Genomic DNA, 121,754 nt, shown 5'->3' with positions numbered 1-121,754 from the left:
CTCTGCTCGGCGGCACACAAAGGAGGGGCACGGGGTGGCAGTTACGCCCTTGACCTCATTGCCGACCCCTCCCGGTGTTCCCGGTGCTGCATGAATTTGTGTCCTTGCCGGTCATCGTTGCACAGAGGACCCACCAGGTATCTGGCCCTGAGCGAGGTACTTGACGTGCGGTATCTCCTTTAACCGCCACGTGACCCTGCCGCCGTCGTCCCCAATGTGTGCAAGGGGTCCCTGAGGTGTGGACAGAAGTGTCATTTGCCCGCATGCCTGGATTCCACACTTACACCTGAAGTACTACATATGCTTTGAGAATGTTCCCAGCCTATCCCCAGCCCCACCTATAGACCCCAGATCTGAAAGGAGCCAGAGGCGGTGGTGGCGTCACCATCCCCGAGCTCAGAGCCCAGGGTTCTGCACGGTGACAGGACGTCATCGGTGATAGGACAGAGGGACCACCACGTGCACATACACAGCCTGAGCGTGCACACGCACGCCAGAGTCTCCCACGTGCGTGTGCATGCACACGCATACACACGTGCACGCACACGCGCACCCACACACCCAGGCGCGCGCGCACACACACACACACACGCAGGCGCATCCGCAAGCACACCCGCGCACACACACGCGCGCGCCCACACACACACGCGTGCACGCACACAGGCGCAGGCACACGCACACACACGCGCACGTACAGGCGCGCGCGCGCACACACAAACCGCCCTGACTCCGGCCTCCCTCGCAGGAACCGTGTAACGGGCGCCACCTGCTGGACAGTTGAGGGGACAGGAGTCCTGCAGCCGCGGGGGCCCCCACAGCCTGGCTGAGACCCCAGGTCCCCCCTCTCCCCCCCCACCCCGGAGAACCTGCTCAGCCGAGGCCCCGCCATCCCAGCCAGAGTCCCGGGTGTGGGCAGGGCTGGGGGACATTTCTTCTGATGGGAAAAAGGAGTCCCAGAGAGAGGTTTCTATAGCAGCGCCTTTTAAATGTCTAAATCCCTGCCTTGTTTCTAGGCCTGTGGTGCACGCGGAGGGCAGTAGGAAATGGATTGTTATCAAAACGATAGTAGGGAAATAATAGCTAACATTCGCTGGAGTATATCGCGAGCTAAATGCTTTACATACGCCGTGTGATGTGGCCCTGTGGACCCCATGAGGTGACCATCAGACCCGTTTACAGGCGGGCAGACGAGGCTCAGAGAGGCCCAATCAGCTGCCTGAGGTCACACAGCCAGGAAATGGTGGCGCCTGGACTTTGAGACAGGCAGACTGGCCCGTGGCCCCCAGCAGGTGAGCGGGGCCAGGACCCCTTTCTCTGGGTCGACCTGCCTCACGTGGTTCACGCCACCCTGCCCCTGCTGACAGGGAGGGGCAGGGCAGAGTCTGACTCTCTAGTGTGTGGAGTGGGGTTCACTCCTGCTGCCCCGGAAGAGAGGGGACCCTGGGGACACAAATGCAGGGGGAAGGGAGAGTGGACGAGCACATCACCTCCGCTTCCTCTCCGTCTGGCTGGCGCCCCTCCTGCAGCCCCAACGGGCCCTGATGCTCCCATCCCAGAGCAGCAGGATGTGCGGGCTTGGCTCCGGGCAGCGTCACCCCAAAGTCGGGTCACCCTCGGCTGGGGCCGAGACGCCCGGAGGGTCACCGGCCTGCAGAAAGCTGTGCCCCGCCCTGTCCTTCCCTACCTGACGCTGTCCCCACTCGAGAGCCTGTAATAATCTGGGTCTCTAGAGGTCCCAGGGGCCCGCAGTGGTCTGGGATCGCAGGACCTCGTGGGGCAGGTCCCCATGGCCACAGCCCCACGAGCACCCCACTTGATTCAGGGGGGGCCTGGGCTGGGTGACTTGAGCCACATGCGCCTCTCAGGCTAGTGGCAGTGCTGAGTGGGCCCCATCCTTGCACAGACCCTTTCTGGCCCCCAGCTGGTCCCCTCTCTCCTCACCTCCACCTCAAAGGCCAGAGCGCGGGGTGCCTGTGCCCACACCCCACACGCCATCAAAGGAAATCACGGTCCCAGTGCCTGTTTCAGCCCCTGGCAAAACGTCCCGCTTTCCTCCTCGTCTGCCTCTGACAGCAAAGCAGCAGAGAGCAGGGAGGGAGGACCCTGCAGGGCCTCGGCCCGTGCACCCTCTGCAGTCAGAGTCAGGCCTTGTCTGGGATGAGTGCATATCACGTCATGTAGCCGAGCCCCTGCGGGCCGCCGGCTCCTCTGCTGCTGGGGACGGGGCTGGGCGGGGCCTGTGAAGGCCACACCACGGGCCATGCAGCCAGAACCCCCAGCGAGTGGCTCCTACCCAAGGAGGTCCCCCCCCCCCTGCTGCCCTGGGCTCAGGTCAGCGTTCAGGGAAAGGAGATCCCCCCCCCCGACTATGACTGTTTCCTCACTTGCAAAGCAGGGATGATGTCAGTGTCAGGGCCTCAGGGGACACCACAGAGCCAGCCGAGAAATGGTGGGACACAGCTCTGTGCTTCCCTCGGCAACGCTGGCAAACAGGGTGGGGGTCCCGAGACCGTGGAGTGGCGGTCACATGAGCGCAGGCCCTAGCTATCTGGGAGCAGGGCTCCCGGCAGAGGGAAGGGCCAGGCAGGTGTGTGGGCATGAGGGTCCCTGGGGGGGGGGGGTCCCTGCTGCCATCTGTGTCTTCGAGGCTGGCTCTGGCGGCTGGGTGGCCAACAGGATGGGGGAGGAGCAGGTGCACGAGCAGGCGGGGCTAGCGGTTGGGGTGGGGGGGGGAGGATGGGGTTGGCAGGAGTGAGTCCCAGGATTTAGGCCAGAGCAGGGCTGGGGAATAGTGGGCCATTTGTGGAGAAGCGGGTGGGGCCACCCCTGAGAGGTGCCAAGGAGGGTCCTTCCCACCTCTTCCAGCTCCTGGGGACTCCGGTGTCCCTTGGCTGTGGCCACATGGCTCCATCCCTGTGTCTGTCTTCACATGGAGGGGCCCGCTTAGGTGGCCCAGCACACCCTCCCCTCCAGAGGAGCCTGCCAGGCTCCCGCCTCAGGCCCACACTCGCCCCTCCTGTCTGCACAGCCCCACGTGGCCTTGCAGCCCTCTGCCCCCAGCCTCAGACCTCCCTAAGCTCGTCTCCACAGCCCCCTGTGTGACATAAGCCCCCTGAGCCCTGCTGTGGAGGGACCCACAAGCCCCTGTGCCAGCGAAGGATTTTCCTTCTGCAGTGGGGCTCCTGGAAATCCTGAGAACTTCCCAGGGCACAGCATCTCTCGCCAGCCGTGGGCTCAGGAGAGCTGTGTTCTGGAGGCCTGATTGCCCTAAATTGGACCCACTGGGATATCAGCCCTGTGCGATGGCACCTGTGTCCCCATCCAGAGTCACGTCCCAGCTCCTGGCAGGGAGCCTGGAGCATCAGAGGTGCTTGGCTGGAATTCGCGAAGGGAACGAGGGAGGGAGGGAATGAACGAATGAGTCAGTCGGTCAGTGAGCTGAAGGAGTGCATGCAGGAGGCAGGGAGTGAGCGGGAGGGTGGGTGAGGGCTCCCGGGGCGGGGACAGCCTGGAGTGTGAACTGCCCACAAAAAGGTCACAGGGGACCAACCACAGGCTCAATTTCAGCCCCCGCAGTTTCAGTTCAAACGGTATTTTGTTTTATGTGAATTTGTAGTCCAAGTTTGCAAATGGGCAGACTTCACCCTAACGCCTGGATTTCTGGCTTTTCCGGAAACGGCCGAGAGCCCGGGGTTTCCCGGGGGCCACAGGCAGGCGGCCGGTGCCCACGCAGCCACGAACCTGCGTCGCCCGTGGGCTCCAGCGTTATGGCCTCCACGCTTCTCCTGAACCTCCTTATCCAGGCGGAGCGTCTGGCCCTGGGGACTCAGCACAACTACTCAGAAGCTCAGTCCTGGCGGGGGGCGGGGGGAAGGGTAGTCAAACAGGGCTTGTGTGAGAGGGTGCGGCTGGGCTGAACCCAGCCAGCAGGGGGCCGGGAGGCTTTGGACAAGAGGCCACCCCCCCCCAGGTGGCCTTCATGAAGACAGGGCGGGGGGCAACACACACCGCCTGGGGACCCCCTTCCCGCCCTGAGAACAGGGCCGTGGCCGTGGCCGTGGCCGTGACAGGAGAGAAGGCTTCGCGGCTCGCATGACCCGTGGCCCCTGGGCAGAGCCCACCCCGCCCCCTCCCTGCCTGTGTGTTCGGAGCGGAGGTGGGGAGTGCTGGGGGGGAAGAGGCCTCGCCACGGCTGGAGCGGGCCGTGGGTGGCTGGGGGAGGCAAGCTGCCTCCGGGGGTCACGGAAACCCACCCGGAGGCTGAGAGGCCGCGTGTCCCCGGGAGGATGGTGTTGCCCCCACACGCGAGCGCCCACTCTGCGTCAGGTGCCAGGAGGGAGGGTGGGCCGGCATAGCGGACAGCTGGCAGGGGACGGCCCGACGGAAGACGGCAGGGGCAGGGGCAAAGGCCCTGTGGCGGGTCAAAGGACCTGCGACAAGGCCCATGGAGGGAGGGCGCTCCCGGGACCTGGGGCTCACGACAGCCAGGCTGTTGCAGCCAGAGGCTCACCCGACACCCAACTCAGCCCCCGCGGAGCGGGGGTCACCTGCCCACGGGAAAGGCGCCCTCGGGAATGCTGCTCAGGTCGGAGCGGTCGGCCAGTCAGGGCCCCAGGAGAGCGTGGCCGGGCCCTCTGACTGTAGCTGCCTGGAGACTGGCCGAGGCCACGTGGCCAGAGGACAGCAAGGGGGCTGGCCCGGGACCCCAGGCAGCCTGGCAGGGGACACTAGCCGGAAGGTCAGGAAGGTCGCTGCCCCAAGCTGCTGACGAGGAAGGAAGTGCCCACCCCCGTGTGGCTTCCAGCCCTGGGGCCTTGAAACAGTCACTTTCCCTCTCAGGGCCTCTGTTTCTCATCTGAGCCACAGGGAGGATGACAGCACCACCTCTAGGCCTGAGAGGGCCGACAAGGCAGTTAGCCCCTCGGCGCATCCCCCACCCCGGGGCACAGACAGGGCAGGCCCACCCACCCCAGCCCTTGGCCTTCAAGGCCCACCCACCACCAGAGAGCCCCGCCCCCTCCACAGACCTCAGCAGGACATGCCCCGGGCCAGGCCCCAGAGGCAGGGAGCAGGGAAGGGGTGGGAGTCCAGCAGGTATGGAACCAAATGACCCCCTCTCCCCCCCTTTCCCCCTCCACCCCGGGCCACGTCCCCAGGGCCCTCCTGCAGTGACAATTCCAGCCGGTCAGGCCCCTCTGCGTAATACAGCCCCAGCCTACCACGCGGGAGCCCTGTGACCCCGAGCCCGTCCCCTATACTCCTAGCCTCGGTTTCCTCATCTGTAAACCGGGATTGGGTGCTTGCTTCCTGCACGTGTGGCCCCTGAGCCCAGCATGCGACAGGCGCCTCCCTGGGGGGATGGCCTGGCCCGTCAGCCCGCCAGCCACCCTTAGTGCCCGCCTCCTCCCGCAGGCCCGTCCTGACTCCGCAGAGCCCTGAGCGCCGAGGACCCCGCCCCCGCCCAGCTGCCCACCAGTGTTGCACTAATCTGTCCATCCTTGGGAAGTGAAGTTATAATCACTTTTAATTGAAAAAGGAGGCTGATAGGATCCCGAACCTGACGGAGGAGTAATTAACACAGCCATGGGGTCTCCAAGGAAGCTCATTCATCTTGTCACTCAGGAGACAGCTCATTAAACCCTGCCGTCCCCACGTCCCCACCAAGGGGGGCAAGGGGACTCACGTGGAGGCCTCGCTCAGCACAAGATAAACTCAGTTTCCAAAAGTCAGAAGGTTTCCTGGCCTTCCCTGGGGGTCTCGGGGCACAGAGTGGGAGCCCTATAGCTGTCTGCCAACTCACTTCTCAGCTTCCTTACCTGGGAAATGGGTCTAAAGCTGCTTCCCCAGGCCGCCCGGAGGCAGGGAAGACTGGCCCCGGGCACATCATCCCAAGGTCTGGAGTAGCAGGAGCCCAACCATCGTTCCAGGGTCCGTGGCTGGCTCTGCCCTCCCTGTTGCCGGGACCTGACCTCTGCGCCAACACGTGCCACGGTCAGGGTCACAGGGTGACAGCTTGCAAGTTTCCTGAAGCATGCCCTGGGCCGCAGCGTCAGGGGGTCTAGGTGAGCCCCAGATTCTGCCTCCAGGCACTGGCCCCCCGCCCAGCCTTGGCGGCAAAGATCTGGAGACCTCCCTCCCTGAGGGCGTGGAGGGCGGCTGAAAGAGCCCCTGCGGACAGGGCCACCGCTGTCCTGACAGAGTGTACTCAGGGCTTCATGCTGGGCGGCGAAAGTAATGACAAATAACTGATTTTGATCGCGAACGGTCACGTGTTAATGGGACATCTGGGGGGAGGGATGATGAGAGTCCTTCCCCAGAAATCAGAGCCATGGGAAGCCTTGAAGCCTCAGAGGCTTTCCCAGCGGGACCCTGAGCCCAGGGGACCGAGGCCGGCCGATGCCGTTGATGGGGGGTCTTGAGAAGGACAGAGGGCCAGGTCTCTGAGAGGGGCTGTCCGCTCCAGCAGGGCCCAAGGAGACCTCAGGTCTGCAGGCATATTGGGGGCAGGGTCCACCCTGGGGACTGGGGGCACCAGGACGAGGCCGGCCACCTACACCTCCCAGGTCCCTCCCCACGTCACTCTCGCCGTTCACTATCCCCCGCCTGGCCGGCGGGGATGACGCTTATCAAGCTGGGTGGCCCCAGTCCTTCTCCAGACCAGCTGCTCCGGACCGGCACTCAGAGCAGTGTCCCTTCCCTTCTCTGGAGGGCCAGGGGTGGAGACCCCAGCTCCCAGCTCCCTGCTCCTGCCCACGGCTGCCTCAAGCATCGCTGGAGTGCTGCCCTTGCCCGGAGCTCGAAGCCCTTGGCTCCCGGAGCCCAGGCTCTGCTGCTGTGTGGCCTTGAGCAAGCCAGCACCCTCTCTGAGCTGCAGCTCCCGTTTGCGAAGTGAGCACACTAAACTAGGTGCCCCCAAACATCCTTGTTCTAGAATTCCGAGACCAAGTTGCTCACCAGGCCAATCTGAAGACGCCGCTTTAGTTTTAAAAGACGCCGCTGGAGTTCTGACGCTGGCCATTAGCATGTCCAAAAACCCACCGCCCTCCACGTCCTGCCCAGCCCGCCCCGGCCGAGGTGCCTCTCCGCTTTGGGACAGTGGGCACTTGCTTCATTCACCCCCAACTTGGCTGGGAGTTTCCTGGGGCCGCTGAGTCCCACTGTGACCCCTGCATGTCAGACCCTGACAGGGAGGGCCCCAAAAGGTCCCTAGTCCCTCTAGCCAGGGAACTGCCCGAGGAATAGGTCAGGGGGCAGCCAGCGTGTGCTGGGGCTGAGCTTGGCACAGCGTTCACGTTTAGAGTGTAGGACACGCTCCCGACACTGAGTGTTGGCCTTGCCACCAGGCATTCCTGCACTCAGGTGCCAAGGCAGAGATGGAGAGGCCCCGGATGCCGCCCCCCGCCCCCAGCGCGGCCCCTCCTGCCTGCCAGCTCCTCCCAGAGAAACAGGGTCCAGGGTCTAAGAGCCTGCGGCCCCTCCACAGCCTTGGTGAGGGCATACGGGTACGTGTGTGTGCATGGGTTCGTGTGTGCATGTTTGCATAAACCTGTAAGTGTGTACATGCTCGTAAGTGTGCACGCGTGTGGGCGTTTGTGCGTGTTTGCATAAGCCTGTATGTGTGTACATGCTTGTGAGTGTGCACAGGTGTGGGCGTGTGTGCATGTTTATGGGTGTGCACGCATGTGGGCGCGTGTGTGCAGAGAGGGGTATCTGGCCCATCTCACAGAGGGACGAGCCGAGGACTGCAGAGCTTGCCCGAGGCTCCCAGGGAGGCTAGCAGCAGGGCTGGGCACAGCCAGGTCCTCTCCAGCCTGTGCTGGACCCTGGGCAGGAAGGAGTGGAGAGTGGGGCCTGAGCCAGCGTGGCCGGGCAGGGCAGCTGGGCCCTCCCGCGTGCTGCCTGCAGCGGAGGTGGGGGCAGTGCCGCAGTAACCCCAGAGGGCCAGAGAGTGACCTCGGACAGTGGCCGTGCTAGCTCGGTGGTCGGGGAGGACTTCCTGGAGGAGTCGGCATTGGAGCTAGACCCCGGGGAGGAGAGAAGGGAAGGGAATGGCCACACGGGCACCGAGGCAGGGGCTCCCCGACGTGCAGCGATGCTGGCAAAGGGCAAGTAGGTGCCAGGGAGGGTGGGGGGTGAGGGCAGGGGGCAGCGGGGCAGGAAGATCCAGGCGGTGCAGTGTCCCCTGAACCCAGAGCTGGGAGCACGAGGGCACAGGATCCTCTGCAGCCCCTGGCCACACTGAGTTTCCCGCCTGGGTCCCCAGCATGTTGGGGTCCTCCAAAGGACTTCGCAGCTCCCTTGCTTTCAATTCTCCGACCTCAGCCTGTGTGGGATGGTGTGGCCACTCCCGTCCTGCAGGGGAGGGCTCCGAGGTCCCTAGAGAGCCAGGCTTGTGCCGCCCCGGCTGCTGGTGCCCAGGGTTCCGGAGGGCACTAATCAGTGCACACACTGGGAACAGCCCCCGGCAGGGGTGGTGACCGGGCCAGGACTCCCGCCTTTGATTTCTGCTGGCTTTCCTAACGCCAGGCGGTTAGCTGGGCCGGCAAGCGTGTTCCAGACCGCACGGACCATCGGGATGTGCCAGACCAGGCCGCTCAGGCTCAGGGAGCGTCCCCTGGGGCAGGGCTGGACACGACAGCCGGCTACGTCTCCTCCCGTCTGGCCGGCACAACCCTGTGACGCGTCGGTCGGACCCTGCCAGCCCCTGCTTGGGACCCCCAGCGCCCACGTCGCCGGGGATCAGGTCTGCTGTCTGGCCGGAGGCGGGTGTGTGCTGTCTCCTCCAGGCGGCTGGGGGTGGGTGGGGGAGGGCAGCTCGGTCTGGCCTGCGGCCGCTGACCCCTGCAGTCTGGGAAGTGGAGAGCTGCCTCCAGGAGTGTTTCCACACCCCAGCGAGGGTCTGTGCGGAACAAAGGGACGGGGGAGACGGGCCTGTCCTTAAGCAGGAGTCCCCGCCAGCCCCCTCCCTGTCATTTTCGAAGACATCATCTTCTCCCCACGAGCTCCTCTTATCTCCTTCCTGTTAAAGGATCTCAAATATGCACCCGATAAGGGCAGACAAACAGCTTCCTGGCCCCTCGCAACGCCTGCCTCCACTTTCCCCAAAGTAATTAAGATAAATGCAGCTGATAATTGGCGCAGTATTCTTAAACGTACCCTCGGGCCATATCGCAGATATAATTCCACCTGCACGGGTTTATCTGAGCGCTCGGGTAACAGATAGTTTTTTAAGCGAAGCGGCGGCGTTTGAAGGAAAAGGAAAAGAGAGCATTTGTAGAAGGAATGTCACAAGGAGCCACACTGCGGCGCCCAGAGCCCCGGTGGTGACCGGAAGCCCCTGTATGGCTTGTGGCGGCTCTACCGAGCTGCCCCCAGGCCTCGGGGCGCGCCTGGCTGCTCGGCGGGCGGGGAAGGGGGCTGGGATGGGCGTGGGGGCGCACCAAGGGCGTGCGGGGGCGGGGGGGGCGCCGTGGCCGTGGAGGGCGCTGGGGCGGTAGTGTCTGGCCAGAAGGGGCCTCTGCGCGGGGGCTGGTGGGCGCAGGCGGGGCTGTGCTCCTCTCCCTTTGCCCAGCCGCGCTCCTAGGGGAGGACCTGGGGCCGCAAGCCCCGCCCAGCAGAGCTGGCACCTGCTCCTCTGGCCCCGCCCAGCAACCCCTGGCCCCGCCCAGCACGCCCCAGGGGGACAGGCCAGAGGAGGGGGCCAGGCCACAGGCCAGGAGGGCTGCGCACCCGGGGAGGCAGGGCCGGGCAGCCAGGCGCAGAGCAGGGAACCCGCAGTCAGAGGGGCCTCCCAGCCTGGAGCCCCGATCCCCAGGCCTGGCCACGCTTGGCCATGGGTGTCGCCGCCCCCACGAGACCCGGCTCCCCGCCGCTTGCCCTTGTCACTATTGCCGCACGTGTCACCCCCGCGCCTGCCCCCCTCACCCGCTCCCCTCTTGTGCCTCAGTTTCCCCTCTGTAAGGGGAGGAGACCGCCTGGTAGGGCGGCCGGGGAGACCACGTGAGGGAAGGAGCGGGGCCAGCGTCTCATGCGCCCGGGGCTCCGTGGGGAGGACAGGAGCCGGAAGGAAAGCTAGCAGCCCCTGAAACCGTGGCTGCCCCCTCGCGGGGCGCAGCGCGTGCTGCCTGAGCTGCCACCCGCGTTGGTTCTGGAACCTTCAGGGTGGGGGCCGGGCTTGGGGCCCACCCTAGAGCACGGCCCCACCCTCCCCCTCATCACTCCCAAACCCCCCCACCCCCATGCCACCGCGCTGCCCCTGACAGCCAGGACGAGGGGACAAAAGGACAGATGCATCTCTCCCGTGTCTCTTCAGGTGTCTCCCGTCTTTCTCCGAGAAGCTGAATCCACTGACGTCTGGGCCACAGGGCGAGGGGCGGGGCCTCGCTGCCGGCTCAGGACCCCGGGTGTCGTGTCACCAGTCATGGAAGATGGAGGGGGGTGGGCGTGTACAGCTGGGGAAACAGGCCAGGAGGCCCAGGGTCACGCGTGGAGGTCGGGGGCACAGTCCCTCCCGCATGCATCCCGCGAGCAGAGGGGCCAGCGTGGGAGCACACGTCCGGCCCTGACAGCTGAGGGGGTCATCAGTAACTGCCATATCTCACGGGGGAGATACACGCCACCAGGAGGGCTTCTGGGAAGAGGTGGACAGGAGGACCCGGGAAGAGCAAACACCCAGCGGGTGCTTGCCGTGTGCTGGTCTGCTCGAAAGGTCTGGGCGCCCTGCTCCCTTCACTCCTCCACAACGACCCCTGGAGGTCAGGACTCTGACGGTCCCTAAATTACAGGCTCGGGCGGACCCCATCCTGCTCTGTCTCCCTGAAAGTGGGTGGGAATCAGGAAGAAGGGAGAGAAGTAGGGGGCCTCCCAGGCGGGGGTTCTCAGGATCAGAGAGGCCACGGCCAAACAGGGCGGGCTGAAAGGGGAGGGGAAGGAGGAGGAGCAGGGGTCGAGGGGTCATGGGGGGCACCGGGAGGGTAGGGGTCCAGGCCTGTGGTGGGACCACCTCTCGCCAGGAGCTGCTGTCCCACACCCCGGCCAGAGCCAGCCAGCACGACCACAGTCTTGAGTTACCCGGGGCGAGAACGGCCAGGTAGTGTTTCTGAGGGGAAGGGAGTTACCCACACTCCTGGGGGTTCCCTGGGGTGGCCTGGGATCCGAGGATTGCATCTCCCGACTTCAAAGGGGCCCCAGGCCCTCTGAAACCCACACCGATGCGCACTGGGGGCTTTGCCAGGAGCCTGGGCGGGGCTGGGAACCCGAGACCCTGGGCACACGCCGCCCCGCCCCCGCCCCCACCCCACAGTCTAAGCCCCGGAGACGGGTCCTCCAGCCCCTGGAGGTGCAGTGGGCATAGAGTGTCCTGGGGTCCTGCAGACAGCCACCGTCCCGGGGCCAAGCAAACAGGGTGATGGGGTGGCTGAGCTCTGCCCACAGGCTCTGCATCCCCAGGGGTGCGAAGGGGTGGCTGGGCCACGGGGCAGAGCCACTGTGTCCAGCTCGGGAGCATGATCTCAAGCAGGCCTACTTCTCAACCCCATGCCTCACTGCGTGACAGACAGGTCCCACCACCTTCTGAGCCTCAGTTTCCCGATCTGTAGTTACCTGTTGACTTTCCCGCTGAACTCCGCGAGGCGGAGCCGTGAATCAGCTCGTGGTGATTCACGTAGGCGTAGCGGGAAGGCATAGCGGGAACTCCGGGTGGAGTCAGCGGGCCTCAGCCTGCCCGCCCCTGGGGAAGGGTGCACCCCTGCGTGGGCGCAGGGCTCCGATCAAAGCCTGGGATCTTGGGAGGAATTCAAGACTCGCAGGCGGGGAGATGAGTTGTCCGCTACTGTGTGACAAATGGCAGCTGAAAGGAAAAAAGTCTGTCACCTGTCACAGCGTCCGGGGACCTGTCACAGCCTCTGGGGGTCAGGCATGTGGGCGCATCTCAGCCGGGCGGCCTGGCTCGGGGCCTCCCCGGCTGGTGGCCCCGAAGGTCAGCAGGGGCTGCCGGCTCATCTGGAGGCCCGACCGGGGCTGGAGGAACCACCTCCAGGGTGGCTGTTCCCGCGGCCACAGACGGGAGGCCTCGGTGCCTCGCTCGTGGGCCTGCCCACAGGACTCCTGAGTTCCTGCAACATGGCGGCCAGTGGCCCCCAAGTGGGTGACTGACAGAGCAGGCAGAAGCCACAGTGCCTCGTATGACCTATTTCTAAAGCCAACACCCTCCCTACCCCCATATCCTGCCCATTAGGGAGCCACCAAGTCCAGCCCGTGTAGACGGGGAGCGAATTGGGCTCCACCGCTTGGAGGGAGGGAACTCAAAGCATCTGTGGCCAAATTCTGTAACCACCATGGGGACTGGCTTGACAGTCCCTCTCCAAATCACAAATGCACTTGCCCTTTGCCCCCCCCCCATCTCTTCTTAGTACCCTGCGGGCCTCACCTGCAAGTGTCCGTGTCACCCTGCTATTTGTAGAGGCCGTCCGTCCATCCTGCGGAATGTTCCCTAGCCGAGTGTGGTGGAGAGATGAGCCGGCAGACAGACAGGAATCTCTTTGTGGAGTCCTGGGGATGGTCTCCAAGAGACGCTGCGAAATGCCAGAAGGAAGGCAGGGAACAGTGAGGGTGGCCGACTATCTTGTGTTGAAGGACGGAGGGAGATGTGGACGCTTACCCATAGTTGCTGGTATTTACATCAAGAAACTCTGGAAAGAAACACCGGAATCTGCCCCGAGTGTTGCCCCAGCAGGACCAGGGCGGAGGGTCCGTGGGCCCAGGGTAGGGCGCGAGGCTCCTCACGTCGCCTGGGGTTTGGGAGCCACACGAACACGTCAGCTATGCACACGTCTCCTAACGGAAAGAAATGTAAAATAATCATCCCACCTGTAGGGAAAGCAGTCGACTCCCCGCCCCCCGCCCCCCAGCGCTGCAGGGACCCCCGGGCCGGGCCGACCGGCCCCCTCAAGCTCACCCCATCTCCCTGCGGGCCCCGGGGCAGCTTCCAGACGCCCTGCGGCACCGGGGGGCCCCTACCTGGAGCGGCTCCCTGCAGCCGGCTCCTCCGGGGGCTCTCGGCCCCAGCCAAGCGGCACACGGATTCTGACCCTCTGTCCCTTCTCTCGCAGCCAAGAAATCCTCATTCCTCAGGAAATTGACCTGTGCGGCGACCCAGCTGAGGGCCCCACTCCCCAGGTATGTAGCTGAGGACAGCTGGAGGCTGTCCCAGAGGCGGCCGGAGATGCCCTGTCTCCGGCCCCGGCCCACCCCCCACACCCGGCGTCTCCCTCCAGCCCCCCGCGCTGCGGTCACTGGGGCGGCCAGCTGCCTCCCCGGGACACTTGCTCCTGGAGCCTGCTGTCAGGGGCTGGCCCACGGCCTCGAACCGCAGCCCCGGGCCCGGGAGGGGTGCGGACAGCAGGGTGTCACTGACATCCTCCACGGCACCCAGCACGCCAGGGCCCTCCTTCTGTGATCTCCTCACGGCGTCTCCCTCGAGCCAGTGATGGGGCAGTCACGGTTTTGAGCAGGAAAATGCACCGGTGCCGGTATTATTCCCAGGTCACAGGTCAAGAGCCCAAGGCTGGACGACATGTCACCATGGGGCAGGGGGTCTAGGCCAGGGCCACTGGCCCCAACCCCCCACCGCCCGCTCACCCCACCCACTGGGCACAGCTTGGAGCCCAGATCTGTGGGGCCCTCGTGGCGTCTGACGCCGCTCCGGCCTGACCTGCCTACCTGCCAGAAAGTTCTGGAAGCCATGGAGAGGTCGGGGGCCCTTGCCCATCTACGCCCCGCCGGGGTCTGGGTGGGCCTGGGCCCTGCCTCCTTAGGCTGCCTGCGAAGTTCAGGAGGGGGGGGGGGGTCCCACAGGCCAGAGCCCTCTTCACTCTTAGTGGGGGCAGACGCCAGCCCCCAATGGGTTCAGTGCCGCCCGACTCACACTGAATCGCCACACTGGAAATGGCAGACAGGCTCTGGTTATCGGGCGTCCCTGTAGGCGACGGCAAGGGGGCACCTGAAGGGGTGCGCTGGCCCGGGGCGGGGTGCACGGGGAGGCAGGGCCGCCCTCGCTCGAGCTCCTGGCCGCAGGCCTCCATCTCCTCACTCGCAGGCCCCTCTTCACGGCCTGCAGGGGCCACGCTGTCCTCTGGGACCTGACCCAGCTCCCCCAGTCTGTTCCCAGGACACAGAAGCCCTTCCGAGGGTCCCCAGGCTGCGCTGCACCTGCCTGTGCCCACGGTCCCTCTCCCGGGTGCCCTCTCCATCCTGGTGCCCCGAGGCTGGCCATCTAGGCCACCGGAGCCAATGTCACCCCCTCTGGAAGGCTTCCTTTGAGGCCACAAGATGGCCAAGGAGCCGGCCACAGCTCGTGACCTCGGCCCTCACAGAGACAGGACAGAGTCACTGCTGCTCACGTCTAGCGACCACGTCGAGCCATGCGGCCAAGCCTGCTGGCAGAGGGACGGGCTGGGACAGTCGGGGACAGTCCCTCCACGGGGATGGTGGAATCTTGAGTAACAATTCCACCTACCTCCCCAGAGGCCCCGACAGGGAGCCCTCAGAGCAGACCTGAGGGGGATGCTGACGTCCAGACTCACAAGTGTGCCCGGAGGCTGTGGCGCCCCCGAGGGCAGGTGGGGCTGTGGGGGCCAGCGGCTTCCACTCCCCCTTAAAAACCCACACAGGATCCCCAGGTAACACTGCCCCCAGGTACTGCTGCAGCCTGGAGGGGCCAACCGAGCCCAGTTCTCATCTGGCTTCAGGCGGTGCCCCGGGGGGGGGAGCAGCGCAGAAGCCCATGCACGGGGCGGGGGTCGGGCAGAGGAGGTGGGGGACACTGAGGCCCGGGGAGTGCAGGTGCCGGGGAGAGCCCCCCGTGTGCCAGCTCACGTAGACCCTGGAGCCTGTAGTAACCATCCCTGCAAGGTCAAGGGTGTGGAGGCCGACCTTTCCCCAGCCGGGAGTGCCTCTGTATGCGAGGCCTGGGCCAGGCTGAGTGTCCAGCTCCCTGCCCCCGGGGCCCAGGATCCGCAGAGTCAGACCGGCAGGCCACACCGACAGCACACATTCCTCCAGGGGCCCGTTCTGCAGCGTGTGAGCAGCGACCCACGTCGTCTCTGCAGCAGCACCAGCCGGCAGGTGCAGGGAGGCCGAGGGGCTTGCCCCGGTCACGCAGCCGGCCAGCGGGCTGCCCAGCGGGGGATGGGGTGTGGGCGCGGCCCTCTACGTGTCGCGCGGGAGCCACGCCCACCCGGGAGACCAGGCAGGCACAACACCCCCTCCTTGGTGGGGTAGTCCCGGGGAGGAGCACCAGCGGAGCCTGGACGCGGGCCCCTCCCTCGGGACACAGACCAGCGAGTCCCCAGAGCACGAGGCTTGAGGCTGTCCTGGGCCAGCAGGGCCTCACCTCCTGTCTCCTGACGCTCTGCTTCTGCTGCGAGGGCCCTCCCCGGGCAGGCGAGGGTGACCCCCCGCTCCTCCCTGGGCTCTCCCCTGGCCCCAGCTGGGTTCATCTCAGGCCTCTGGGTGCTCATCACCCCCGCTGCGGCCAGGGTCTTCTCGGACCCTCTCCCCCACAAAGGGGACCCTCTCTCATTCTGGCGGGGACACGCTCCCTCACCTGTGAAGGGGCCGTTGGAGTGGAGCCCCCCCCCCCACCGAGGGCAGGGGTTTCTGTGCAGCTGCCAGGCCCCCCCCCCCACCGGCTGCCACAGCCTCCGTGGAGCCCCCGAGCCCCCCCCCCCTCACCCTGCGCTGTCTTTGCAGGGCCCGTTCAGGACCATGAGAGCAGTCTTCTCCAGGGCCCCCCTCGGACCACCACGTCCTCCCAGTGCCCAGACGGAGGGGCCATGCCGGGGGAGCAGCCCCACAGAGCACCGCCCGCAGCCATGACCCGAGACCTGCAGCCCTGCCCGGTGGCCGGTGGCACGGAGGGCCCCTCCCGGCCCCCCGGTGAGGACGGTGTCCCAGCCAGCAGGACCGCCAAGGCCACAGGCTGCGGGGCCCAGGCTGGGGAGCCTCCAGAGACCCAGAAGTGGCAGGCCAGGGAGGTGGAGCCCAAGGCCCCACTCCCGAGAGCCCCGTCCCTGGGCAGCCTCCCGGGGGAGGGCGACGGCCCCCGGGCCCCTCCAGGGAGGAGCCGCGCACAGGCCAGCAGGGCGGACGGCAGCCCCCAGCAGCTCTACACGCGGACCATCTCCGGCTCACGGGCCAGACCCACCCTGGACCAGACTCCCGAGGGCCCGCTGTGCAAGGACCCCGGGGCCCCAGAGGCGGAGGCCCCAGCTGCTACAAAAGAGCTGAGTTCCCAAAGGTGCTTCCAGGAGACCCCCTCCAGCTTTACCTCCACCAACTATACCTCACCGAACGCCACCTCCGGGCCCCCGCCCCTCAGGGCCCCCCCGGGCAGCGGCACCAGCCCCCCCAGGCCAGCCTCCTACTCGGAGCTCCCGGCCGGCGGGGCGGACGCCTGGCCTCCCACTGTCGACAACAGCTTCCCAGGTGCTAGATTCGGGGTCCCTTCTGCCAAGCCAGAGCCTTTTCCTGAAGGGGACGGCCCCGGGGTGGCCTCCTTCCAGTACCCCTTCCCGGCTCTGCGTGGGGCCGGCCCAAAACCCTTCCCCGAGGGCACGTCCCGGCCCGAGTTCGCGGAGAGCGCGCTAGCGTTCGTCTTCCGTCAGCCCCGGGGGGCATGGCCGGAGGAGGCACTGGGCACGGGCAAGGCCTACCCCCTGCCCACCCAGCCCGCTCCCCAACCCCCTCCCTGCTACCCGGGCCAGCCCGGCCTCGACGCCCCCGGTGACCTCGGCTGTGCTCCCTCACAACCTGGTGCTGCTCACCCGGCCCCCGGCCCCTTCTCGGAGAGCACAGCCACCTTTCCGGACAGTTTGCACAAGAGCCTGACCAAAGCGCTCCCTGAGAGACCGCCTTCGGCCCACGAGGGGCTGGGGAGCCCCAGGGGGCCCCCGAACTCTTTGCCACAGAGGCACTTTCCCGGGCAGGCCTACGGGAGCCCCGGAGCCGGCGGAGTGAGCTCCAGCCCGGGGTCTCTGGACGCAGAGCTGGCCGCCCCCGGGCCACTGCCCACCAGACTGCCCCAGCTGTGGGACCCTGCTGCAGCCCCTTACCCCGCACCTCCCCTGGGCCCCCCAGCCTCGGCCAGGAATGCATTCTTTGAAGGCCAGCCCAGCCTAGGCCAGCGCCTCGGCCTCCCCCAGAGTCCCCCTCTGCCCTGGCCCCAGGTGCTCCCAACCGCCGGGCCCAGCCCCCACCGAGTGGAGGTGCTGAGCCGGCTGCCTTTCCCCCCAGGGGCCCCGGAGTGGCAGGGGGGCGGCCAGGGAGCCCTGGGCGCCGCTGCGGGCAAGACGCCCGGGCCGGGGGAGAACTTGGCAGTCCTGAGAAACAGCCCGAGCCGGCACGGTGGCGGCTCCCCCGGACTGTTCGCCTACAATGGGCTGAAGGAGCCCGGAGCCCAGCCCCTGTTCTTCGGGGTGGCCCAGGCCCAGGCCTCAGCCCGCACGACGCCCGGCCTGCCCCCTCCCCGGGCGGTGGGCGCCTCTCCCTGCCAGTCCCCGCTGCCCTCGCCTGCCACCAACACGGCCAGCAGCAGTTCCTGTTCGTCGCTGTCCCCGCTGCCCAGCAGCCCGGCCAACCCCAGCCCGGAGGAGAGCCAGCTCCCGGGCCCGCTCGGGCCCCCCACCTTCTTCCACCCGCCCCCTCGTGCCCAGGAGACCAGCAGCCCCCACACCGTCGCCATTCACTACCAGCCGGAGCCCCTCCGAGCCTTCCCCTTCCCCACAGAGGGGCTGGGGGCCGAGGGCTCCTTCAAATGCCTGGAGGAGGCTCCGTTCCCCGGCGCGGGCCCCGAGGGGGGCAGCGGGGGGCTGGAGGGCTTCCCCCGGGAGCCACCCCCCTACCCCGCCCACCACTTCCCCCTCAGCAGCGCCAGCCTGGACCAGCTGGACGTACTGCTCACCTGCAGGCAGTGTGACCAGAACTACGGCAGCCTGGCCGCCTTCCTGGGGCACCGGCAGTTCTGCAGCGTGCTCCTGGCCAGGGCCAAGGACGGCCACCAGCAGCCCCCGGGGCCCCCCGGGCCCCCCGCCACCCCCAGAGCCCCAGCCAGCGGGAGCCCCGGCCTGCTCGGCCACACCAAGACGGCCCCCTTCCTGGCCGGCGGGGACGTCCGGGCCGACAGCAAAGATGACCCCCTGAGGACCAGCTTCCTGCCCGGCCTGGCCGCCGCCCCCTTCCCGCTCCCTGCGGTGGGCCTGGACCCGGAGGACGATGCCAAGCTGGACAGCCTCATCACCGAGGCACTCAACGGCCTGGGATACCAGTCGGACAACCCCGAGATCGACAGCAGCTTCATCGACGTCTTTGCTGACGAGGAGCCTTCTGGCCCCAGAGGTCCCGGGGCTGGGCACCCCCCCAGGACCAGGGCGGGGACGACGCCAGAGAGTAAAGCCCAGACCCCGCTCCCGGCTGGGGCCACCCCACCAGAGCCCCCGGGCCCCCGGCCAGGCAACGGGAGCCACGCGGCCCGCAGCAGGCCCCAAACCCGCTCCCTGGGCCCAGCGCCTGCGGACACAGAAGGAGCTGGCCCGGCCGGCCAGCACAGGAGAGGGAAGCGGTTTAAGTTGTTCCAGAAAGAGCTGGACACATCAGGCACCACCAAGAGCCGCAAGGGCCCCGGAGCCACCCGCCCGAGGCCGAGGAGGAGAGGCCACGGGGCTGAACCGTCCCTGCCCCGCCTCCGGGACCTCAGGACCCAGGCCGCGGAGAGCCAGGGCCATCCTGCCAGACAGGCCCTGCCCGTGGAGACCAGGAGCTCCCAGCGCCTGCGGCGCTCCCCGGGGAAGGACTGCAGGAGGAGGCGGCTGCGGGGCGGTACCTGGAGCAAGGAGCTCATCCACAAGATCGTCCTGCAGAAGAACAAGCACCCCAGGGGGCAGGGGCAGGGCGGGCGCTGCCCCCCGGGGTCCTCGGGGCCGGCACCCAGCAGCGCCCACGTCGGGCCCCAAGAGCTCGCGTGCGCCTCGGAGTCCGAGGAGGAGGACGGCTCGCGGCCGCCGGGCTCCCGCTTCAGAGGCCGGCCCCGCCACGGCTGTCGGCGGTGGCGCCGAGGCGCCAGGCACAGGGAGGCGGCTGTGACCCCGGGCCCCAAGGAGGATCCAGGGCGGCAGAAACCCAGGAAGGTGGCGAGGCAGGAAGCCGCAAAGGACAGGGGCTGCCGGAGCCCAGGCCCCGGGCACCTACCGCAGGCTCCCGCCGGCACCAAGGCCCCAGAGGAGACCCGTCCAGCGCCGGACATCCCCCAAGACGCCAAGAGCCCTGAAACCGCCGAGAGGCTGCCCCCGGACGCCACGAAAGGTCCCGGGGAGGTTGCAAGCTCGTCTCCAGCCCCCTGTGCGGGAGGAAGCCCCCGCCCCCCAGCCCCAGAGCGGCCGGAACCCGGCAGAGAGGACGCCCGGGCGTGCCGTGGGAGCTCGCCAGCAGCAGGTGCGGGCGGCCTGCCGGGCACTGCCCGGTGCACGGAGCCGCCCGTCTCCCGGGACAGAGAGGACGCCCCTGCCTACCCCCCGGGACCACTGCTGGTGCCTGTCGCTAACACCACCGACCCCGCCTACCTTGAACCTGGAGTCCTGTTTTTGAAGACCCCCGATCTTGGCTGCGACTCCGCTCCTTTTAACGGAGACTCCGTGGGGGTTCCATTTGCCAAAAAGGGACCCCAGCCCTACGGCAGCCCCCCCGGCAAATTGTTCCTTGGACCCAAAGACCTGCCTGGCTGTTTCCAAGAAGACCTGTACTCCAAGCCCTTAGCTTCAGGCGCTCTGCCTGCCAGCGACATGCACCTCCCTCAGGAGGCTGTGGACACCGGTTCCCTCGAGCCAGAACCACCCAGGAATCCAACCTACACGATCCGAGTGGGCCCGGGCAGGGCCGATTCGCCGCCGTTGACCTTGGAGTCCACACCCCTCTTCTCGGGGCTGCCTGTGGACAGATCGGAGCCGCCAATCTACAGCAGCCTGTCCGGAAGCGGACTCACACGCCCCTCCCTGGTGTGTGCCACCCCTCCACCGAGGAAACCCCAGTTAGAGCCGCCATACTCCCCGTTTCTGCCCGACAAGGGCTGGTCCCTGCTGGAGGAGACCCCCGTGCTGGCCAGCCATATGGGTCACCTTCCTGACCTCTTGGGGGAGAAGGCATTCAGCAGGAAGTGCCCCGGTGAAGGGACAGAGGCTGCCAGCCCCCCACCTCTGCCCGGCAAGATCAGTGAATGTGGTGTCACTTTTATGGGCAACCTGTCCGAAGATGAACTTGAAATCAAAAGACTGGTCGCCGAGCTGGAAAGTCAGCTACAGGGTAAAGGCGCACACGAGACCCCCGAGCTGCTGTGTGTGGCTGGGCACTCGGGCAGGACGCACGCGGGCACGGGGGCCCCTCTGCCCTCCCACCGGGCCGCCTCGCCCTCCAGGGACACCTTCTCCAAGCCCGAGGCCGAGCTCACCGGTCTTGGGGAATCGAGTGCGGGCCCAGAAGGGGTGGGAGCAGCAGTGGCCGCCACGGGAAGGATGCTAAGGATCGAGTGTGAGGAGTGGCCCTCATCCCGCACGGGAGAAGCCGCCCTTTCCCCTGCTGCGCGTGCGGACGTGGCATCCGGGGCACCCGTGAGCCTCAGTGGGGCCGACCACAGCTTCCAAGCAGAGCAGAGAGCCAGAGTCTCCGACACAGGCCCCCCAACGGCAGGAGGGGACTGTGGGCTCCACCCGGAAGTCTCTCTGTCCGGCTCTAGAGGGCCATTCAAACCTCCACTGGACGGGAGGAGCTTGGCAAAGCGCAGCCCGGACTGTGAGCCTTTTCTTCCTAAAAGTAACAGGGCCACCGGGATGCACCAGAGCGAAACCCTGCTGTGCCTTCCCTGCACACAGGTGCAAGGGCCCTGCCTAGAGCCCCCCAAGCTGGAAGCATTTTGGGGCGCCACCCCATCCTGTGGTGACAGTCACAGAGACGCTCCCAAGGGGTCCTCTGGAAGCAGAGCAGGCTGGCCAGAAGGAGCAGGCCCCCCCCTCCCTGGCGTGGGGGACCCAGGCCTTGAGGCTAACGAGGAGTTTGTGCCCGTGGGGGCCTCCCCAAGTCCTGCCTGTGTGCCCGACACCAGCCCTGGCAGGAGGCCCCGGGACCCAGCCACCAGCCCCCTGCGTCAACTCCAGCTCCTGGTGGCCAGAGCAGCTGGGAAGGAGGAGGATGCCCTGGGCTCACAGGGGCCCCCGTCCACTGACACCCAGAGCCCTCAGTGCAGTGACCCCTCAGATCTGGAAGGGGACAGTGTGCGGGGGGGGAACATGGCCTGCAGCCCCGCCCAGGACGTCCCAGGGGAGGTACCGATGGCAGCCGTCCCTGCGGTGGCCGGAGGTCAGTTGGGGCCCGAGGCCGATGGACATCCGGACTCACTCGGCCGGGCTGAGAAGCCCGAGGGCCACGGCGGAACAAGCAGACTGCAGCCAGATAACCGGGGGAGCCTGGTGGGGCCGGACAACCTCTCCACAGTCAACGCCAATCCTGTAGCTGCCCTGGCCAGGCCGGCCAGGGGCTCAGACCAGCTAGGGGGACAGCTCCAGGGAAATGGGGCGGTCTTGGGCCTTGGAAAAGAGGCATGGGCCACCCCAAGCCCCGCCTCCTCTGATGCAGAGTCTTTGGTAGCAGCCCACGCCCAAACTGGGCCGGGGGCCGGGACCCCAGAGGCGGCAGCCAGCCCGGCACCCCCTGTAGGGGACCAGTCGCCCTTGCCCACTCCCGCAGCCACCCCCGTGCCCTCTGGCCCAGAGCACCTGCCCCAGAAAGACCCGTCTTCAGGTAAGCAGAGGGGGCTGCTCCTGGCACGTCCATCCTGCAGGGGTCCCCCCAGCCTGCGGCCCCCACCAGTCTGTTCTCCTGCCGGGGCACCTCCACGAGGGACAGCCTGCAGCCCAGCCACCACAGATGCTGGGGCCAGGCGAGCACCAGCAGTGCCCCCGTCTTTGAGGACAAGCCCCTGTGGCTTCAAGGAAAGCCTGGCTCACCAGCCCCTCCTGGGGGACCAGAGCCCCCCAGAAGACCCTCCCTTGGGCCAGCCTGGCTTCATCGGTATCTTCACTCCCACCCAGGGGGAGGACCACCCTGAAGGCAGCACGTCAGGACCTCTAGAGGATTCCAGAAAAGAGAAGCCAAGGAGATCTCCTGCCTCGGCCACCCCTCCTCCCCCAGTGAGGGCCATGTCCCCGAGAGTGACCATGAAAGTCACTGCCCTTCCCGACATTCCCGCCCCAGATGACTGGCCAGACTGCCCCTGCAGGCGGGCCACACCCCACACCAGCCCCAATGGCATGCCCACGGGACCCCCCTCCTTGGAACCCCCAGACGACAGCGAAGGCCAGGGTGTCACCTCTCTGCCCGCTGACCATTCCACATGGGGTGCTACTGGGCCAGATTCCTGTGCCTGCCAGGAAGGCGAGGCGGGGGCCAGCTGCTCTGCTGTGACGGCATCTGGAGCTGGCAGTGGGGGGCCCCCAGCGACCCGCCCCTCCACAGAGCTCCACCAGGACAGAATCCCATCTCCCGGCTGCACAGCCAGTGACTCCAGACCCAGCTCCCCCCAGAGCCTCAAAAACGTTCACCGTACACCCCGGAGGGACCCCCTCAGCCCCCAGGGCACCAGACCGAAGCCTCGTGGCTTTAAAAAGAAGCCTGTGTCCACAGAAAATGGCCACTGGAAGGACCGAGCCCCCGGCAAGCGGCCCGTGACCTGCGAAGTGTGTGCAGCCGCCTTCCGCTCCGGGCCAGGCCTGAGCCGCCACAGAGCCAGGAAGCACGGGCCGCGCAGGGCTGCTGCCTCCCAGCCGGCCCCCCCGGCCCCACCTGCTCCCCAGCCCCAGGCGTGCCAGCCCCCTGGGAAGAAAAGCCGCAGGGCACCTGGGAAGGAGAAACTGAGGCAGGCACTGAGCGGCCCCAGCCGCGTTCTCGGGCCGCCTCCTGACCAGGGTGCCGAGGCTCGTGCAGAGGCATCGGGTCCCCAGATGTCCCAGGGACCTGGCGGGGAGGGGTTCGGCGTTCTGGGAGCACCAGGCTGCACCCCTAGCCGGGAACCACACCCCCCAGGCCTGGAAGAGCCAGGAGTGCACATGAGGCCTACAGAGCCCAGGAAACAGGACCAGCTGGTAAAGGACGAACCCTGTCCCAAGCAGACAGAGAAAGGGGGAGGCCAAAGGCGGGGCAGAGTGCCCACGGACGTCCCCAGCAGGCCAGAGAAGACATCACAGGAAAAGGCGAGGAAGCCCAGAGCAAGAAGGTTCCGGGAGGGGAGTGGTCCTCCAGTCTCTCCCGGTGTCATAACAGACAAATTCTGCTGGGACCCATCCGCTGCCATTGCCAGTTCCCCGGGGCTTCCGGGCAGCCAAGAACCTGACACCGACGCCCCCTGGCCCCGGGTGATGGAGAGCGTGGAGGGCACAGAGGAGGAGACGCCAGCGCGGAAGTCACCCCAGGATTGCATGGCCCGCCCAGGGGGGATGGAGGGGGGGCCTCCTGGGAACGGGTCGGGGGGACAGAGGACGGCCTTGGCAAGGGGGTGCTGGGGACCCAGGGAGACCAGGACGTCAGATCTCTACAAAGAGTCATCGTGGGCAGCCAGGTCTGAGCCCACAGGGGACAGCAGAGCAGCTGAGGGCGGGGCGAGGCAAGGTGTTGGGGAGGGGCGTGAGCCCCCCTCGGGTCCCCCAGGCCGTCCTGAGACCCGTACCCCTGCCGATGGCACCAGCAGCAGCTGCCCCCAGGGCCCCTTGCTCAACCCGAAAGCGCAGGCCAGGCTCCAGGAGCATGAGGGCGCTGCCCCTGCAGCCCCCAGCCCCGGCCTCGGGGACCCTCTGAGCGTGTTTGATGACGAGGCCTCCTTTTCTCGGCTCTTCCCTCTGGGCGGCCGCCTGACTCGGAAGAAGAACCCCCACGTCTACGGGAAGCGCTGTAGACAGCCAAAGACCCCGCCGGCGCTGGAGCCCCGCGGCGAGGCGGGGGGTGGCGTCCCGCTGGCCTCCGCCCACCCGCCCACAGACCTCAGCGACTCGGGCTCGCTCTGCCTGTCACACGAGGACCCGTGGGGTGACGAGGCCACGGGTCTGCCGGAGTCCTTCCTCCTGGAGGGCTTCCTGAGCAGCAAGGTGCCTGGCATTGACCCCTGGGCCCCCAGCCCCAGCCTGTGGGCCCTGGAGCCTGACCCCGAGGCCGACCGGGCGGAGGGCGTGCCCCACGGCCGCGCTGAGGACCACCCATCGGAGAACATTCCCGAGCTGCACATGGTCCCAGCGGCTTGGCGAGACCTGGAGCTGCGGGGCCCCACCGAAGAGATGGCCTCTTCTCTAGGCGACGCGAGCCCGGAGCCCCCGGACCTGGAGCGAGAACACTATGACGGCGAGCTTCCCGGGAACGCGGTGGATCTTGACATGCTCAGCGCCAAACTGGAGGTGCAGGATCTGTGCTTCCTGGGGCCCCGTGAAGACCCCGCGGGCGACCCCGGCACCAGCTTCTCGGGCTCCCGGGGGCCGCAGAGCAAAAGGGCAGAGGGTGCGGCTGCGGCAGGAGGGGCGCCAGGCAGGGAGCGGCACGCCAAGGCCAGGAGGGCGTCCTACAAGTGCAAGGTGTGTTTCCAGCGCTTCCGCGGCCTGGGCGGGCTGGACCTGCACAAGCTGGCCCACAGCCCCTCGCCGCCGCCCACCTGCTACATGTGCGTGGAGCGCAGGTTCCGCTCGCGGGACCTGCTGCGCCAGCACCTGCAGGAGAAGCACGTGCAGGGCAAGGCGGGGCGCTGGGCCTGCGGCATGTGCCTGAGGGAGGTCGCCGACGTCTGGATGTACAACGAGCACCTGCGGGAGCACGCCCTGCGGTTCGCCCGCAAGGGGCAGGCGCGGAGGTCTCTGGGGGACTGGGAGGGGGACGGCACCGTCACCCGCTTCCTGGGCAGCATCGTGGGACAGGCGTCCGGGCCCGGCGGGGGCAAGCGCTCCGTTGGCAAGGCACGGGGCGACCCCGCGGGGGCGTCGGGGCAGCCGACCGGGGCGGGGAAAGAATTCCGGAGGGAGAAGGCGAAACCCAAGGCTCCCGCCAGCCATTCCGACCGAGATGGCACCGCGGCCCCAGCCGGGGCTTTGGCGGACCGCGGCCCTCTGAGCGGCTCCGCCGAGACGTCCCCCGGCCTGTCCCCTGCCCCCTGCCCCCACAGCGAGCCCCTCCTCCGCGCCGTGTCCGTGCACGTGCACGAGGGCTGCAAAGACCCCTCCCGAGACTGCCACCACTGCGGGAAGCGCTTCCCCAAGCCCTTCAAGCTGCAGCGCCACCTGGCGGTGCACAGCCCTCAGCGCGTCTACCTGTGCCCCCAGTGCCCGCGGGTCTACGCCGAGCCCCGCGAGCTGCGCGCGCACCTGGCCGGGGCGCACGGGGCGAGGGAGGAGCCGGAGCTGCAGCACACCCCGCTCTACGCCTGCGAGCTCTGCGCCGACGTCACGCACATCAGCAAGCGGTCCTTCGTCTGCAGCTCCTGCAACTACACCTTCGCCAAGAAGGAGCAGTTCGACCGGCACATGGACAAACACCTACGGAAGGGGCAGCAGCCCTTTACGTTCCGCGGCGTGCGGAGACCCGGCGCCCCCACGCAGAAGGCCCCGGCGCGCGAGGGCGCCCTGCCCAGCAAACGGCGCAAGGTGGCCCCGCCCAGCAGCCACTCCGGGGCCCGGCGCCGACCAGGCCTCTGTCCTGGGGCAGCCGTCCCACCCGGAGCGAGGGGTCGCTCCCAGCCCTGCCGCAGCCCTGCCCAGAGGCGGCTCCTGGCACCACCAGGGGGCAGCCCAGGACCCCAGAGAGGCCTGTAGACCCTGTGGGCCACCCGGTCACAGGGGGCGATCTGCCCTCTGACCTCCGGGAGCTCCTGCCCCCCGGCCCTGTCCCCCTTTCCCGGCCGCCTCCGCAGATGGCAAAGATGGCCACAAGCCGGACGGAGCCGCGGAGAGCTCCGAGGATGAGGCTTCTCCAGGCGGCCCCGGGCCTCTTCTCCAGCAGGCTCTCCCTCTGGGGGGATCTTTGCCCCGGCCAGGGGCCAGAGGCCAAGATGGAGAGGAAAAGAGGGCTGCCGGCCCATTCTCAGGGAGAGGCCGGGCCCCCGGTGCCTCCGGCACATGTGCCCCTGAAGACGGCCTGGAAGCCCCCTCCCTGCTCCCAAAGGAGAAGCAGGTGCCCGCAAGCCCCATGCTGCCTGAGGCAGGTCCAGGGAGCCCCTCCCACAAAGGCAGTGCCATCAAGGCTTTGGGCTGCCGGAGTTTGTCAAAGGACAGATCGGTTTTGCCCACCCCCAGCAAAGCTCCCAGGTTCCCCGGGCAACCGAAGAAGGCTGCGGCCAGTCCGACAGCCCGAGAGCTAGCCCACGGCACTGAGGACAGGCCGAAGCCCACCGCCGCCAAAGCCAAGCCGAGCCCCAGCTCCCAGGGAGTGGGGAGCCCACGGCACAGCACCAAGACAGCAGGGGGCAGCCGGCCCCAGCCGGCCAGCGGGCAGCTCCAGAGTGAGACAGCCACCACCCCAGCCAAGCCCAACTGCCCAGGCCAGGGCCCCGCCCCAGACAAGCATCCCCCTCGAGCCCCAGCCAAGGGCTCTCCCAAGGGGCCAAAGGAGGCCGGTGACCAGGGGCCCCGGGGGAGCCTGGGCCCCAAGGAAGATGGGGCGGTCAGTGAGAAGAAGAGGAAGGGCCGGGCCCCAGGGCCAGCCAGGAGTGAAAGTGTGAGGAGCCTGGGGAGAGCCCACTTGGTCCCTGACAAGCCCCCCCGGGCCCCCCGGAAGCAGGCGACACCCAGCCGTGTGCTCCCCACCAAGGCCAGGCCCGGTAGCCAGAAGGGCACGATGCCACCCCAGCCCTCAGAGCAACAGCGGCAGGCGGGGCCCGGCCACACCCACGGGGACTGCAGGCACCCCAAGGAGGGGCAGGGCAAGGCCTGTGCCCAGGGGAGACCCCTGCACAGGCCCCCCAAGAGGGACAGAGCTGTCCACGGTGCTGAACCTGCCAACCCCCGTGCCTGCCGGACCGCCGAGTCCCAGAATGACCTCCTCAGCCAGCTCTTTGGGCAGAGACTAACCAGCTTCAAGATCCCTCTAAAGAAAGACCCTTCAGAGTAATTTATAGACACGAGTGAGTACCTGGCAGCAGGGCTTGGAACAACCCAGCAAGCGGGGGCTCCCGTGTATGCTGACAAGCCTCAGTGCTCGAAGGGTGTTGGGTGGGTGGCCACGTGTTAATCCACCTGACTTATGCAGATGCTCAGAGTTTGCTATTAGGGCTGAGACTGTGATGCTCTGAGCAGGGCCTGGCGGGGGGGAACAGCAGTCCCTTTCTAGGTAGAAGGTGAGCGTGAGGGCCGGGCCAGCTGCAGCCCCTTTGAGACCACACCGCTCTTTTCTCGGCACCAAGAACTTGAAGAGAAAGCAGTGCCCTGTCCTGTGTGTCCCACTGTCAAGGCACAGCACGCCACAGACGCTTCGTCGGAAGGTTTTCACGGGGTCCTCCCGCATGCCATCCAGCAGGGAAGTGAGCTGAGGCAGCCTCGGGTCAGGTGGCTCCCCTCAGTCTCGTTGCTGCTGTTGCTGGAAGTGCTTAGAAGCCACATTCCAGGGCAGGGCTCTCCCCCCTGGGAGAGCTGTTCGTGAGCCAGCAGGCTGCCGGAGCACGCCAGGTTTCTCTGACCACAGAGTGGTGCTGGCCACTGTCTCCACGGCACCTTGACCCCTGGGGACTGGGTTCCCATCTGGAAGGTGGAGAAAGCTGCTCACCAGCCAGTTCCCGCCGGCTCTCCCTCCCCAAACGCCCTGCCTCTGCGGCTGCCCTTTCTAGAGCCTTCCTCCCACAAGGAGCTCTCCGCTGCAAGTATCAGCAATTTTACTCGGAATTTCTGGTGCTATTTCATGTCGTAATGTGAATTCAGGCTTCCTTGGTGTGTTTCACCTGAGGGAGTGGGCGGGGACACCGGCTGGCGGGGGCGGGGGGGGCACGGGGCACTGCACCAAGGCCCACCAGCACCGGCGACCCCAACAAGCCTTTCACTGGCTCCCCAGGCCGCCGGCAGGCCCAGCCCCACGGTCACGGTCGGAGAGCAGCCGGGTGGGACGCTCAGGGCCGGGGTGTAGTGTCGCTGCCCGGTCAGGGAGGCGTCTCATGCACTGACAGGACCCAGGGGTCGGCGCGCATGTCCTGTTATGGAATCGTGTCTTCAAAGGGGGCAGGAGGGCAGGAGAGGCCTCCTTCTGTTCTTGGGCATCTCTGAGGTTCGTGGTTTGTGTTCTGTTTTTCCTTTTTTTACCTGGGGTGCAATGTGTGTCGAAGTTTTTATTTTGATATTTTGAAAGAGACCAAATCGGGCCCACATTGCCTTTCTAGAAGGTGCTGTGTGCCACTCAGAATGCCTTTAGTGCTGATGAATAACACGGCAACTCTGAGGTTGTACTGTGCAGACCTGTGCACTCATGCTGTTAAATATATCCTCACTGTTTTCACGGAAAGCCTCTGGCTGTGCTGTCTGTCCTCCTGCCAGCCCCTGCCTCGGTGGCTTTAGCTGCCACTTCTGTCCTGTCACCAGGATTGTGTGGCCCTGCAGAGCCGCCCCCCCCCCCCCCCCCACACACACACACACACAGCTCAGCGATCCCACCAGCTCCTCCGGCTTGTTAACATGGCATTTAGCAGCGTTTCCGAAGCTTCACTGCTGGGGGCCTCGAGGATCAGAGCGGGAGAGATAAAGTGTCGGGAAGTAATTAGCACAGCTCAGTTTAGGTGACCCGGGAAGGTAGCAAAGGTAGTACAAAGGGTCAAAGCCGGAGACAACAGCCGACCGCAGACTCAGACCCCGGGGCCCACCATGTCCCGAGGACAACCGTCAAAGACCCCCAGTGTCCAGGACAAGTGCCCGGAGAGCAGGCCAGGCCGTTCCAGAGTCAAGCACCCTTCCTCGTCCTGCCCCGATGGCCGTCTGGGCTGGGGCGCGAGAGGCACTCAGAGCAGCACCCAACAGTGTGTGCAGGGAGAGGAGGGGAGCCTCAGGGGGGAGGCCCACACCTGAGGCCGTAAGTGGGGTCTCCGCGCTTCTGCCCAAGCCCACGGGGGCCCCCCACCCACCCACGTTCACCTTCCTCGGCCAGGAGCACTCTTCCCAGGGGCTCCCCCTCAGGACAGCCCCTCCCGTCCGTGCACCCCCAGCCCTGGGCGGGCTTGTCTCCAGGGTCTCAGGGAAGGGGCCCCTCACATTTACACGCCTACTGTGTGCTGGGAAATGAGCCACATGCAGCCCCTGCTTTGGGGGCCTCTAGACAGATTCTGTCATGAGTCAGGGGCTTTGGTCTCCTTGGGGATCTCTGTAGCAGGGCCTCAGGTGGGGGGCACAAGGGGGCACGGGGTTGGGGTGGAGTGAGTCTGAGTTATGTTTGAGAACGGCCATCTGGTGATTGGGGGATCCAGACCCCTGGGGCCCCTGTTCAACTCCTCACACCTGGGACAGCCGGGAACCAGAGCGGCCGGCTCGCTGGGAACCCGGAGGGAAAATCGTAGGCCCCAGCACAGGCCCCAACCCTGATTCCAAGTCAGATGCGCACGCCGCCGGCTGGCCAGCAGGTGGCAGCATCAGCCCAGCTGGGCTGCTGGCGGGGGGGGGGGGGGGGGGGGATGAGCCACCAGCCCTCCTCCTGCAAAAAAAAAAGCGCCCTGACGTCGCTGAGGGGCTCAGAGACACACATTTACTGCACAGCTCCCACCTCACCCCGACCAGCTGCGTCCAGTGTGGGGGGCCTGGCCTTCAAGACGCCTCTGGGCAGGCTCCCCGAAGCGCCGTGGGAGCCCTGGGAGTGGGCCGCACAAACACAAGAGAGGGTTGGGGCGGGAGCAGCCCTTGCACAGGCCCCGCTCAGGGGCCACAGCTCCCTGAGGCCCCGGGGAAGTGGCCGCTTCGGCCCTGGGCTCCGAGGGGCCTGGCTCGTCCCTTCTGGGAAACCAGCGTGCCTGCTCACCCCGTGACCTCAGGGTCCCTCCAGGAACCGCCCCAAGGCGGGCGGGGTGGGCGGCTGGGAGAGCCCGTGTCAGCAGCAAGATCACATAAGTGGCTGCATTGTTCAGTTGCATTCTGCCCTGGGCCCAAAGCCTGACCCCACCGACCCCTCAGCCCCACCAGCCCAGGGACAGGGCAGGACTGCTGGTTCCTGGGGCCGGGTGAGGGGTGCAGGTGCGGGTCGCGGCGGGAAGCACGCGAACAGCCGGAGGGAGGGAAGCAGGAGGTGGGAGCAGGCACGCCGGCCCCGACCCCCGTAAAGGGCCAGGCTTCCCACATCCGCTCAGGGGAACCCCCGGACAATATTATTTAACGTGGGCTTTCCTAAGCTCCCGGGGCCGCAGATGCTTGAGAGAGTCCCATCCCCCGGGAAAGTGTAGACGGCCACGCGCACACAGTAGAAAGATTCCGGATTAAGAGGGACCCACGGAGACAGTCTCAGAGGAGCAAACAGCCACCAGGGAAGAGTTGAGTCCTCACACCCTGGGGTGCTCCCCAGCGCTGGGGCTCCTGAGGCACCCCCATACGGGATGGGACTTGGGGGCCCCTGGGCCCTGCCTTGTCACCTGCGATTGTGCTCGTGTGGGCTGTGGAGGTCCAGCCCCGAGGCCGCATCCCTCCAGCCCCCCATCTCCCCGCCCAGTGCAGTGTGTGGCAGTAGGCCCCAGGCCTGTTGCTGTGAGATGGTAATCCCTCTGGGCTCTCTCTCCCTCCTGGCCACTCTGGGCCTGGGCACCCAAGGCCACGACCCCTTTCCCACAGGGCAGTGCCTCCCTCACTGACCACACAGTGTGGCCTGTGGGCAGCAGCTCAAGGCCACTGGCCTCCTCCCTGGAGCCCCCAGGCAGGAAGGGGGGCAGGACGGGCCTTCCCGAGGCCCAGGGTTTGGCCAGGCTTGAACAAGCTGCACCCCGTTTCGGGGCCCCGGGGAAGAGGGCAGTGAGCTCTGCCACGTGGGGTGAGCACCAGGGGGCAGCAGGGCTCTGGCTGGAGCAGGAAACCTCAGGTTTGCCGCCATCCCCTCCAGACCTCGGCTCTCCCGGCCATCAGATGGGCACAATAATCAGCAAAAGCTTCTCCGGCCCCTCCGAGGGCTCAGGATTGTGGCCTGCTGGACGCAGCCGGGGCTCCCGGGCTCTGCCTGGACCCTCTCTCCACAGCCATCCTCCGGCTGCCCCCTCCCCTCCCTCAGCCCTTTACCCTCATAGCACTTCCTCTTTGTCCACCATCCGTGGACCGTGGTAGCCGACCCTGCGTGGCCACGGTCGCCCTCCTGCCAGACTCCAATCACGCATGTGTTGTTCACACTTACAACTGCAGTGCCTCCAGTAGGGGCTCCCTACGTGTTTGGGGTGGGAAGGAGGGAGGAAGGGTGCAGGGCAGAAGGGAGGGGAGGAAGAAGTGGAGAAGGAGAAAGGAAGGAAGGAGGCAGATGAGAACACGAGCATTTCCTAGCTGGTGATATGACCACGTGACCCCAACTCTCGGAGACTGGAAATATCCAGATAATGTCTCCTGTCGGCGCCCAGCACTGCCCGGCCGGGTCAGGGGGCCACACTTGGGCAGCCGCGTGCAAGGGCGGCCCTCAGTAGCACGCGAGGACCCTCCGCGGACCAGAGCCTTCGTGCCCCGGGACATCAGAGATGCTGGTTTCACAGAGGACCACCAAGGCCGGGAGGAGAACCTCGTCTGGCGTGGACCCCGGCCAGCTCTCTCTCCCCCAGACATCCCAGGGGGTGAGCAGTGCAGATCAGATGGGGTCCCGTTTCCAAGGCCAGAGCCACGACGCGGGCAACAGAGGCAGCGGCCTGCCCCAGGGTGGCCCAGGCAGCGCCGTCCGGCCCTCCCCCGCCCCTCCCCCGGGCGGCCTCCCGATTCCTAACTTAATTTATTTTGACATCCTCGCAGCCGTTTGACCTCCTTACAGAGTCACGTGGTGCTTAAAACTCATTATCCCCCCATTGCAACAGGAAGTTAATTAAACCCTTCACAGAGCTGGTGTTGATGAATGTCAGCGTGGGCCCCGCCGGCTGCCGGCAGCTCCAGGACCTCTGGCGGACCCGCGGCGGGGGGAGCGAGGCCCGGCCCAGGCAGGGGCCACAGATGGAGCCTGGGTCCCCCTTCCTCCAACGCAGCCACCGGCGGCCACTCTGGAACAGCGTGTGTGGGTTCCCTCGGGAGGAAGCTGGCTCGGCCGCTTACCTGTCGCGCGGCCTCGGGCAAGTGGCTTCACTTCTCTGAGCCTCAGTTTACTCTTCTGGCAAATGGGAATTCTAACGGTCCCTCCTTCAGAAAGCTGTCACGAGCAGGCTGTGCGCTGACCCGTGTGTCACTCCTGTCCCTGCTGGTGTCAGACGACGGGGCTCCAGGTGCCACAGAAGAGAGGCCGGGCCCTGCCAGCTGGAACAGAGAGGAGGGCGTCACCTTGTCGGGGAGAGGTTAGGGGCTTCCCTGAGGGAGGGTGCCCCCGGCAGCAGGAACAGCTTGTGCGAGGGCCCCGTGGCCACAGGACACCTGGACCCCCACCAAGGAGGTTCAGAAAGAAGGTAGAACGGGGCAAGGGCAGATCCTGAGATTATCACAGATGGCTTCTGGGAAGGTCCCGCTGGCTTCAGTCTGCAGGGGGGCAGCGGTGACCGTGGGGACCAGCGGGGTAGCGATGGCAGCGGTGACGGGTGGTAGGGGCCGAAGCAGGGTGGGTGATGGCACTGTATCGGGGTGCATCTCAGAGCTGTAAGGAGGTGAAATCCCAGACACTGGGAGGCAGTAACACAGAAGAAGGGGGCCCCCTCTGGCCTGGCCTCCTGACGCACCCCCAGTCTGCTCCAGCCCCGAGCTTGCCCCAACCTCTACACCTGTTCTTTCCTTAGCTGAGGGAAGCCCTTTTCCCATCACCTTTCCTGAGCATCCTCTTCCTCCTTCAAGGGCCACCTTAGTTTCTAGAACATTCTGTGGCTCCCTTGGTCATAGCCGAAAACCAGTGCAGGGCCTGGTACGTGGAAGCTCCTTCCCCACCCCCAGCAGCTGCCCAGCCTGGGGCGGCCCTCCTCGTGGGGAGGCGGCACGGAACATGGCCACAGACAGCACAGCCCACAGTGCGATCAAGGCCAGGGAGCCCCGAGGGGTCACACCCCCACCCCCACCTACGTAGGAGGAAACCAAGGACCCGACTGATTAAGGACCGGGTCAGGGTCACACCCTCCAAAATGGCAGAGGCGGGACTTGGACCAGTTCTCTCCCGCTCCCAGGCCAGGCTTGAGAACTTGGGCTCTGGAGTACGGCTGCCTGGGGTTACAATCACCTGAGCTGCAGGACCGCTCGGAGCCCTCAGTGTCTTCCTCACCCCACGACACAGCCCACCGGGTGCTTGAAAGCAGGTCTTATGTATTCCAGGCCCAGCCCTGCCAGTTTCTGCCAGGGCGACTCTGACGTCCTAACCTCCAGAGCACAGCGCCAGTGTGTCGTGAGAGAATACAAACCAGCCAAGGAGTAGGCTCACAAAGGTGGGACGGACGGTGGTGATGACATCGCCCTTAGAGCAGGCACCCAGGTCAAAGCCATGCCCAGGAGGCCTCCAGAGAGTCTTGGGACCCCAGCAGGCAGCTGTCAGAAAGCTCAGATCCAGTGAGCGGGGACAACCAGGCAGCCAGCTCCACATCGGGCATCGACAGCCCTGTCTTCTCCACCAGTGGCGACGTGCGCCCTGACCATCCGTGCGGACTTGCAGGGGCAGGTGGAGACGGGTGCACGAGGGGCAGTCCGTGGGGAATGGAGGCGGCCGGGTGGGCTTAGCCTGGACACCCTCAGCAACCCCACACTGCTCCTCCTCTCTCACCTGCTCAGGGACCCCTGCAAAGCCACGCGTAGATGTCACCTTCTCCAGACAGCCACCCTGGATTCCCCAGGCTTCTACTGTGAACTCACACAGGCCTTCCTCTGACAGCATTTCTGGTTCCTCTTTCCTCAGCGTGTGGCCATTATCAACAGACTTCCCCTGAGGGTGGGGACCTGCGCAGGCGAGGTCCTATGGCATCGCCCACTGGTCCCCGCAGGCTGCAGACTGTCTCCCCGTCTCCCTACGGTGGGGTAATGACCTCCCCCTCCCCCCACAGGACAGCAGGAGGAGCAAGGTATAGAAGGAAGGTGTTGGGGAAACAGCTCTGGCCTGGACAGGACTGTCATGGCCTCATGGGCGTGTGCGCTTGGTTTAATGCTCTAATTTGGCTGCCCTGAATTCCTAACTTTTACACAAGAAGCTCTACGTGTTCACGCATACCCCAAAATGGTAGTCGTCCTAGTCAGCAGGCTCTGTTTCTGACCCACCTCTGCCTCTAAGTCGCTGGGAAATTCGGACGTGCCCTTCCTCTCGGGGGCCTCGGGTTTTTAAACTGTATATGAGAAACAAGTAGCCGATGCGATGCCTGTCTTCCCTGCACCCCAAATCCCACTGACCGGTCCCGCCCTCTCTCTTCCGCTGACCTTCACAATCCTCCACCACACACACCTCTGGCCATCGCAGCAGCGCCAGCCCGGGGTGTGGGGCCCCAAGGCCAGCCCTGGTGCCAGCTCGCAGCCCCGCTTCTAGGAAGCCCCCCCCCCCCCCCCCCCCCCGGTCCCCACCCTGTAGAGAGGCCCCCCTTTGGGGATGATGGCAAGGCCCACGGAAAGCTCGCACTGGCGGGAGCCCTGAGCGAACGAGCCAACCGTGGGCCCCACTCCCCCCTCACAGAGAGGGTCCAAGCACCAGGCCGCTGCAGGAAGGCTGCACCCACTGGCCCAGGGCAGGGAGCGGGAAGAGCTGGTGAGCCGTGTCTCTTGGCCTTCTGGCCTCAGTGTGCCCATCTGTCCAGTGTGGACATGTGGTCCCGGGGGAACTCAGCCTCCTGACTGAGAGGCTGCCCAGCAGCCACCTCTCCTGCCCAGAGGCCCCTGGAGAGCAGTGGTGGTGCCAGAGAGAGTGCCCAGGCCCCAGGTGCAGCCCTTCTCTTCCATGGGCCAGGGGCACAGATAACAGAAGTGTCTCACGGGCAGAGCACACGGCACAAGGCCAGCCTCTGCAGGTGACCGTTGTGATAATCATCTGGACAGGCACCCAGGTGTCTTCTTTGCAAAGGTCTTCTGGTCAGCCTCTGGGCCCTGCTCTCCCCCCTATTTCTTCTGAATGAAGGGCCCAGGGAGCAGTACCAAATGCAGGCCAAGAATATTAAAAGAACACAATTCAGCTTGGGACACAGCTCTTAATGCTCTGGACTTGAGCTGCACCTGAAAAGGGGGTGGGGTGGGGGGGGCGCTCTGGGATCCCATGAACATATCCCCAAAGACATGAGTCGGTCCCCATTTCCAGGGCTACAACACACAGTACTGACTTTGTCCCAGGCCGGAGGGGACGCAGGTGCCGGCCCGGCCCAGCCCACGGAGGGGCCCTCCTCCCCGCCCCTCAGCAGGGGCGCCCTGGGGAGGAACGGGCTGCTGCAGGGGGAGCAGGGACAGGCGGCCGGCTTCCACACCCTCCCGGATTTACAATCAGACCGGAGCCCAGGGGAGGAGGCCCGAGGTCCCCACACTTCATTTGGACGGCGGACCCCAGGGATGCTTCTTCCACCGCACTCAGACGGAAGCCCCCACCCGCCACAGCGGACTCCACACCCCAAATCTGGCTCAAGACACAGTGGGGCGTCGAGGCCTAGGGCTTCCTGACCGGGCCCTTGCTGCCCTCACCCCTCAGCAGGGGCGGGGCGAGTCGTCGAGCCCAGGGGTCCTGGCGGGGGCCGGGGGCTGGGGGCGGAGCCACGGGAAACCTGGGGCGGAGCGAGGGGCGAGCAGAGCCGGGTCGGCCGGGCTTGGGGGGAGGAGCTAGGCCCTAGTGGCGTGTCCAGAGAGGCCCGAAGCTCGGCCTGACGCGGAGCCGCGGGCGGCGGACCGAAAGGTCGCTGAATCAGAGCCAGGCCTGGGGACAAAGCTGCGGGACTGAAGGGAGCTAAGGAAGCCAGAGGTCCACCCGGGGCGGGGCCAGGTGGGGCGGGGCCGGCGCGGCGGGGGGGGGCCGGCTGGACTGCAGGAACCAGGATCCGCCCGGGGAGGGGCCGGCGCGGCGGGGCGGAGGCGGGCCGTGGCGGCGGAGGCGGGCCGTTGCGGCGGGGGCGGGCCGGGCTGCAGGGAATTTGATCCGCCCGGGGAAGGGGGCGCGGGCGGGGGTCGGAGCCGGCGCAGCGGGGGCGGGGCCGGAGGCGAGCGCGCCGGGGACGCGCAGGCCCCGCCCCCGCCGCGCCGGCCCGCCCGCCCGCCCGCCGGGAGCGCCCCGGCCGAGGCCGCCCGGTTCGCCGCGCGCTGCCCGCAGGTTCCATTGAGAAAGCCGAGCGGCGGCGGCGGCGGCGGCGGCGGCGGCGGCGTCAGCGCGGGAGCCGAGGAGCTGGCAGCAGTCCGCCGCCCGCCGCCCCCGGCGGTCGGCGCGCCCGCAGCGCAGGGCCTTGCCTCCGGCCTCCGCAGCGCTCCGGGCCGGGCGCGGCGGGCTGGGGCGCGGGCCGGGACGGCCGCGGAGCCCGGGGGCCGGGGCATGAGCCGCCCCGCGCCCCGCCGCGCCCCCCGCCCCCGCCGCCCGCCAGGGCTAGAGGCGGCCGCCGGGATGCGCGGCGCCGGAGACATGTCCAGGAGGAAACAGCAACCCCGGCAGATCAAGCGTGAGTCAAACTTTGCCCGCCGGTCCCCGACCCCCGCCGGCCCCCGCCGGCCCGCCCCCACACGCCCGGCCCGGCTCTGCCCGCGACCTTCACCCCGCGCCGCGCCCCCCGCTGTCCGCCCCGCGCGCGGTAATCTAATCGCCGGCGGGCCGGGCCCCGCGTCTCGTTTCAGGGACGGGGTCGGGCCGGGAGGAGCGTCCGCCCGGAGGGCCGCGAGCGGGGCGGCTGGGGGCGCGGCCAGCTCGCGTCCTGCCCCTCCCCCGCATCCCTGAGATGGTGCGGCGATAAGGCGGCCCCGATCTGGGCTCAGATAAAGTTTAAAATATTCCATTCTGCAAGTCCCATCCTGATAAGATCGCTCTGTCGGGACGGGCTGAAATTGTGATCTTATCTCGCCGCGCGGTTGACTCTCCCAGGCTTTGTATCTAGAGGGAGAAACAGGGAGACCTGGGAGGGAGAGGGGGCACCCGGGCCGCGTGGAAATGCATGGCTAAGTGGCGGAGACCGGCCCGCTCCCACCACCTCTTCTGCTGGCCCTAGAGCCTCGTGGCTGGGAATGGGGGGCCGGTGCAGCCCCCGCAGCCCGTGCGCTCGGTTCCAGCCGCGCAGACCCCCGCGCCCTGTCGCTGGGGTCTCGAACTCGACCCTTCCCTGCCCAGGGACAGCCTCCTGGAGGTCCGACCTTACTCTCTGTCCCGGCCAATGCCGCACGTGCAGCAAGCAGGCAACCCCCCCCCCCACACACGCACCCCGCTCATCCGAGGGGACTATCCTACTACCCCAAGTCAGGAAAGGGGGGCTTCCAGAGACTAGGCCCCAGGTCACCGTCGCCTCTGCTTGCGTCCCATGTTTCTCGCCCATCCTGCCCGCGGTCCGCTCCCCAGGGGCACGGCGCGGTCTAAGTCCTTACTGCCAAAGCCCCGTGATAAAAGCAGCGCCGCGCGCTCTGGGCCACTCGCAAGGAGCGAGAGCGTGAGCACACAGGAAGCGCCGCTCCCCCCTCACGCCAATAACTTCGCGCCTTCGCTGCCAGGGCCTGGGCACGAGATTTCCTCCGGGGGTCGCGTCTCCCAGGCCAGATGGGAAGCAAAGAGGGGGGCCCAGCCCTCTGCCCAGCCTCAGGCGCCCAGGCACTGCCACTTCTGTCCACATGGCCACTGCCACCCAGATCCCGTGTGCGCGCGCCTGGGGAAGTGTCCACCCCTCAGGTCCTAGAAAGGGGCCACGCAAGCATAAATCTGGGTTCCCGTAACCCACTCCCCCAGTGTGCAAGCGGGACCTGTTTTCTGAAAGTCGCCTTCTATCAAGTCAACTTAAGTATTAAAACCACCCACGGGTCCCCGATCTGCGCTGATTCTCTGGTTTCTTTTTCCCCTCCTCCCCTGTGCGCCTCTGTTGGGTCTGTTCTCGTGTGTGCGTGTGTGTATGTGTTTCAGCGTGATGAGAAATACAGATAGCGCGGGCAGGAGATCTCAGGCTGGGAACCGATCGACAGCGCCGATAAGGCCTCGAGCAGGGCGAGCGCCGGGGCCCAGCTGGGTCGGCCAAGGGTGCGCCTTGGGGACTGGGACCGCATCGGGCGCGCAGGCGAGACCCCCCCCCCCCCCGCCTCCCCGTCCGCTGCTCACCCTCCGCGCGGCCAGGATCCGGGCAGGAGTGGCGCAGCAGGCGGGCAGACCCCCCGCAGCCCCCACCACGGGCGCCTCCTCCCTCTGGCAGATCTTGGCGAGTTAAGATGCGAGCGCTGATTGTCACCAAGCGGCGGCGCCCGCCCGCCCGCCCTCTGCCCGCGGCTGTGCGTGCGGCCCTCGCAGCTGTGCGCCCGCCGCGCTGGCCTCACCTGAGACCAGGCCGCGGGTGTGGAGGGGGAGGGGACCGGGCGCTGCGCGCCACCGCCCCCCGCGCCCTCACCAAGCCGGGGCGCAGCTGCCCGCGCCTCTGTGCGCCTTTTGTTCCGCGAGGAGATAGATGTGCCGCGCTGATAAGGCGCGCAACCGATGGCGGCGGTGATAGGCGCTTCCAGTTATTAACTTCAAACGTGGGAGCGGGGGGAGGGCGAGGCAGGAGCGCGGCCTTGGCCGGCCAGATGGCCGAGACGATAGGCTGGGGCCGAGCTGGCTGGAAGCGAGGGGCAGAGCCCAGCTCGGGACCCCCGGCCCGCCGAGCTGTCCTCCCGCCCGGGTCGATGTGAGCTCCGATAAGCGCAGGGCCGGTCGGCCGGATGGCGATCGCCAAGGGCGATAAGAGGCCTTATCTATGGCCACCAGGCCCGGCTGGGTTCGAGGCAACCACGGTGGGGGGGGGGGGGTCTCGGCTGGGAGAGCAGCCCGGCCCAGAGCCGGGGCAGGGGGAGAGGGCGTCTGCTGCGGGTCGTCTGGGCGAGTTTTCTTCCCAAACATACTTAATTGCCAAGAAGTCGATCCTCCCCTGCGGGTGGTACAGTCCGTCAAAATGAAAGGAAAATGACTCTCGCTGGCCCGGAGCTCCGGGGCCGGTGGGGGGGGGGGGCACCCCGCCCGATTCCTATCAGATGGTGTGAGATAGCCAGAGGTGGGTTTATCACCTCCAGGAGGGAGCGTGTTTTCCTCTCCACCGTGTTAGGGTGCTGTGCGTTCCTGGCAAGTTTTAGATGTAGCCTGCTTGGAGTTTTATTGAAAAACACCGAGGTGGTTTCCATGGCCCAGGCTGTTCGCGGTGGGGGCAGGCCAGTGCGCTGGCGGTCTTTCTGAGCAGGCCCCCCTTGATTCAGCAGGTTTATTGAGCCCTCGCTGTATGTGTGCACTGGGTCCCAGCCCTGTCTTAGGTGTGGTGGTGGGTGGGGGATGGGGGTAAAGTGACAGGTACAGTCAGAGACTTCCCAGAAGGGGGTACCTTCATCGAGGTCAGGAATAGGCCAGCCACAGAGGTGCCTCCAAGGGACAGTGGGCTGGCCTCAGTTTCCAGCTCTGAAAAAGGGGATGATTCCTGGCTGTTGGGGGGGGGGGGCGAAGGGCTCGGAGGCACAGGACCCCAGGGAAGGGATGCCTGTGTGAGGAGGTGAGAATGAGATAGAAGGGTGGGGCCAGGCCTCAGTTTCCCCTCTCTTGAAAATACAGACAGGAACAAGCCCCCAGGTCCGACGGGTGATGTCACTGCAGTGGGAGGGCCCTCAGGGAACCATGGTCCTAGATACCAAGTGGAAACCCAGGCCAGCCAGGTGAGGGGCCTCCAGCGGAAGCTGGGGACTTGCCCCGTCTGCCCCGGCCCCAGCGGCCACTCTTTCTCCTGTGAGGGTGTTTTCACACATGCTTGGAGTTTGATTAAAGGAATATTGGGGCCACAGGATGACTAATTCACTCCGTGCTTCAGACTCACCCTCCGCTCTCTCCACAGCTCGACACCCACCTGTGGGGCCGACAGTGCCTTCTGCTGAGGGCCGGTTCCGGGGGGGCCTGGCTCGGGCCCAGTAGGGGGAGGGGGTGGTCTCCCCTGGAGTTTCCGTCGGCATGAGAGGATGACGCACACACAACATTGCACACCGTCCTCCCAGCTACGGGAGGCCCCTGGGAGTCTGCCTGGCTCGCAGGGGCCACCCTGCAAGGCCGCACCTCACTGGGACGGCGGCGAAGTGAAGAAAGTGGGCGGGGGCGGGGCACCTGCTGGTCCTGGTGCACGGCCACCGTGGGCGGTTCACTTCCACGGCCTCCATTTCCCCTCTCTGAAAGACAGGTGTGACAGCGCCTGCCCTCCAGTTGTCACAGGGACGTAAGTCCTGTCCTCCACTGGCCTTGGCCCCCTCCTCAGAGCCCTGGGGGCACGGGGACCCATCTGTGGTGAGCCGAGGGGATGAAGGGCTGAGACGGCCGGGAGGGCTTTGCTCACGGGCCCCCAGCCCCGAACCCAGACTTGAAAGGGCCTGGTGGTCCCTGGGGGCCAGCCATCACCCCAGAGGTTGGGTTCCCCCTGGCTCCAGATGGCTCAGTTTTCCTGCTGTCCTGGGCCTCAGGGAAAACGAGCAGTTCATTCCTGCATTGGATGGTGATAATCATATTAGCAATGGCTAATACTTCGCTTACTCTGTGCCGGCCACACATTACCTTAAAAGAAGTCCTGTTCTTATCACCTTTACATCGGAGGACACTGAGCACAGATTGCTTAAGTTTCTCGCCCAAAACGATGGCGGAGCCGAGTTGGAGGGCAGGCAGCCTGGCCCCAGGCTCCAAACCAGCCTGCCTGTGAGCACCACACTGCTTTCCTCTTGCTGCTGTCCCCAGGCCTGTCCGGGTTCAGTCTCCACACCTGTGAAATGGGCCCTTGGGAGGGGAGGCACGCCGGGGTCCCTCGCCAGCCTAGCCCTTGCCACATCTCCCGGGGCTTCCTTCCTGAGACCCTACTGCGCGGGGGTGGCCCCTGGGGAGACTTCAGCCAGCCCTGCCCGGGGGCCTGAGCTCTGGCCGAGTCCTGCCTGCCCAGCCAGCCCCTCCCTGGAGGTCACTGGGAGCCCAGCGTGGCACCAGCCCCGCCAGGGATTTAAATGGGTCAGTTGGGGAAGAAAGGAGGAGGGAATGTGATGCCATTAATTGTACCCCTTATCTCCTGTTTCTATGCCGACCAGACGTTCCTGGGGCTTGACGGACTCGTGAATAATACTCCCAGCCGGCCTATCTGCCATCGACGGGCCTCCTCCTGGAGGCAGCTGGTGCCCACTGATTGGTATCGCCAGGCCCAGAGACCCGGGCCTGGGCTCCTGCCCCCCCCCCCCCCCAGCCACCGTATCCCTGGAGCTGCCCCAGGGCCTCCGCTCCCATTTCACAGAGGGGGAAACTGAGGCCACAACCAGCTGTGCTCACTGAGCCTTGTCTATCACTCCCCACTCAACAGGAGTCGGGGGTGGGGCGCAGTGCGTGCAGAGGGAGTTGGCCTCCACGTGTACCTCCTGGCCGCCTGTGGGCCTCGTGTCCTCAGGGAGGCACCCGGCCCATAGGTAAGGGCTTAGCTACTGTCAGGTTGCACTTCGTGTTCCTATGAGTCCCAGTCTCTGCGTGGGGACTGGGGGTGGCAGCTCCCAAGGCAGCCCCTCACTAGGGCCTGTGTGTCAGCTGAGGGGCTGGCTTCTTTCAGTCGCTTCTGGCCCCAGTGCCTTTGCACGGGCAGCTCAGATCTCTGCTGCCCAGGAGGAGGGACTGGGTCTGTCCTGTCCCCACATAGTGGGCTTTCCAGGACTCTGTCAGATAAATGACCGAATGGAGACACGGCATGAAATGGAGTGGGACTGTAAGCAAGGCCTGCCCGAGTGAGCCTCGGTTTACCCATCTGTAAAACGGGGATGACGACATTGCCGGCCCCCGAGCACAGCCATGAGAATCCGGGGAAACTCGTGTCGTCTGCGATGGTGCCACCGTCGCGTCACCTCCGCACAGCTTCCCCCTGAGTGGCCTAGGCGAGTGTCTCTCTCGTTCCCAGTCCTGCGATTCTCATCTGTAGAATGGGCGTGACGCCGTCCCAGCTCTCGTGCCGTGCCCGGCTCAAGCAGGGCTGGGCTACCGAGGGTGCTTGATGACAGCGGCACTCGGGGGGCACCTAGGCTGTTTGTTGCTGGATGACCTGTTGCCGTCACCGGCCCCTGGCTGCTCAGGGGCCACTAGGCAGGCTGTGGAGAGGCCCTTCCCTCCGGGACCTCAGGGCTTCCGTCCCCACCCTGTCCCCACACCAGGAGCAGAGGCTTTATGCTCTAGGCCTGGGCTGGCCTCAGGGCGCCGGGCAGAAGGCCAGCCCTCATCACCCGAGTGGGAGGCCACTGCTTGGCCTTGAGTCCTGGCCTCACCGTGACCCTGTGGGCAAATGACCTCTCTCAGCCTCAGTTTCCACTTTTGAAGCAAGAGCTCACGAACAGTACCTCCTTCCTCGGGCCTTTACGTGAGGTCTGTGAGGTCTCAAAAGCAAACTGTAAAGTGCAGTCCCAAGGTCATGTCCTCAGTGGATGTGGCAGGCCTGGGAGCTGCTGGTGGCATTACTGAGCTTTTGCGAGAAGCCTGGGGGACTGGACACTTCACACGGAGCCCTGTGTCCGGCCCCCCTGCGCCTTCGGGTGTGAGTTTTTGAAGGGACTTGTGGGCAGGGGAGGTGGGGGGGGGGGCGAGGGGCCCAGTCACACCCTGGGCTGGGCGGGGCCCGGGCCCTCCTCAGTCCTCCTCTTGCCCAAGCGTCTTACCTGCTCTTGGGCTCATTGTCATTATCGATTCACCGATCTTACAGATGAGAAGACTGAGGCCCTGGGAGACTGTGACACCCTCGAGGCCACACGACAGGAGCTGGGTCTTTGGACCCCAGGGGTGGGCAGAGGCTTCTCTGGACAGTGCCTGCTCCGCTCCCCCAGGCCACCTGTCCCAGGACCCTTCCAGCCTGGCTCCCCCCCTCCTCCTCCACCTTCCAAGGCCCCCTGTTTGGGAGAAGGCAGTGTCCCCGCTGGGTCAGGAATGTGACCTTGGGCCAGAGCTGGGTTCGGCCGATAAGCAAGCCCCTCCCCTCCACCCCCTCCTTTCTGCCTCCCCTGGACCGGAGGGTGTGGACGCTCAGAGCCTGGGTTTCTCTGGGTTTCACATGTGATTCTCCTCGATGCCTGCTAAGGTTGGGGTTCTCGACCCATCTGACACACAAAGAAATGCAGGACCAGAAAGGGCGGGTGGCTACAGCAGGGCCGTGCACGGCGCACGAGCAGGAAGGATACAGACGGGGTCGAGAGGGCGGTCTGCTGCAGGCCTGCCATGGCTCCCAGGTCGGGGGCGGGGGGGGGGGCTGTGTCCTAGACCCCCGAAGTGGCAGGCACACCGCTTCCTGGAAGGAGGGGACGGCCACCGTGGGGGCTGCCGCAGCCAGAATCCCGGGCTGGAGGGCTAAACTCTGCAGGTGCACAGAAGTTACCCGTCTTCCCGAGGCTCAGTCCTCACCTCTGCAGGATGGAGATGTCATGGGGATACCAGGCTGGGCTCTGAGGGCGCCCAGGCCTCCTGCAAGCTGTTGAGCCTCGGTTTCCCCCATAAAATGGAACAGTGATGCCTACGGTGCGGGCGGTGGGGGCAGGTGGTGTAGCGGGTGCGGCCTGGGCCAGAGCTGGGGTGTCACTGGGGTTGCGTGACAGAATGCAAGTGAAGAGGACAGAGGGTCATCTCTCCTCCGGTCGCCCTAGGCCTGCTTCCTGCCCGTTCCTCTTGGTGTCTGACTCAAGCCCTGAGGCTTTCCTCGTCTGCCCTGGGTGTTTGCACCTGTCACATTCTCCTGCCTCAATTTCCCTTTTCTCCATCAAGCCTCCATGCTGCGAGTAAGACCCAGGAAAGGGGGCCCGGGGCCAGGTGGTCGTGCCTCTGTCCTGCGGTGAGCCCTCCACTGGGGACAGGGCCTGGCAGGCAGTGGCAGATTCTTAGCCCCCAGGGAGGGCTCAGTGGGGGAGTCTGGCATCGGGTGCTTGGACGCTTGAGACCAAAGACGAGGCCTCTGCTCAGAGCTCAGAGCTTTGGGCAGCCACAGGACCTCGAGTGGCCTCCCGCCATGCCATCCAAACCCAGCTTGTCTGCACCCTCCCACCACCCCCCCCCCGCCGGCTCATCCTGCCGTCCTGAGCGCTGAGGAAGCCCCTGCCGAGGGCCCAAAACTTAAAGACACTGGCTCCTGCCTTTCCTCCGGTAACTTCTGAGGGACGCTCAGTGACTAGCCCAGTGCACAGAAGGACACTGAGGCCTAGGGGGTTTACGGGTCAGACCCAGGGCTGCAGCTCGAGCTCCCCACCCTGGGGGAGGAGGAAGAGGATGGTTACAGTGGGGGTTTCCACAAGTTGAGCTCTCTTGGCTTCCCTGCCGGCCTGGCGGCACCCGTGCTCAGGTCCAGGAAACCGAGGCCTTCCTGTGGTTCCGGGCAGTGTCCAGCTGTGGTCACCAGGCCGTTTCTCACCGGCTGTGTGACCTTGGACGAGTCCCTTCCCCTCTCTGGGCCAAGGCGGTTGCCGCCCTGCCCTCCAGCTGTGGGAGAGGGACCAGAGCCCCAACGGACCCAGTCGGTAGGGCAGTTCCTGGGACCCAGGGGGTCAGATGGGGGCCCCATGCGGTGGGCGGTCCTCAGGGAGACTTGCTCCACCCCTCAGACGCTTCTCGTGAAGTGGGATCACTAATCCTCGCGGGGTTGGGAACGAGTGGTGTTTGGGTCCCTTCCTTTGAATGAACAGGGGGTGTTCCACGCAGGGGCCAGGGGTGCCCCACCCCCTGGGGTCTGTCCTGCAGGAGGCCCGAGGGCAGCGGGGAGACCCTTTACCATTTGAGGGGTGGATTGAGTATATGCCAGGCCACCGAGGGGCTGTGGAGCCAAGCCTCAGGTCAGGACCTGCAGGGACAGAGCCCAGCAGGATGTCCCCACCTGCTGATTTTGCTGCTGGGGTTAGGGCCTGGAAAAGGCCCCAGGGAGGTCGGGGGACCCTGCAGGCCACAAGGTGGGAAGGCATGGGGCTCACCTCCTACCCCCACCTGCCGTGCCTCCACACCCCCAGCCCTCTTTCACTTCAGGGGCCTGGCACAGCTCAGGTGGGCCTGGGACCACTGTGACCCTGAGATGGCTTCCTGCCTCGGTTTCCCCTCCTGTGCAGTATGCTCACGCCTGGCTCTTTCAAAACCAGACATTTTCTCCAGAGCACAGAGGGAACCCCTACGCTCACTGTGGCGGCCCTGACGGTCAGGGGCAGGGGCGCCCAGGCCCCCGGGGGCCCCAGCCAGGCCAGCTGTCCCCCTCTGCCTCTTGGCTGTGCCGGCCGAAGCCCCGTCCGCCCGGAACTGTCTCCCGTCCGGGCCTCTGGCGGGCGCGGGTTTCAGCTCCTGTGATAACTCGGAAAGTTGAACTGGCCCATTACTGCGCTGAGATGGTTTGGCGAGATACGGCCTTGATAATGGGGAGATACGGCGTCTCCGTGGCCAATAGCCCAGCCTCCCCACCCATTAACATTCCCCACCAGCGATCCGTCCCTGCCGCCTATCTCCTCCGTTTCCACTCCTCCCGCAGATAAGAATGGAAATTCTGACTTCATAGCTCACTGATTAAGGTCTGGATTTCTTGATAATACACAGATAATTATGTTTTTGAAAAAAGAAGGTAGGGAGGAGGGTGGGGATGGTGGTGGGGGCCCTGGAGGGGAGACCTTGGCCGCCTCTCCCAGCCTCTCCCGGCCCGGGGGCCCGCATGCACCTCCCAGGCCTCCCCAGGCCTTGGACCGACAGTGTCCAGGGGCCCGGCCGGGGAGGGGAAGGCTCTGGCCTCCACTCACAAAAGCAGCAGGAGTCGTCCTGGGGGACGGAAGGGCACCCCCGGCCTGGGGCGTGAGAGCCTTTTTAGGGGAGATTTGAGGCACTCCTCCAGAGCAGGGGTCGGACCTGCTGCCTGGGCTCAACTCTGGACACGCTGGCCTTAGTCTCAGCATCTGACAAAGGGCCTGCACTCCTCGAGAGGACGCAGCACCCAAGGGCAAGAATTTGCCCTGTTTGGGCGTCTGCTGACTCCCAGCACCCAGACCAGTACCATGGTCATACAGCTGGTGCCCAATAAATGTTGAGGGACCAAGTCGAGCTTTCTCTTGCGCTGGGGGATGTGGGGGGCTCCCGGCTCTCTCCCCCTACCATCCTCAGCCACCCTGCCTTCCCTCAGCCCTCCAGACCCGCCTGCCACTTGTGACGGTCCGGCGCCCAGATGGGACTATGGTGCCATCTCCGCGTCTGTCTGGATAAAGCCGCCTCCTTCAGCTGATCCGAGATCCTTCGATGAGGGTAGCGCGATTAGCAGCGATTAGGGCCCGCGTGTGGCTAATCCCTCCCGCTGAGGGACAGGTGCGGCAGCCGCGTGGGGGCCAGGCACCCATGGAGCTGTGCGCACCCCCCACTGTGTGAGTGGGGACACCAAGGCCCTGGGGGCATGCCTGGGGCTCCCAGCAGGTGCAGGGCTGCTGGCCACTCCACCCCATCTCTGTATTGTTTTTTAAGCAACTCCCAAGAAATGAAATTCTCTGTGATCCCAGAGACAGCAGGTGTGAGTGGGCAGTCAGCAACATTCTGAGTGGTTTCTAGGACCCCACAGTTATAACCAATCCTCATGGTGGTCCTTGTTAGGTAGCAGCTCCTTTACTGAGTGCTTTCTGTATGCCAGGCCTGGGCTTGACCTCTGCTACCCTGTAGCATCCCAGCAGCCCTGGAAAGTTTACCTCTGACTTCGTTTCTTCTCTGAAGAGGACTCAAGCTCAGAGAGGTTGAGCAACTCATCCAAGGTCACACAGCACAGTAGGGAGCGGTAGAGACTGACTTAGCATCCTGGCCAAGGTCTGGATCTCCATCACAACTGAGGATCTGGGGGGTGTTTGTAGCCATAGCCCCCCCCCCTCCCCTAAAGGGTCTGCTCCCTCCATTTAGGGGAGAAAGGCCCAGGCACAGAGAGGGTGAGTGCGTGCTTGGAACCACACAGCCCTGCCTGAGATGAGCAGATGACAAGGTGCCTCCACTCCTGCTTATCTCTGGGGGTCATATCATCTGCCCCCAGAAAATAGGCTCCTTTGGTGATAAAATTGGTTTCTTGGTGTCTTTTGGGTTTTGGTTTGTTTCAATATTCTAAAGGAAGTCAGCTATTTCCAGTAAAATGGGTGCATATGTGGGGAGGAGGATGAGTGTAGTGTGCAGTGACCAGGGTTCAAATTCTGCCTCCTGGGTCGGTAGCCTGGGCAAGTGACTTCATGTCCCTGGACCTCAGTTTCCTTGCCTGTGCAATGGGCATAATCATAATTCTGGCCTCCTTAGCCTTTGAGGACAAAGGCAGGAGGGACGTGGGAGAGTGTCCCAGGCCCATGTGTCGCAGGGTGGGGGCGTGCCCTCCAGGGACATGTGCAGGGTTGAGGTCCCTGGGGCTGCCGAGCCCATACACCCTACGCGGAGCCTACCAGAATTCTCCCTGGACTGCTTTTGGTGAATAGCTCTGGGTACAGAGCGCAGAGCCCCTGTCACACCGTGCTGTGTGTGGTTAGGTCTTTGGGAGTCTGGCTCCCAGAGCCAGAGGGAATACAGACGGGATGTGGGGGTCCAGGCTGCCCCCCTTTGCTGTGGCTCACAGGCACGGCTCTGTTTTGAGACTCAGTTTCTGCATCTGTAAAATGGGGCTGAAGATGCTCAGGTCCGCCCTGTAGGCCTGGTTGGGGGAGGCCTCCGGGTCCTGCCCAGCCTCTCCCACAGGGGCTCACAGGCCTTCTGGAGAGAGGGCTCGGCACCCCAGTCTCCAGACCACTGGCCTCCAGGCCCCCCCGCCCCGCCCCCTTGTCTGTCCCCCTCCTGGGCCTCCCCGCCCCCATCGGAGGCCCTTCCGTGGAGCTGACAAGGGCAGAGGCACAGCTGCTGCTGGTCCTGCTGTGACCGCAAGTCACGGGAACCTCCCCACCCCTTCCCGGTACGGGCCCGGAGGCCAGGGCTCCGCGTGCTGGACACAGCGGGAGGGACCTGAGCGAGGGAGGCCCCCACCCCTCAGTTCCCCGGCGTGGGGGGTGGGGGTGGGGTGTGTTCCACCCTGCCCCCCCACCCAGAAAGAAAGAAACGAGGAACTCTGATAAGGCGATAGGCGTGTGTGCTGGAGGAACCCTATCACCTTATCTATCTGCCTGCTCTCTCTGAGCCTGGCTGTGTTCCCTTATCCACCCACCAAATGCCAGGAACAAAGCGCGTGCACATTCACACTCCCACCGCGAGCCCACCCGCCCCGCACTTCCTGGCGCCCCGAAAAAGGATGCCACTAGATCTGCTAGGGGGTTCGGGGCCTCTTAAAATCATCGGGGTCCTCGTCGGTAGTTTGCAGAGGAAGCCAAAACTTAGCCCTCCCTGAGAAGAAGCAGCTGAAAAGAAGTTTCCCCCTATAAGCCCTCCCTGGAGGGAAGGGAACCCAGCCTTGGGATGAGGGGCCAGGTCCCAGCTGTGTGGCTGCGTCCTGGCCACGTGACCCTGGGTCAGTCTCTTTCCCCCTCTGAGTCATTCATAATGGGCGGGGTAGGGGGGAGTTTGAGGATTTAACGGAGCTTTAGAGGAAAAGGAAGAGCTGGTACTATATAACCAAAGGCCTCCCCATGTGGCAAGTGGCCATTTTGTGTCCCAGACTTCGGTCTGGGGCAGGTCATCCAGAGCTTGGCACCGCCAGAACCTGCTCCCTCAGAGGCCAGAGCCCAGCGCCCCCCAGCGCCCAGGGTCCAGCCCAACCCCCTCCGGCACCCCTAGCCCGAGCCCCCAGAGCCCAGCGTCTTCCAAGCACCCAGGCCAGCCCCCTTCCCCGAGCTCCCCTGGCCCCCTGGCTCCCAGAGCCCAGCATGCCACCCCGCACCCCGCTGACCCCCCAGCCTCCCCCCAGCCCCCCCAGCCCCCAGCCCAGAGCTCCCCTAGCTCCGCCCCCCCAGCCCAGGGTCCCCCCCCCCAGGCTCTCCTAGTCCCGCCCCCCAGAGCCCAGCGTACCCCTAGGCCACAACCCCACTCAACTCCTTCCCAGGCCCCGCCCCCGCGGCCTGGGAACCAAGGATCTGTGTCCCTGCAGCCAATGGGAGAGAACATGCAAAGGAGCGGTTGTGAGGCCTGGGGATTGGCTGAGCTCCACGCGTGAGGCGGGGCCACCTCAGAGGGGGCGTGGCTCCTCGAGGAGGAGCCCTTAATTTATGGAGTAGGGGATACTGTCTTGCCCGGACCTTGACCCCCTGATGGAAATCCCCCCAGCTCTGGAAGGGCCAGCCTTTCCGGGGCCTTGCTAGTGGGGCCATCCGTTTGCCCAGGCGCTTGGGGATGGACAGTTTGGCCTTTGGATGACTTCCTGCTGACCCTCAGGGCCCAGATCCCCACAGCCCCAATTAAGGGACCAGGACTTGGGCGTTCCCAAGATCACTCCGCCAACTCTGACTCCCAGATGGGAACACTGAGTTCAAAAATGGGGCAGGGCAGCTCCAGGCCGGCCAGCTCCGCCTGCCTGTGTCTGGGGCACCTCCAGACTCTGTGAATGCTGTCCCCCCCATCTCTGCCTTCCCCTCCGCTATGATTTTTATCCAGGACCTCACACTGCCAGGCTCGCGGCAGCACCAGGCTGCGACGGGGCCATGGTACCATTTTAATGAGTGACAGTCCCAACCCATTTGCCAAACCTGCTTTCCTATCAGTAGAATGGGAGGGTCTGATCTGCCTGCCTCTCAGGGCAGTCTCTGTGCCCTCTGACAAGGACCATCTGCTTCCTAGGCCTCAGTTTCCCCATCCAGACAATGAGGGCTGAGACAAGACTTTCTCAGGGGGTTCTTTAGCCTATCTGTGGTTGTAGTTTATTCTAGAAACTTGGGGTCTTTCAGATTTTCCATCTTCAGAAATTTACATGACAGGAGACGATGTCTGCAGGAAGTGCTCAAGAAACTTTGGGTGTTCTCACTGTGTTCAAAGTCACTTTGCACCCCATAGTTTGTCTTGTCGGTAAGACGGGGCCTGCATAGGCCCAGCTGGCCTAGAGCCTGGCTGGAGCCGCCTCCCCCCCCCCCCCATTTCCACGGCACCTGCAGGACTCCGTGACCTGAAACCCCAGTCACAGGCGTGGGTGTTTTTCAAAAATGCATAAGTGGAAAATAGCAGAGGGGCAAGGAGGGAACAGGTTTGGGCTGAGATCTAAGGAGAGGAAACAGGGAGGGGGCTGACGGACCAAAACCAGGCTGTTGCCCTGTGACTTCAGCCAAGCCCCTTCACCCCCTTTAAGACAGGTGACAAAGCCTCCCAGGGCAGGAGTCAGAGGGACTCAGCACTCAAGGGTGAAAAGGCAGTGCATAGGAACCATCGCCCCAGAGGGGCACCGCAGCACCCACCGCAGACTCTCCACAAGGGGCCCCCATTCTGTAGCAGCTCTCTCTCCCCCAGGACAGTGCAGGGCATACAGCAGGTGCTCAGTCAACTCTCTCAATTGATTTCAACCTCCCCGTGCCCTACCCCCCAGCCCCGGCCCAGGAAAGCAAAGCAAAACCAACGGAAAAAGGAAAGAGTCAGTGCTTCCAAGTGACCACTGTCGTGTACAGAGCCCAAAAGCCCAGGGAGTAGGGGTCATAACCAGCAGGCAATGAGGAACCGTCCCTGCAGCAGGGCCGAGGCTTGCTTTGTTGGGGGCTGACTGCGGGGGAACAGGGACAGCAGGCTGACTTCTGGACATCCTTGTGCGTTCAGGCCTCCACACTTGTCTGAGTCCCTGGTGTTTGGGGGATTTTGTCGGGGATCCCCATGACCCTCACAGGGGCTCGGTCCCTGCCCCAGACTGGTGAGCCCCAGACTGGTGGGGGAATAGAGAAGGAATACCAGGAATGAACGCTAAGGATGGAGGGTCCCCCTGTAGCTGGGGGACTGGGGTCCTGGCAGGCAAGGTGGCCGTTCTGAAGCCGACTTTAAGGAGGGACAGATGGTGGTAAGTGTTGAAAAGAGCATTCCAGGGAGAGGAAAGGCAGAGGCAAAAGTCGCGAGCAGGGAACGAGCTACCGTGGTGGGGAGGAGAAGTGACCGCCACCACCGTGCATTGCACAGGGCTCAGTTCAGATGCCAGTGCCGCCCCCAGGACACGCAGCGCCTTCCTGTGTGCCCTTAGCAGCCCGGGGCAGGCCCCGAATGTGGGGTAGGACACGGGAACGCACAGCCCCTCCCCTCCCTTCTCCTCCTCAGGGACCAGACTTTTCCTCTCCACTTACTCTATCCTGACCCTCAGGTTAGCAGCTAGACAGCCATCATCACCATGGTTCACCCTAGAGAGGTCAAGGCCATGGGCTTTGGAGCCACACAGCCTGGGTGCAGATCCCAGCCCCACTACTCACTGGGTCCTTCCGGGCCAGTCACATAAGACCCTCAGGCCTCGGCCCTTCCGTGAGAGACCAACAGGGCCGAGCCCTGACAGGCAGCGAAGGTTGGCCAGGACCATTCATGGGACAGGTCAGCGTGTCTGGCCTCCCTCCTAGCCTCAGCACGGCCCCCAGCACCCCCACCCTGTCCATCGATGCAGGACCAGGCCCCTGCAGGCCCCAGCCTCAGTCTCCACAGCCAGCAAGTGGGGCAGAAAGCCACGTATCTGTGGAGGGCTGTGCATGTGTCTGTATCCCCTAGGATGATGGGAACAGGCACTTATGTGGCGCCTGCTGGATGCCCCACAGCACTGGACAGCAGACTTTTTATTTTTTTGTACTGTAGTGAAAGATCCCAATAGAAACTGTACCCATTGAGTACTAACCCCCCATGCTGTCCCCCCATCTCCCTCCTGGGCCCCTGGCAGCCTCCGTTCTACTCTGCCTAGAAATTTGAGGCTGATTTTCAGCCTCCAGTTTTCCGTTGAGGAAAGAAGCTTAGGGTGGGTGGAGGGTTTGAGCTGCAATGTGCCTCACTCCAGCTTCCTGGACTCTTCAGCTCTCTCTGGCCCCCGTGGGGACGAGGTGCCCCCCTGGGCGGGGAGGTTCGGGCTCAACCCTGCAGAGCCACTGACTTCCTGTGGGACCGGGAAGCCCCCTCCACTCTCTTGGTGCCTCGGTTTCCCCATCTGTGCAGCGGGGACAGAGTAGATTTGCTGCTTGGGACCTGGCCACACTCAACAGGGGAAAAGCCTAGCCCAGAGGCCCTGGCTTCTTCCACCCTGCGTGGCATCCCCCAGGGGCAGGAGACACAGCCTGGGGTGCTGGGCTCACAAGTCTGGACGCTAGTCTCCCAGGCCTGGGTGTGCATTCTGCTCCTCACCCAGAAAGAGCATCAGGACAGCCTGGCCCGGAAGAGGGGCCCCGGTGCCACGGTGTGAATGAAATCCTGAACCCGGGGCCCCGAGCCCGCTCTGGGGAGTCCCCACCTCTCGGGGATGCAGTGGCCATCCCGCGGGCCGGTGTAGGAGGGAGAGCCAGCCCCCTAGGTGAGGGGGGTGGTGTGGAGCCTAGCAGGCCGTCGCTCCCCCCCCCCCCACGGCAGGGCCCTGTCACACTGGAGCCCCGTCCCCTTCCAGGAAGCAATCTGCCTCCATCCATCTGACGCGTGGGCCCGGCGACGGCTCCATTAGCCCGGCCCCCGCTCCCATCCATCAGCCCTTATCGGCCCATCTGCAGAATCACTGCGGAGCCGGCCTGGGCGCCCGTTTTCTCGGGCCCTACTTCCCTGTCTCCGCCCCCGGGGCGGCCTTCCCGCCCGCCGGGCCCGCCGCCTCCCCCGGGCGCGCCGCGGTCTCTGCCCCGGCCACGTGGTGCGCGCCCCGCCCAGCAGTGTCAGTGATCGGCTCTGGCTGCGGCAATCTCGGGTAATCTATCAGCGGCTATCGGGCCCATCGGAGGGCCGGGAGCGGCCAGGCCCAGAGATGGCGCCAACCCCCAGCGTCGATAAAGTCTCCGGGTTCAGCGGTGATGAATGCTGAGTGAGCGCAGGCCGCGGATAGGATGTGGACTTGGCAGCCCGCAGCTCCGGCTGAAACCAATCTCTCCCTATCAGCCGGGCCGGGCTTTCCCAGGCCCGCTCCCCTTCTCTCTGCCTTGCCTGGCCCGGCCCCTGCCCCTGGGGACTCGGGCGGGGGCGGGGGGCCAGCCCACCGGCCCTGGGGAGAGTCGGAGAGAGGGCAGGCTCGAGACGGGGGAGGGTCCCGAGTGAGGCCCAGGAGATGGCATGGAGCTGGGGGCTGCCCCGAGGGGGTGGCTGGCCCGGTCTCCCACAGCCCCAGGTCCCCCTTGCTCCCCACGGCGTGGATCAGAGCCGTCTGCCTCTTACCCACCCATCCTTGCCCCACCAAACGCTCCCGGTTCTTTACAAGCACAGCTTAAATAGCGCCTCCCCTGGGAAGTCCTCGCCGACCACCCACCCTCAGGCCCGTCGTCGTCCTTGCCCCTCTCCATCCTGCGGCCATCCCTGCCCATCGTGGCACCTGAGGTGTGTGTCCCACCCTGGTGCCCCCGCTTGCTCACGGGTGCCCCGCTGGTGGAGGAAATCAGGGCGCTCCTGCGGACGAGCCCCTCCCCGCCCACCCGCAGGGCAGCGCTGCCAGGTTGGTGGATCGGTGCCCATTTGCCGGATGCGAACACCGAGTCCCAGGCAGATGGCCCGGGCCCAGAGCCACTGAGGCCTCCCATCTGCCTTGCTCTGAACGGTCATGCGAGCAGCGCCCAGAGGCCGTGATGGGGCTGGGTGGGGGCTGGCGTGGCTGTCCTCTGCCTCAGTTTTCTCATCTGTACAGTGGAGCCGGTTTCTCTACGGGCTGGTGCTGATGGGGGTCCCGGTGGAGCTTCGTAAGCTGCCGAGGGCTGTGAACCTGTGTCTCGCGGATCAGAGCCAGAGAGAGCCATAGCTCCTGAAGGGACAGGGCCCCATTTCACACCCCCGCTGGTGTCCCTTCCCCACAGTGGGGAGGCAGATGGCCACCCCCCGGGGCAGAGAGGGCCTTCCGGCCTGAGCCCCAGAGTGAAAAGCTGGTGGAGCCTGGGTCCTGGCCTTGGGGAACAGACAGTCAGGGGCCAGACAGCGGTCACACAGCAACCAAGGAGCAGACGGGGTAGGAATACAAAGGTCTTCTCCGAGCCGCAGTGCTACAGCCAGGAAGAGGAACAGTGGCCTGGTGAGGGGAGAGACAAGGTCTCAGGCCCCAGAGCCACATAGACCTGGGTCGGGACCCCCAAGGGGATGGCGAGTGAAGCGTCCAGGGGAAGCAGGAGACACCGTGTGTAGGGCAGGGCCCAGGAAGGGGGCAGGCGGGCCACCTGGCCACCCTCCTAGCTGTGAGGCCCTGGGCACGTCGTCACCTCTCTGTGCCTGTTCCCCGTCTGTAATGGGGCAGCCTTGAAGTCCCGTGTGGTCAGGTCCCCACAACCACGCCTGTTTCTCGTGCCCTGAGAGGCCTCTCAGGGCGTGTGTCCCAGGGTGCCAGGCTTACCCTGGGCCCCCACTGGGCGTGGCCGTGGGACCGGGGCAGTTAAGCCCCCCAAGTTCCGCCTGTCAGTTATGGGGCTGGCCACGGGAGGAAGTGGCAGTGGCTGAGGCCGGGATATACAGGACCCCTCCGGCGTCAGCACCCTGTCCCCTGCCTGGAGTCCCCACACCCACCCAGGCCCTAGGGACCTGAGCCTAGGTCCCCCAGGCCCTAGGGACCTTATTGGGGTTGGGGGACCGGCCCAGCCTATATTCTGCCTGTGGGGACAGGCGGCATGCCCCGGTCCCCCAACCCCAATAAGAGGACTCAGACTCCAAGGCTCCCCTCTGCCCAAGCCCTCCGCCTCCCCCAGCCCACAGTCACCAGTACTCACTGAGCACTTACTGTATGCCAGGCACTGCCCCAGAGCAGGGGTGCTGCTGGGCACAGCCAGTGAGCCTGCTAATCAAGTGAGCACCCTGTGAGCCCGCGGGCAGGGCTGGGGTCAGCAGGGCCACCGCCAGGAGCCAGACAGGTGCTGGCATGGGTTGTAGCCCCAGTAATGGTTTGGCTTTCACAGAGAGAGAGAGAGAGAGAGAGAGAGAGAGAGAGAGCCAGCCCGGGAGGCATATGAGCAGAGGAGGGCAGGTGTCGGGCGAAAGCGTGACTCGGGAGATGGGTGTGACCTTGGAGTCCACACTGAAGGCCCCAAGGAAGGACCCAGGGAAGGATGAGGCCTGGAGGAGAGGGCAGTCACCGGGTAAGGGGCGCGTGAGGCCCCAGAGGTGGTCCTCCTGCCCCTGGGCCTAGGACACTGTTGGTTATGGGGACACAGGGACAGGATGGCCACATGAGCATCCTTGCTGGCCCTGACCCCTTCTCCCACCTGCCATCTGCCAAGGGGTACTTGACAGTGAGTTCTGGCCATTGCCAGGCCGCCCGTGAGGGAGGAACGGGTGTGGGGAGAAGGGCCCGGGGAGGCTGGGAAGGGAGCACCGAGCCACACGCGGTGGGTTGGCTGGGGATGAGGGCAGAAAGGTGGCGGGTACCATAAAGAGCCCCAGACCCTGACTGGCCCTGGGAGCTTGCGGGGAGAAGCAGGCGAGGATCCCCTTGCCGGCGGCTGCTTTTCTGCACGAGATCTGGCCACGGGGGCCCTGGCTCTTATTTGGGTTACGCGGGACCGTCCCAGCCATCTTTCAAGAAACGTTCCTTTGAAAGCTGAATCGCCCTTAAAAGGATGAATCTTGATGTATGTGAATCATTTCTCAATAAAGTATCAGGGTGTTAAAAGCTCAGATCCCAGGGGCGCCTGGGTGGCGCAGTCGGTTAAGCGTCCGACTTCAGCCAGGTCACGATCTCGCGGTACGGGAGTTCGAGCCCCGCGTCGGGCTCTGGGCTGATGGCTCGGAGCCTGGAGCCTGTTTCCGATTCTGTGTCTCCTCTCTCTCTGCCCCTCCCCCGTTCATGCTCTGTCTCTCTCTGTCCCAAAAATAAATAAACGTTGGGAAAAAAAAAAAAAAAAGCTCGGATCCCAGTAGCTCTGGTCCGTCAGTCTGGCCTCTGTTCCCAGAGCGTGCAGGGCCCTGCCTGGCACTCTCCTGACACGGCAAGGTTTCTCTTCATGCCGAGGGCGTCTCCTTGCCCTGAGACGGCCCAGAGTGCGTCCGGGCTCCTCCGGCCTGGCCTACCTTGGACAGCACCAGTGTCCCCACCCAGCCCCCATGCGTGACCCCGGCGCTTGCGGGCCGGGCTGGGAGGCGGCATGGGTGGGGGTATGGCTCACCCCCGGGCAGCAAAGCAGCTGAATTGACAGTCGCTTATACACAGGATGACAGGGAGGGCCCGCTAAGGTGTGTGGGGGGCAAGGCCTAAGAAGCAGACAGTCTAAGACCCAGATGTCTGGAAGAGGAGTAGTGAGCCTCCCGTTGCAGGGTGCATGCAAGCACCATCAGATGGACGCTTGGTGGGGAAGCGGAGTCAGGCTGCGCGGCCCCATCTCCCCTGCCGCAGGCGGCCCACTCAGGGAGTCGGGGAGCAGAACCAGCGTCAGGGGGGCGGCCATGGGCGCAGAGGGTTCGGATGCCTGTTCTCCCCCCTGTGGGCCAGGGCGCCCGCTCGAATAAGCCAAGATTATCTCGCCAACATCCTCTTGTGGTCGCCCCAGCTGTCAGCGGGCTGACCCTGGGTCAAAGAAGCCGCTGGCGGGTCGCAGCGGGGGCCTACGGCCCCTCCCAGCCTGAACCCCTCGTGGCCCCTGGGCCTGCCCGGCCTGCGTGGGAAGAGCTGGGGCTGAGGGCTGAGGAGGCCTTGACCGGGCGGAGGGGCAGCGCGGCCGGCAGGGGCGCGCAGACGTGGGCTGGCGGCGGGTGTGGACTGGGGGTGAGGTGGACCCGCGGGGAGAGCCGGGCCCCCCCAGAACTCCATGTCCCTCCCGGGAGCCCCTCCCCCTTCGGGGCTGTGAGCTCCTAGGGGGCAGTGGGCCGGGAACCCGCCTCGACCCTAAACGTCAGAGAAGCTGACGGTCTCCGGCGAATGAACTGCTTCCCCCAAGCCTTGGCAGTGTTTGCTGGGGGCCTAGAGCCTGCCCCTTGACCCCCACTGTGCCCACCCGTCTCCCTCTGTGGCCCCGCCGCCCATCAGCCGTGCGAGCCCGGCCTCACAGGCCCTGGACTGTCCGGGGCTGCTCTGTGCTGCGGGGACACACTTGCCCTTCGGCAGCGCCCGTGCGTGGGGCTCCCCTCTGCTCCTCCGGGGCGTGTCCCCCTCCGAGCCCTGTTCAGCACCCCCTCCTTCCAACTTGCTTCTCTCTACCCACCTGGGCCTGGGAATTGGCTCAGCTGCTTGTCAGCATTGTGCGTAAAGCACGAGTCACCGGGCCCCGAGGGGCTGCAGGTGGGGGGGTGCAGCTAACAGGCCAGAGCAGCCACGGCCCCTGTGTCCTGGGCCTCAGTGGCCTCCTCCACCAGTCACCAGCTGGATTAGACACCCTCCTTCCTGGGAGGGGACTGACAGCATCCAGTCCTGCTTGCCAGGGCCGGGGAGGGAGGACTTCCCCGGCTTCAGACCCAACCCCGGCTGCCTGGGGGGCCTGGGCCCCTGGGACCGCCAGCCACGGGCCCCAGCCGCCCAGAGGTCCCACAGCAAGGCCCCCAGAGGGGAACAGGGCTGTCCCCTCCGTGGCCTGAGCCACCCCACTGCCCCCCGGTGGGAAAGTCTGAATCTGTTGCTATTTTCTCTCTGTTATCGGGGCCTTATCTGGCCACCGTGTGCCACCCAGAGGTCAGGGTCCCTCTCCGGGCAGCACCGTGCCCCCGCCCGCCCAGCGCCCTGTGCCTCGGGCCTGCCCACCAGCTGTCCAGGGCTGGCGAGACAGGAGGCCAGGCCTTCTGCCGGCCTGGGGGGAGGTCCTTCCCTCCTGCCCGCACGGTCCCCCCGCCAGGCCCCAGCTCCGTCCACCAGTCCCCCTCCCCCCAGAGGGCAGGTGTGGCGCCCCCTGGAGAGTTGAAACAAATAACAAGACTTGTAATAATAACCTGTCTGTGCTCAGCACCCACTGGCACCACCTTGCTGAACCCTGACCCCAGCCGGTGACGTGACATCCCTTCTTTCCATGTGGAAACCAGGCTCGAGGAGGTGTGGCCTGCACCAGGCCACCGGCCTCAGCCTCCTGCTGTGCCTCCTGCCTGGGATGCTTTTCCCTGGCCCAGCTGCAGGCAGTCCCGTCCCCTTCCAGAGCGCCACTCACTGGTCGCCTCCTCCAGGAAGCCTTCCCTGACTGGCACCTGCACCTCTCCTTCGGGGCAATGGCCGCTTGCATTTTTCACTTTGCTTTCTCGGGGGTGGGGTGTCTGGGTTGCCGTGGGGTCTCCAGGGGCCTGGTGCGGAGCCTGGCAGTCAGTGAACCCAGGTTTGACAGGTTAATGACTGAGTCGATGAGTAAGCGAGGCCATGGGAGGCGAGGGCCGCCAGCACTCCAGCTGTGCCTGCTGCCCTCTCTGGGAGGCTGGACGCGGGGGCGGGGGAGGGGGAGGGCCACGTGGCCCGGCAGTGCCCACCCCACCCCACCCCCACCCCCCCGGGCCCGGAGGCCTGCCTTCAGGCAGGAGGGGCTCCTGGGCAGGTGTCCCACCTCTGTTTTATCCTCTGTAAACGGAATATAAGAAGGACCCACGTAATGGGCAGGCCCACGTGGTGGGGCCTCAGGAAAACACTCGCACCCGTAGTCAGGCCCCGAGTCAGGGGAGGGGCTCATGGGGACTCCGCCCCCTGTTCGTTCACATGTTTCCAGCGGTCTCGGGGTGCAGACACAATCACCCCCGTTTGATATGGGTGCAGCCTGCAGGGACTTTGCCTAGGACCTCCGGACTCCCCGTGCAGTGCTCCGTGACACCGTCACCTGCACCCCGCCTGGCAGGTCCACCTGGGGGCCAGAGCCCGGGGGGGTTTTGTCCCCTTCACGCACATGAGCTCTGGCTTTCTTAGAGGTGGCCATTCAAAAGCCCCCCCCGCCCCCGCATCAGCTGCCTCGCCATCAAAGCCAGGAGGGGCTGTTAATCGTGCAGCTCGGGGACTCGGAAGGGAGAGGGGGACCATCCCGCTGCACCAAGCCTGTCTCCGTAATTCAGTCTTAAAGCATGAAAAAAGGGAGTTGATGAAATTCTGCTATCAGTGCCGAGCCAATATGCAAAATATCTCACCCCAATCAAATAGCTATTATGTTTGCATTTCCATTCCGGCGTCCGGCTTAATGAGCAGAAGCCGAATCGGCGCGGGGTGTCTGCTCGCCGTGATAACCGAGGGGCTCCGGGCCGCGGGGGCAGCGCTGGGACCGCCGTCGTCACCCGCGGACGCCCCCGGACAGGTGTTCAGCCTTGGGCGCCCGCCTCCCCGCCCTGCCGGGCCCTGCGGCCAGCGTCACCCTCCATCCTGGTCTCTGGACCTGGGGACAGTGGAGGCAGGTGCGGGGCCGCCCTGGTGCAGGCGAGGCCTATGCCTGAGCCAGCGTCCGCAAGGGTGGCATGTCTGGGGAGGGTCCTGTCCTGCCTGTCCCCACCACTGCTTCCTCGGGGCTGGCGGGGGGGAGGGGGGCATGGGCAGGTCGGTTCACCTTGCTGGGCCTCAGCTTATTCATCTGCAAAGTGGGCGTGACCTCTGGGCAGTGTCAAGAGGGTCGGAGGAGGAGACCTGCCCGTCCTGACTGCCCCACACCCCACGCCACCCCCCTCCCCCCGTCCCAGGCCCTGCTGTGCAGCCAGCGATGGTGACTGATGACGGTGACGGCGTACACTTGGTGCGTGCTTACTCCGTGCCAGGCCCTGAGCTGAGCTCAGCATGGATGAGCACCACATTTCATGTGACGGAGGAGCTGTGCTGGTTTCCCCAAGCACAGAGAGGTAGAGCTACTTGCCTGAGGTCCACACAGCACGGATACCTGCCCTGCCTTGCCGTGGATAGGCCTGGCCTACCTGCTGGGGCCTCTGGCCAGAGAGTGTCCCCCAGGGGCCAGGCGAGGGCCATCCCTAGCGCAGGGCACCCGGGGAGGAAGCTGTGCCTCCCTGAGGTCTGGCCAGCGGAGGAAACTTCCTTCCCTCCCAAGCCCCCGGTGGAGCGGGACCCGAGAGCCCCCCATATGACCCCAGGGCTGTCCCCGGGGGCGAGATGGCACGCTCCCGGGGTGCCGAAGCAGGCATACGGCAGCCTTTCCCAAGACACGTCCCGTCTGCGGGCTCGGAGCGATTTGCTGGCTGGCGGTCGTCGCCCGCATTATCAGAGCGGCTTTAATTGTGCCGGAACTGAATTAGCGGCGTTGGAATAAATTGCCGCGGCCCGGCAGCCTCTTTCTTTACGCTCATCGTCACGCCTTTGTGCGACGGGAGCCTTTGTTCTCCCATAAACGGACCCGCCGCGAGCTTGGGGCCTCCCTGGGTGGCTGAGGCCCACCTGAGCGAGCCAGAGAGTGGGGAGTCGGGGCTGCTGTCCCGGGGTCGGGCAGGTGTGGGGAGGCGTGTGCCGGCTCTGCCCCGGCATCGGCCCCAGGGCCCTGGTCCCTGCCATCCTTGAGAGCAGCAGGTGGCTTCATACCCACTCACCGGAGCAGACAACCGAGGCCCCGAAGTGCGATGGCCATTGAGCAGGAGGGAGCGCAGCTGGGGGGCCTCCCCTGACGGCTCTAGGTGAGCCCAGAGGGCACCAGCGCTTCTCGAAAGGGTCCGGCAAAGGGCGGGCCCCAGAGGCCTTTGCGCTGCCCGCTGAGGCTGGGATGGCCGCGGTGACCGGCAGTACCTGCCCGGGGCCAAGCCCACGGGCGGGGAGGTGGAGGGACTAGAGGCCAGCCTCCACCGCAGCCTCTGTTTTCCTGCCCGGATGCCAAGGGAGCCCACGGCAGGCCAGGCCTCCCACCTGAGCCGGGGCACGTTGGGCCACTCTGGGCCGTGCCCCGTCTACCTGAGAGCCTCCCCTGCCCACGTGGGTGCATTGACACGGGAGCGCAAGGCCTGGCCTGGGGCTGGTTCTGTGTGGTCTGAGCCCGGCCACGGCGTACTGAGCCCCTGCCCGCCTCCTGTGATCACAGTGCTGATGTGTCTGGGCGAGGAGGCCGGGACTCCGATCCCGAGCTAGAATCCAGGGAGCTGCAGGCAGGAAACCCCCTGCCTGGGACTCTCTAAGGCTCCCCAGTACCTCTGGGATTAGCATCCACTCCTCCCCTGGCCTCTCTCCAGCCTCCAAGCTCTTCCTCCTTTCCCACACCCAGCTCTGTCCAGTCCCCAGGCCCTCTGTCCAGCCCCCAGGCCCTCTGTCCAGTCCCCCAGGCCCTCTGTCCAGCCCCCAGCTGTCTGTCCAGCCCCCAGGCCCTCTGTCCAGTCCCCGGGCCCTCTGTCCAGCCCCCAGCTGTCTGTCCAGCCCCCAGGCCCTCTGTCCAGTCCCCGGGCCCTCTGTCCAGCCCCCAGCTGTCTGTCCAGCCCCCAGGCCCTCTGTCCAGTCCCCGGGCCCTCTGTCCAGCCCCCCAGCTGTCTGTCCAGTCCCCAGGCCCTCTGTCCAGCCCCCAGGCCCTCTGTCCAGTCCCCGGGCCCTCTGTCCAGCCCCCCAGCTGTCTGTCCAGCCCCCAGGCCCTCTGTCCAGTCCCCCAGCTGTCTGTCCAGTCCCCAGGCCCTCTATCCAGTCCCCAGGCCCTCTATCCAGTCCCCAGGCCCTCTGTCCAGTCCCCCAGCTCTGTCCAGTCCCCGGGCCCTCTGTCCAGCCCCCAGCTGTCTGTCCAGCCCCCAGGCCCTCTGTCCAGCCCCAGGCCCTCTGTCCAGCCCCCCAGCTGTCTGTCCAGTCCCCAGGCCCTCTGTCCAGCCCCCAGGCCCTCTGTCCAGTCCCCGGGCCCTCTGTCCAGCCCCCCAGCTGTCTGTCCAGCCCCCAGGCCCTCTGTCCAGTCCCCCAGCTGTCTGTCCAGTCCCCAGGCCCTCTATCCAGTCCCCAGGCCCTCTATCCAGTCCCCAGGCCCTCTGTCCAGTCCCCCAGCTCTGTCCAGTCCCCGGGCCCTCTGTCCAGCCCCCAGCTGTCTGTCCAGCCCCCAGGCCCTCTGTCCAGCCCCAGGCCCTCTGTCCAGCCCCCCAGCTGTCTGTCCAGCCCCCAGGTCCTCTGTCCAGTCCCCGGGCCCTCTGTCCAGCCCCCCAGCTGTCTGTCCAGCCCCCAGGCCCTCTGTCCAGTCCCCAGGCCCTCTGTCCAGCCCCCCAGCTGTCTGTCCAGTCCCCAGGTCCTCTGTCCAGTCCCCGGGCCCTCTGTCCAGCCCCCCAGCTGTCTGTCCAGTCCCCAGGCCCTCTGTCCAGTCCCCCAGCTGTCTGTCCAGCCCCCAGGCCCTCTGTCCAGTCCCCCAGGCCCTCTATCCAGTCCCCAGGCCCTCTGTCCAGTCCCTCAGCTCTGTCCAGTCCCCGGGCCCTCTGTCCAGCCCCCCAGCTGTTTGTCCAGTCTCCAGGCCCTCTGTCCAGTCTCCAGGCCCTCTGTCCAGCCCCCAGCTGTCTGTCCAGCCCCCAGGCCCTCTGTCCAGTCCCCGGGCCCTCTGTCCAGCCCCCAGCTGTCTGTCCAGCCCCCAGGCCCTCTGTCCAGTCCCCAGGCCCTCTGTCCAGCCCCCCAGCTGTCTGTCCAGTCCCCAGGCCCTCTGTCCAGTCCCCGGGCCCTCTGTCCAGCCCCCCAGATGTCTGTCCAGCCCCCAGGCCCTCTGTCCAGTCCCCCAGGCCCTCTGTCCTGTCCCCCAGCTGTCTGTCCCGTCCTCAGGCCCTCTGTCCAGTCCCCCAGCTGTCTGTCCAGCCCCCAGGCCCTCTGTCCAGTCCCCAGGCCCTCTGTCCAGCCCCCGGGCCCTCTGTCCAGCCCCCAGGCCCTCTGTCCAGCCCCCCAGCTGTCTGTCCAGCCCTCGGGCCCTCTGTCCAGCCCCCCAGCTGTCTGTCCCCTCTGAGATCTGCTGGCAGGAGCCTCCCCTGTTGTCGCTCTCTTTCTCTTTCACTTGCCTCCCTCCCTCCCTCACGGCATTTATCATTTGCTGTTGTTTTCTGTTTGGGGCCCAGTGGGGCCGGAAGTCCCCTGCAGAGTCCAGGTGTGCCCGGCACCGCGGCCTCCTAGAGCGGTGTCCGCCCCACCTGTCGCCACACCAGGAACACTTAGCGTTCGTCACTGTCGCGGGCCACCATCTGCCCGTGACCAGGGAGGTGAGCTGAAACGCAGACAGACCACCAGCTTGCCCACCTCCCTGCTCCACGGAAACTGCCAGATGGGGAAAGTCAGCCTGGAACCTCGGTCACAGTGCTGCTTGTTCTGTCGTAGCCCCGCGCGTCTCCGCTGCCAGGAGCCAGCTCCTGTGGCCCCTGATGGACGCTGGGGCCAGGTTTCATCCCGGGGATAATATGGCAAAGGCGGGGAGTGAGTGAGGGCAGCAGGAAGAACACTAGGGCTTTGGTGAGAAGCCCCTGAAATGGCAAATTTTGGTCTCTGTTTTTCTGGGGAGAAGGCACTGGCTTTCACCACATCCCCACGGGGGTCATGATGTACAAAAGGTCAGGAACCACCGGCCACAGAGGCACAAATCCCAGGCGAATCTCCATCTGCTGCTGCTTGCTTGCCTCCAGGGACGGGGAGCTCAGCCTCTGAGAGGTGGACGCGCCATTCCACATGCCTCAGGTGCCTTCTGTCTCCAATGCCAGCAAAAGCAAGCCCCATTCTGCCCCCGCCGTCGTGCGCTCCCGTCACATGGATTTGCGGCTGTCTTCATGGCTTCCAGATGTTTCTTCCTGCCCGGTTTCCTCTTCCTCAGCGGCAAGAGGGCCTGGCTGCTGTGGGGTCTGTGGCCTGGGCCCAGAAGGGCACCCCCTCCATCCATCCTGAGTAGGAGGAGCAGGGGGGGGGGGGGTCTGGGAGTCAGGCCCCTCCCCCACGCCACACCCGGAGGACGGGTGTCATCTCTACGGTGACTGACAGGGTGGGGGGGGCGGGGCAGGAGGCAGCTCAGCCCCAGCACCTGTCTCCAGCCCTCCGGGCCCAGGCTGAGTCAGCCGGAAGGGGCCTGGGGAGACGGGGAGCGGAATAAGGATGGGCACCTGTTCCCCATTGTCCCTCTGCCCGCCCCTCTGGACCCACTAGTCTGACCTCAGGGACACGGTTGCTGCCCTGACCGGGGGCACCTTCGTGGCTCTGGCTTCCCCACTCTCCTGAGAGGTCTCTGGGCTGTGGGCCCACCTTGTCGGCTGTAAGGGGGGCTCTGTGGGACCCCCCGCTGCAGGAGCCTCCCGGGGAAGGTGGGATTGGAGTCAGGTGCCCCGGGCCTGCGGCTCTCCGCCCCCAGAGGCTGCAGACACCTGTGCCCCCACCTGTGCCCCCTCAACCACTTATTCGCTCAGCCAGGTTTTCTGAGCACTTCCGTGCGCCGGACGCGGGGTCCACCCTCAAGCTCCCGAGCCTCGGTACCTGAGTGTGGGGGGCTTCTCGGAGGAGGTGTTCTGGGCCCAGGAGAGGGCTACCCTCTCGTCTCAGGGGCCCTGAACCCCCGGAAGAGTGTACCTATGGGTCGGGCGAGGGCTGTGCTTCATGCAACCCCCAGAGGGCCCCCCCCCCCCGGCCAGAGGGGGCACCGTTGCTGCTCCCACAGCGTGGAACAGAGTGCAGGGGAGAGCACGCTGCCCCCGGTGCTGGAGAGACCAAGGAGGGGCTGGGACCACCGTCCTGGCGAGAGGGGCCCGTGGGCAGGCCGCGGTTGACGGGACGGCCGGGACGACCCCAGGTGCTGGGGCTGCGGCGGGACTGGGGCTGACGCAGGGGTGAAGTGTGCGCAAGTCTCGGGGGCGCCCCCCACGGCCTCCGACCCTGCGGGGCGGCCGAGCCGGTGCCGGGAGGGGGTCAGGCCGCCCCACGGAGCCTTACGGATTCCCTTCGGGCTGTTGTGCAGGTTCCCTCGGAGACGTGGAGACCGCAGAAGAGGACGCCGGCCTCCCGGAGCAGGAGGCTGGAGCCGTGGGGCCCGAGGCCGCGGGAGAGCCCGAGCCCCTGAGCCCTGCCAGTGCAGGTGAGTCGCGGTGGGCGTGCCTCGGGCCCGAGTCTGACCCCTGTGTCGCACCCCCGCACCCCCGGCGTCCTTGCCTGTGGCTTCACGGAGCCAGGTCCTTCTGGGACTCGGTTTCCTCACCCATGAAGTGGGTGTTAAGCTTGGCGGTGTCTGTGGGTCGACTGCTCCGCAGTTTCCCGCCAGGGCGCTGACGCCCCGGGGACACACGCCACTGGGCACGGGTCCAGCCCCTTCTGGTACCGATGGGGAGACGGAGGCCCCGCTGGGGAGGTCTAGCCCAGGTCGTGGGCCACTTGAGAAAGCCATGCCCTCTCCAGCCTCACTTTGCCCTGTGTGGAACGGGGACAGTGAGTCCTTACCTGGCTGTGCCAACGGCCTCAGCACACATGGTCTCAGTACATAGCAGGCTGTAAGGTAAGGTACGGTACCCCATTTTACACCCCAGGGAATGAGCCCAGAGAGGTTAAGAGGCTTGCCCCTGGACACACAGCCTGTAAGCACCCAGGCAGCGATCTGACCCCAGGTCTGGATTCAGGTCGATTTCCCTTCGTGCCCAATGCCTGCCCCCCCCCCCCCCAGGCACCTGGAACCTTTCTTTGGACCCTCCTGGTGGCAGTTTCGTGGGCCAGAGGTAGTGCTGGGGGGTGGGGTGCCTGGGCACGCGCTAACCGCCAGGAGGCCGGCTCTGGCCTCAGGGCGAGGGCGGCTTCCCTAGCGAGCTGTACCCCGGGCCCCCCAGGGGGAGGGGGCTCGCTGAGGCGCTGGGGGCGGCCTGCTTTCCTGAGGAGAACACTCAGGTTGCGAGACTGGTGGGGGTGTGGTCTGGTGCACCTCTCCCCGCCCCCACCCTGCTGCCCACGGCCCGTGATCTTATCCCCATTCAGCACCTCGACGCCCTTGCACACGGAGGATGCGCAGAGAAGGGTGTCCCCCGGCGGCAGCACCTGCCCGTGCAAAGGCCCTGAGGTGGAATATGGCGAGTGGGCAGCAGCCTTCTGCGGGGTGGGGGTGGGGCCGGGGCACAGAGACCCCAGGCAGAGCGCCGGGGACCCCCCCGCCCACCCCCAGCATCTGCCAGTCTCAGAGCATCACCGTCCCCCCTGGGATGGCCACAGGCCAGGAGTCCAACAAGCCTCGTGCTCTGAGACCTGGTGGCCCCTCGGTCCCTTTCCCCAGTGGCAGGCCCCTCAGGGGTGGCCCCTCGGCCCACCCAGAGACAGCGGCCGGGGTGCCGGCTCTTGTGCATTATTACTATCTCCCCCTCATCATCCGCATCATGTCTGTCCCCGGGGCCCGTGCTCCTGCCCTGCCTGAGCCTCGGTCGCTGGGTCTGGGCGGCCGAGCCTGTGGCAGTGCGCCCGGGGCCCCCTTATCGCCACCGCCATCACCACCGCTGTTAGGTGCTGTGTGCTAATGGGGGCGCCCCGATCTACCAAAGGGCAAGTGGCTGTTACTGGTGGACTTTGACCCGGTGGCTTTCCAGGGGAGCCGGGCCCCTTATCTGATCTGCTCGCTGGGGCTGCACGGGGTGGGTGGGGGCGGGGCCGGGGAAAGAGCTGGAAAAAACAGCCGGGGTTGCACCTGGCACAGGCCGCGGTGATAACGCAGCGATGGGCGAGATAAGGCGGCGTGGAGCGAGCTCTGCCTCTCGGGCGGGCCCAGCGCGGCTCCCGCGCGATGGCTGGGGCTCGAATGCCAGCCGCGTTGATTTATAGCCAAAAATAATAGGACTTTTATACTGTGTGATTGATTTATTTGATGTTAATCACAGCCCTTATCTTGGGTATTAATAATCTGCCGGGCGTGTGACGTCACCAAGGGGGGGCTTTTATGGGAGCTCATCGATTGGGGGCTGCGTGGTTATCAGGCTCAGCAGGGAAGGCAAATATGCCCTTTGGGCTGGACCCGGGTGCCGGGCCCGGCTGGAGGGGCCCCCAGCTGCCGGTGGAGGAGACCAGGGAGCCTGCACGGCCGCCCGCTGGCCTGGGTGTGCCCGTGAGGCCACCCTGCCCTCTAATTATTAGCGGCCACTGGAAGAGCAATTGTTGCTGCACTTAACGAGGGGATGAGGGGCTCTGAAGGCCAAGGAGAAAACTGAGGTGTCTGTGCCCCCATTAGCGCAAGCCCGGTGGGGAGGGACCTCGGGCGCGTGCTCACCGCCTGGGTCTCGGTGTCCCTCCTGGCCACGGGGGGGCGGTGGGGAGGCGGGCGACGCGGTGCCCGCAGGTGGCGGGGCCTGACCGTGTTTTCCTGTCCGCAGACGCCAATCCCCCGCCCCCACCATCGCCACCACCCGCCACATCCCCAGGAGGCCCCGAGATGGAGGGGCAGGAGCCAGAGGCCAGGCTGGAGGAGGAGCCGGGCAGCTCCTGGAGCGGGCCAGGTAACCACACCCACGGCCGGGGGCTGCCGTCCTGCCGGCGGGGGGCGCGGGACGGGCCTCGGCTTCCGGCCGAGGAGGTTGGTGGCGACCCTCCGGGCCGGGGCCCGTGCCCGTTCCGAAGTCCAGGCAGCCTGTGGGGCCGGCGGTAGCGTGGGAGGAGGCCACCAAGCCCTGCCGACGCCCAGAGCTAAACCCCTTGCCCACGCGCTCCGAGGGCTCCCAGGAGGCAGCGTGCCTGGCTGGGGGAGAGGAGCAGGTGGTGAGGCCAGCGAGAGGCATCGCAGGAATCGGGAGCCACGGAGGTGGATGCCTCTGCGTCCCAGCTGGGCTGGGGGTTCAGGCCTGTGCAGGGTGGGAGAGGGCCCACCCCCCGGCCCCCGGGTGGCCGCAGCCGCAGGGTCGGGGGGCAGGAGTTGGCTCCCAACTGCCCGGTGCTGGAGCAGGGGAGTGTCTGAGGGAGGATTTGTGCTGCCCATCCCCCTGCCCGAATTCGGACTTTGGAGGTCCTACCAGAGGGTTCTCCCTGTGCTCCTAGCAGTGCAGGGAAAGCTGGGCGTGTCTGCTGTTTCTGTTTGTTCCGGGGAACGCAGGGGGAGGGGGCGGGGGCGGGGTCGTGGGGCCGCGTGTCTGTGCGTCGGCGAGGGTCGGCGGGCACGGTCTCGGTGAGGGGACGCCGTGCACTTGGGCCAGGCGTGCGTGGATGCAGGAAGCATTCACTGAGCGCTTGCTGAGTGCCCGTCTTCTAGCTGCGAGCAAACAGTCCTCAGGGAGGGTGCACGAGCAGCCCGGGGAGGCTGTGTCCGGTGGAGAGGAAGCACCCAGGTGGGGCGGGGACAGGCTCTGCCAGGGCAGAAGGGACCCGAATCCCTCCTCGGAGGGCCCTCGGGGGCCAAGATAGGAAGGGTGTCAGAGATGGTGTCCCTCCACGCTCAGGCTGAAAGTCCATGTGGACCTCTTGGGGGGCAGGGGAGGGGGTGTCCCCAAGCCTCGGGGGAAGAGAGCCGTGCCTGACTAGCGATGTCTGCCACCGGCTCCGGCGTAGATGTGGGGACACGTGTGCCCCCCGGTTCCCCTCGTGATTTAACACAGCCCGTCCCACACGGGGACAGCGTGGGCAGTCTGAGGCTGTACCAAGATGGCAACCCCGCATTTTCTGTGCCCTCTCATTCTCCGCCCTTTCCACCTGGATGGGCCACCGTGTTGCCCAGGAGCGGAGCACCCTGGGTAGGACGGTGCTGGGGGTCCCCTCTGCTGCCCCCCAGCTCAGCAACACTGCTTCCCTTCAAAACAGACTTGGCCGCCACCCCCCCTCTTGGGGACCTGTTGATGGCAGAGGAGGGGCCCCGGGTGCCCTGGCAGAAATGTGCCCGCGGTGTGGCCTGTTCCCACCAAGGAGCACCTGGCAAGGGACAGGCCACAGGGCCACGTGCCCCTGAGGTCCTCACGGCCCTCAGAGCTGAGCCGGACACCTGTCTGCTGGGTGCTAGGGTCCACACGGGGGCCTTTCCGCCCACAAGATGGTGCTGCGCGGGCTGGGCGGGGACCCCGTGGTCAGACCGCGCTGCCTGCCTCAGTTTCCCCGGCTGCAGATGAGGTCACAACAAGGCGCCCACAGCAGCCGGGTCAGCACTGCCCCAGGCCCCGTGGACCTCATGTTCCAGTCTTTATGAGGAAACGTCCTGCTGCAGGGGCGGGGCGGGGGGAGTGGGGACCACCCGTGTGCCTGAGGGACCCGGACCGGCCACTGGATAGAGTGGCCCTGGGGAGGAAGAGCCCCAGGCAGCGTCACCCAGGCTCTGAGGCGGGCACGGGGGTAGCCCCCCCAGTTTATGCAGGAGACTCGGGAGCAGGGTGACAGAGGGACTTGTCCAGGGTCACCCAGCTGGAAAGTGGCAGAGCAGGGTCCAGACCGATTCCCGGCTCCAGAGCCGGGGCCGCGAGTGTGTGACTGCCCCGGTGGGGCCCCATCCCCCCGTCAGTGCAATCATCACCCCCATTTCATAGACGGAGGAACAGAGCCTCCTGGAGATGGGAAGCTGACCCCGGGGCACCGGCCGGCCCGAGGGTGGCCGTGCTTTAGGGCTGGAGCGCCTCGGGGGGCTTCCTGTGCTATTTGCATCCCTGGGGCCGGGGGCTCCCCGTCCGTCGCCGCAGATAGCAATTTCTGCGCAGTGGGCAGCGATGGGCCGATAAGCGGCCGCTGGCCAACCGCCGTGGTGCCTGCCCCCTATCAGACCCCGGGCAGGCCGCACTTATCGCCCGCCAGGGAAGCCAGAGAGGCCCAGTGGGCCCTTATCTGAGAGGGGCCGCCCGTGCCAGCGATGGGGCAGCGGGGCTTTGCCAGGGCCTGACCAGGCCGGCGTCCCTGAGGGCAGTGCCCAGGGTGGGGGTGTGCGGCCGTGGCCCCTGCCCACGAGTCCCGCGCCCCACCCCCCTCGCCTTGTCTGCCCCCTTCTTGCCACTCTGCCCATCCCGGGTGAGCATCTACCCGCCCCTGTGTCTCTGAGTCTGTCCCCAAGCCTGGAAAATAGCCCTGGATGTACCGCCTGGCTTGGGGACACCAGCTACCTTTGCCCTCTGGATGAAGGCGACCAGCTTGGACCACACGTGCACCTTGCACCGTCTGGCTCTGGGGAAGGGCCTGGCCCCGAGCCTCAGTTTCCCATCTGGCCTGCGCGAGGCACAGAGCTCCGTGCACGCCGGTCGCCTTCCTGGCTGCCATCTGCCAGCGAGGGCCAGGGCTCGTGGGTCTCCCAGGCACCTCCCCCCCCCCCCGGGTCAGACCCGTGGTCAGGGAGCCCAGGAGCCGGTGACAACAGCCAACAGCCCAGCAGAGAGACTGGGCCTCGGTGCCTCTCTGCAGCTGCACAGCCCGTACAGGGGGGCCGCTCTGCCCCGGGGGCAGGGCCCAGAGCAGCCGGCCACGGGCACCCCCGGGAGGCACCCCCGGGCAGCAGGCAGGAGGGCCTCGGTACACACTGCAGACACCAGCGAGGGCGTGGATGTGCGAGGGCTTCGTGGACGCCGGAGTGCACATCCGGGACCCGTGAGGGGCCCGGTCCCGCCCAACACCTGGTGGCCCCAGAGCTCCAGAACCAGGCTGGGGAGGTCCTCAGGGATGTGTTTCCGCTTCGAGAAGTTGTGAGCTCCGTCAGCGGCCTCAGCTGTCGTGGGTCAGGCGGGAGTAGGGCCAGTGGCGCGGAGGTCGGGGCACAGACCCCCCGAGCGTGCCGGCCCCGGAGGGGCTCCAGCTTTGCCCACCTCTCTGGGCCTCAGTTTCCTCATCTGTACGATGGAGCTAAGGGGCCTGTGAAGGGGCTACGCCCACAGCACGCAGAGAGCCGCAGTGTCGTCTCCCCTCGCCGGCGGCCTGGGCTGGGATGTCACGTGGAGAAGCCACTCTCGGGGCAGAAAGGCACTGCCCGCTTCAGCTGCCAAGCAGGGGGCCCGAGGCTGGGAGAGGCCGCCCTCCACTTCCTGCGCCCCTGCGAGTGGTTTGTGGCCCAGGGTGAGGCCGGCTCCGAGGTGGCCCCACAGTGCGGTCTCAGGGATAGAAGTCCCCTCTCTCCTCTGAGCAGCGGGACCGCAGCCGCCCCCTGGGGCGGGTGAGGGCCTGGGCAGAGCCCCCCCTCCCCCCAGAATTAGGTGGATCCTCCCTGCATCCCAAGGAGGGTGTGCTGGGGTGTCCTCCATGCTGGGAGCCCCGACCACACCGGTGAGGGGACTGTGGAAGTCCCCGAGGGGAAGGTGGCCCCCAGACGGGCCCCATAGGGCAGGGAGGTCCTCGGGTCACAAGTGCAGAGCCCGTGCAAAGGCCCCGGGGGTGAGACCGAGGCCTAGCCAGGAGGCCCTGGAGCCCGGTCCCAGGTCTGTAGGGAGGGCGCTTCAGCCTGTGGTCGGGAAAGCACCCTCTGGGGCTCAGGGACGCGGGGATGCTGGGCTGGGGGCTTTGAGGGGAAAGGCGGTGGGTGGCGGGAAGGGGGAAGGCTCAGTATTTTTATCTTTGAAATGACCTTGTTTGCTGGAGGGGCTGGCTGTTTAAAATTCTGATATGCAAATATCTGAGAGCTGTAATCTGTAATCCCCAAAGCATGTCTGGAGGGCAGCTGGCCACGAGCTTTCTGCCTGAAAGGGGTCGGCCCCTCACGCCACGACCCCCAGCCCTCCTGCCATTCATCCGTCCCCTCTCCCCCACTCTCGGTCTCCCCACTAACATCTAAAAGAAACAGGTCAGGCAGGAAGGCCGGCCTCCGTTCGGACTGAGCCTGGAGGGTCCCATCCTGAGTGGGGGTCCTGGGCGCATCACCCACCTCCTGGGCCCCATCTGAGCCCCTGTGCAGCGGCCGCCAGCGTGCCCTCGGCCTGCCTGGCCGGGTCATGAGGAACCAGGATGAAGGGAGCGGCTCTGGGGAGTCCCAGGGCGTCCGGGAGCCTCCTCTGCAGCCAGCCTCATGGTGTGGGACCCCCTCCCGCCTGAGCAGCCCCTGTGCCGGGCCGCCTGGGGCTGGGCCGCCTCCTCCGGCCTCCCTTGCTGCCTGGTGAGCCTGGCACAGGGCAGGCAAGGCCCGGATGCCCCGGATGGGGGCCAGTGTGCCACTGCTGCTGAGTGCAGGTGCCACGCCGGGTGGGGGCCCGCAGGGGGGCGTCAAGTAGCCGTGAGGGTGGCCTGGGCTCCGTGGGCCCAGGAAGGGGGGAGGTGGCCAGGGGCACACTTGGTGGTCAGCTTGGCCGGGGGTGGGGGCCCCGGCCTGTGGCCTGGCTTTGCGATCAGGGCCCCAAGAGCGGGTTTCCTTTCACCCATAGGAGCCTCGGAGCCTGGAACTCTTTCCTGGTGACCACTGTTCACAAAACAAAATCTAATTGGCCAGGCATCCGGTGTTACTGTTTATGTCCCCATCCCGGGCCCTGGAGGCAGAGGTGGGAAGGCTGGCCATGTCCTCACGGCACTGCGGGTCAGCAGAGACATCCCTGAGCTGAGGCCAGAGGACCAGCTGGAGTGGGGTGAGGGTGTCCGGGCAGTGCAAAGGCCCTGGGGTTTGAACAGCGTGGGTGGGTGTGGCTGGAGCCTGAGACAGAATGGGCGCAGGTGGGTCAGGGTTGGGGCTCCGTGCTGTGGGGTGTAGGGAGACGCCTCTACGGTCTTGGCATAAAAGGAAGGGCTGGGGGATTTCAAGCGAGGTGTCTGGTCAGCTGCCATGCAGCAGCTGGGTTGAAGGAGCACCCGCAGGGAACACGGTGCCGTGAGGGGCCAGAGGCGGAGCTGCCTCCTGCTTGAGCACTGGAGCCCGATCCCCCCACCCCGGGGGTCCTGGGGAGCCTGCTGGAATCTTCACCTCTGGAGCGTGAGCAAGGGCGCCGGGCCGGCTATCTGGGCTGTGCTCGGCTGACTAATCTCACTGCCGGAGTTTCTAGGCAAACCTCAAGGTCTGTTATCGGGCGGCGGGCGGTCGGGCTGCCGAGGCAGGACGGCCTGTCCTGATGGACAGCCCGGGAGATGGACCGATACGGCCTGGCCGCACGTCCCCTCCCAGCAGCGCGGCCTGCGTGGGTGGGAAAAAATCATTTCGGCTATTTTGCGTTATCGTGGGGCCCGGCACTGCCACCCGATAGGCCTATTTGTCTTAGATTAACAGATGGGGGAGGGGCGAAGGAGAGGGTGATGGTAGATGGCAAGGGTCAGCCCGGGGTCAGCTCCAGGGGCCAGAGTCGGCCACCTCTTCTGGGTGTCCCAGGGGGACGTGGGCCCTGAGACCCGCCCGCTGGGCCCTGTGCCTGTCCAGACCCCCTTTCCCGGCCGAGCAGACGGAGATTCCAGGAGGTGGCGGAAGGCCCGGGGTGGGCGGGCTGCGTGCCCCCGTGGTCAGCCAGCCTGCCCGCCTTCCCAGCTGTTTACAGACACCTGCAGGGGGCCAGCCGTGCCGCTGCTTCCGGCAACAAGGGGGGGTGGTCCTGCCCTCTTGGAGCTGTGTCGTGGGGGTGACACAGGCCTTCGGGCCAAAACATCCCGGTCTCTACGGCCCAGGAGCCGGCACGAGAAGGTCGTTCATTCACTCCACGAACACTTGTATGTTCAACACCTGCTTGGGGCCCGCAGCGTCCAGGTGGCCAGGGCACTGAGGTTCGAGTTAGGGAGACAGAGACAGAATAACCCAGAAGCGACGACGTCACGCGGCCGAGGGGTGAGGCTCTGGAAAAAGAGAGGGAGCGATGCCGAACAGGCCTGGCCGAGCCCACGGGCCAGAAGAGGGGGGAGCCGCTGGGGACGGTGCACTGGGCACAGGGAAGGCCAGAGCCCCGGGGCCCAGAGTGTGCCCCGCCGGGACTGGGGCGGGTGCAGCGGTGAGGAGGGAGGAGGCAAGCTCAGATCAAGGGGGCGGCATCCCATAGGAAATGGGGTTCAGCTGTCACAGGCTGAGGGTCGCCCGTGGGCTCTTGCCAGGACACGCTCCCCAGACCGCTGGTCCCTGGGCCGGAGAAGGGGCCTGAACCCCTGGCTGGCATCTACCGCCACAGCTCAGGCCCGCCCACCCCTCTGAGCAAAGCCCTGTAGACAGGGCCCCCAGGACACGGCTGAGGTAGGGGCCGTGGCCTCCGTGGCCGCCTGTCCCACACGGATGCCACCTCTTGCGCTGCCCGGGGGGCACCAGGCCACACCCGGCACCCCCGAAAGGCCGTGCGCAGAGAGGGGGCATCCGCAGTCAGAGCTCGCTGCCCGTCTCTGTGGGGAAACTGAGGCACGGAGCTGGCAGCGTGGCGTCCCCCACGGCTGGGCTGCTGACCCCTCGGCCCCGGGGCAGCCCCTCCCCGTGGTTAGTGGCTCCCCACCCGGCACCCAGATGGGCCCTGGCCGGATGGCTCGCTGCCGCGGCTGGCTCCGTCGTCCGCCTCACCCCACCCGGGGGCCGGGGCCTGTGAGAGGCGCAGGCGGTCAGCGGGCATGGCACCAGGACGCGAGGACCACCGTCCGCCGGGCGGCTCCCGCCAGAGCTCACTGCCCCCTGGTTTGCGCTCTTATCTGTTGAGCACCTCCCGTGTGCCGGCCCCTGTAACAGACACCGGGGACACCGCAGGAACAAAAGAGACCAGCCACTGCTCTCCTGGAGCCACGGCCCGTGACAGAGAGCGCCGCAAGGGGCTCGGACACTAACCGAGAGAAACGCAGGGGAGCATGTGGCAGCTGGTGCTGGGCGAGGAGATGCCCCTGACCCGCGGGGATGTGCACAGACAGCACCCTGGGCCGGGGAGCAAGCTGCAGACACCCTGGGTAAGCCGGCCTTTACAGCGCAGCCGAGCAAAGGCCCTGTGGCGGGGCCGCAGGGGGTGGACTCGGGAGACAAGCTGACGGAAATTTGGCAGCAGGTGCCGTGCTCCCCGTTTTACAGATGCGGAAACTGAGGCCCGGAGAGGTTCAGTGACCGTTTCTGGCCACCACCACCGGGCGCTTGAGTGGACTGGGTTCGCGGCCCTGGTTCCCGGGGAAAGGTCCCCTCACCCAGCTCCTCTTGGCCTTGTCACACGTGGTGCCCAGGGGCTTTCCGACGCCTCCCGGGGTGTAGACTGTGCCTGGCGGAGGGCGAGGGGGCGGCACAGCACCCGGCAGGGAGCACGGCCGGGGCCTGAGTCCTCGGCCGTCCCGGCGGCGGGTGGGGGCCCAGGCCTGGCCGCCTGCCCCGTGCCGCCCGCTGACCTCACCGGCCTTCCGGGAGCGGCTATCTGTGGCCAGGGTGGCCTATCTTGGCCGCGGGCGCTAATCGAGCCTGGCTTCCTCCTCCGCCCTCCCACCGGCTTCCTGCCCCGGCCAGACCGCCCCCTGGCCCCAGGCCGTGTCTGAGCGTCCGTCCGCCTTTGCTCTGCCAGCGCCTCCCAAATGTCAGTGGGCTGCAGGTCTGGGTCTGCCCGCCCGCACCTGGGGGGGCCCTTCCAGAAGGTCCCCTCGCTGTCCTCCTCCGGGGCCCAAACCCAGACTCCGCACAGCCTGGCCGCGTGGCCTGGGGCCTCCACGAGGAGGTGGCCGCAGACGCACCTGGGAGACACCCGGGGGCTGGCGGGGTCGGCGCGTGACAGCAGGCCGTTCCCGCCACAGCCGCCACCGCCGTCCACGCCAGCAGGGCCCTCTTCCCAGGACCAGCACCGGCACAGCCCCTGGGCCGACAGAGGGACTCCTGCTGTTGCTCACGTTGTCACCGTCGCTGTCACTGACACGGTCAGTGTCCCTGACTCCGGCATCGTCAGCCTCGCTGTCTCCGTCCCGTTACCCCAGACCTGCGGGGCACCGCTCGCACCGGGGCGGACCTGGCCTCCAGCTGGCCCCCTTCTGTGGGCCCGGCCGTCGGGAGACATGACGGGGGCCGGGCAGGGCGCAGCGGTCCCTGGGCACCGTGTGGGTCCTCCCTGTGGCCGTGCGGCCACGGCTGGGGCCTCCCGTCAGGCTGTTCCTTCTCCAGCCGGCTCCCCCGGCCCCACCTGACAGGCAGGGAAACCGAGGCTTGGCGAGGTGCGGCGGCTCTGTCGGACCCCCCCGGGATGGGAGCCAGGCCCCCACCTGCAGCACCCCCGCCCGCCCCTGGGGACCCCTCCCCTGCAGCCAGCACTCGCTCTTTATGTTTGTTTATTTATTTATTTATTTATTATTCCTCTATCTCTGTGCGTAACTTTTGATTTCCTCACCGTGTTTTTCCATTACGGCGGCCGTGGATGCGGCCGATAAGATCGGTCCCCGGAGATGGGACAAAGGGGCCGCCATTGGTTCGAGGGCTGGTCATATCCTGCCCGAAAGGGCCGAGCTGGGCCTGAAACACGGCGTGATGCTATCGCTGCGGCTTTTGTGTGTCATCGTCGTCGTCGTCGTCGTCGTCGTCGCGGGGAGGCCCCCTCCCCCGCCCAGGACCCGCCTTTGCCCCTCTGCAGCCGCCTCTGGGTTGGCCCTCCTTCAGCCCGGCCCGGCCTCCCGAGGGCAAGGCCGCCTCGGGCAGGTGGGCCGGATGTGTGGGCATCCATCGGGTGTCGTGGCCTCCCTGGGGCCCCGGGCCCGTCCCTGCCCTCCCGGCGAGAGCTCACAGACATCCGGGTGCCCCTGGCTGCGCCCCACGCCACAGCCGCGAGCTCTGGCCCTGACTCCGCAGTCCCCTCCTAGGAATTTATCCCACACGGTCACCTCCGTGCGGACAGGCATAGGGTGGCGAGGATTGTCGTCGTGGCCCTGCCGACCCGCAAAATCTCTACCGGAAGAGGGAGAAACGTTTCTGAAAGCACATTCCCCGAGGATTCCTAACCGTTCTGTCGGCACGCATCTCCCTGCGCACACCGTGGGGCTGAACGGACCCCGAAGGCCGCGGCAGTAACAGCCGATCGGGGGTAACGTCGGGTGGCCCCACCGCCACCCGTCACCTTGCGACTGCCTGAGGCGGTTCTGCGCGACTTGCCCCGCCCCGCCCCAGGGCCCAGGGGCCTTGCTGGGTCTTGGAGGGCGGGCACGTGCCACCCCCGTGCCAGGTTGGAGCTGGGCACGAGCACCCCCACGGAGCCCAGCTGCGGGCACGGCCCCCCATCTGGGGCCCGGTCGGCCGCCCCGAGGGCTCCGGAGCAGAGGCGAGGTAGGAAGGAGCTGCGCCTGCTGCATGCGGGGGGCAGTGCCCTCTGTACTCGGAGCCTCCCGCCCCGCTTCCTGGACCCCTGCCCCAGCCCAGCCCCCTTCTTCCCTGCCTCCCCTTCAAGGGGCCTGAAGGACGCAGGCCTGGATGGGGTCGGACCTCTGGGTTTGAACTCCGTCACCCGCCTCGCTGTGTGGCCGGGTCCGCTCTGACCCTTGGTCTCGTCTGTGAGGAGGAGAATAACCACGCCTGTGCTGCAGGGGGGCGGGGTTGAGGGCGAGCCGATCAGTGCTGTGAAGGCAGGTGTCTGGGGTTCCACGCAGGGCAGGCCCAGGCCCTCCTCTTGTGAGTGCCTCCTTTGTGGGCGGGGCGGAGAGGAGGCTGCCTTTTCTGGAAGGATCTCTGGATCTCTGTAACCCCTGAGGGCTCTCCGGGCCACGGGTGGTGGCAGCGTCTTATTCTCCATGGTGCCGGCTGACCTCTGACCTCCATGCCTGCTGCTGCCATGCCCCCGGGGTGGAGGTAGGCACCTGCCAGGCTGGGGGCAGCACCCAGGCCGCCAGCAGTGGCAGCGGTAGGAGGGCCGTCCCGTCGGCCTTCACCCCTGCGACCACCCAGGCTCTGCCCAGACCCTCACTTGCCCACCCGCCTACCCTTCAGTTCACAGAGGAGAGGCCGGGCCCGGACCCCTGGCCGCTCCCCAACCTAGGCAGGGAACGGGGTGCGTGGCCGGGCCAGAGGCCAGGAGGTGGTGAGCTGGAGGCTGGACGGGAAGGAAGGGCCCCCGGTGGCGTCGGCCCCTGGAAAAACAGGGGGCAGGGGCCAGGACACCGATAGGAGCCAGATAAGCTGTTTGCACAGGAGGTATTTTCTTTACCTTATCACACATCCTGCTTCCAGCCCGCTGCCAGGATGAGGCGGGGCAGGGGAGAGCCAGGGACCCCCACCCCAGCGCTCAGGCCTCAGGGTCTCCCAAGGCCAGAGAACCCGGGTCCGGGAGCTGGTGGGATTGCCTCTCCCCACTCCATAACCGGGAAGACTGAGGCCCAGAGACCCAGGGCAGTTGGCTTTTCAAGAAGGCTGGAGGTACCATGAGTTCTCCCACTTCGAGGCTCCTGGAAACCGGGGTTCTCAGATCCCACGGGGCTGAGGGGAGACCTCGTCCATCGGAGGTCGTCTTGGCGGGGTGCGTCGGGCCCAGTGCGCACACTGCTAAGGGGTCTCAGGCCCCACCACCCACCCTGTCTCCTCCTGCCAGACGAGCTGCTCTTGGCCGTGCCCGAGGGGGAAGTGTCTGACGGCACAACCAGGTCCCCAAGAAGCCCCGGGTTGGGGGCTCAGGTGGGGTGATCAGAGCTCAGGGCAGCCCCCACTGTGACCGCCCCCCCGGACCTGGCTCTGAGCTGCCCGCGGGGCCCCTACCACCCACGCGGGACCCGGTCCGGATGGCCGCGGACGCTCTGCCCCTCCCAGCCCCCCGGACCCCTCTCCCTGAGCCTGCCACCCGCCCCCCCCCCCCCAGTGGTGAAGGGCCCCTGCAGGCCCCACCCTGGGCTGCTGGCCATCCCAGGAGGCCCCAGCTCCACCATTAGCTGGGGCCAGGGTTCAGCCCGATAAAGATGGGCTGTTGTTCTGTGTCAAAAAATCAATAATTTCCAGCGATGTTTCGGCGATAGGGAGGGAGGTTCACAGGCACCAGCTGGTGGGTGGGGCGGGGGCAGAGCGGGGGCTCCAGCATCTGAGGGCTGCCCTCCGTGCCACTGCCCCCCTGCTGGCTGGCGGTGCAGACCCACGGTGGTCCCAGGGCAGCTCCAGGTGACCTAGGCCGGTCGGCCTCTCTCCTTGCCTGCCCCCACCCCCTGGCAATGCCCTGCTTTGTGGACGGGCTGGGCCCTCCCCAGGGCATGTGGGCAGCCACTCTGGGCCTCCCTGTGTCTCCCCGGGGGACCGGCGCCCCTTCTCCCCGGCCTGTGGCTTCTCAGCTGCTCTGGGTCGTCCACCGCTGGCCCTGCTTCCAACCACCGTCCTCCAGACACGGGTGTCCACTGGGTCGCAGGCACTCTCAGGGCCTCCAGGACACAACCGTCAGCACCCCTAGCACTAGAGGTGACGGGAGCCCAGGGTGTGACAAGGCCAAGAGGCAGGGAGGGGCCGGTAGCCGATGGCATCGCCCCCACTGCCTGCATGGGGGACAGGCACACGGAGGTCCCCGGCCAGGCGTCCGGGGCCACGCCCCGTGGTGGGCACCGTGGCCGGCACCCACTGGCCCACGGCAGAGCTGGCCGTGGTGTGGGCCCGCCAGCCCCCTCTGTGTGGCTCCCAGGGACGCCGCCTGCCCGCCAGCTCCCCCAGGGCTCGGGCCAGCCCCACGTGACGCAGCCGCTGAGCAGTGCTTGGCGGCCGGAGGAGGGTTGGGACAAATGGCGCCACGCCCAGTGGCATAGGCCCACGTCCAGTGGCAAACGCACCTCGGGCAGGTGTGGGCTGGGCGGGCCGCCGTCGCCTCCTGGCAGGTAGGCCCCGTGCCAAGGGGAGAGAGAGGCCTCAGGGTCCGAGCTCCGGAACCCACCCCCTCCAGCCTGGCCCCCTGCGACCACCTTAGGAAGGGAGGTTCTGGGCTTGAGACCCTTTGAAAACCTCGGGCTGGGGAGAGAAGGAAGGGCCCCTGCAGGCTGGACACCTGCATCCAGGCCCAGAAGCCGGTGGGGCCACCGTGGGCAGAGGAGCTGGAGACCCTCTCGAGCGGTGGTGGGTCTGGGGTGGGGGCAGCCGGGAGTGGCCCCCGTGTGCAGTGGGTCAGGGAGGGCCCCGGGAACGGGTGCAGGGGTGGGGCGTCGTCCTGAGGAGAGGCGGTCACCCTCTCAGGGGTCATAGCCCTGCGGGAGCCAGAGCCCGGCTGTCCGGCTGTGCCATGGTGCCCCCGTGAGGCCAGAAATCCCAGCGCGTAGGTGAAATCTGAAGGATGACAGCTGTTGGTCCCCGTTTTTATACACGTCCTCAGTTCACAGGCCCTGGGCCCCCTGGCTGCCTCTCCCCAGACCCTGGCCCTCCCACAGCGGTCTGCACCTTCCGGGGACGCTCTGTGGGGTCGCCGGGGCCGGAGGCAGGGTGGAAACCCTCACCCCGGATCCCCGGGAGCCACTAATCCGTTGAGGCCTCAAGTGACTTTGCTTTGGAGGCGGTGATCGCGTGTGTGTCCGTGGCCCCCTCGCCCTGTCGTACCTGGCAGACAGCAGCACACGTCACGTGATTCCTTCCACCGTGGCCGTACTAAATGCCGTGGGGCCACTGCCTGGACACAGGGATCGTCTTCTGCCCCGCTCAGCCTCGCTGCTCCCACCTGTGAAATGGGGCCACGGCCGTGCTTCCAGATCCGCCGGGGCATCCCGGCATCCCGCATCAGGGGTGTCCCGGCCACCTGACGTTCCAGATCCGCTGTGAGTGAGGCCATGCGGCCTAGGTTGAGGTCCGAGGGACCTGGGCTCTGTGACCTCAGACAGTCCCTCAGCTTTTCCAAGTCTTGCTTTCGTCAACTGGCAAGGGGAGACGGACCCCGCCGTTGTTCCCCAACACCGTGTCCCCATAATTCACAGACGGGATCCTGGGGCCTGAGATGGGGTGGGGTCTGCCCAAAGGTGCCATGGCCACTGGCGACGGGGAGGGCTGGAATCAGGCTCTCCCCCTTTTTCCCCGACGTGGCATTCAGGTATGGCTTGGTCCAGGGCACATGCCGGCTGGCTGGCCCCACGGCTCTGGGTCTCCTGGCCCTGGGGCCCCAGTCTCTGTGGGCGTGCGTACGCTTCCCGGGGCCTGCAGGGTGGGATGGCGTGAAGGACAGCAGCCCGGGGGGCGTCTTAGCACTGTCCCAGGGGACAGTGGGCACCTCCGGCTGGTGTCCGGGTTTGGGGAGAGGCAGCATCGGGACAGGCCTCCCGCGGAGCCCCTGGCCGCCCACCGTGTACTTTGACCTCGCCGACCCACTGGAACACGGCCCCGTGCCTTCCTCGCCTCCAGCTCAGCCTGTCCCGAGTCCCCCTCCTCTGGCCTTGTGGCCCCATGTGTATACAGGAAGCAAAAACGGGCCGACAGGATGGGCCCCAGCAGGTACAGGTGTTCCCAGAAGCCGATGGGGACCCGGCCTCCTCCAGCCGGAGCACAGGAGGATTGCACGCGAGCAGGGCCGTCCAGGAGGGGGCCTTCCACGCGGCCCCTGCTTGGTGTCCCCGGGTCACCAGGCTCTGCCCTCCCAACAGGCGGGAACAGGCCCCAGATCTCCCAACGCGCCAGGGCCGAGGGTGTCCCGGCGAGCCACTGGCGGTGGCTGCCGCTGGGTCCCACTGTCGCACGCGGGCTCAGAGGCAGGGACTGGGGGCCCTGTGGTGCTGCTGGAGGTTCCGTCACCGCTGAGAGCGGGCGCTGGTAGCGTGTGTCTTAGGAGAGGCGACCCCCGGAGGGGCACGTGGGACTCTGGCGGCCTGGCTGGATGCACCTCGCCTTGTGCTGACCTGTGAGGCGGGGACTCTTCCCCCCACCCCCATTTCGCGTAAGGAATAGCCGAGCGCTGAGAGGGAGGTGACCCGTCCAGCTGGGAGGGGGCCGTGGTGGGATACAAACCAGGCTCTCGAGCCCCCGGGGCTCAGCCGGGTTGATAGGGGTCAGTCTCCTGCCCGCCCCCCCCAAGGCAGCTCTGTTCCAGAAGGGCAGGTCCGTGGTCAGCTGCTAAAGCTGCAGAGGGGACAGAGCCTGGAGGGCGGTGGCTGTGTGGGGACAGGGCCTGGACGGCGGTGGCCGCATGGGGACAGAGCCTGGATGGCGGCAGTGGCCACGTGGGGACAGAGCCTGGATGGCGGCAGTGGTCACGTGGGGACAGAGCCTGGATGGCGGTGGCTGCGTGGGGACAGAGCCTGGCTGGTGGCAGTGGCTGTGTGGGGACAGGGCCTGGACGGCGGTGGCCACATGGGGATAGAGCCTGGATGGCGGTACCCATGTGGGGACAGAGCCTGAAGGGCGGTGGCTGTGTGAGGACAGGGCCTGGAGGACGGTGGCCATGTGGGGACAGCCTGGACAGTGGCGGTGGCCGTGTGGGGACAGTCTGGATGGTGGTGGCCGCGTGGGGCAGAGCCTGGAAGGCAGTGGTGGTCGTGTGGGGACAGGGCCTGGACGGTGGCAGTGATCATGTGGGGACAGGGCCTGGACAGTAGTGGCCACGTGGGGCAGAGCCTGGATGGTGGCAGTGGCCACGTGGGGACAGGGCCTGGAGGGCGGTGGCCACGTGGGGGCAGCCTGGATGGCAGTGGCTGCGTGGGGCAGAGCCTGGATGGCGGCAGTGGCCACGTGGGGACAGAGCCTGGATGGCGGTGGCCACGTGGGGCAGAGCCTGGAAGGCGGTGGTGGCCGTGTGGGGACAGGGCCTGGAGGGCGGTGGCCACATGGGGACAGCCTGGACGGCAGTAGCCACGTGAGGACAGCCTGGATGGCAGTGGCCATGTTGGGACAGAGCCTGGATGGTGGTGGCCGTGTGGGGACAGGGCCTGGAGGGCAGTGGTGGCCGTGTGGGGACACAGCCTGGACGGCGACAGTGGCCGTATGGGGACAGAACCTGGAGGGCGGTGGTGGCCGTGTGGGGACAGTCTGGATGGTGGTGGCCGCGTGGGGCAGAGCCTGGAAGGCAGTGGTGGTCGTGTGGGGACAGGGCCTGGACGGTGGCAGTGGTCATGTGGGGACAGGGCCTGGACAGTAGTGGCCACGTGGGGCAGAGCCTGGATGGTTGGCAGTGGCCACGTGGGGACAGGGCCTGGAGGGCGGTGGCCACGTGGGGACAGCCTGGATGGCAGTGGCTGCGTGGGGACAGAGCCTGGACGGTGGCAGTGGTCACGTGGGGACAGAGCCTGGATGGCGGTGGCCACGTGGGGCAGAGCCTGGAAGGTGGTGGTGGCCGTGTGGGGACAGGGCCTGGAGGGTGGTGGCCGCATGGGGACAGAGCCTGGATGGTAGTAGCCACGTGGGGACAGCCTGGATGGCAGCGGCCATGTTGGGACAGAGCCTGGATGGTGGTGGCCATGTGGGGACAGGGCCTGGATGGCGGCAGTGGCCGCGTGGGGACAGAGCCTGGATGGCGACAGTGGCCGTGTGGGGACAGAGCCTGGACGGCGGCGGTGGCCGTGTGGGGACAGAGCCCGGACGGCGGCACTGGCCATTTTGGGACAGAGCCCGGATGGTGGTGGCTGTGTGGGGACAGTCTGGACGGTGGCGGTGGCCATGTGGGGACAGCCTGGACGGTGGCGGTGGCCGTGTGGGGACAGTCTGGATGGTGGTGGCCGTGTGGGGACAGAGCCTGGAGGGCGACAGTGGCCGCGTGGGGACAGCTTAGACAGCGGTGGCCGCGTGAGGACAGAGCCTGGAGGGCATCAGTGGCCGCGTGGGGACAGCCTAGACGGCGGTGGCCCCGTGAGGCAGGAGGGGGAGCCACCCGACCTCTCGGTCTTTCTAGCACCTCACCGGCCTCCGAGCTCAGGGCCTTCCCAGTCAGGAGGGTTCAGTTGGGGGCAGAAAAGGGACTGGCCTTCACAGCCAGTGACCTTGGCCCAGGCCGCTAGCCCGATGCTCCAGGCCCTGGGCGTCCAGGGAGCACGTCTGTGCGAGCGTGCGAGCAGGGGGCCTGCCTGGCTCCTCGCTGAGGGACAGCCTGTGCCAGCCGGGCCCAGGCCCGGGGGGGACAGAGGCCGGCTCGCCTCACCCCGCGCCGCCCCGCTCGCCCCCGTCGGCCCCGGCCCGCCGTGTGACCTTGAGAGAGTCCCTCGCCCTCTCCGGGCCTGGTTTCCATGTCGGTACGGGACGTGTTGGAAGTACACACAGCCTCCCAGCCTGCCCCGCTCTGGGCCCACGCCCGCGGAGACTTCTAGAACCCCACAGGGTGGGGCCAGCCGGCCCCTGGAGCTTTCTTCCGCTCCCTCTCCCTCTTTTTCTCTCCCTTTTTTTTGACTTTTATCAAAGGCAAACAGCGCGATCCCTGAGATAGGGCCGCTCCCGATGAAGCTGGGGCCAGCTGGCCCGTGGGAGCCACAGGGCGGGGCCCGGCGACGGGCGGGTTAGATCGGTGAGCGCTGGCGGTGACCCCGGGCCCTCCTGCGGCCCCAGAGCCCACCGTGCAGGGCGGGGCCCGCGGGGCCGCCGGACTTTGCGCTCCGGAAGCCACCAGCCGGCAGCACGAGCACAGTTTGGCTCCTGGAAGGAGCAGCCAGCCGGTGGGGTGCAGGGGCAGCCCCCGAGCTCGGACACTCCCACGCACCGCAGGGCTGCCCCGAGTCAGAGCCACGAGCCAGCCTCTGGGGTGGGGGGGTGGGGGGGCGGGGGGCTGAGACCTGGTGGGCCCTGAGGCCGCACGGTCTGGGCGGGAGCCCTGGCTCTCCCGTCGGAAAGGAGGTCGGGTCCGGTCCGGGCAGGGTGGCTGTGCCCCCGTGGGACCCCGCGCCCTCTGGGCTGCTTCCGCGGGACGGAGAGACCGGGGCCTCCTCGAGCACCGCGCACGCGGTTGAGGCTGACCGCGAGGGCTCCGGGGCGTGAGGCAGGGCTGGGGCCCAGACCTCAGTTCTGTCACCCGGCCACCCCCTCCGCCAGGCCCCCCGAAGCGGATCCCGAGCCGGCCTCCTTTGTCCCCTGGGGATGCCGTCAGAGGGCTTTGAGACCTAAGCAGACGCTTAAATCATATAAGTATGCAGAGGCTGAATCCTCTCCTCTGGTTCCTCACAGACGCTTGGGGGGCGAAATTGAATCCCCGTGCGCCGTGTTTGTTCCGGAAATAACGTGTGTGGGTTGTTGGCCAGGATGAATGAGTCTTTGTCCTGATGCTGTGTCTGTAGTGACAGCCTGACCCCCACGGAGGGAGACCGTGACAGAAGGGGAAACTGAGGACACGGCGGGAAGAGTCGACCACAGGACAGGACAGGACAGGACAGGGAGGGTCTGGCCCGCCACGAGCTCCCGCCGCCTGCATCCCGCCAGAGCAGGGTGTCAAGGCCCTGGCCGTGAGCACGGCTGGGGCTCCGGGTCACACCTCCCCTCCCTGTCCCGTGCCTTGAGCCAGTAGCTTCACCCCTCTGAGCCTCGATTACCCCTCTCTCTGTACACGGGGGGGAGGAACTCCAGTGTGGCGGGAAGGACTGCCTGCCAACTGTCCCAAGCCCTTGGCTGAGGCCCGCCGAGCGGGGGCCGGGAACCGTGTTGGGATCACCCTCGTGTCTAGCCGAGGGGACGGAAGCCAAGGCACGGAGAGCCGGAAGGTCATGGCCAGGACCTAGCTGGAGCTGGTGCCTCTGTCCCGCTCACCCCCGCTGCTCCGGAGCCCGGAAGAAACAGGGATCACGGGAGGCTGCCGGGAAGGAGGACACCTCCACCTGGAAGCCCGCTCCAGCTGGCCCACCCTCACGGCTGTCACCGCTCGCGTCTCCCGAGAGACCCAGAGGGCAGAGGCTGTGCCTGCCCCGGGTGTGACTGAGCGCTGAGCCAGGATTCCAGAGACCCGGGTTCTGTGCCCCCTACAGCCAGAGCCTGCGGTGTGGCTTGGGTGCTCATGGCCCCAGGTCCCTGTGGGTGTGGTTGGGAGCCGCCTCCGTGGCTGCCACGGGTCCTCCCTCCGGCTGGCTGTCGTAGAGGCTGTTTAAAAATAACCGTGTTTTCCTGCCTGTCCGTCTTCCTGCCAGCTCCTCCCCCCCGGCTCAGTGCCTCCCACCCCTGAGGCCCCTTGCCCTCACTCATTTACACTTTTATTCACTCTGGGCCAGGAATAGGTACCCTTCTCCCCTCTGTTTTCTGATGCAGGTTTACTTCTGCTCAGAGAGGGTCTCTGGCGGATGCTAACTGGGCTCTGATACCGCTTGGCCCTCTCTCAGCTACGCAAGGGGTTGGACAGGAACCGTTTGCTGGAAATAAGTTATCTGAGCACGTGGATGTTGAACATCACCAGGGCCACCGGGTACAGTTGCACAGGTTGTGCACTTCGTCATCACCCCGCAAATGCTCGGCCCCTCAGAACCAGCCTCCCCGAACCAGGGAGGTGGGTTATTATGGTGACCGTTGCCCTATCCCCAGCCCAGGTTTCCCCATTCCCTGGCCGCCTCACCTCTCCCAGGCCTTGACCAGCCCCCAGCAAGCCCTGAGTGGTGGGTTCTGCCCTCAGGCATGCAGAATGGCAGCCTTTATCGGGAGCCAGCCCACCCTCTGGCGGTGCAAGATACCCAAAGATGGACCGGCTGCCGTGGGAAACGCCAGCCACGCTGTTATCTGGGAGGCTCGGCCTGCCGGCCCTGGGGCTCCGATTAGGGAGCATGGCTCTTTGCCTGTGGGTGCCCGGTGGGCGGGGTGCGGAGGCACCCTGGCTCTGCCCCTTTCCTCCGTCGCCGCCAGGGCTGGGGGCCCCGAGAGAGAAACCTCAGGACTGTGCAGGTGTGACCAGCCAGGGACAGCCCGGGAAGCCAGGTCGCCCCCACGCCTCCTCTGCCCTCGGGGACCCCCGGGCCGGCCACCCACGCGCTGGATCCTGAGTTCTTCCTCCCACGGGAAGGGGGGCCCGTCAGCCTCGGGTGGAAGGCGTCGTCGGGGGGAGGGGGGAGCTCGGTGCCCCACAAGGCCAGGATGTTTCAGATGTCCTAGACACTGACAGGGGAAGTAGGTGAAGACAGGAGTCACGGTCACCATCCCTGTCTTGTCTGTGGTCCCGGCAGAAGGGAGGTCCAGAGAGGCAAGCGGGCATCCCTGTTCAGAGCCCACGCGCAGGCCGACCAGCGGTTTCTGGCTGTCTGGATACGGGCAGGCCGCGTCGGGGTTCTGGACGATTCCCCCTTGACCCGCCGCCACGAGTAGGGGAGCAGGGGTGCGGGGCACAGGCTCGTGCCGCGTGGGCTCTGACCCATCGGACGGCCTGACAGAAGAGTGGATGGAAAAGTGAGTACCCGGCGAGCTCACCTTTAGGTGGCCCTGTACTCCCCATCCCTCCCTCACACATGCCGTCCCCTGAGGGCTGGCCAGCAGGGGGGACCGGAGGTCCAGTATGCGCAGAATCCAGGGGGCATCCTCCCGCCAGCCATGTGGCCTCTTGGGGCCCCAGCATCCTTGTCCGTGTGGGGGATGTTAGCAGACAACCGACTTCGTAGGCGCATTTGAGCAGAGGTGGGTGACTTCGTGCTGGCCAGACACACCCCTGCCCCTGAGGACGGCCCCCGTGGGGCCAGGGAGGGGGTGGGCTGTGGGCAGAGCCCTGGGCTGGGACCCAGGTGTCCTGGGCGGGTCTGCAAGGGACACGGCCCCTCATGGGTGAGCTGCAAAGTGACAGTGCCAGCCTCTGCCCCCCTCTCTGGGGGGGGGGGGGGCTGGTAAAGGGGTGCCGGCCTCCTCGGCCTCATCCTGGTCCCCTGCCATCTTATCTGCCCCGGGGAAGACAAGGACCCAGTTAGAACGTTTTAGCCGGGCCTCCTGGCGTATTTACACGTTATCTCTGCCATTAGGCTGGCAGTTATCTGATAATCGGGCCCATTAAGGCCACAGCCTGCCTGATCGGGGCTCCAGGAAGTGGGGCCGCGGCCGCAGCGCTCGCTTGGGGACCAGGCCAGGCCACGTGAAGCCTCTGTGGGCCCAGGCAGCCCGGACGGCATCCGAGGCACAAGGCAGCCCGGACTTCCTGGGCAGAGTGTGTGGGATCTGGGAAGGGACGGCACTCTGAGGGCACGCCCACCCCCGGCCCCTTGTCCTGGGAGGACACCGAGGCCCTGGGCGGGCAGGAAACGTGCCAGGCGTGGGTCTCCCAGGGCGGCCCTGACAATTGTGTACAACCTTGGGGCCTTAAAACATCAGACATCTGCTCTCTCCCAGCGCTGGGGCCAGAAGCCCCCAGCCAAGGTGTGCCTGGCCCACGCTCCCTCCGGAGGCTCCAGGGGAGGGTCCTTCTGCCCCTCACAGTTCCCGGGGCCCCGTGTGCGGCTTCCTCCCGACCCATCACTCTGGTCTCTGCCTGTCCTCACGGGGCCCTCTTCCCTTGTCTCTTCTGTGTCATTTATAAGGACATTTGTCATAGGATTTAGGGTCCCATCAGATAATCCGGGATGGTCTCATCTTGAGCTCCTGACTTGATCACATCTGCACAGACCCTTTTTCCAAATAAGGGCACGTGCACGGGTTCCTGGTGGATGTATCTTCTGGGGGCCGACATTCGGCCACTACGGAAAGTCATGTGGCCCGTGCAGCGAGGCCGGGCCAAATCGCAGTCCTGCCCGAGTGAGAATGACGGTCTCAGGGGCTCACAACAGAGGCCCATCTGTCTGTATAAACGTAACAGAATCCGGCGGGGGGGCCGTGCACCAAGTGCCGCGGGAGCCACCGCCTGGGCCACGGGAGCTGCGGGAGCCCGGAGCGTTTGCACCCCCAGCCCTGTGGCATGGGCGGCGTCGGCCCCTGAGCGCCCACACCCTCGGCTCAGGGAGACCACGCAGAGAGGTAGCAAGACTCAGCACCTAGACCTTTCCAGAAAGCAGGTGGCCCCTTGATGAATGAGTAGAAGTTGGCAGAGGAAGAAACCGGTGTTTGAAGTTGGGGCACAGGGGCATCAGCATTTGAGGGTCCCCACCCGTCCCTGCTGATCTGCAAGGAGTGAGCGGAGCCAACATCAGGGCCACTCAGGTGCAGATTCTGGCTTTGCTGAGCCTTTGGGGGGAGAGCTCGGTGCTTTGACTTGGTTTCCCCTCTGTGGACCCTGTGCTAAGGGTGTCGCTAGACTCACGCGGCCAAGCCTCGCGCAGCCCCAGGAAGAAGGAAGTATTGGGGTCCCCGTCTCAGAGATGTGGAAATCGAGGCCCCGCATTTCCACAGCTGCCCGCACAGGCTTGCTCTGTGGATCTGGGGGGGGGGGGGGGCTCAATCCAATGGGGGCGGGGCTGGGAGGACCGTACGGAGGGACAGGGGGCAAGCCTCGTGGACGTCACGTCCTCTGCTCTGCACCGTCTCCGGCGGAAGCAGCAGGGATCGCGTCCCCGACCCGGGAAAGCTGGCCGGCAGTGCCCCGGGCTGCGTGAGACACGTGTCCTAACGGAGCAGCCCTGGTCCCCTGCTCCGGTGCGGCTCAGGAACCCCGTCCTGCCCCTCGCCGTCTCCCAGGCAAGGGCCTGCTGCAGAGGCTGGCCGGCCCCCCGGGGATCTCAGGCCCCGGCCCCCCCCCCCCCCCGCCGCCGCCGTGGCCGCTCCTCGTGGGGACTGGGGGGCTGCAGAGCGGGACTGCACCTGGCTGGGTGGCGGCGCCGGGTGGTCCCCTCCACTGGGCCCGCCTCACAGCCCCCGTGTTTCTCCCCACAGACGAGCTGGAGCCGGTGCTACAGGACGGGCAGAGGCGCGTGCGGGCTCGACGCAGCCTGGCCGAGGGGCTGTCCTGGGGCCCCTTCCGTGGGAACATCCAGAGCAAAGCCCCGTCCCCTGGGCAGGTGCAACCGGTAAGGAGCCCCGGCCGCAGCAGCCCAGCCACCAGCTGCAGGGCAGAGTCCAGCCCGGGGCACAGACCCCCTCTGCCCCGGGAGCTGAGTCCAGGCTACACTCCAGCCCGGGAACACCTGCCACTCCGTGTGCGGTGCGTCGGAGATGGGGACCGGAGACACTGGGACCAGGAAGGCGGGAAGGAGCGCAGGGGAGGCTTCCTGGAGGAGGGGTTCTTCACGTGGGCCCTTGATGGATGACTAGAGGTTGGCAAAACAGAGGGAGAAGCTGGTGTTTGAACTTGGGGAGGCAACGAGGAACCGAGTGGGGATCCAGGCCTGGCCTTTGTGGGCGGGGCACGTGAGACGCTTCTGTCGCAGCCGGGGGACCCCTGCGGCAGAGGCCGAGATGCACGTTTTCCCCTGGGTCCTCCCCACGACAGCCGAGGGTGCCTCTGGTGCCCCGGTGTCCTTGCCTCCCTGCGCTTTCCGACCTCCGTCTGTAACCAGGTGGCCCCCCTGGGTCTTGTCGCTTGCGTCTTCCTGCAGGGACACAAAGGCTCCCTTTAAATACATTTCAGGGGAGCGGGTGGCGTGGTCAGTTAAGTGTCCATCCGACTCTTGATCTCAGCTCAGGTCTTTTTTTTTTTTTTTTTTTTTTTTAAGTGTATTTATTTATTTTGGGAGACAGAGAGAGTGAGCAGGGGAGGGGCAGAGAGAGGGGGAGAGAGAGAGAGAGAGAGAGAGAGAGAGAGAGAGAGAGAGAATCCCAAGCAGGCCCCACGCTGACAGCGCAGAGCCCGACGCGGGGCTCGAACTCACAAACCGTGATATGGTGCTCTGAGCCACAATCGAGAGCCAGATGCTTAACAGACTGAACCACCCAGGCGCCCCGTTCTCAGCTCAGGTCTTAATCTCAGGGTCGTGAGTCCGGGCCTGAATTAGGTATGGAGCCTACTTAAAAATAGATAGATACGTTTTGGTCAGGAAAGGGCACGGATGTGCGGGCCGATTAAGTACGTTGGGGGCAGCAGAATGGGCAGCATGGGTGTGACGGGAACCAGGAGGGGCCTGGCCGTGCCACTGCTCAAGAAACACCTCCGAGCCCTATTGCCACTCGTCTAAAAGGCCCGGAGGCGCCCTGGGTCGGTCCCCTCGAGCCCGGGCTCAAGGAACCCAACGTGCGGCCATTGCCCTTTTTGGTTCCCGAAGCTGCATTCGGGTGTGATCTGAACCAGGCGCACCCTGGCTGCCAGGTGCCCCGCAGTGCTGGGCCTCCTGGTCCCCAGGCCCCGAGTGTGGGCCTCTGGCTGGCCTCCGTGTTGTCCGCAGGCAGCGGCACGGCTGGGAGGGGACCCCCATACCGCGAGGTCAAACGCCGCCCTGACTACCCTGTCCGGCTCCAGCCTGGGAGTCAGAGCCCCTGTTTCTCAGCCACAGAAACCCGGGTCCCGGGAACTCGGCCTGCAGCGTGTCCGCCGGGCAGGCCGGGGGGCCGCAGGCAGAGTTTCCAGCTGCAGACCCTCAGACCACCGTCCACAGCCCCCACCCCACCCCGAGTCAGGCTCTTGAGCTGGGGCCTGGCCTCAGGAGGTTGGAGCAGCTCCCCCAACCTGAGGCCCCCTGGGCCACCCACACTGCCCGGCACAGCCCAGCGGCCGTGCTCAGAGAAGCGGATGCTGGCCCAGGACCAAGGGCTCCCGGCTGCGTGGCCAGACCATCCCCGTGGCGTTGGGTCCACATCCCAAGGTCTCCTCCCTCATAGCCGTTTCGGTCCCGGGCAGGCTCCTGTCCTCTTTGAGCTTCTGTTTCCTCAGCCTTTGGGACCTCGGTGGGGACACAGGGAGGCCCTGAAGGGTCCCGGAGGCCTGAGCCTGCAGACCCTCCGACCCCCCTGCAGAGGAGAGGGTGGGCGGGCAGAGCCGCGGCTTGTCCGTGAAGCTCCCGGGGCAGCCGTGCAGATTCCACGGGACGATGTGCACGCGGCGCCCAGCACAGGGCATGGCTTGCTCGGCGGGCAGTGTGGCCAGCCGCCCCGCGGGACGGATGACCCTCTTGTCCCAGGGCTCAAGCAGGGAGAATGCAGCGGAAGCTCCGAGGTCGATGTTGGCTCCGTAAAAGGCGCCTGGCTTGGGTTCCACTAAGTGGACAGAAGCTACGGTGTTCAGAGCAGTCTCGTGAGGCAGTGAGCTCCCCATCACTGGAGGCATACAAGCAGAAGTTGACTTTTCAGAGCACAGGCTACGGAGGGGCAGTTAATGGTTGGAAGGACGAGTAGGTGGGCTGGGAGCCCCCCCATCCTGGGCTCTGAGTTCTCATAAGCTATGACAAGATAAAGGGGTGTGGCTGAGTGTGGCCTGCGCCTCTGTCCTCTGGTCCCTCCTCTGGGGACAGTCAGTCCCTTCCAGGATGGACGTGTATGCTCCAGACCGCCCCCCAACACACACACACATTGAGGTGTGCCCATCCTCATGCACAGGCCCTGGTCTTCCTCCCCTACAGCATAGGAGGCAGCTCCCCATTTCACAGATGAGGAAACTGAGGCTCCGATAGGTTGAATGACGCTAAAATGACCGGGATCCGATAGCAGAGGGAGCGCTGCACCCCACGTCTGCCCAACCCCAGACCCCTGCAGGCTCTGTAAGGACAGGCCCCAGCCACGTCCCCGCCTGGCCCTCCCCTCCCTCCCGCAGCCTCCTCTCGGAGGGTTTTGTCCTCCTTGGGCCCAGGGCGCAGGTCGGCCCGGGGAGACTTGGCACGAGGCTGGAGACTCTCTCCAGGCGGAGAGATAATGTCCGAGGGGAGCGAGGGACCAACGCCAGGGAAGCCAGTGGCCTTTTGAGGTTCTTGCTGGGGAGCTGCGGGAGGAAGGAGCCTCGTCTGCTTTTCGCTGGGGCTTTATCTCCTGCAGAATTAAATCCTTGATTAACCCTTATCTCCCCAGCAGGCGCTATCTGCGCCTTGGCGCCGAGTGTCCAGACACACCGTCCGTGATGATTGATTTCTTAAAGATACGCGCGCCTTTCCGATACTCCAGTTATTGTCTAAATATTTTTGCTAACGTTTCAGCGGGCCCCTTATCGAGCTCAGCTGATGGGCCCCAGTTCTCTCCCCCACGCACCTCCCGCCCCGTATCGTCCTATCAGCCGCCGGGCCGTTTGTCTCCGCTGTTTGGAGAGGAAGGAGGGAGAGGGGCACCAGTGGGGTGTGACGACCCTTCCCCGCTGGTTTTCTTGGGCCCAGGGCTACTGGCAGGTGGGAGGGGGGACCGGGGTGGCTCCCCTGGCAGTCTCCACACTCACAAGACTTTGGGGATGGGACCCCAGGAAGTCCACAGAGTGAGTGCACAGAGCTCGGCAGGGGTCGGGTCAAGAGTGGTTGCTGCACTAGTTTGCTGTGTGACCTTGGGCAGGTCCCTCCCTGGTCCAGCTGTGGCTGCCACATCCCAGGGCTTCGAAACCCAGCCAGTGCTAAAATTTGCGGTCAGATACCAGAAAAATGTTCAGAATGGATGGGTGGATGGATGGGTGGGTGGATGGATGGATGGATGGATGGATGGATGGATGGAAGCAAGCAGAGATCATGCAGACCCTGGGTCAGTCCTGTGTGCACACGGCCACCTCCCATGGCCTTGGGCATCATTCAGCTCTGTGGGCCTCAGTCCTCATCTGTGAAATGGGCTCTTCGCGGGGTGTGGGGGAGGCAAAGACAGAAAGGCGGTTGCCTCTGGGAGGGTAAGCAGGATGGAGACAGGACTCGTCAGGATGAGCTGAAGGAAGGAGGTGGGTGGGGGCCTGAGCCAGAGCCCAGCCCAGGCCCGCCCCAGCCCTGACCTCCCACTGACCTGCCCTACAGTGACCGGGGGGACTGGCAAACCCGCTGACCTTGTGCAGAGCGGTCTGGCTCGCTGGGCTGGGCCGCCCCCTCCCCATGCCAGAGCACGGCCCCCACCTCCCCGACGGTGCTGCCTGAGATGCGCGGCGAGGTTTGGGAACAGCCTCAGCGGATGCGGCAGAGATAGAGTTTCTGATGGTTATCGGCAGGCACAGAATCCAGACGCTGACCTCTTTGTTGGGGGAGACAAGGAGTGGTCCCAGATGCGCCCAGAGAACTTCAAGAGGCTGCCCGTTATCTCAGGGCTGGGTGGGGCCGTCCTGGAGCCAGGAGGGAGGGACAGGCAGGACCCCAAGGGGCTGCAGGCAGGGTGGGTGGAGGGGCGTCTTCCTGAACCCGGACACGGCCTGTCCAGGGTGAGCTGGACACAGGGCGCCGAGCCTGGGGGCGTCTGTGCAGGGAAGGCAGCCGGGAGCACAGGCCGATGGTTTTGGCAGAAGGGCCAGGCCGTCCCTCCGGGATTACACCCCATTTCACTGCCCGTGGGCAGGGCAGGGCAGGGCAGGGCAAGGTCGGTCAGGAAGAGGGCCCTCCTCAGGCCAGCGCCTTCAGGCACCAGAGAAAGGGGCTTCTGTTCCAAGGCTGCTCGGAGTTGGAGGGGAAAACGGGAGGAGGAAAACCAGTAATGGGCAGCCGGGTGCTGCGTCCGCCCCTCCACGGGGGGCCGGCGGGGCAGGGTGGGGGCCGGCCCTGCAGCCCCGGGAGGCCAGGGAAGGTCTTGTCCCCAGCCGTCCCCATGTAAGTGCGGAGGAGCACAGGGCCAGGTCGGGCAGCCCCAGACCGTCCTGGGAGTCGGTGCAGGGCAGTGGTGCCCTGTCGTGCGGGGCGGCCGGCAGCACGCAGGCGCTCGGCCCCAGTGGGACCGGGGCACGGCCGCCTCTGTTCCGGGAAGTACACGGAGAGCGAGGGTTCTGCAGCGTCAGCAAAGCCGTGCGTGTTTTTATCATGCCGGGAGCACGCTGCTCCTGCGAGCGATAAGCATTAAACCTACCGGGAGGCTGTCAGTCTCAGTTTGAGGGTTAGAAATATTGGGACGAATAATTAGATTTCATATCGTTACCACAGCGCCAATCGGAGGATCAGGCAGATTAATTTTTTTCGCCATCCTCGGCTCATTAATATTCATTAGAGACTCAGGAGGCCCGGCCCCGCCTTGCTGCAAGCCGCTGTCCAGGTCAGCGCAGCCGGGACGCCGCCGGTCACCTGCCGCAGGGGCGGCCCCACCTGGCCGCTAGTCCCCACCCCACCCCCCCCCCCCCGGCCACCTCTGGCAGAAGCCTCGGAGCCGGCGGGCACCCCCGGCCGGCGTCCTGTCCTGCAGCCGGGGGACCCCGAGTGTCTGCTAAAAGCAGGGTGCTGCCAGCCTGCCCGAAGCGGGCTCCCCGGGTGAGATGCTCTAAGTTGACAGCTGGCAATTGCTGGCCTGGGGCCCCCGGTGGACCCCCCCCCCTGCCTTCTGGGTCCTGCTGGCCAAGGGGAAGACAAAAGCAGGGGGGGGGGGCAGGGGCTCCTGGCTTTTGTACCAGGCGGGCACTGCCGGAAGGGACGGTTTCGTGCACGTCGACACCTCCCAGGGCCTGGAGGGGCTGATCTTCAGAGGGTAGCCTCGGCCACCCGCCCCCCAACCCCGAGAGCAGGTGGCAGGACCGGGCCGGGTCTGGAGCACACACGTGGTTTGAGTCACAGCTCCGAGCAGAAGGGACATCACCCGTTGGCAGAGGGGGCGGGCAAAGGTGCCGGCCAGGTCCGGCTACTAGTCTCCACCGGCCCTTTCCGTGGCCAAGCCACGGAGCTACTCCAGCGGCCAAGGTGCCTGGCCTCGGGAGGTGTGCTTGGCTCAGAGGCCTGATGTCGCCGGGTCCCTGAGCCTGCCACAGGGTGGGGATGAGAGGACAGAGCGGTCAGAGGGACCTCCTCGGGTTCCAGGGTGTTACCGGGCCCACGGTCACAGCGGGGGAGGCCCGGCCTGGACCCCGACGCTCGGCTCTGGAGCCCGTGTCGTCCCCGGGCAGGGAGGCGCCCACGGTCTGCAGAGGGTGCCTCCGAGGCCATCGCTAGCGCGACACAGAGGCAGCATCTCAGCCGCCTGCTGTGTCCGCCTGGGGTGCCCACGGCCACCCTGGTCTAGGTGGCAACATTTCCAGGTGACAGCACGTGATACAGGTTCTTCAGTTCAAGGTCCCGAGGCACCCTTTTTTGAATGCAAGGCACTTATTCGCATACAACAAAAATACCCAAACGTCACGCCGAGCTGCTGGCTGAGTGGGGGGGGGCCCCGGTCAGAGCAGCCCAGAGGCGGGGTGCGGCCCTGGGGCTGAAGCCCTGGGTGTGGCCGCAGCCACCCCAACCTCGCAGGGCAGAACCGGCCCCCACCCTCCGTGCCCGGCCTCTGCATCCTGGCCCCAGGGGCCGCCCCCTTCCCCCACCCCGCCCCGGGCCGTGCACCTGCTCCAGGGCCGGGACGGTGCGGGGCGGCCCCACAGAGGCGGCCCCCCGGGCTGAGCCCACAGCCCTCCTTCCTTCCAGGTGCTGCAGCGGCCCGGCCCGCAGACCGAGCCGGGGAGAGGGCATGGCCGGGCGAGGTGGCACTTGCAGGAGCCGTGCCCCATTTTCCTTGCCCCTCGCCCCTCTTCTCGAGGTGGGAGAAGGGAACTGCCTGCTTCCGGGCTGACAGGCCACGTGCGGGCCCGTTCTGGCCCACACACCCCACGGACTGCCCCTGGCCCTCAGCGACCTGCCTCGGTAGGGAGGCAGGGAGAGAACACAGATCTGGGTGTGAGTTCCTGTTCTGCAGCTCCCTGGCTGTGTGACCCTGAGCAAGTGGCCTGACCTCTCTGGGCCTTGGTTCCGGAGAACCCAGTGCCCCCTGCACGGAAAGTGCCGGCTCCCTGCTGCGTCTGTTGGCAACACAGTGCTGACCACGGGGCAGCAGGCTGTGGCCTGGCCACCCCGCTGGTCTCAGGCTTTTCCCCCTGGGCCACACGGGACCCCCACCCAGGCCCTTCCCGTGCTGTCCCTGATGAGCCTCCTCCCGCCCCCCTCCCCCCCCAGGGCCCTGCCCTGACCCTGCTGCTGGAGGATGAACCCTGCTGGTTGAGGATGCTGCCGCAGGCCCCGACCGAGGCCGAAGCCAACGCAGAGATCTACAGGAAGGGTTGGTATCCTGGCGCTTCCCCGTGGCCTTCCGGTTGGGGCGGGGGCACTTGGCTGGCCCTGGGCTGGCCCTTAAAGGGAAAGCGGCCTCCTTGGGCCGCTCGGGGCCGGGCCTTGGGGCAGACCACCGCTGCCACCTACGCCTCCAGTGCCCTGATGCAAGAGGTCAGCCCTGGGGTCTCGGGGACCGGCCGTCCTTCCTGAGCCCGGGCAGTGACTGCTCTCAGGGCCCCTTGGAGACCCCCGGGATCAGCAGAGGATCCCAGGCCAGGCAGGCCACGTTCAAACCCAGCCACGTGGGGCCTGGGGGCTTCTGCTCTTGCCTGCATGCACCTTCTAGAAGGAGTGGCCCAGGAGGGAGGAGGGGAAGCAGCAAAGGGTCCTTACCACCACCACCACCACCACCCCGCCCCGCCCTCGATTCAGAGGGCTCAGGCCACTCAGACGTGACACGGGCTTTTCCATCTCCTGCCGCCTGGGTGGTTCGACTCCTAAGCAAAGGGTGATGTGGTCGTCCGCTTGCCAGGGCAGTCAGGACCCCTCTCTCCGCGCTGCGGACGAGGCGGCTCCGGGGGCCGCGGAGGGTGACGGAAGCACAGAGTCGGGAGGGGTGCGTGCCCGACCTTAGGAAACGGCCTCTCATTCCCCTGCGGGGTCTCCGCTTTGCCGGAACGTTCCAGGGTGCCACCTCCGGTCGCCTCCCTGCACACAGCACATTCTGCTGAATATTCCCAGTGGAGGCCACGCTCCGTCCTCAGGGGCAGCTCTCATTTCAGGAGGGGGCCAGAGGCCGTCAGGGGCAGGGCAAGGGACACACCCCCAGCCCAGCTGAGCTTGCGGGCGGCCCCTCACTCCTGGGCGCCTCCCCGGCCTGAGGGAGGTACAGCGCAGGTGCCGAGGCCGCATCCGGGAACCCGGGCCACGCTTCAGCCCACCTCCCGCCGAGGGATACTCTAAGGCCCCAGACCGCAGCCGGAAGGCACCGGAAGGCCCGGTGTTGGCGGCCAGCTGTCAGCCCCCCGTTTGTATACTCAGCCTGCCCCGCCTGCCTGGTCAGCAGGGCTGCGGCCACTGCCTGCCAGGCAGGACAACATCCTCACGGTGCTGATGGGAGCAAGGCTGTCCTGGGGGGTGGGGGGCGGGCTGCGCCTCCGGGAGGTTTCCTGGTGGCCTCAAGCTGGACACAGGTAAGCCGGCTGAAGCCTGGGTCGTTGGCAGAGGCTGCCCCCTGCCGGCTGCCGCGGGAACAGCCGCTCCTGGCTCCTCTGCCGCTAGGCTGCCACCCTGGCGCTCTGCTGCCTGTCCCACAGGCCACCCCCCACCCTGGAAAACGGAGCGGGCAGGCCCGGGAAGCCGCCCAGTTGCCCCATCACAGAGAGACTGGCCTCACACAGCCACGCACCCCAACCTTGGATCCATACTCCCCCCCCCCCCCCCCAGCCCCGCCGACCTCAAAGCCCTGGTCTCCGGGAGGGGGCGGGAGGGTGGGGCGTCTCAGAGGGGTGGCCAGCGGCCCTCCCGTCACCAATGATTCTGCCCCTGCAGATGAAGCCCTGTGGTGCAGAGTCACCAAGCCGGTGCCGGCGGGCAGACTGCTGGGTGTGCTCCTCACAGCGGCTGAGCCCCGTGGCACCCCCAGCCACCCCGTGAAGGAGGAGCCAGCCGAGCCCGAGTGCCCAGCCCCCTCCCACACCGACATCCAGCTCCTGCCCCAGCAGGCCGGCATGGCGTCCATCCTGGCCACGGCGGTCATCAACAGTGAGTATGCCACCGCGCCACCCCAGCTCCACGGCACTGCGGGGACAACCCCCAGGACCTCAAGACCCGCAAGGATCGGCTCCCGCTGTGATCTGAGCAGAAGGTGTGCCGGGGCGGGGGCGGGGGCAGGGGTGGGCCCGGCCAGCAGTCTGGCCCCTGCCCCACAGATGCCAGTGCCAGGGATCCGTGCACCCCCAGACACGGCCAAGTGTCCCCTGGGGGCAGAATCACCCGGTGCGAATACCTGGGGGGCTGTTGCTCACAGGCTGGTGCCAGCCAGGACGCACCGAGCCAGAGTGTTGTGAGCATCAGATAGGATTTACTCCACACCCTTGTCAACGGCCACGTAGAAGCGCGTGGTCCCGGGGAGGCACAGGCGGCCTGGCCGGGTTGGGGGGGAGTGGGCTCCAGCATGGCGCATCTTGTGACACAAGTTGGGACAGGATCACAGGCTGGCAGCGCCTGCCTTAATTGGGGTGCTTGGGCTGAGCCCAGCAAGGTCGTCGCGTGTCCGGGGCACAGCACCTACAGGAGGCAAGCGTCTCCAGCAGAGAACGTTTATTTAGCAAAGGGGCTGATCCGACTGCTTTCAAATCACCCTGGCTGCTGGGGTGGGGGAGCCGCAGAGCTGCAAAACTGGGGGGAAAAGTGACCTTGTTGAGGAAGTCCAACGTGATGACGGCTCGAAGCAGGGGTGGAAGCTGCCCGGGCCAGATGGGGCGTTGGGGCTGGCGGGGGCCCGCCACGCGGCTTGAGATGCGGTGGGGAGCCACCAAGTGCACGGCCAGCTGCGCACTGCTTGGCGCGGTCCCTGGTGGGGAGTCCCGGAGGAGAGCCCACTCTGAGCGTCCTGACCCTGAGAGGTCTTACGGACGCTAAAGTGGAGCCTGGGAGGTGGCTGGGGGCAGGACGAGGTCCAGCGACAGGCAGCACCCGCGGACACAAGTGGGGAGCAGGAGGCACCAGCCGAGGGCGGGGGGGGGGGGGGGGGTCCGCTGCGTCCTGGCCATGGAGATGTGGCCACAGACCAAAACCGCCAGGGCTGAGCGAGCAGGGAGTGAGGAAGTGTGTGGAGGGACGCGGCTCGCGTCGCTGGGACTCAGGCAATCCCGCGGCACATCTGCGCGCTGGTGGAAATGACCCAGGATGGGGAGGTGGGGGGCGAGCCCCCAGAGCCCTCATGGAGGGAGGACTGGGGGCAGGCGACAGAGAGGGTGGCCACGAGCAAGCAGGACCCCTTCCAGACACCGAGCTTTCGGGGGAGAAGGGAGGCTCGAAGGGGCCCTCGGGGGCAGGACGGCCACCTGACCAGGGCATTTGGTGCCCACGGTGGCACAACAGGGTCGGTCGGGTCCTCGGCACTGAGGCGTGAGCCCCCCTCTCCTCTGTCCAGGCTGCTCCAATGGGCTCTGGGGGAGGCCCAGACCCTGGGAGGGCTTCCTCCCCTTGGGTCTGTGGCCTGGGTGTCAGAGCCTCACCCTGAAGCAGCAGGAGTATGGCCACCAGGGGCTAGACCCCTCATCTACACCCCCCACCCCACACGGTGGCCTAGGAAAGCCTTAATGCACCGTCCATGAGACCTGGTTTAATGTTCCACACCCACCCCCTCCGGGCCCCTGTGTTCTCGCCTGTGAAACGAGGGTGGTGGAAACACCAGGCGTGTGTGCAGGGCAGCCCTGGGGCAGGGAGACTGTGACCATCCCCGCTAAACCAGGGCTGAGCAGGCCTCTGAGGCCCCGGCCCCTCTCCCCAACTCCGGCCCTGCGGGCGCAGGAACAAACCCACCAGCCCAGCGCCTCAGCTAACACAGCTGCCTTGAAGCCCCCAAATCAGAGTGAACTTGGGAGGGAGGAGGAGGACCCCCACCCCCCGTTCTGCCCTAATTGTGGGCCCAGGATAAGCCTCAGAGAAGCCGGGGTGAGGGACGTGTGCAGTCCAGCCTGGAACGAGCCCTCCCCCAGCCGTCTTGAGCCAAGGGGTTAGGTGGCCACAGAGCAGAGGCGGCATTCCTGAACATTCTGCCGTAAAGACGCTGAGAACTACCCGTCAGGGAAACCCTCCCGAGCCGCAAAACCAGCCTGCGATCCAGACTCCAACACACGGAGAAGTCACAGGCCCTCTGTCTGGGATAAATGTCAATTAAGCAATTTTGACCAGTAACCGCTGTGAAACCACTTGGGGGGGGGGGGCTGGGGGGGGGCTCTTCCTCTGCAGCCCCCAGGCCACCCTGAGCCGCCGCTCACCTGTGGCCCTCCTGCCCAAGCGCTTCAAGATTCACGCACGGGGGCTCCCTGTGCCCCTGGCCACTCCTACCTGCCCACGGGAACACACGCGAGAACTCCACAGACACCCAGGTCCACACCACCCCTCACGCCCCACACGCCTGCCTGCCTCCACGTGGTCGCCCCCACCTAGTCCTCCACGGAAGCAATGCCTCACTCCCTCAGGGGTCCACTAGCATGTGGCCACGCCCCTTCCGTGGACACCCGATGAGGCTCCGGGGTCTCTTAGGGGGCTCACTGTTGGGAGGCAGCACGGGCGCCAGCCTGGGGGGGGTTAGAGACCCCGCCCACGAGGTCCACGGCATCCTGGACATCTGCAGAAAGACAACCCGGGTTTCCAAAGGGACAGAGGAGAGCGGGCAGCGGTGACAGGAGGGAAGGTCCCAGGCACAAACCTCACTCCTTGGGATGTCGGGGGGGGGGGGGGGCAGGCGGGGCAGAGCCCTCGTGGTCTGGAGGCGCACTGCCTTGCCTGGACTGCAGGCGGCCCTCCTCTGCCGCCGGGGGGGGGGGGCCCTCAGGCTGCGCCCCCCTCTCGCCCCCGCAGAAGACGTCTTCCCCTGCAAAGACTGCGGCATCTGGTACCGGAGCGAGAGGAACCTGCAGGCCCACCTACTCTACTACTGCGCCAGCCGCCAGACCACCGGCTCGCCCGCTGCGGCCGCCGACGAGAAGCCCAAGGAGACCTACCCCAACGAGCGCGTCTGTCCCTTCCCCCAGTGCCGCAAGAGCTGCCCCAGCGCCAGCTCCCTGGAGATCCACATGCGCAGCCACAGCGGTGAGCCCCCACCCCCCGCCGTGTCCCCTGCCCTCCTCTGCTGCCTCCGGCCCGGTGCCCGCCACGCCACAGGTGTGCCCATGTGGTCCTCCCACCGCACCACAGGGCACTCCCAAAGCACGCGCCCCCCCCCCCCCCCCCCCGTGATCACCTGAATGGTCAGCTAGGGGCTGGGCCCTTGCCAAAGTCCTGGGAGACCAGGGGCGGAGGAGGACGGGCTTTAGCATCCCCTCCCCTACGCCCTAAGCCCTTGGCCAGCTGGGCTCCCGGAGCCCACCCCTCACTCAGCCTCGTGTTCCAGGAGAACGGCCCTTTGTATGTCTCATCTGCCTGTCGGCCTTCACCACCAAAGCCAACTGCGAGCGGCACCTCAAGGTGCACACGGACACGCTGAGCGGTAGGTGGGGCTGGGAAGGGGAGAGGGGGGGCCCCCACCCCAGGGCCCTGATACCACAGCCTGCCTGCAGGTGTCTGCCACAGCTGTGGCTTCATCTCCACCACAAGGGACATCCTCTACAGCCACCTGGTGACCAACCACATGGTCTGCCAGCCGGGCTCCAAGGCGGAGATCTACTCCCCAGGGGCCGGACACCCCGCTGCCAAGCTCCCCCCAGGTGAGGCCCTGGGTTCCCCACGGGGACGGGGAAGGGATGGGTTGGCACTGACGGCAACCGGGGGTCCGTTTCATCCTTGGCCCTCCACCACCTCTACCCAGCCCAGCTCTGCCCTTCCCACCCTACCCCTCCTCAGGTCTGGCCCAGGTAGGTCCTGCTCCAGCCCTGAAGTGTGGCCCATGGGGTCTCCCTGCAGACAGTCTGGCCAGCTTCCAGCAGCACACGGCCCCCCATGGCCCCCTGGCTTCCACCGACCTGGGCCTGGCGCCCACCCCCTCACCAGGACTGGACAGGAAGGCTCTGGCTGAGGCCACCAATGGAGAGGCCAGAGCGGCCCCCCAGAACGGGGGCAGCAGCGAGCCCCCGGCGGCCCCCCGGGCCATCAAGACAGAGGCTGCGACCGAGGAGCCCGAGGCGGAGCCAGGGCCCCCAGTCGCCGCATCGAGGACACCCTCACCGCCCAGCCCTGCCCCTGCCAGGGTGAAGGCCGAGCTGTCCAGCCCCACACCCGGCTCCAGTCCGGGCCCTGGCGAGCTGGGGCTGGCGGCCGGCACGCTCTTCCTGCCGCAGTTCCCCGCGGCGCCCCCGGCCTCAGAGATCCTGGCCAAGATGTCGGAGCTGGTACACAGCCGGCTGCAGGCGGGCGCGGGGGCCCAGGCCGGCCTCTTCGCGGGGGCTCCCAAGGGCGCCACGTGCTTCGAGTGCGACATCACCTTCAACAACGTCAACAACTTCTACGTGCACAAGCGCCTCTACTGCTCCGGCCGCCGCCCGCCTGACGACGCGCCCCCAGCGCGCAGGGCCAAGGCACCCCCCGCCCCGGGCCGCGCACCCCCCGGCCCACCGCCCCCCGAGGCCGACCCGGGGCGCGCCTCGCCGAGCTCCGGGGCGCGCGAGGGCGAGGCGGGGGGCGCGGCCACACCCGAGGCCGAGGCCGAGGCCGAGGCCGAGGGGGGCGGCCGGGGCAGGGAGGGCAGCCCGGGCAGCCCCAGCCCGGGCAGCGGGGCGGACGAGGACGACGATCCCCGCCGGACGCTGTGCGAGGCCTGCAACATCCGCTTCAGCCGCCACGAGACCTATACCGTGCACAAGCGCTACTACTGTGCTTCGCGCCACGACCCGCCGCCGCGCCGGCCCGCACCCGCCGGGACCCCCTGCACCCCCAGCGCCCCCCCGCGCCCGCCGTGCCCGCCGCGCCGCGGTGCGCACGCGCCGGCGCCGCAAGCTGTACGAGCTGCACGCGGCCGCCCCGCCCCCCGCCTCTGGCCCCGCCCCCGAGCCGCCTGCGTCGCCGTCGCCCCGGCCGGGAAGCGGAAGCGGGCCCGACGCCGCCGCCGCCGCCGCCGCCGCCGCCGCCGACGGCCCCATCGACCTGAGCAAGAAGCCGCGGCGCCAGGCGCCTGTGCCCGCCCCCGGCCTGCCCGCCCTGGCCGACTACCACGAGTGCACAGCCTGCCGCGTGAGCTTCCACAGCCTCGAGGCCTACCTGGCGCACAAGAAGTTCTCGTGCCCCGCCGCCCCGCGCCTCCTGCGCGTCGCCCCCGAGGACGCGGCCGCCAGCGCCGTCGTGTGCCCCTACTGCCCGCCCAACGGCGTGGTCCGCGGCGACCTCATCGAGCACTTCCGCCTGGCGCACGGCCTGCTGCTGGGCCAGCCGCCCGCCGGCGCCCGGACGCCCTCGCCCGCCGCCCCACGAGACGGCCTCAACGGCCAGGAGCTGCGGGAGCCGGCCCCCGGCGCCCCCGACGGCAGCCCCCGGCCCGGCCCGCCACCGGCCCCGTCCCCCGAGGCGGTGCCGCCACACCCGCCGCCCCCGCCGACGCCCCCTTCCCACTCGGACAAGGGCGTCCAGACCCCCAGCAAGGGGACGCCGGCGCCCGCGCCCCCCGGCAGCCACAGGTACTGCCGCCTGTGCAACATCAGGTTCAGCAGCCTGTCCACTTTCATCGCCCACAAGAAGTATTACTGCTCCTCGCACGCGGCCGAGCACGTGAAGTGAGCGGCCGCCACACTACAGAGACCGCTTCGCGCCCCGCCGCAGGCCAGGCGCAGGCCAGGCCCGGGGGCTGCAGGGGACCGCGCCTGCCTGGACTATTGGCACTTAATAAAGAAGTTCAGTTTGATGAGCACCGTAGTGGAGCGGCCTAGTTGTCTGAGCACAGGGTCCTTGGGGGTGGGAGGAAACACGTGGGGCCAACACTGTGGGGGTGGTGAGCGCCACCCTGAGCGCGCCCATTCGCCCCTGCAACCCAACCCACCGGGACCAGGCCCCCAGCCAGAGTCACGGGTTCGTGGGCCTCCAAGCTGGACCTGACCCCAGGCCAGTCTATGCCGCAGCACCCCCTGGTAATCGCTGCCCTCCAGGATGCTAACGGGAAGATGCCCTGTGGTCGCCAAGGCTGGTGGGGAGAGAAGGGACAGTGATGCAGCCCACAGGCATGGGGGGGGGGGGTGACACCAAGGCCCACAGCCACCCCTGTGACCCAGGGGGGTGGGGCCAAATCCTGAAGTGGGGGTCACATGGCACCTGTGGTCGCTACAGCGCTCATTACCGAGGTGCCCCCACCCCAGTGTGCCGTGCCGGCACCGTGAGAACCACACAACTAAGATGGGACCGCGAGATGCTTGGCCAAACCCAAGCAGAGCCCAACCACGTCTTGCCGGTTTGCGGCTGGGTGGCTGCGGGCACCCTGCAGCCCGGTGTCCCTGCTGGAAAACCCCCATCAGTCCTTTCCCAACTTTGCTCGAAGCGGCACTGTTTCTTCCAAATACGGTTTTACCCAGCAGCCTGTGGTGGACAGAAGCAAACTGACCTTTGACCTTCCGGTCTCCAAGGTGCTTCCTGCCATCCACCCAGGCTCACTCTCCCTGCTCGAGGCAAGTTTCTCTCCCAACCAGCCCTTGTCAGGTCCAGGAGCCCGTGTCCGGGCAGCGGCGTGCACAGGCCCCTCCCACCGGCCCAGAGGACCAGGGCTGGACAGGACAGGGCCGCTCAGCCCAGGGCCCTGCAGAGCTCCCGCCCCCATCCTCCCACCCAGGGCTGGCACTAGGGAAGTCAGTTGAGGGAGGGTCCCAGGGGAGCCAAGCTGCCTCCCTCGAGGATGCCCCGGCACCTGCCATCCTGGGTCGGGGCGGAGGAAGCCCGAGACCCCCCAGCCCCGCTTCTCATTTACACTGTTGCGCACGAACTTGCACGGAGGGCCGCCGAGGCTTTGCCTCCGAGTCAGACCACCGAGCGAAAGCAGACATCACCCACGTCCGCGCCTACTGTTGTCAAAAAATTAAACCTAATGCAGAACGAATTTTACTGTGTACGAATTGTAAAATAAAATTTGTAGAGGGGTGCTGGGGAACATCAGGGATGTGGCCTCTGACGAACCACAGATGCTAAAAGGGGAGGAAGGCAGCACGGACCGAACGAGATGGGGAGGCAGGCGTGCGGAAGTCTGAATGGGGGGCCACGCAGAAAGGGCCTCAGTGTCTATTTCTGTAGACGGGTCGGGGGGGAAGGTGCGCTCCACCATCCCGAGGCCGGGCTTCGAGCCTCTAGGCAGCACCACACGCACCTCATTCGGGTCCTGCACACGGGTCCGGGGTCACATCACCCCCACTGCGCCCCCAGCACAGGGCCAGTGTGGTTCGGTGTCCCCAGTCCCAGACTCTTCCCCCACTCCCCCTCAGACCCTGGCTTTCCCACCCCCTACAAACACCACCGGTGGCCATGCCTCCCCTTTGAGCCTCCTCCAGCTCCCCTCCCCCCACCCTGTCCCGGCTGCAGCCCAGGGATGGCTCAGACCTTCAGGCCCCTCTCCAGCAAACCTGGAGCTCCCTGCTCCCCAACCACACCCCCTAAACCTGCTGCTTCTCCAACTGGGGAGGTGGTTCAAGGCTCTCAGAGACCACCCAGCCCTCTCCGGGAAGCTCTCCCTGCACACGCCCTCCCTGGGCAGGCACACGGACTCGGTGCCCCTAAATCTCTCTAGCCCAGTCTCTCTCGAGCGCCAGACCTACCCGTCCCTCGAGGCCCCCACCCCCATCTTCTCCTACCTCTGCCCAGATGCAGCAGCCGTTGCCATCAACCTTGGCTCCTCAAGCCGGTGACGCGCCCCTGCATCTGGCTCCGTGTCTGCAACTTTGCCTCCCTCCTCCCTCACCCACCACCTCCAGCGTATCGGGGAGTCTGACAGGCTCTCCCTCTGGGGACGGCTGCTTCTCCCACGGCCCCAGCCACACCCTGCCCAATGGACTGGCCCCGGCCCTGGCTGCCACGGCTCTTCCCGCTGCTGTGCTGGGGTGGCTGAGAGACCACATGGCCTCACACCCTGCTTCGGGTCCCCGGGAGCTCCTGCTGCACAGGTGGCCTCCAGGCCCTGGTCCCCCACCACGCCCCACAACGCTACTCTGGCTGCTACCTCGCCTCCAGGGTCTGGTCCCTGGGAAGGGCTGCCCTTCACGTCACACGCCTCTCAGTTTGGGGACCTGCCCTGACCCTCCGTCCTGACACCCTGTCATCTCCCCCATAGCAGTGGTCACTCTGGGGACCCTGCCCCTTGACCCTTCCCCATGGGCGTGGCCTGCCTTGGCCACTGCCTCCTGGGCACCTGCTATCTAGCCTGGAGCTGGCAGGGGCACACAGGTCGCTAACGTCACAAGGGAATGAAAGGCCAGCAATCAAGTGAGCGAGCCCCAAAGCCCCGTCTGTCCACACCCAGGACGCCACCCAGATCCTGGCCCCACATTCTTCCGCTGGTCTCCCGCCTTCACTGCCCTCCGCATCTCACCAGCTGCGTCTCCCCAGAGCCAGCTCTGACCAGGTGGTGCCCCACCACGCCTCCTCGGCACGTGCGGCCCACGGCCCACACTCAAGGTCACCACCAGACCCCATTCTCCTCCTAACCAGCCATCCACCCGGCCGTCGCTATCCACCATCCTGCGTGGCGCACGGACCATCCCCAGCTGCCCGCACACCCAGTGTGGGGGAGGGGACAGCCCGGCTCTAGGAATTGCTGGCAGACATTCCTGACGCTAGGGGTCAGCAGCGACTGGTTTCCAGGGGCCAGCAGGTCGGGTGACAGGAGGCTGCTGCCGTATCATGTGTTCCGGGCTGGCCCGGTGGGCCTACCCTCGGTCTCCCCAGGAGGGGCAGGGAGGGGCAGGTCGGGGCGAGGCAGTGCTGTCCCAGCTGGGATGGAACACGGGAGAAAGGCAGAAGCTGCCAGCGCGGGAGGGGCTCAGGTGAGGGGAGCACCGGAGAAGGCGGGCCAGGCAGCAACAAATGCTTCCAGAGCAACCTGGCGGGGGAGTGGGGGGGGGGGGGGATGGCATCATTGGCCTCTGATGGGCAGGGGGAGGCTGGGAGACTTTCTGTGACACGAGCAACCACTGTGCACAGTGCACACACACCCTCGGCCGGCCAGCCTCCCATCTGTCACCAGGGGTGCCTCTGAACCCAGGGCCCCAGCCCTGCTGGCGGGCCTGCCCCTCACTGGAGACAGCGGCCCGGGGTTTCCCTGTGTCCCTCCCTGTCCGGCCAGAGCCAGCCTCTCCCTCGTCTGACAGCCACCCCACCACTCGTGGGGGCCGGAGAGCATCCCTGAGCCTGGAGAATACACACTGCAGGGGCCTCCCCGCCAGGCTGAAGGGGGCCCGGGCCTGGGAGTCTGTGTTTCATCAGCTCCCGGCAGATTCTTCTCTGCAAGTCTGAGAAATGCCCACATGGCAAGTGATCAGACCTGGTTAGCACCTTTCTTATCAGCCTGGTGGGGGTGGGGGTGGGGGTGGGGGTGGGGGCCTTTGTCACGCAGGCAGGGAGGTGGCGGGGAGGGGACGGACCCAGGTCTCAGCCCCTCGGAAACTGGGCGGGGTATGAAGACCACCCCGACCCCACAGAACCCACGCCCGATCGCCCACACGTCCCAGCACCCCCCCCTCCCCCCGCGACTATTCTGCCACTCGTCCGTCCTGCGGCTGAGCCTCCGGAAGCCCGGACAACACGGTGAACAGCATGGGGGGAGCGGGGGGACGGTGGCTCCACCCACAAACCTGGAAGGAAGGGACACCCGAGGCGGAGCGCTGCGCCCCTCCCCTCCCAAAGTACAATCTCCGCGGAAAAGCCTCCCAAGCCTCCAAGCATCGCTCTGGGAGCTGTGCCAGGTGCCGGACGGTGCTTCCTGCCCACTAGTGCCCCAGGGGTGAGCCCCCCGCCCCCTGCGGGTGTGAGACCCTGACCCAGCTGCCGGCTGTCAGGGGAGCTAAGACCTTTGCGGGCCCTCACTGTGTCAACGGCTGGGATCTGCCAGTGGCCACGCCGCCCGCCCGCGGGCTCCTGGATCAAGGCGCTTGTACTGGGGTGGGGGGGGGTTGGGGACAGGGAGCCTCCCCCCCCCGATGCTGGGTTTGCACGCGGCTCCGGCTCCAGGACTCAGAGGCAGCCAGGAGCTCGCTCTCTCTCGGAGTGGCTCCCGCAAACACAAGTGTGGCCACCGCCCACGTCCTGTCACCGCCCACCTTGGGGCTGTCACACTCGTCCCCCGGCCGTATGGGGCATCGTGACACGGACCCAACGGCCTGAGCACCTGGTGCCGGCGCCACCCAGCCTGCCCCGGGGGGGCCACCAAGCTCCTCGGTGGAGACCAGCCACAGAAGCGGCCTGGGCGCCGCCTCCGCGTGTCAGTGCGCCACAGCCCCAATGGCCCTGCTGCCACCGTGCCACGGGAGGCCGACCCATACGGTGTGGAGAGTCCGCCACCAGGACGCCCACCGCACACCTTCACGAGGTCAGAAGTCAGATCAGTGGCGGTTAACAGAGAGCTAGAAACCCAAACTCGAAACTTTATGCATCCCGAGACCCAAAATACTTTAAAAGCTTTGTGCAGCAGGAGGGACAAGAGGGGGCGTGTGCCACAGTCACTCACCCCACAGAAGTGCAACGATGCACCATATTTCCGAGGGCTCCAAATACATAACCTTCTACAACCACAGAATGTGAGGACCAAATTTCTCAGAGACACAGGTGACCCCGACGACCCGTGCCAGGGGCTGCCCGCCCCCCCGCCCCAGGACCCATATCGCTAAGGCGACCAGATTCAAAGCGGAGGCTACACGGTCACGGGAGAGCCAAGCCCCCTCAAGGCACAGGGAAAACCCCTTCCCCTGCTTACGTGGACGTGTGTGGCCGATGCCAGACCCACCCCGTCGCACCGTCGGCCACACAGGCTCAAAGCCAACGGAAGACACAGGATGAAGCCTGGCCCCTCCCCAGGTCGGTGCGGTCCCACGGGTCTGTCACTGCTTTGACCGTAGCAACCCAGACGACCCCGACCCCATTCCCCGGTACGGAGGGGCCCCGCCAACCCCAACTCCAAGAAATTCTCAGCAGCCCTCGGTCCAACGCTTGGAATCCCATCGTTAGCCGCTCTCTGGTCAGAGCCGCGGCAAGAAAGGCAGCGGACGTCCCCAGCCTGTCCACAGTCCGGCAGAAGGAAGGCCCACACAGGCGAGGCCCAGGCACGGGCAGAGCGCAGAACACGCTCCTAAGACAGGATGTGCTCCTTTGAGCGGACTCTCGGGGAGGGAGCACCATAGCAGGAGCTCCTTGGAGCTGGGGCTGGGGCTGCGTATCCCTCCGTGTGTTTTCTGGGCATCCTGAGTGTCCCCCTCACACTCCCCCAGGGGCCCCTGCAGCGACACGGCCTTGCAGGCAGGCTTCTAACACTTAACAAGGAGAAAGCGAAAGGTCCCTGCGGCCCCGCAGCCTCCCCGTGGGCACGACGCGGGTGCCACTTATCACGTGGAGATGCGAGCCAGAGCCAGACCAGCCACTTCGCTAGGTGGGGCCTGAAACGGAGGCGGCTGTAAGCTCCAGGGAAAACGGGGCTGGCTCTGCGAGCCAGCGCACAGAGATCTCAGCAAGGCCGCCAGCGGGGAGACGCGAGGTGTGGGTTCAAGCACGAGCCGCAAGTATGTGGAGAGCGCGTGAGGGGCAGAGCGCCCACCCCCAAGCTGTCGGCATCCTAACCCGCCCGAGGACGCTGCCTACTCAGAAAGGGGGAATCAAGGTTGCTGGCCGGACGGCCCTGAGATGGGGAGACCAGCCCTGAGGGACAAGCGCGCGCAGTGGGCAAGGCCCGGGCAGACTGTCCAGGTCAGACTGAGGAGCGAGCCTCCGGGGGACCCAGGCCCTGCCGGGACGGGAAGAAGCCAGCCACACGTTCTACCACCCGTGCACCGGGGTGCCGTATCTGAGCCCAGAAGCACCCAGATTCAATGTTCCCTCCCCGGGGTTCCCTGAGGCAGCAGCGAGCTAGAAGCCATCTGAAATCCTACAGTGGACAGAGCTGGGTCCTGCCCCCCCTTCCCACCCCCCTGCATAGCAGAGCGTGAGCTCCCCCTGCAGGTGTTTGCAGCCCCAGGGCCGCCATCCAGTCCTCATCCACCTCAGCTGGGAACACGGAGGGTGCCTCCCCCTGCAGAGGTGGGGCAGGGGCGGGGAGGAGAGGCAGACAGAAACACCCCCCAAGAGGCTCTGTGCTTGGACCGGAAGCCCTGGGGGCGGGGGTCTCAGCAGCAGGGGGCCAGGAACAAGGAAACACCATCTCTGCTGTGCGTTTACATCGGAGTGTGCTCGGAGTGTGCTCAGGGAACCCAGGGGAGGCCCCCAAGCCCCTTCGGAGGCTCCGCGAGATTCTGTCTCGACCCACGTTTGCACGGAAACAGCGGGCGTAGCGAGCGGACCTCGGCACAGATCAAGGCCGCAGCACGGACCGTGGGGGTGCCCGTCCGTCTTTCTCCCCCGGCTCGCGCTGAAACGATAGAACCTGGTTTGGGTTGCAAATGTCCGCGACGAAGCAGTAAAAATCACAAACCGTATCAAATCCCAACTGTCGCGCACAGGCTTTGTAGCATTCCGTGCGATGAACCGGAAAGTGCACGGCCGCTGGCCTCGGGGAAAAGCCCCGGGAACCGGCTGAGCGCGGAGTCCCTGATGTTTGCAGGGACTGTCACTGCCTGAGCTGGGGGACAGGACAGAGGCCTGCACTTACCCAGACGTGGGGAGCAAGGAGACGCTTCCTAGAACGTGAATGGCTAGGCCGCTCCTTTGATGAAAACAGGTGAGGGTATCTGTCGAGACTGGAGCTTTCCAGGGAGAGCTCCAAGTCGGGGGAGCTTCTAATCACAAACAGCTTCTTCGTGTGTGGAGACTCTTCTGACAAGATGGGTGGGAACACCAATAAATGCTATTTTTTGTTTTTATGTTGTGAGGTGGAGACGTTCCTCTCTGGGAGCCCAGGGGGCCCCACACGCAGGACGCTACAGAATTGCACGTGGTAAGAGAGTCACCCGCCCGGAGCAGACAGACGCGGGGGATGGAGGGACAGCAGCGTTTGTGAAGTTGTCCGGGGAAGGGAAGGGAAACCCGTGGGAACATAAAATCCAATTCTCTCCTGGCCTTAGACTTTCTGAAAGTCAAATGCCGAAATCAAAAGGGACAGTGACACGCCGGGGCGTATAATGTACGTGGCGGGGGGGGGGGGGGAACTGCATGCCCCCCTTGTATGAATCACCCCAATTTTGTATGCTCCCCTTGTATGAATCACCGCCTCCCGCAGATGCTGGCTGTGCGCCTGCAGTCCGCGGGGCCTCAGAGCAGCCGTCCCCGCCCTTCCCGGGTAACTCCACTCTCACGGACAGGAGACTGGGGCTCAGGGAGGTGAACACGTACCATGTGAGCGTCCGGATGCTGTGACCCTCACCCAGGAAGAAGATAAACGTCCTTCCCACTCGAAGGAAAACGGGTGTGGTGGTACCCAGAGGTGGCTCTGAGGAAGGCTGGGGATTGGTAGCTGACCACAGGCCACCGGGAGCGAAGGATTACCACATCACACGCTCGGCGGATCGCTCGATGAAAGAGAAAAGCAGACAGTCTGGCGTGACCACCTCAGTCACCAAATTGTGGGAACCTTAAAGGGCTGACGGGCATTTGAGAAAACCGCCGGCTGCGGGAGGGACCGTCTGGGCGCTCGGCTCCCCTGGGACAGGCGCGCAGGGGAGGGCCACGGGGATTGGAGCCACGGAAGGCTCTAACTCCAAATTCTGCACGGTCCCCCGGGGATGCTGGGAATGGGGACACGGGACCCGAAGTCAGCCCGGACGAGGAACTCTGCGTCACCTGAGGCCGAGCCCCTCCACACGAGGCCCCCTCCCCCGATGCCGGTCGTGGGGCCAAAACCACAGAGGTGTCTTTTCTCCCAGTTCTGGGGGCCGGAGCCTGAAATCAAGGTGCGGGCACGGCCGTCTCCCGCCGAAGGCTGCAGGGGAGGGTCTGCTCCGGGCCTCTCCTCCCGATGGCCGATGGCCGTCATGCCTGGTGTCTCCTGGTGTGCAGACGCATCACTTGGCTCTCTGCCTGTCTCTTCAGGGCGTTTTCTTTTTTTTTTTTTTTTAAACTGGTTTTATTTTTTATTTTTTTAATTTACATCCAAATTAGCATCTAGGGCAACAATGATTTCAGGCGTAGATTCCTTAGTGCCCCTCCCCCCTTTGGCCCATCCCCCCTCCCACAACCCCTCCCCTAACCCTCCGTTTGTTCTCCGTATTTATGAGTCTCTTCTGTTTTGTCCCCCTCCCTGTTTCTACATCATTCCTGTTTCCCTTCCCTTATGTTCGTCCGTTCTGTCCCTTCAAGTCCTCATATGACTGAAGTCCTAGGATATGTGTCTTTCTCTGACGAATTTCTTAGCATGATACCCTCCAGTTCCACCCACGTAGTTGCAAATGGCAACATTTCCTTCCTTTTGATGGCCGAGTGATACCCCATTGTACATGTAAACCACATCTTCTTTATCCATTCATCCCTCGATGGACACTTGGGCTCTTTCCACACTCTGGCTCTTGTCGATGGTGCTGCTATAAACATGGGGGTGCACGTGTCTCAGGGGTGTTTCCTTCTGGGCCCCTCCGTGTCTCACCCGTCTCTCACGAGGACGCTCTGTCTCACCCGTCTCTCACGAGGACGCTCTCACTGGACTTGGGGCCACCCTGATCGGGGACGACCTCACCCACATCCTTCCCTTAGCCTCACCTGTGAAGCTGTATTCCAAATAAGGGCACGTGCTTCCCCTAAGGACAGGGCCCCGCGGCTTACCAAGGCGGGAACCAGACGGGCTGCTCGCCGGCCGACGTCAGGTGCACGGAACGGCGGTCACTGCCGTCCACGGGCGCTTCACGGTCTGGACCTCGGCGTGCCGTCCCGGCTGCGCCTCAGCGCGGACTCCACGTGTGGACGGACACACGTCGTCATCCCGGCGGCTGACACTCAGGCCGCTCTCACTCTTCAGCTGTTGGAGTAACACTGGCACAGACATCCACGGGCAAGCGCTTGTGGGCCGCGCGTCGGGTCTCTCCTGGCGGACACGCGGGGTGGGAGGCTGCTGGGCCACGTGGGGATGGGCATCACCCTCTGAGGAGCCGGCGGGCGGCCAGGTGCGGCGGCTGCCCCCTTTCACGTCCCCAGCAGCCGCACCTGACATTCTCTTTTCTGCACGTCCTCGAACACACTTGTCACCGGCTCTTCCTTCCAGCTGCCCTCGGGGGCGCGAGGCCGGTCTCAGCGCGGGTTTGATTTGTGTTTCCCTGGTGGCTCGTCATGGGACCATCTTCTGCACCTGTCAGCACGTGATCCTCTGCCCGCCCCTACAATTTTACGTTCATCGTGAAGGTGAGAAAACAGATGCTAAAGATGATCTGCGTCTAAAAGTTCCGGAAATGATGGGGCGCCTGGGTGGCGCAGTCGGTTAAGCGTCCGACTTCAGCCAGGTCACGATCTCGCGGTCCGTGAGTTCGAGCCCCGCGTCGGGCTCTGGGCTGATGGCTCAGAGCCTGGAGCCTGTTTCCGATTCTGTGTCTCCCTCTCTCTCTGCCCCTCCCCCGTTCATGCTCTGTCTCTCTCTGTCCCAAAAATAAATAAAAAACGTTGAAAAAAAAAATTTAAAAGTTCCGGAAATGACCCCCGGCCCCAGGAGCCCTTGGCCTTCCCATCGTGGCCCCTCCCAGCTGCCCGACCTCAAGCGAACATCTCGAGGACCCTCTGTGCCCTCGCCAGCCCAACAGGTAACAAAGGAGCGACCTTGTCCACATCTGCGGTCAGAAGGGAAGTCGGGCCCCTGAAGCCGGCAGGTGGAGACCACTCAGCAACAGGGATGAACACCCTTTTCCCAAGGCGACAGGAGCAGAGCTGGGGACACGCTTGTTCCCACAGACAGAGGGACAGGAAAGGGAAGTCGTCACAGCAGACAAGTGACCTTGGCGGGGCCTCCATGGCCCAGGGGAGAAAGCTCCGGTCCAAAGGCTGACCCTCTGAGCCTCCCTTGCCTGGTCTGGAAAGTGGGAGGGTCCCACTGGCCCCACAGGCACTGCCACGAGGGCCACAGCACGCTGGCTCCCACCACACCCTCCCAGACCAGTGGCAGACACACCGTCACCCTCAAAGGCCGCTCTCCCCGGACAGCGCCCGTCGCTTCCTGCCCCCGCGGCTGCCCCAGGACCTGGCACGTTCCTCCCACACAGCGTCATCTGTGGAACCCGGGACCCTCCTTTACCTCGGCTCAGAACAGGACTGCTGCTCGGCTGACCCCGGTGTTGGGGCGGGGGGGGGGGGGGGGGGGGGGACGGGCCCTGCCTGCCCGCCGCCCCGTGGTCGGGCCGCCCGACCCCGGGGCCTCCAGCCTGGCACACGGCCCACCCGCAGGGGTCGGCACTGGGTCTCAGAGTTGGGCGCTGGAAGGGAGGCTCCCAAGGCAGGATCCTCAGACTCCGGGAACTTATAACCCAGAGGACGGTCAGCACCCACCCCGGGTTTACACGGGCCCTGACGCATCGCTTTTCTGTTTTTCCAGACCGTTGACGTCCCCAAATCACATTTTAACACCGAAAACGTTAGGAAGACATAACTCAGAAGAGAAGACGGTTTCCCATAAGAAATCGGCTTCGTGCGGTACCCAACCTTTCTCTTGCTCGTTTCATTGCAGACGAAATGTTCCACGGAAACACAGGTCCGCGGGTCAGAGTTTGGGAACATCTGCCGCATGTGAACGCTTCCGGCCCCACTTGGTCTTACAGAGGAGGAAACAGAGGGTCCAAGTGGCTAAAGGCGCGGTCAGCGGCAACGCCAGGCGGGGGGCCCTCTGCCTTTCCAGCTGTATCACCACCGGGCAGACAGATCCCGCCGCTCTGAGCTGGAAGCCACAACTGCTCACACGACAAAGAGCAGACACCGCTTGGGTGTCAAAATACGCTAAAAACGACCTGAGCAGAATAGGGGCAGTTTCTCCGTCTAAATCCAGGTCCCATGTCAGAGTCAACTGCACAAAGGAGTCCTCGTGCGGTCTTACTTTAACTGTCGTATCTAAAATGCCTCGGCTGTGATTTGTCAAGCACTCAACACGTGTTGGGTTGTCACTGACTTGGTTTGGGGGGATCTTGTCAAAAGGGCAGCGGGAACTTCTGGGACAGCCTGGGGGGTGAGGTGCTTCCCACGGTCCAGCTCGGGCGCCCACAGGGGCTGGGGTGCGCCCCTGCGGACGCCCCGTCCCATCCTCTCCTGAGGCTGCAGCTGGCTCCGGGGCCTGATTGGGACCCCGCTGTCTGAGAAGACAAAGGACTTGCTTGTGTACTGAACCCCAACATGTCCTTCCCTGTTCCCAGAAACACTTGTCCACGCACGACCTTCCCGAACGCCCCCGACACCTGCTTGCTCCTTCAAAGCCAGCTGCGCCCAAACTCTACTCAAAGTCAAGGGACCTCCTTCCGTCTCTGCCACGGAGTATGTCCTGGATTGTGGCCTCCCTGAGCCAGCACTGTGCGTGCCTCAGGGGTGACGACCGTTTTATCCCCCTCCCACCCGGGGCTGGCGCCCTCCAAACTCCGCTCTGCCCCCGACAGGGCGAGCGCGGCCAGCTCCGACTGACCCCAGCGGGGCACGGGTCACCCAGGGACACCTGGGTAGCATCACCACCCCAGCCTCCCCTTGGAGTGTCTTTTTTTAATTGAGGCAAAGCTGTCATGACATCAAGTCAACCCCCTTCACGTGCACGATTCAGCAGCATTTAAGCACATTAGCAGTGACGCACGACGCCACCTCCAATTCCAGAATGTTCCATCGCCCCCGGAGAAACCCCATACCCACTGGCAGCCACTCCCCTTGTTCCCCGAATCCCCCACCCCCCAGCCGCCATTCATCCACTTCCCGGGCCCACGGGTTTGCCTGCTCTGGACGTTTCAGGAAAGTGAGATCAAGCAGCTGGGGACCTTGGTGCCCGGCTTCCTTCACTCATGTTTCCAGGTTTATCGGCGACACAGCATGTCACAGCTGCAGGCCAGGCGCTACTCCGTCGTGTGGATGGACCCCATCAGTGGACAGGCATCTTTTTTTTTTTTTTTAACATTTATTTATTACTGAGAGACAGAGCATGAGCAGGGGAGGGGCCGAGAGACGGGGAGACACAGAATCCGAAGCAGGCTCCAGGCTCCCAGCTTTCAGCACAGAGTCCGACACGGGGCTCAAACTCACAAACCGTGAGGCCGTGACCCGAGCCGAAGTCGGACGCTTAATCGACGGAGCCGCCCAGGCGCCCAGGACGGGCATCTGTCTTAAGGGTGCTCATGGGCAGCTGGCAGGGACAGCCCGGAGTCACGCGGTCGGTAGAGCCGAAGCCCGTCACCCCTGGCTGTCACCAGCCCGAACCCTGGCTCTCCTGGCTCCTGTCATCATCCCCGGGGACAGGAGCCGCGGCCGGGCCATCTCCCTAGGAAGCAGCAAACGTGTGCAGGGGCTCTGTTGTGGGACACCCGGCCGACAGCATCCCCCCCAGGGTCTAGCTCCTCTCATGACGCACGACACCTGCTCACCGTCACCTCCCCGCACCCACCTGCCAGCGAGGCCCTGCTCCCCACCATGCAGCCCCCACGCCTTCCCGTGTGCTGTGCCCTCTGTCCAGGGTGCCCTCCCCGGTCTTCTCCACACCCAATCCTGCCCGTTCCTCTGAAACCTCAGAGGGCTTGAACTATGTCCCCCAAAGTGCTATGTCTACGTCCTAACCCCTGGTACCTGTGAATGTGACTGTGTCTGGAAATAGGGTCTTTGCAGAGGTGATCGGGTTAAGATGAGATTATGCGGGAGGAGGAGGGTAGGCCCTGGTCCCATCACGGGTGTCCTAAGAGGACAGACAGATGCACAGAGCTCCGAGGGACAAGGGAGGCCCAGGTGGCGGCCCCGCCCGCAAGCGCTGGGAGAGAACACCTCCTGCCCTGTCACGCGGCCCCACGGAGTGGCCCCGTCTGGACACTCACCCCAGGGCCCTGTCACTGTAGACCGTGCATCACTGCTACTTATGTGCAGGTTTCACCTCCTGCACTAGACGAAGGCGGCCGCAGGGCAGGGGACAAGGCTCGCCGTGTTAGGGCCCCCCACCCCAACACTGGAAGGCTCGTGCTCCCCAGAGCATCATCGTTTTCCCTCCGCGCTTCCTTACAGCCACACCCGCTACGGAAGGCGAGTCAGACGCCACTCGGAGGCAGCGGTCGTGGCCCCTGGTTAGGCCAGCTCACTGTCCCTGTAGGGGTTTCCGTGGCTGCTGTGCCTCCCGGGGGCCGGCCGCTGTCGCCACCCCACAGGAGCCCCTGCACCCCATCGGGTCAGGCCTCGCCCTAGAGGCTCATCTCAAGCAGGTGACGAGGTGCCCAGTGTCCCGACGCCCGCCACCACACGGGCTCCACCAGGGCAAGCGCGCCCGCCCCCTCACAGGCGGCGCTGTCGTGACGAGGGAAGGACCCCCACTTTCCGCTGGGTCTGTCCACCCAAACTGGCTCCGTCTCCCTCCCGAGCGCCTGCCGCCTCTGGCCCCCCGCCCTCCCGGCCCCTGTCTGACCGTCCCCACCGCCCGCACCCCCTCTGTGAGCCTCACCCCCCAGCCGGTCAGATGCCCCACAGTCTCCCTCCGGGCAGCGGGCAGCATCTCTGCCTCCTCTGCTCCTTCTGCAAACACTGACCTTTTCCGTCCTGGGGACCCACGACTGGATGGAGCACGTAGCCCCTAAGCAGAATTTCGTCCCAATTTCCACCTTTCTGTTCCAGATCTAAATACCTTTCCCCTGTCCTTCTTATTCCAGTGGCTCTCTCCGTCCCTGCCTCCCATCTCCCCGTGCCCTGTGCCCTCGTAGCCCCTTGGCCTCGCCTGCTGCTGGGGGGTCCGGGAGAGCCTCGCACTGTCTTCTGCATCGTGCGGTCTCCCCTGACCCGGGACGAGGGGCACACGGAGCTCAAACCGGAGTTCGTGGACACCTGCTGCGTCAGCACAGGGGACCCACGGGGCCACTCGACGCCCGTGGGGGAGCTGGCTCTGGCTCCAGAGCACAGGAGGTGACCCGGTGCCCCCGCACGGCACATCTACTGGGCTCCCCCTTCTTGAAAACACCGTTTAGTGTAGTGAAATGCACGGAACAAAACTGACCGTCTTAACCACTTCTGAGTGCAGTTGAGGAACGTCAGACGCGCCCTCATGTGGTCCCGCTGCCGCCCCCACCATCCGTCCCCACGACGACCTTCCCCTCTTCCCAAACTTGCCCCATTAAACTCCGTCTGCCCCGCCCCCAGTGCCCCCACCTGTTTGCCTGAACCTGACTCCTCTAGGGACCCCGTGTCAGTGGGACCCCACCGCGGCTGTCCTACATGACGGCTGATTTCACCGAGCACAGCGTCCTCCCGGCTCGTCTACCTCGTAGCAGGTGTGAGGAGTCCCTCCCTTTCCAGGCGGAGGAACATTCCACTGTGTGCACGGGCCACGCTTTCCTTATTGATGGATCCGAAAATGACACTCGCGTTGCTTGCGCCCTTTGGCTGTCGTGAGAAGCGCTGCTGCGCACACGGGCGAGCAAACAGCTCTCCAGGACCCTACTTCCAAATCCCGTGGGTGTGCGGCCAGCAGTGGGACCGCTGGGTCACGGCAATCGTCGTTACTTTGTTTTTTAGGAACCACCGCGCCGTTTTCCGCAGCAGCCGACAGGGCGCAGAATTCGCAGCTTCTCCCCGTCCTCGGCACACTGTGTTTTGGACGGCGGCCACCCTAGAGGCCGCGGGTGGTACCCGGAGAACCCGTGGTGTGCTCACTGGCCATTGTACATCTTCTTCATAGAAGCCCATATTCAAGTCCGTCGCCCGTTTCTGCCTCAGATGTCTGGTTTTGCTGGTGGGTTTTGCTTCTCCGTGTTCTGGGCATCAATCTCTGGTCAAGTACGTGGTTTTCTCCCCCCCTGCAGACCGTGTCCCGGGAAGCCTGCCTTGGACCCTGTAGATGCACCTGCCAGGCCTGTGTGCAGCTAAGCACGGGCGGTTGGGGGCTCGCTCGGGACGAGCGGGTTTCCCAGTCACTACCGAGGCGCCAGGGGCCCCTGCGGCCCCACCGTGGAGCCCCCAGCCCCACCGACAAGAGCACCACGTTTTACAAAGTGCTTCACACCAGAATTTTCTCCTCTGACCTCACAAGGAGGCCACGCCTTCATTTCCACGTGGCTTCTCATCCCCGTTTTATGTTCAAAGCTCCCCGTTTTTAGGAGCTCACCACAGGCCAGGCTGCTACCGGGCACTGTGTGTGCAGCCTCTGTTTCAAGGGCACCTAGGTCAGCGTCTGCTGTTAGCCCTAGCCACGGGGGAAGGACAGTAGAGCCCACAGGGCTCACGCAGCTTGTCACCAGGCTCGTGGAGATGTGGCACCCAGCCTGGGCTAACCGCTCCGCTGGAGAAGGAGACATTGGGGCACATAGACCCAGCAGAGCCACCTGCGCGCGTGGTGAGGGCAACTCGTCTCATCCTTCCTCATAATCTCGTGACGCTGAGCACAGCCCACGGGGTGGCCCCAGATGGGGATCCCCCTGGTCATTTCACACTTGCTGTGGTCAGTGGAACAGCAGCCCCTAAAGTAGATCCTCACAGGGGGCGCCCGGGGGGCTCGGTCGGTAAAGCGTCTGGCTCTTGATTTCGGCTCAGGTCACGATCCGTTTGTGAGACTGAGCCCCACGTCAGGCTCTACACTGACTGACGGTCAGGAGCCTGCTTGGGATTCTCTCCCTCCCTCCCTCTGTCCCTCCCCAGCTTGCTTGCTTGCTCACGCTCGCGCGCTCTCTCTCTCTCTCTCTCTTCTGTGTCTCTCTCTCAAAATAAACATTTAAACAAATAGATAGATAAATTACATAAATAAAATAGATTCTCACTCCCAGAATCTGCCGATGTGACGAAATCAGAGGTCTTGAGATGTGGCAATCGTCCTGGATCCTCTGGGTGGACCTGATGTCACCTCATGTCACAGGCGGCAGGGGAGACACGACACACACGGCAGCCGAGAGGCTGTCTGACAATGGCCACAGGCCAGGGGACGCCCGGAGCGCCCAGGAGCTGGAAGGGGCAGGACCACCCTCCCTAGCGGGAGCTCGGCCCTGTGACACCTGGGTTTCAACCTAGTGACACCGAGGTCAGCTCAGGCCTCCGGAACGGTGGAATTCTCCATTTTGGTTGTTTCAAGGCCCCCAGTTCGTGGCCCTGGGACCGAGGCACTCACACGGTGCCCTACCACAAAATAAGTTTTCGAGGCCTGGAACCAAGTCGGTGGAAAGTGCTAACAGCTCCGGGGGCCAGTTTGGACTCTGACTGTCGTTAACTAAGCTTGAGCTGGAATCACCCACGGAGATGGGAGCTGGCGCTGGGCCCCCAGACCCCTCCCCTCCCTGGCCTCAAAGCCCAGCTCCAGGGACACCGCAGGGCCAGGCGGGCTGACGGGCAGACGGGGACGGCTGCCCTTTGCTGACGCCAGGGGGACCAGGAGCCCTTGCTTACACTCAGGGACCACAAAACCCACAGCAGACGCCTCTCGGTTGCTATGGAGACGCGGCGCTGACAGCATCCTGGTTTGGGGGGCCTTGCTGTGACGGATGCTGTCCCCTGAGCCCCAGGACGGCCAGGGGCCAGTTCCTTCCTCGCCTAGGGCCTCAGTTTCCCTGCTGTGAAACGAGAACTCTGTTCTGCCTAGTGGCCCTCAGCCTCTGGGCAGGGCCCTGGGGGCCTCAGCCGCAGGCTGGGAGCCATACCTGCGTGGTGGCTGCAGGCGCAGGGCTGTGTGCAGGAGACACCCCTGAGCTAGGTCCCCACCCCAGCTCTCTGAAAGACAGTCACGGCGTCCCAGGAATTCTCCTCTCCCCCCCCCCGCCCCGCCACCCCCGGACCCCGGAGAGGCTGAGGCTCCAGAGGCAGCGTGACCTCCCAGCCACTTTGCCCCCTAGCACAGCCCTAACCCCCCACCGCCCCCCGCTTCTCCCCAGCCTCTGTCCCCCGCAAGCTCGAACTTGGCCCCCTAGCACAGCTGTAACTTGGGGAGCCACCACTGGGGAGTCAGGAGGGACGGGAGTGGCACCCCAGCTCGAGTCCCTAGCCAGCACATGCCAGCCCCACTCAACCCCAGGACAGGCTCAGGTTGGGGTGAGTCCCCAGAGCCTTCTCCGTGGGTGACGGAGCCGCATCACCGCCCACCTCCGGGACAATTCCTGTGCAGTCACCAAATGTCTCTGCTTAAGCCAGATGGAGTCGGGGGCCCGACACGTGCAACTGTGTCCTCCCAAATAAACTCTGGGAG

The 121,754-nt window shown here is 65.9% G+C and overlaps 2 protein-coding genes and 1 long non-coding RNA gene across 3 annotated transcripts; 2 read left to right on the top strand and 1 right to left on the bottom strand.

The window, feature by feature from the left end:
* Positions 1-10,267: 10,267 nt before the first annotated feature.
* LOC115502930 lies at positions 10,268-12,565 on the bottom strand. Its single transcript, XR_003965239.1, has 3 exons — positions 12,428-12,565; positions 11,602-11,848; positions 10,268-10,451 (listed from the first exon to the last, which is right to left on the bottom strand). It is a non-coding gene; the product is annotated as an uncharacterized LOC115502930 (long non-coding RNA).
* Positions 12,566-15,778: 3,213 nt separating this feature from the next.
* Positions 15,779-28,008, top strand: ZNF469 (zinc finger protein 469). The gene is given in 3 exon segments (XM_030298765.1): positions 15,779-25,736; positions 25,739-25,948; positions 25,951-28,008. Coding segments are annotated over 3 exon segments (11,337 nt in total). The 5' UTR covers positions 15,779-15,833; the 3' UTR covers positions 27,175-28,008.
* An 8,659-nt stretch (positions 28,009-36,667) lies between these two features.
* On the top strand, positions 36,668-104,177 carry ZFPM1 (zinc finger protein, FOG family member 1). The gene is given in 11 exon segments (XM_030298766.1): positions 36,668-36,763; positions 65,064-65,180; positions 67,441-67,563; positions 89,490-89,623; positions 96,548-96,650; positions 98,195-98,407; positions 101,237-101,467; positions 101,769-101,864; positions 101,935-102,081; positions 102,278-103,220; positions 103,222-104,177. Coding segments are annotated over 11 exon segments (3,021 nt in total). The 5' UTR covers positions 36,668-36,708; the 3' UTR covers positions 104,081-104,177.
* The last annotated feature ends 17,577 nt before the right edge of the window (positions 104,178-121,754 follow it).

The sequence above is a fragment of the Lynx canadensis genome, chromosome E2, assembly GCF_007474595.2.
Source record: "Lynx canadensis isolate LIC74 chromosome E2, mLynCan4.pri.v2, whole genome shotgun sequence".
Classification (NCBI taxonomy): Eukaryota; Metazoa; Chordata; class Mammalia; order Carnivora; family Felidae; genus Lynx; species Lynx canadensis.
This window is presented reverse-complemented; position numbering and strand designations above follow the sequence as displayed.